Raw genomic sequence first — 122,480 nt, forward strand, 5'->3', positions numbered from 1 at the left:
AGTGAAAGGAAGAGCTGCACGTCTCACACTTTAAATCAAAAAGCTAGAAATGATTAAGCTTAGTGAGCAGGCGTGTCCAAAGCCAAGACAGGTCGAAAGCTAGGCCTCTTAGGCCAACTAGCAAGTTGTGTGTGCAAAGGAAAGTTCCTGAAGGAAATAAAGAGTGCTGTCACAGCGAGCCCACGAATGATAAGAGAGCAAAATGGCCTTAAGAAAAAAAAAAAAAAAAAAAAAAAGGCAAGCAAACAAGCAAAACAGGCTTATTGCCAAATATGGAGAAAGTTTTAGTGATCTGGATAGAAAGATCAAACCATCCACAACATTCCCTTCAGCCAAAGGGTCTTCTTTGGGGCTCATGCAGCTGGTGACATCCCCTGGAAGCCAACGCTCATTTCTCATTCCGAAGGCCCTAGGGCCCTTGAGAATAAGGCTTAATCTACCCTGCCTGTGCTCCATCAGTGGAACAACAAAGCCTGGATGATAGCACATCTGTTTACAACATGATTTACTGAATATTTTAAGCCCACTGTTGAGACCTGCTGCTCAGGGGAAAAAAGAGGGATTCCTTTCGTATGTCTGCTCACTGACAACGCACTTGCTCACCCAGGAGCTCTGATAGAGACAGGCACAGAGATTCAAGCGGTCTTCACACCTGCTGACATAACATGCCTTCTGCAGCCCAGGGACCAGGCGGTCATTTCCATCATCAAATCCTACTATTTAAGAATTGCATCTCAGAAGGCTGTAGCTGCCATAGCCAGCGATTCCCCTGACAGACCTGCACATAGTACACTGAAAAGCTTCTGGAAAGGACTCCCTCTTCTAGAGGCCGTGAAGACTATTTGTGACTTATGGGAAGAGGTCAAAATAACCACATGAACAGGAGTCTGGAAGAAGCTGAATCCAGCCCTCATGGATGACTTTGAGGGGTTCTGGACTTCAGTGGGGGAAGCAACGGCAGATGCGGTGGAAACAGCAAGGGGGCTGGAATCGGAAGCGGAGCCCGAAGATCAGCCTGAATGGCTTCAATCTCGTGATCAGACATGAAGAGATGGGGAACTGCTGCTTAGGAATGAGCAAAGAAAGTGGTTTCTTGAGACGGAATCTACTCCGGTGAAGATGCTGTGAAGACTGTTGAACTGACAACAGAGGATTTTTAGAATAGCACAAAAACTTAGTTGATAAAGAAGCAGGGGAGGGGGGCCTGGGTGGCTCAGCTAAGCGACCAACTCTTGGTCTTGGCTCAGGTCATGATCTCAGGGTTGTGAGATCAAGCCTTACATGGGGCTCCAGGCTCTGGGTGGAACTGCCTGGAGACTCTCTCCCTCTCTGCCCCTCCCCCTGCTCGCACTCTTTCTCTCTCACTCTCTCTCTCAATAAATAAAGAAATAAAATCTTTTTGAGGGGCACTTAGGTGGCTCAGTCAGTTAAACTCTGCCTCCAGCTCAGGTTGTGATCCCAGGGTCCTGGGACGGAGTCCCCCATCAGCTCCCTGCTCAGCAGGGCATCTGTTTCTCCCTTTCCCTCTCCCTCTCTCCCTGCTTGTGCTTTCTCTGTCAAATAAATAAAATCTTTAAAAGAAATAAAGTATTTTTTTAAAAAGCAGTAAGGGGTGCTTGGGTGGCTCAGTGGGTTAGGCCTCTGACTTTAGTTCAGGTCATGATCTCGGGGGTCCTGAGATCGAGCTCCGCATCGGGCTTTTGCTTAGCGAGGAGCCTGCTTTCCCCTCAATCTCTGCCTGCCTGTCTGCCTACTTGTGATCTCTCTCTCTGTCAAATAAATAAATACAATCTTTAAAAAAAATTTAAAAATACAAAATAAAAAATCAGCAGGGTTTGAGAGGACTGACTCCCAATTCTGAAAGATGTTCACCTGGGGGTATAATGCTATCAAACAGTACCGCATGGGGCACCTGGGTGGCTCAGGGGGTTAAGCCTCTGCCTTCGGCTCAGGTCATGATCTCGGGGTCATGGGATCGAGTCCCGCATCCGGCTCTCTGCTCAGCAGGGAGCCTGCTTCCTCCTCTCTCTCTGTCTGCCTCTCTGCCTACTTGTGATTTCTGTCTGTCAAATAAATAAATAATCTTAAAAAAAAAAAAAACAGTACCGCTTGCTACAAAGAAATGGGAGAAACTGGGGTGCCTGGGTGGCTCAGTGGGTTAAAGCCTCTGTCTTCGGCTCAGGTCATGATCTCAGGGTCCTGGGATGGAGCCCCACATCGGGCTCTCTGCTCAGCAGGGAGCCTGCTTTCTCCTCTCTCTGCCTCCCTCTCTGCCTACTTGTGATTTGTCAAATACATAAATAAAATCTTAAAAAAAAATGGGAGAAATTGTTTGTGAAAGGGCGTCAATTAATGTGACAATCTTCATTATTGTCTTAGCCAAAGAAATTGCCACAGCCACCCAAGCCTACAGCAGCTACCATCCTGATGGGTCAGTAGCCATCACGTCCAGGCAAGACCCTCCACACGTCCAGGCAACGCCCTCCACCAACAAAAAGATTACAACTTGCTGAGAAGTTCAGGTGATGGTAAGCATTTTTTAGCAATAAAGTTTTTTTTTTTAATTAAGGTATGCATCGTTTTTTATATATACACCATTTTATTTTTTACATATTTTATACATAGGCTACATTTTAGAGAGAATGCTATTGCACACTGAGGAGACTGTGGTGTAGTGTAAACATAAGTTTTATACATACTGGGAAACCAAAAATTAATTCTACTCACTTTATCGTGATATTTACTTCCTTGCAGTGGTCTGGAACCCAGCCTGCAAATCTCCCTGAGGTATGCCTGTATTTATAAAGGATATATTTTTAAAAAGATTTTATTTATTTATTTGACAGACAGAGATCACTAGTAGGTAGAGAGGCAGGCAGAGGGGGTGGGGGGAAGCAGGCTCCCTGCCAAGCAGAAAGCCCAATGCAGGGCTCAATTCCGGGGCCCTGAGATCATGACCTGAGCCAAAGGTGGAGACTGAACCCACTGAGCCACCCAGGTGACCCTATAAAGGGTATTTTAATGAAATGTGGAAGGACTTACGTTAAAGTATTTTAGGAACATGAAGTTATACATATATGATCTCAACTCACAAATGCCATCTTAGAAAAGAGCTGAAAGGAATATATACATATGTATTTAAGATATATAAAGGGGCACCTGGGTGGCTTAGTCAGAAGGCTCTTGATTTCAGCTCAGGTCATGATCTCAGGGTCATGAGACCGAGCCCGTCAGGCTCCACACCAGGCATGGAGCCTGCTTAAGATTCTCTCCTTTTCCCACTCTGACAGGATCCCTACCCCTGCCCCCACACATGTGCTCTTTCTCTAAAGAAAAAAATATATAAATAAAAATAAAATAAAATATGTAAACATATCACTGACATGCCAATGATTAGCCCATAGTTGTTGAAACTGGTAGACTGTGAGCAGGCTTTTTTCTTCTTCCCATTTTTCTATAGTTTCCAAATTCCTCTAAATGAAAGTTATTTTCTTTTCAGACAGAAAAAACTATTATGGCCTTACTGTTGTAAAATTATTTGCTCTCAGTAAATGTTTAAAAGAGCAATTCTTGAGAAACTAAAAAACTAGAAACAAGTCATTTTTTAAGAAGAGGGTGAAGTTGCTAAGGAACTCTTCAAAATTGGTCCTATTCTGAGGGCTAGACCTCAGCACACACTGAGAATGTTACAAAGCATGAGAACATGTTATATGGAAAAGTCACATTCCTTGGGCAGACGAGGCCTGGGGTTGGGGTGGGGAGCCCAGGGCCCTGAGCCCCCACCTTCTGATCCAGGACAGCCAGCGTGGGACAATCTCTGGCTAGGCATTCTGCTCTCATGTGCGGCTTTAGCATCTGGAAATGGCTAGAACGAATTCATAAATGAGGCCTTCTGGAGCAGGCCGGAGCCCCGGTTCTGGCCAGGCACAAGCCTGGTGGCTGGCAGCCCTCAGGAGGCAGGGGCAGCAGGAGAGCTTCTGCCCAGAGGCACCTGGTGAGTCTGCCAGGGAGAGACGGGGCTGGGGCCCAGCAAGCTGACGGGAGGGGAGGAAGCCAGCCTCCTGCTCCCTCACTGGGCCCTCGGTTACTCCCGCTCCTGTCCCAGGTCTGAGTACTTCTGAAGCACCAGCCCTTCTAGCTCCCACTCAGCTGCTGTAGACTTCTCTGTCACCGACCCGAGACCCTGTGCAGCACAGGTCACATTCCACTTTCCCCCTTACTTGGGCAGCACATTCCAGCAACTTCTGTGCCCACACGAGGAGGTAAACCGGAGACTGCACATGAAACGTAGACTGGAGCCAAGTTGTTTAAGCCTGGATCCCAAAGACAGAGGCCTGCTCCCACCCGTTAAGATCATGTGCCGGGGAGCCTGCAGATGGCCACGCCACACCTTCCCCCTGAGGAATCAGCACCCCTGAGGGTAGGACCTGGAAACGGCATTTTAAACAAGTCCCCCAGAAGAGCCTCCTGTCCCAAGTTTGAGAACCACTGGCCTCAAGTCTGCTTGTGAGTGTGGATTCCCACATTGACCCCGCGGTCCCGAGAGGCTGGAAGTAAGGAAGTAGGAGACGGAGGGGATACCGGTCCTCCAAGTGGTATGACAGGAATGTGCCCCAGACCTGGAGCCAAGTGCCCACTTCAGAGGGGACAGGCTGGACGAGGGCCTGGGGCAGCAGCTGTGTCCCCGGTAGGCCTCCCCTGCCACCCAGCTTCCTTAGTCTGTTTCCATGGGCACACACACACGCAGCAGCCAAGCACAGTCGCTCCCCTTGGGACCTGCCGTCTCTGGATCCGTGATGCTCCTGGATCCTCCCTCCACCACCACGCCCAGGGCTCTCCCTCTGTGAACAGAGATCCCACCTGCCTCATTACTTAAATAATTTTTATTTTTCATGCACTAGGAAAGATGGGATTGTATGAAACACTGCATTTCACAGCAAAGGCCTCAGTCCAAAACACAATGCAGAGGGCCAGGTGGATTCAGATCTGGTCAAAAACTCTGGGGACCGTCGTGGGACTCCCACCCCCAGGGCTGGTGACAGATGCAGGACCCTCCAGCTGCAGTGGCCCCAGACACAACACAGGGCAGCTGCCCCCTCCCACAGAGGCACAGGAAGCTGACACCAGAGGAGCATGTGGACCAGAGAAAGGACAGAGGAGACTGCTAGGCAGTGATGTGGGGGAGGTGGTGGTCCAACGCCTCCGAGGCCCGAGTCCAGGCTGCCAGGGGTGTGACTGAGCTCTCCGCTCAGCCGTGCTTGTTAGAGCGGCCTGAGCGCCACAGAAGCCCTGGCAGATCTGCTTGGGCCCCACCCGCCTGGCTCTTCAGCCACACACATGAGACAACATCTGCCCAGGTGGGACCCCAAAGGCTGGAGGGGCCAGCCCCCCTCAACCATCCCAAGCCCCTGTGGACACCGAGACACCCACAGGACAGCCAGGCTTCAGAAGTTCCCGGGACAGGGCCACGGGCAGGGCAGCCAGCAAACCTGGGCCATCAAGTCCCATCCGAGTCAAAACAAGGGCAAAGCAGACTGTGGGCCCCACCTTCCCGGAGGTAGCACAGGGACACACACAAGTTGAAGACATGCAGGACAGAACAAAAAAGAACAGACACATGCAGACACAACGAGGGGGAGGGAGGGGAAGAGAAAACGTGGTTGAGGTGCGGAGAGGCAGGGGACACGGCGGGCTGGGCTCACTGAGGCCCCGGGCTTGTCGTGACCCCGCTCTCCTCGGGGATGGTCTCCAGCATCTCACTCTGGACTGCCTGTGTGATGAGCGCCAACTCCTGGCACAGAGTCTCGTAGCGGTAGCCCACTCGGATGTCTGGCACGTTGGTGCGGCGGATATCATTGCCCTCAGGGCCCTCCTTGGTATAGTTGGGTCCCAGCCAGTGGCTCTTCACCTGCAGTGGGCAGGGCTGTCAAGCAGGGCCGCAGCCCCGAACCACCCCAGGGCCAGCCCCCCTGGGACCTTCCCAAGCGCACAGGGGAGGAAAGGGCAGGCACCAGGCTCCAGGTGTGGGGGGGGTAGTACCTTGTGGGAGAAGCCGCTCATGAGCACACTGTTACGGGCCAGCTCACACATGTCGCAGGAGCTGAGCTTCCACACCTGGGTGGCAATGCTATACTCCTCCATCAGTGGTTCCTGCACAGGCCAGGTGCCCTCAGGAGGGTGCAGGAGGGCCTGCCACCCAGTTCCAGCCCACCTGTCCTTGCACCACCCCCTTCTGGGCAGGATCCGCCACAAGATGTGCCACACTCCACCAGCGGGGGGCAGCACCAGCCTCGAGACCCAGGGGCCCGCGTGCCCTTAGCATCCCAGGACCACCTCACAGGCTCTGACCTTGGTGAAGTGGAACTGCAGGGGATCATCGGTGGACAGTGAGACCATGAGACCGCGGGACAGGTACTCAGGTAGCGGGTTCCGGTGGTAGCTGAGGAAAAGACTGTTGTTGCTGAGTGGAGACATGGCGATGCCAATCTGGGCCAGGTAATACAGGTACTGCAGCACTGGGGCCTGGGCGGGTAACAGTGGGGGAGGGCCCGTCAGGCGGCCTCTGGTGGGCAGGACACCTGGTTCTGGAGGGTACGGGCTGCAGGAGGAGGGGGTGGGGAGCCTGAGCTGGGCCTGACGTGTAGAGGGTCATTTACAGCCAAGATCCAAACGAGGCCCACGGTTTAGAGGCTGGGGTGTGCAGGGGGCCAAACTGGGGGTTTGGTGAGGAGGAAGATCAGTTGTTCAAGAGGCTTGAAGGGTTGAAAAGAAGGTGAGTGACCGGGAGGGGAGGCTGGGGGTGCAGACCCTGACCTTGCGCAGAAGCAGCCCGTGAGAAATGTTCTCCGCCAGCATGAAGGCCGACACCAGGTGGTGGATAGGCCCGGCTTCCCCACAGTGTGGCCTCAGCACAAACGTGTGAAAGCCCCTCTGCCTAGGGGTTAGAGAGAGCATGTTAGCGCCCAAGCCCCGGCTCCCAAGCCCCAACCCGGTGACCCTGTGGACCTGGGACAAAGGGCCAGGGGCAGATTCTTGGCTGTGAGGGCTGAGCCCTGAAAGAACTCGCTGGGTCCAGGAGTGGGGGCATGGGTGGGTCAGGGCTCCGGTGGCCCCAGGGCAGAGGGAGCAGACGCCGCGCTGGCAGGATGGGCACCTGCGCAGGTGGTTCAGTGTGGCCATGTTGGCAAAGGTGTAGTACAGGTAGTAGGCGTAGGGTGGGTTGTCCTCCTCCACCCACGCTTCAGGGAGAGGGCTCTCCAGGTTGAAGACATGATTCTCGGGCTTAGACTCATCATCCACGCTGTCAAAGCCATCCACCTGGCACGGGAGCCCAGGGTCAGGCCCAGAACTGCAGCTCCCCCAACCGAGGCAGGCCCCCTTCCTCTCCCCTGACCCCTGCGGCCCCCTCACGTGCTCCAAGAACAGGTGCAGCTCCGGGTGGCTGGCAGGGTGCACGGTGGCCTCAAAGAGCGGCAGGAAGATGTTCTCCAGCATCTCCTGGAAGTTGGCCAGCTGGCCCTTGGTACGGTACACGTCGCTGCAGGCAAGACGGACGCACACAGGATGTGCGGGTCAGTCAGCGTGGGAGCCTGGCCTGCACTCACAGAAGCGCTTCTGCACAACGCCAGGTGGGCCAGGCGGGGCGGGCCATGAGCGGAACCAGGGGGCTCCCCTTCCACTCTGATGTGGCTTGGCAGGGAGGCCCTGCCATCCCAGGCGGGCAGGAGGCAGGTGCCATCCCCTTGAACTCTGCCTCCGCACGCTCCCTCCCGCCCCAAGGGACACTCACAAGAGGCGGGGCACTTGCACGAGCCAGCGCACGTTGGGAGAGTGGACTCGGTGCTTCACAGCCCAGCACGCCAGTTTGTCCCACTCATCCCTCGAGCGCCCATAGATGGAGAGCCGCAGCTCCGCGTTCTGGTATTTGCTCTCCTCCAGATCTGACATCACCTCCTGAAAGACATGCGGGGGATAAGGAAAAACTGTTCCCCTTATCCACTCATGACACCAGGCTCCCGTGAAGTCAGGGGAAGGGCTGCCCAAGGCTCATGCTGCCCCTGCCCATGGGCCTGGGCCGTCCCTCCTCCTCACCTTGATAATGTGGGCAAAGTACTTTCCAGAAACCCTGTTGTCAGTCTTGATGAAGATCTCTCGGAGGACAGACTCCCCAATGGGGTTGTATTTGGCATTGAACTTGTCAAATCGATGGAAGGTGTTCCTGTCCTGGGGAAGAGGGGCAGGCCCAGGTCACCCGTGCTCCCTGGCCACACTCTGACCCAGACCCTCAGCCCTGGGCCACCAGGACGGACCGCATGCATGTCCAGCGTGTCCACACTCAGGTCATACGCAGTGAGATTCATGCTCTCAAAGACCTCCCGCAGCGTCTGTTCGCGGCCCTGCTCCACGTGCACGATCTCCTCCAGGTGTCGCTTCATCGCACGCTTGATGAAACGCAGCAGGTGCTTCTGGTTCATGCAGGACGAGGCATGGATGTGTGTGTCCACCTGGGGTGCAACGGCAGGGGGATGGCCACTGGGTTCCCTGGAGGCCAGTCCACCAAGGGAGGCCGGGCGGGGGTGCAGGGCCGGGTCCGGGGGGGGGAGGCCCCACCTTGCGGATGTTGTAGAAATCCCGGTGTGGCACCTTCTTCTGGGCGGCCAGCTCCTTCATCTCATTGAGCAGCACATGCATCTGGAACTTGGAGCTCAGGTACTGGAGCCGGCGATAGCAGAAGGACTTTCTGGGGAGGGACAGAACGCAGCTGAGGCTCTGGGCCACATGTGGCAGGGGAGAGGGTGGGGAGAACACTGAGGGGACGGCAGGTGTGTGCAGCAGGGCTGGGGCGGGATGGTCCAGGCTGGAAGGAAGCGGAGAGTCTGGGCCTGGCAGGAACTCACATGGGGCCGTTGATGATCAGAGCCATGAGCACATTGACGTCTGCCACAAATTCCTGCAGGTCAGGGTACGGCAGCTCCACCTCCAGGCAGCTGGCAGGTGCGGGGAGCTCGGGTGAGGGAGCAAGTTGTGCCCTGTGGGCCCTCCCCAGCCAGTGCAGCCCACACACAGCTCCCCCCCAGCACTCCCCACACCCGCTTACTGCTCATCGGGTTCCCTGCGGGAGTAGACATGCACCACGCCCTGCACCATGCGCAGACCCAAGCCCAGGTCCCCAGGCATGGTGCTTGGCTCACAGTACTCATAGGGGTGCTGCTCCAGCGCGGGGGGGTGCACCGGGGCATCTGCGGGACAGGGAGGGCAGAGTCAGGGCTCTTCCAGACCATCTGCTGCCCTGCACAGAGGCCCCGTAGAGGGGGAGAGCTCCTGCCCCTGCCTCCACCCACCAGGAGCCAAGAGGCTGGCATGAGCCTGGTGGGAGGGCAGGGGGTGAGAAGCAGGCGGGGTGTAGCTTCCCGGGGAGTTGGGGACATAGGGGTGCTTGGATCAGGGAAGGGAGGGGGGCTCCCACCAGCGGACACAGGGGTGTCGGGGCCCTGCTCATAGGTCCGTGTCTCCAGAGGCTTCTCAGCCAGCTGCTGCAGGTACCGGCGGGTGGTGGGGCAGAAACTCTGCAGCGAGAGGGCCATGTACTTCTCCCGGATGAAGAGTGCCCGCACCACGCTCTTGGCCGCGTCCAGCAGGTCTGTGAATGGCACCTAGAGACAAGGACCCGGGGTCACTCTCCCTGCTCTCAGACCCAGACCAGGCTCACCCTTGCCTCCTCCCCGAAGCCTTGACCCTGGAAAGAGTGCATCCGCTAGCTCCCAGCCACAGGCCCCTTGCCCCTCCTGCTTTTGGGAAAAGAAATGCCCTCTCTGAGCTGCACCCAGCTCCGAGGCTGGGGGAGCCCACTGGGACACATGGGGATGACAGGGGTAGAGAGACCCAAGGCCCTGCCCACACTGACCCCACACTTCTCCTCGCCGGAGATGGTGACCCGCTGAAATTCCCGCTCTAGCACCACATCTCGCTCTCGCAGGCCCCGGTCGCCTTGCCCCTCACCCTGCTCCTTGTAGAGCCTAAAAGGGGTGAACACAAAGAAGGGGGGCTAGAGCCTGCAGCAGGACAGGCCCCAGCCCCACATCCCCACATCCCTCCGTGCCCCTCCACCCTCCTCACTGGAGGTCTGAAGCACTGTCTGTCTTCAGGAAATCTTGCTTGGCCCGAAGCAGGATGTCTGGCTCCAGCCTAAAAGGGAGAGGCACAAGAGGTCAGGCCAATGACAAAGGATGCCCCGGCTCTCAGGTCCCTGCCCTGTGCTGGCTGCTGTGCACGTGTTGTTCCTCAAGGCCCCCACGTTATAGATGAGAAAGCATACCCCGAAGCTGAGTGACATGTTCTAGGCCACACAGAACCAGGACCCAGCAGCCATACTCCAAAGCCTGTGCTTCAGACCACTGCTCTATGCTCCCTCCCTAGTGGGTCCCTGAGGGAGGACGGAGTGGGAAAGGGACAGAGACGGGGCTCTGAAGGTGTCCCAGTGGAGACAGAGGGACACTGGGCAGACTGCCCTGTGCCCCCTCCATGCCATGGCTGCCTGCCAGTCTGTAGGGCTGTGGCTTACTTGACATCCTGGCTGATCTGCCTCTCCAGGCGCTGCCTCCGCTCCTCCAGCTGCTCAATGGGGCTCTCCTCCGGAAACTCGTATGGGGCGCTGCGGAGCTCACTCTCAGCCAGGGAGCGGCTGAACAGCTCCTGGTGGGAGGGAAGGCAGGGTCAGTGTGCCAGGCCCTCCCTTGCAGCATCTAGGGCTGGGGTGAGCGCAGCAGGAGCTGGAGGTACCTGGGGGAGGCTAGGGGTCAGAGCACAGCCAAGCGTGGAGTAAGGGGATGGCTGAGATGGAGGGGTGTGGGGAGCAGAGACAGGACATGGGGACAGCAGTGGAGGGACACAGAGTGCGGTGCCAGGTGATACCTCGGCGATCTCCTTGCATTTGCCATCCATGGACGTGCGCAGGTCAAGTGGGAAGTGCTTGAGGCAGGGGGCAGGGCCTGGCAGGGATCGGGCCGACTGCAGCGGAGGGGCCCCCAGCCCACCCCGAGCCTCTGTGGAGACAGCGATGCCAGGGTCAAAGGGTGGAGGGCAGGGCCTGGGTGCACTAGAAGCCCAGGGCCCCCACGCGCCCCAGGCCTGTCCCAGAGAGAGGCCAGATCCTGCAAAGTGGGCCGTGCCTCCTCAGAGGCCAAGGAGTGAGCCTGCCTGTGGCTCCCAGAGGACCTCACCTTCACCTTCTGGCACGGGGCCCCTCACCCATTCCAGGCTCAGGCGTGGGGGTTCCTGAGGCAGCCTCTAGAGCTAGAGGATTCACTCACTCCGGGAGTAAGAATCCGAATTCTTCACTACGAAGTGCTGCCTCAGTGAGCAGGCGACCTCCTACAGGCAGGCACACACGTACACGCATGCTCACGCTCACACACACACACACACACACACACACACCGCGTGCTCATGAAGGACCGAGTGGCCGAGCCAGCAATCCCCAGTCCACAGCTCCCAGGGCAGGCAGGCCGGCCCTGATCAGACCTGCTTCTGGACCCAATGACCCTCCTCCCAGAAACCCAGGTCCTGTGCCCGACATCCCAGACCTACAGAGCACAGGCAACATACAGCTGCCACTCAGCTCTGACCTGGGCACCAGAACCCAAGGGAAGAGGATAGGAAGTGGAGGGCCTGGCTGGCAGCAGGAACCCTACCTCCTCCCCAGGGGCGTGCCCTCTCCCCCAGGACCCTGGGGCTGCCAAGATGCAGCCTGGCCCCAGCTGGCCCCTCCCACTGCTGGCTGCCCCTCCAAAGGGAGCTGCCACAAACAGTCTGCGCCACTCAGAGGCCCCAGGATCTGGGCCGGAGGCCCCAGGGAGGGCCCGGGGAAGGGAGGATCAGAAGCCAGGGCCTCTCCACATGGAAGGCTGAACTCTTCAGCTGCACCACCAGGACACAGGCACTAAAGGCCCTGAAGCTGCTAGTCTGGGGGCTGCCTGAGCTCCCAGGCAACTCGGACCTTCCCTGGCCTACCAGCCCACCCTCCCTCCCCCCGCGAAGCTCTCCACACCAAACTCGGCTCTCCCAGCCTGCTCGGAAGGGGACTGCCGTCCAGCACCCTCCTTTCCCCATCTTAGGGATGGATTGGAGGCTCTGCCCAGGTAGCATGCCTTTAAGTCTGTGGGCTCACTTCACGATCCTCCAGAGTTGGGTCCAGAGGCTGGACAAAGGGAAGCAGAGGTACCTGCCCTAGAACCAGGACCCAGCCCCCGCTCTCCCTGGTGCCACCCTGGGTCCTACCTACAGAGTTCGGGCAGCTCCAGCCAGCAGCCCTGGGCCCCTCGCCCGCCGCTTTGCTGAGTGGAGCAGTAGCCAGTCCCCCAGGACAGCTCAGGGGCCGGCACGGGCTGTACCAAGTGCTGCTGCATGCAGGGGAGACCCTAGGATGACAGAGAGCAGGGGGCTAGGGAGGCCCAGGGGAGCCAGAAATCAAGGGAAGGAGCATCAGAGTTGGGAAATAAAAGCAAGCTCAGAAAGGAACAGCTTTAACCTATACGGTAAAAAGGGCCAGTAAAAAGGCCTGGCCTACAGGGGAGCCCCCAGGGGGGCGCAGCAGGGTAGGCTGATACAGGGAGGGCCGGGGCTGAGCCTCCCATCCTCTGGAACAGTGAGCAGGTAGGGTCAGGGCGACCCAGGGGTAGGCGGGGAGAAGGGGAGGTCAGCAGCCCTCATCTCTGCACATAACAGCCCCAGGCCAGCTTGTTTTGCTCACCAGTGTCCCCTGCGTCCCTGTCTGTGGGGTCCCCGGGGACAGACAAAGCCTCTTCCAGGGAGAGAAGCTGGCAGGCAGTGAGGGAAGTGACTCAGTCCAGGTAGGGACCAGGTACTGAGTTTCTCTGCTGCCCATGGGGCCTGACCCATGGCTCCCCAGACCTCCAGTCTCCTTTCGAAGCCTATCATTGGGAACAAACTGTCCAGGAGGAAAAGTGTGGGAGATAAAGGACTAGAATCTGGAGGACTTGAGTCTGACTCAGTTCCCACTTACTAGCCTGTCTCTGCCTCCCGGAGGCTTCAAGTCCTGTCTATAAAGGGGCGATAAGCAGAGCCAGCCCCATCTATACCCACCAACCGCCTTAAGGCGCACAGAGATACGGCTCTGCAAGTGTTGTGTAAAACACCATTATCTGCGATTATGAACTCCTGGGACCCTCCAAAACACCTACCACATAGAGTCCAACCTACCAGGGAGGCCTACTCAGGCCCAGTGCGGGCCAGCACAACCAAACCGTGAAGGACAGGAAAGAGAACGGAACTTGATGGGAGAAGAGATTGGGGGGAGGGAGGGGGACACTATCTAGTCCTTGGAAGAGGGCAGAGTAGGAAGAGGAAAGAAAGATGGGCACTTGCTCCATACCCAGAGTATAAGAGCCCCAGGTCCTTGCCTGCCCAAGAACCCTGACCTTACACAACTCCTCCCTCCTAGCCCCCAGCAGGAGAGGCCGCCCACAGACCTCCAGGGCAGCAGGAGCTGAACTGAAGGTCCTAATCTCACCCTCCCGTCTGAGCAGGGTGGCCCAGGATGTCAACAGAAACACTGGGGTGACGAGGACAGGTTCCAGAGGCCAGAACCCTTCCTCCAGGCTGTAGGTCTCCGCACAGGGTTCACTAGAGGTGAGAGGCTCCATGCTCCCTGAGCCCAGGCCTAGAAGACCCAGCTTCCTGCCTGCTGGTCCCTTCCCCAGAGCCTGTGCACTGCAACACACACACACACACACACACACACACACACACACACACACGTAGTCCACCAAAAGCCAGAGGGAACTGCTCCCACCAACCAAGATCTTGCCTCCTCATCTACCCTCTGGCCAGGAGTCCCTCACTCCCTGCCAGGACTGCCTCAGTCGAGAGGCAGAGACATGCCCAAGGCTTCAACCCCTAAGTCTCAGATGCTCCCACTGAGTGACCACCCAAAGATTATAGATCTAGCCCCAGGGGACACACTCTCTGGAGGGCCCAGACCTAGGCACGGAAAACACAGACCCTCAGAACAGCCCTGACCTCTGGGCAGGATTTTCAATGGCATAAGAAAATACAGGAGATGGATGGGCAGGCTATAGGTACAGATAGCTGCTGAGGGGAACGGGGGGAAGACGCTGGCTTGACCTGGTCACCAAAATGGGGGGTGGAGATGTCCTTCCTTAGCCACAAAGCCTGGGGGCAGCAGATGATAGGTAGATATCCCTCAGCTAGCAGACTCAGGCAGACTCAGGGGATGGACACAGCCACACCATGCTGCCTGCTCCGAATGGTGCAGAGATGCCTCCCAAAGCGGGAGCCAAACCAAAGGGTGCAGGAGCACACAAGCAGGCAGTGGCCCCAGCCCGAGCCCCCGAAACAGTCCTGGCCCAAGGACACCCCGTACTTCTGAGGAAGTCCACAGAAAAACCAGGAATGGGCCAACAGCAAATGATGGATATGGTTGAGCCCCCAGCCCCCAGGATGCCCAGTAGCGACGAGTGCGTCCTAATATCAGAGCCCCCTCCCTAGGAAGGGGATTCCAGATCTAGGGTCCTAGAAAGAAGAACTAAGCACTAAGCCCGAGCCTGCCGGGTAAAGACACAGCCGCCAGCAGTGTGGCCAGCCCACAAAGCAGCCAGTCCCACACATCTCCCTCTCCATTCACACACGCTCCACATGCACACGGTCTTAGCACATCCGCACGCTGACACGTGTGCAAACACACCTCTTGCTGCACCCACACCTGCACCCACTCCTTGTTACGGAGGGCAGCACCCCCAACACAGAAGCTGTCACCTTCCACTCCACCTTCCAAGCCAGCTGTCCCTGGGACGGAGGACAAGGAGGGGCATCACCCCAGAGGGGGTGCAGGTGCAGCCCCTCCCACACACACATACAGGACCAGTGGCCTGGGCTAGCGGTGGTCGGGTAGAGCCCGCGCCCTAGGCTAGGAAGCCCACACTCACCTGGTACTGCAGAGGAGACCTGCAAGCTGACCCGCTTCTTAAAGGGATATTTGGCCTTGGGATTGCCGGGGCCAGATGGGTTGGATGCCATGGCTCCAGCCGCGGAGATGGCGGGGGTTCTCCGAGCCGCTCCAGCTGGGCCCGGCTCTGCCACATCCAACCCCTTCCTCCGCCCCGCCCCCAGCGGGAGTGACTGATGCAGGAAGCAGAAGCCCCGCAGGCGGAAGAGGCCCTGGCCACGATTTCTGATGTTGTCTAGGCAACCTCAGGGAGGGGGGCCTCCATCCCCGCCTCTTATCCCCTCCCTTCCCTCCTCAGACCCCGGAGTGACGCGACTGCTGCTAGCTGGGCCTGGGGGGCGGAGGTGGAGGGTGGAGGTTAGCAAACAAGATGGGGAAGGGCCAGCCCCCAGCACTCCACTGACCCCTTCGAAAGCCCTTGCCCCTTGCCAGGGCTCTGGGGCACAGGAGTCAAAGTCCGGGCTAACTGGTCCAGCCAGCATAGGAGAAAAAAATAATAATAAACAGAAATCCAGCCCGAGCTCCCCCAAACTCAGAACACACTGTCTCAGAGCAAGCGTTCTCCGTGAAAACCCAGCCCCTCTGGGGCACAGTCCCTTTTCCTCTTCTCTATCAGACTCCCAGCCCCAGGGGTAGTCCAGCTCTGGGAGGATGGGAGTAGAATGAGAATCCCGGCCCAGCAGGGAGGAGCCTGTCTTGGGAAAATTCCACTGGCCGGCAGAAGCTACCTTCTAGGACGGCAGGGAGGCCAGGAGGCAGGGGCTTCTGGTGGGGGGTGGGGGGCGGCGGCTAGGAAAGAGACTCCAACAACTTCAGACTTTTCTGTCTTTTCGCACTCAGGCTCTGCTCTCCCAGGCCCGCCCCAGGAGGAGACGGCCACCTTCCCTAGGTCTGCCGGCTGTGCTGAGACCCCCACCCGCTTGTCACCCTGGCCATGCACTTCTCCGTCCCAGAGACCCTCCCCCCAACAGACGCGCACATACACTCACCTGAGGCCATGCTGCCCGAGCCCGCAGGGGTACCGGGGAGGCTGCCCGCCAGGGTCTGCCCAGCAGAAGGAGGGGAGGAGGGCTGGGACCCAGATCCTGGCCAAGTCCCTCCGAGGACCCCTGCCCCCGGCACGGATATGGAAGAAGGAAGGCAGTCTTTTAAAAATGCCCGGAGGCGGGAGGTGGGCCCCGGTAGACCTCGGCCGCTGCACGGACCTTTCGCGAAGACCCGGGAGTCCCGACCCCCCAGCTCTCTGCTCAAGAGGCGAGTAGGCCACGTGCTTCCCAGAGAGCAGGACCCGGAACTCGTCTGAGCTTCTCTCCACACTCTTTGGGTGTTCGGGATCGGACTACCGAGGCTGGACTGCGGGGGTGTCACGCAACAGGTGCGACCCCACCAAAGCCTTGCTAGAGCCGAGGAGCTTCTCCGACGCCTGAGGCCCCGCCAGATCCGAGGCCCCGCCCCCGCCGCGTTCCGCTTCCCGGCGCCACGTGGGCAGCCGCTACTCCGCAGTTGGCCGGGCCAGGTCTTGGGCAAGTCATGTGCGTCAGCTTCCTCATCCGTGAAATGGGGTGGTGTAATCGCACTCAAGGGAGTTACTGGGAGCATTGTTAAGCACATTGTCGTGGTGCCTGGCATAAAGTCGGTGGCTAGTAAAAGACAACTAGTAGTGTCTCAAGATTAAATCACTTTTAGAAGTCCTACCCCGGCATTCTCACTCTAGGTCGTCCGTTTTCTTCTGACAGGCATAGATAAACAGGGTGTGCCCTACAACTCTGGCTCCCCTTCCCGCATTTACTTCTGTATTTATTGGTTGAAAGCTTAGACTCTGAAGACAGAATGCATGGGTTCATTTCCATACTCCTCCACCTACTTTGTGATTGACGTTGGTAAAGTTACTGGTCTCTGCTCTATTTCACTGGAAAATGACTGTGTGAGACCCTGCTTTGTATGGTGGTGGTTAAGATAAATGAGTTAATGTAAGTCAAGTCCTTAGAACAGTGCCTGGCCTGTAGTTACTATTCGGTTAATGTCTTATCCTGGCTACGTCCTTGGCCTTGGTTTCCTGTTGACAACCTCATACGGTCGTGATTCTCCTCGCAGCCTATAAAGAAGTGCAGTTTAGGCTGTTGGGGGGGACTGCAGACACCCCACCCAGCTAGCACTCCACTTCCAAGTGACAGAGAATCCTACCTAAAGGGAACTTGAGGGGGTGTGCCTAAGACCACTGGAATCTTCAGTGTGTTAGCAGCAATTAGTCTTTTTCCTATTTCTCCACCTTGTGGGAGCCCTTTGTCCCCCACACCCAGCTGTACTAATGCTGTTTGTCCAGCTCCTCCCAGTTCTCACCACCCCCACAGCCAGATTCCTTCCCAAACTCTTGCCTCCTCCACCTCTCCCCAGGCTGGATTCTGGACCCTGAGCCCTATTATCCCTGTATATCTGGTTTCACCTCTATTGATCTCTACCTGCTGCTCCTCACCATGGGCAAGCTCAAAAAACCATGGCCTCCACAGACCTGCGGGTGGGGGAGTTCACCTCACAAAGAAGCAACACAAGAAGGGAAATTCCATGTTTACCCATCAAATTAACAAAGATTAACGGGGAAAAGTCCTAACGCAGGCAAGGGGGTCGTGAGATGGGACACACACATACAGGTGGGCACCACGAGCAACATAACCTGTCTGAAGGCCATTTGGTAACACATAATCAAGCAGTTTGGGAAATGAAGGAGTGAGTTCATTATTACTTGACCCTGTAACTCCACTTTCAGAAAATGGTTGTGCTGAAAAGAGCTGCCAGAAAAATATGCACAAATTTGTCCATCACTGCAATGTTTATCACATAGAAAACCTGGAAACATTAAGGTCCAACAAAAGGGGATGTTTCAATTTTGTCAGATGCACACAGTGAAATACAACTATTAAAAATTGTTCTTGGAGGGCGCCTGGGTGGCTCAGTGGGTTAAATCCTCTGCCTTCGGCTCAGGTCATGATCCCGGGGTCCTGGGATCGAGGCCCGCATTGGGCTTTCTGCTCCGCAGGGAGCCTGCTTCCTCCTCTCTCTCTGCCTGCCTCTCTGCCTACTTGAAATCTGTCTGTCAAATAAATAAAAATAAAAAAAAAAAATCTTTAAAAAAAAATTGTTCTTGGAGAACTTCTTAATGAATATTTATATTCATTATAATATACAATATTTATAATGTAAGGCGTGGTTTAAAAAAATGAACGTAAAAATCTGTACATACAGTATGGTCCTAAATATGTGACATATATGCATAGAAAACAAACCACCAGAAGGTTTACAAGTGGTTATCTGTAGGCAGTAGAATGGGAAATTATATTTATTTCCTTCTTTATACTCATCTGCATTTAAAAAATTGCCTATAATGCATATCCATTACTTTTATAATCAAGGGCATAGAAAACAACAGATCTGTAATAGCCTCCACACCCCACCCCCACAGATTCTCCTGGGTCTTAACCCCAGAATAAATTGGTCTTGGGATCTTTAGGAATTTTGAAGCCATTATGCCCTCAACAATGAGTAACAAAATAAATCTCGAAATTAAAAATCAAGCAGCAAGTAACCATGTAGAAGGTCATCCATATTCTGACAAAATGCAAATTTTGACATAGTTTTAAGGGGTGGTATCTTGTATTGGGCTAGGTCTTATTAGGATTCCCCCTACCTACCTAATCAGCCCATAGGTGGCAATCCCTTCCCTCCTCCTCACACAGGCAAACCGGTTCACTGGTCCCTTCGTGCTCCTCCCCAGTCCCACTGCAACACACCCTTCACCTGGTAACCCTCCCCTATTTCCAGGCCATTTGGTACGCCATCCCTGCTTGGAAGTGTGTGCTGATTACAGCTAAGCATTGATCTCCCCACCTACACAACACCAGAAAAAATCTCAGCGGGGTTCACGGTCTACGTAGAACAGTTTGGGAAATGAAGGAGTGAGTCATCCCCCTTGGCCTCCAGCTTCTTAATGTTGTCTTTGAGCCTCTGGGATCTTCCCTAGCTCTAAACACAGCTTCCTCCCCTCCTACCCTATTCACCAGATGGTTCCTTTTAAATGGCCCTCCCTGAGCCCTAGGCCCCCACTTGATTCTCTGATGAATGCTTCTCTTAGATTCTGGCCTGCAGCCCACTGTGACGTCAGCTTCCCCCCAGGCCAGACCACTCTCTGTGGACCCTGGGCTTGGGAGGGAATGCCTGCAGACTCACACAGGTCCTTGGCCAGAACAGTGCCTCAAAGCATCCCCTATGCCCAGATCCTTCTCCAACCAAGCTGCTTGGCTCTTTATTTCTCAGCTTGCCCAGACAGCCCTGTCACCCCTGACCCCAGTCCCCCAACACTGTTTATAGCACCGCGCAGCAGTACCCAGCTGTACTTGTTTTTGTCTTCAAATGGTTTTAGCCACGCCCTGCCCTGCCACTCCAGGCCCTCACTGGCTAGCCCCAATGCTGCCCCTTCACCACCCTCAACTGGCCGATATATCCCATTTCGTCTTTCCTGAGCACAGTTTGCACTTCAGGCCTCCACGCCTTCTCTCATGCTTTCATCTCCCGAAAATGCCTTACCCCTATTTCTATGTTCTGCTTCTCTAATAAAAGTCTGTTCATTTAGTCACTTCCTCCTTTCTTCCACAGAATTTTTCAGTCTGACGGTTAAATATGTTTATAATTGTCTTGCCTATCAGAGGTGGAGGTTGGGTTTTTAACAGCTCTGAATTCTCCAGCAAAGCGTTCCTTTCATTAAACTGTCTCTCTATGAATTTACCTCTCCTCTTCCTTTGGACTGGAAGTCCTGAAGGCAGTTCCTCATTCGTGTGCCCCCAAGCCCAGCCAGGACAACACTTTACCCACAGTCCCCACCACTGAGGGTAAGACAGATCCTGAGATCTCCCCTTAGCCCAGGACAGGACAAAACTTGGTGGGAAATGGTGAGTCTTTTTCCACTCATTGGGTTATCAGGCTGTGAACCAGGACTCCTGAACTCTAGCTGATTCTAGCTTGTTTATTAAGGTGAGGATCATCTTTCTGTGCTTCTAAATACGAATAGCACCTACATGCTTTACGTACTCCACTAGGACACTGAATTCAAATTAATAAAGTAGAACAGCCACAGGAAAGGCACAGGAGCTGACGACGGAAGGCAGGAGGTCACTGGTGCCAGGATGGGTCAGCACAATTAGAGGCCAGGCATGGGTCAGGAGCTCCCTTACCAGCTTAGTAGTGGGAATGGGAACCCAGCAAACTAGGAAACAAGTAGAAGCAGCACAGAAGTTTGCAGGGGTGGTAGCTGAAAAAGGAATAGCTCGAACATTTTCCCTATGCATGAAACAAGTTCATGGTTCTTTTCAAAATGCAATCGCTACTGTTAGCAAGCTTATGCATTTGTCTTTTATGTCCAAGTGTTCTTTTACTGGCTGCTTATATGGGGGTAGTAGAAAGATCCCCTGATGTATCTGTTTATTAAGATTACCTGACCTTGAACAAGTTACTTAACCCTCAAGTCACAGTTATCTGGTCTGTAAACTGGTGACAGAGCACTTACCTTGAAGTTAGCATTAGAATGAACTGATATGAGCCACACAACTTGTCAAATACAGTTCCTGGCAGTCCCCTGCTCCGAACAGAGAAGATTTTGGCACAGCTCTGGCCTGGGTGTAGGTTACCAATATTGTGGGTAGGCTAGGGCAGGGCTAGGGAGGTATAATTACTGAAACTTTATAGCCGAGATTCCAAGACAGTCACAATTTCAAAGACACTCTCCTGTTTTCTCTTAAGTCAAGGAGCATTTGCCAAGTTTTGATTGGGAAAACATGATCACTATGGAAGGCACCTTGGCGGCTACCTACTTCTCCATCAGCCCTGAATGTCTGGGCTCCAGGCCCAGAGCTTCTCATCCAGATACTCAGATATGCAGCTGAAAGGCGGTGGGAGGAGGAAGATGCTCGTGCTCAGCAGCGGCTCAGGGCACCGAACAGGTAGGAGCCCCAGGTGCTACCTCCCACTTTTCCTTTCCCGGCCCAGTGGACAGGTCACTGCAGCACATTTCCACACTAAAAGGAAAGTACATGTTAAACCCTTCAAACTCAAGTTAAATCCTCAAGTCCTTGGCTGCACATTAGAATCACCTGCGGGAAATTTGGAACTCTTCATGCCTGGATTGTGTTCCAGACCAACGAGATCAGGTTTTTTCCAAACTTGCCACATGATGATAATCATCTATATTAGCTATTTTAAAATACTTTCTCAGGCTCTGGAATTAGCACCATTACCAGAAAATAATGATTCTAAAACACACCCCTTTAAAAATATATAGGATGTGTTAACATCTTTGAAATCTGAGTGATCTTCCAGCCAGCGATATCTAAGATTTGATGACACACAGAAACCAGCATCTCAGATGATCCTCGTAATCAGGCAGGTTTGAGGGAAAAACAGTTCCCTAATACTTTCTAGGGCAGCACAGCACTTCCTGAATTTTAACATCCTTAGAGTCACCTGCAATTCTGTTACAACGCTGGTTCTGAATCAGAAGGTCTAGGTTGAGGCGTGAGATCCTACATTTCTAAGAAGCTCCCAGATGAACTGTGCTAGGTCTTGCACCACATTTTGGGGTCACATTCTTAAGTATCTCCTTCTGAGGAGGTTCCACCAGCAACTCATTTAATTAAACTGAAATAACGGGCATAAAGAAATATGACCCATGGAGAGAGTCTCTGATAGGTCGGAGAGGCAACTGCGGGACTGCACTCTAGCATTTCTCCCCAGGAAGGGGCAGCAGGGATGAGGGCCAGAGGGAGGGCCATCCCAACCTTTGCAAAGCCGGAGGCTAGAGTCCAGTTTCCCAAGGAAGATGACCCCCAGTCTAAGCAGCAGCAGCAGCTCACTCGCCAAGTGAAGGTGGCCTCAGGTGGCTTTAGTGGGTTGACAGGAAGCAGCCCCATTCTGTCTACACATACCCTTTTTCCTTCCTTCGGTCACCAAACCTTTACTGAGGGTCCACTGATAAACCAAACCACCAAGTCAGAAGGATTCAAAGATGAATCACATCTGGTCCCTGACCTCCAGGGGAAGGAATTCAGCCCAGGGGGAACCCATGTGCAACACAAAAAACAGTATGAAGTGGTAAGCGCTAGTACCAGAAGCACACAGAGAGAGAGATGAGCCAACATAAAGAACAATATGCTAATAGCTTCCTGGTGCAGCAGCCACAGGAGGAGCTGGAGGAAACCTTTCTAATCTTTCCACAAAGGGCATCACCCTAAACAAAACTCCTTGCCAGGACCAGCCTGGTATAATGGAGAGGGTGCTTTGATGCCTTGAAGCCCTTAAAACCAAGACTCTTACAATCTGGAGCCTCAGGATGGGCAGAGTTTCCTGTATTTATGCCTCTAATCTCTAGCACTTAGATGCAAGTGAATCCAAGGAAGTAAGAGACTTTTAGGGGATCAGCCCCTCCAAAGAATGGGGCAGCCGTGATCTCATTCCAGAGAGCTTCAGTACCTGCCACCTATCCTCCTGTGCCAGAATCCCGCAGATCATTTTCCTAGTACAGAATCCCAAGTCCTTGCCCTTTGTCATACTGAGCTCTTAATTGGCTTTGACCCATCACATTGCTAGATATAAAGGCTACAATCCCTAGACTAAGTAGATCTCCAGCTAGGTAGGGAGTCTTAGCCAAGACAGGCCGGGCACAAAAACCTAGAGCCCACTCCCTCACCTAGCCCCCTATAGGACCAGCTTTTTAGGAGGACTACAACGAAACAGATACTCAATCCCAAGTTACTTTTTCCTTATCTTCCATCTCATATAGGAGACTCTAGAGAAGAAGCATAAGGGCCAGAAGCAGCAGCCGAGAAGACAGCAGAAAAATGGGGAGTGGAGCCAGTGCTGAGGACAAAGAACTGGCCAAGAGGTCCAAGGAGCTAGAAAAGAAGCTGCAGGAAGATGCTGACAAGGAAGCCAAGACCGTCAAGCTGCTATTGCTGGGTGAGCGAGATGGGAAGCTGAGCCAGGGAAGGAGAAGGTACTGCTCCTTCCTGCTTATTCTGGATGGTTGGTGGCTTCTAGCCCACCCCGTGGGGAGGAGGGACGGCAGGTGATTTTTTTTCTCCCCAGCCAGTCTCAGGCTAGAGGATCAGGGCTCTAGGGCTGAGTGCAGCCACCCCAAGGAGATGCAGAATGCCAAACTTACCCTGGAATTGTTCTGCTCTTCCTTGAATCAGGATTGTGCAAGGGCCGGGACAGAGCCATTCATCTCCAAATCTAAATATAATACCTCACAGCTTTGCAAATACAGTGAACCCTGGGCTTGCAGACAGTTACCCAATCTACAGTCAAAGAGCTCTGAGTCAAGGACTCAGGAGAGGACAGTGGACTCAGAAGTCCTACCATATAATCAGTGCCATGTAGTCCTGGGGACAGGCCCACTGGTGCTTGCCAAGTAAACTGGTTCCTTCTCCTTGCTTCCAGTACACAATTTGTATAAATTTTAGAACCAGGGAGCCCTGAGGGAGGAGAAACTGAATCTTTTTCTAGGGCAGTCCTTTCCTAGCTTTCTGTTCAGGAGTTGCCTTGAGAGTCCCTGCCAGATCGGACGTTTATCAACCCGATGAGCTCCTAAGCAGATCACAGGTCTGTGCTGAAAAAAGAAAAGCACTTCTGTTGGTCAGTCAGAGAAGTTGGTCACAGCCATAAATAGAACCAAGACAATGAAGAGTTTGGGACACCTGGCTTAGGGGGCAAACCTCCAGTAGTAGGACAGAGGTAAGTTAGAGCAGGCAGCATCTGTGCAATTGGCTTAATTGGACATAGCTGGCTGGGTTGTTTTGAAGCCCATGAGGAGCCAGGGAACCGGAGCCCCAGGCCATGGCATCTCCCCTTCCCCAGCTGCTCTGTGAGCATACCGCTGTACGCTGGAACAAGATTCCAAGGAGCCCAAGAAGCTACAGAAGAGGAAAGAGATGGCCACTGAGAGATCTTTTAAGCCTAAGCAGCTTTCTTCCACATTCAGGATAAGCAGCTTAGAGGGAACAGGCGCAGGTTAAGTGGGAGGTGGTTAACCCATCAGGGCCACGCAAACTGGGGAAGAGGGTTGAAGGGTATATGGAGGGGGAACGGAGTGCAAATGGGAGGACACTAGGACATTTTAGCCAATAAAGGAAAAAGCATGATGATGAAGAAAATGGTATTTCGGTGAAGTTATAAAGCTCTCTGCAATCCTGCCCCAAGATCACTCTCCTGAGTAAAAACAGGCAGAGGAGAAATGTGTTAAAGGAATTCCACTGAATCTATCAGTGGTTCTCAATGAGATTTTGCCACCACTTCCTCTACCTCCCCCGGACACTGGGAAATGTCTGAGACATTTTTAGTTGTCACAGTGGAAGAGAAGAGTGCTATTGGCCTCTTAGCGGGTAGTGGCCGGGAATGCTGCTAAACACCCTAAAATGCACAGGACGGTCCCCACAAAAAAGAACTGCCCAGCCCAAAATGTCAGCAGTGCAGAGACTGAGAAACTCTGCTCTAAATCCAGACTGAATGACCCGAGCTCAAGGCTGGCAGAAATTGAGGGCAGCAGTCATCCCTATGTGTTCTCCCCTAACAAGACTCCCAAGCAAGTCCTAGCTTGGACTTCTCACAGGCCACCTACTGGAGGGTTGGGGAGAACTGGTGGAAAACTGAAGCATAAGAATTTCTCCCCGCAGGTGCTGGAGAGTCAGGAAAGAGCACTATCGTCAAACAGATGAAGTGAGTAGGAACAAAGCCCCAGAAGACAGAGGTAGGGTGAAGAATTCAACAGAGGCATGGAGGATGAAGGGCTCCTTGGCCTCAAGAAACCCATATGTAAAGGATATAAGGAACCTGAATCCCAATGCCCCTCATCTGCATACCTTCCCCCCCCTCTCCACTTTGGGACAGCAATAAGCATGAGATCGGGTTCTTATGACCCTTTAAATCCTTCCAGATTCCCAATCCCTTAGGTCTGGTTACTCAGGTCCAACTAAGAGCTGGGTGTCTACTCCTTGCAGGATCATCCATCAAGACGGCTATACACCAGAGGAATGCCTGGAGTATAAGTCCATCATCTATGGGAATGTGCTGCAGTCCATCCTGGCTATCATCCGGGCCATGTCCACACTGGGTATTGACTATGCCGAACCAAGCTGTGCGGTACGTGGTTAACAATATGTGGTTAAGGGTGGGAGGAAAGGCTAATGAGAAGAAATAGCAGCCAACAAACTATGAGGAAACAGGAGTCAAAAAAGCGTTTCATGTAACTAAATCCCATCTACTGAGCTTCCAGTCTTTTTACTTCAGTCTTGGAGAAGTATGCAATCCCTACCTTTAAAATAAATTACAAAAATCTGCTCTCAGCTTCCTCTGCCTTTTTATCTTATCATTTAAATTGTTCTCCTTGGGCTCCTTGCCCTGGCCATGGAACTTTTATAAGCTAAATCTCTAGTTCCAGTTCTGGCTTTTTCCAAGATTTGAATTATTGAAAGAAGGTGATGGTTTCCTGTCTCCCATGTTGTCTATTTCATGGTCAATCTGGTCTTTAAACATCCAACCTCCCTGTAGCAGAGGACCCACATTTGTGGTGGTACCCTTTTGGACAAAGGCTAGAAGATAGAAACACGAGAGAGGAAGCTCCTGGAACCTAGGTTTTCCCACAGGCATCCCAGGATGGGATAAATTGCCACTCTTTATATTCCCGAAGCACACTCAAAATTAATTAGTGTTTTCTTAGCATCTTCAGTGGACGCTGTCTCCATCTTGGGCTCTGGTAGCAAGGCAAAATGCTCTCCTTTCAGGAGTATTCCCAGGAACCTCCTGGAAAGCCATTACTCCTGTGCCATTCTCAGCCAGGTCTCTGCCTTACAGGATACTGGGCGACAGCTCAACAACCTGGCTGACTCCACGGAGGAGGGCACCATGCCTCCAGAGCTGGTGGAGGTCATCAGGAAGTTGTGGAAGGATGGTGGGGTGCAAGCCTGCTTCGACCGAGCTGCAGAGTACCAACTCAATGATTCAGCATCTTAGTAAGACTCTGACTGGGGATGGGGTGGGATGAGGTGTAAGCAACCAGGACTTCCAGGAGAAATCACACCCAGCCTAAAATTTCAGGCTGAAAGCTGGAGTCCAAAGGACTGAATTCAGCCTGGATACCTGTTTTGCTTAGGCATGAGCAGTGTTCTACTATGCTTTGAATGTGATGCCCTTAGAGACACGCCGCCACAGTCGTCACCACTCTGTATTGCTTTACACTGGCTCACTGCAGCCTACAGAGCTGAAGAGCCCCAGAATTCAAAACAAAGGTGCTCTGTTTAGTAGCCCTCAGACTGCTGTCCTCTTCATCAATTCAAACACACAGCGTCTCCTTTTAAAACCACGAATGTGAAGACAGACCTGCAGTTCTGCCATAGGCTCTCCCAGGAGGCACTTGATCCATGATGGCCTTTCCAGGGTGCCATTTTCTAGCTGGTAACATTAATGTCACCTAGACTCAGGCCACTTACCAGAAGTGAATGCCTCATTCACCCATACATAGTATCTTATGTCAGGGTGCCAGGGCATGGAACACAGAAACTTCCAGGGGCAACCAAAGGAAGTTGGTCAGGGATTAAAAAGAACCAACTTTGCAAAGCTGGTTCCAAAATGATAAGGTACACATCAGTCATACCTCTAATGGCATGGAATCTATCATAGATGGGCATGAACTTTGCAGTCAAACAGACCTGGATTTAATCCTTGTTCTGTCACCTAGTTCTGTAACACGGTTCTCATTTGCTGTTCACAGAGCACTGACTCACCAAGGCCCAGGCACTGCTTGGGTGCATGACGTACACGGTCTCATTTGACCTGCACAGTAAGCCTATGAGGTAGAGACTACTTTGTATTAGTCCCATTTACAGATGAAGAACTGAAGTTCAGAGAAGTTAATTAACTTACCCAAAGTCATATAGATAAACAGCAAAGGCTGGATTTGAATCCAGGTCTATTTCACAAAGTTGAAGGCTTTTTACAATACACCACAATGTCTCTTGACCTTGGCCCCAGTCATTTAACTCTTCTTAATTTTTCCTTTATCTGTAAAATGGGATATGAAACTTAAAGGTGTGAGGTTAAATGAGAATTTAAATGTGTGAATGCCCGGCACATAGTAAGCACTATTAATTTTCCTTCACTTCTTCTGTCATCTCACTCCGTATTTGCCTTCTTCCTGTCTTTTAAAATTTTTTATAATAACTGTCAAACATATACAAAAGCAGAATAATGTAACGAATCACCTGGCTTCCACTGTTAACTCACAGCCACTCTTGTTTCACCTCCATCTCCTACTGCATTACTCTGAAGGGAGTCCCACATATTCCCACATCCTAAAAATTTCATTATGCATCTCAAAAAAAAAAAAAAGACTTAAATAACATAATCATCACACCTAAATATTTAATAATTCCTTAATGTCATTAAATATCCAAGTAAGTGCTCATTTAAGTTTCCCAGTTATCTCAAAGGTTTGCTTCCCAACTTGATTCAGGATATAAATAAGGTCTCATGCTAGGCCCCAAATCACATCTCTTAATGTCTCTGAAGTCCCTTTTAGTCTACTCCTGAGTCTTGATAGAAATTTTGGCACCCATTTAAACCACCAAATCTCACTGAAGGGTCTAGAAAACCTTGTAGTCAGGCAAAACTTAAGGAAATGTTATCTAACTTGACTTAAATGCAACAGAACCCCTGCCTCAACTGGGCATGCCTCTCAACCCATCCCTTTTGTAAGGACACATGAAGTTTGAAGGAATGAACCTGAGGTTTAACAGTATGGATTCTGATAGTCCTAGTTCTATCACCAAGTTAGCTGTATAACTTTGGGTAAGACCCTTTACCTTTCTTGGCCTTGGCTGTGCAAAGTTTATGTCAATTCCAAGCTCTTTTCCCTAGCTACCTGAACCAATTAGACCGGATTACAGCCCCTGACTACCTCCCTAATGAGCAAGATGTGCTTCGATCCCGAGTCAAAACCACAGGCATCATTGAGACCAAGTTTTCTGTCAAAGACTTGAACTTCAGGTAAGTCCACAGTTCCCTGGGGCACCACAGATACAACACATGGTTCCAAGTACACCTCAGATACCAAAAAAGGGCAAAAGGACATGTTTCTTGGCCTTCACTAAAGCCCCACCTGAAGGACCTCCCTATTTCTCCCCCATTCCCATCTCATTGCCAACTGGCCCCAAAGTGGCCACCTCTCTAGGGTAAACACCATGTCCATGTGCTGTTTTTTCCCTCAGGATGTTTGATGTGGGAGGGCAAAGATCAGAGAGAAAGAAGTGGATCCACTGCTTCGAGGGAGTCACCTGCATCATTTTCTGTGCAGCCCTCAGTGCCTATGATATGGTGCTAGTGGAAGACGATGAAGTGGTAAGTGGCCTTTGCACAAAGCAGCTTTCATAGTTCCCCTGCGACCCTTCCTCTAAGCTTTGCGTCACCAGTTCTTCAACTCGGATGATTTCAAGACACTCTAGCAGTCCTCCAGCAGCCAAATCAATGTCTCAGACAAACAATTCTAGAAAAACCTCTTTTCCAGGCTCTAGGTTAGCGCTTTAGAACTCCAGATTTATTGGGAGTGAGCTTGGTCTCAGATCAGCCATCCAAGAATCACTTGGACATCACACAGCTCACAAAAGGAATTGAGAATTAAAGAGACAAGGGATCACAATGGGCTTGGTAAAGCACGGGAGTTACACTTAAGACTCTCCCAGGCTGCCTGTGGAAATAAAGGGTAGGAGATGAAAATGAACAAGCAGAAAGACAATGTATGATGTGTATCTTTGTGCAACATGATAGAGGGTTTGGACTACTCACCTCATTTGGAAGCCTAAATATGTACTGTCAACAGGACTAAGGAGAGACTGGCAAACCAGATTTCTCACGTGCCACTTAAACTGGCAGCTGGAAGACTACCTGAGGGTGAGTCTCTTGAGCCTGCAGATTTTAAGAGGCTCTGCAGGTCCAGGGTCTGCCCAGCCAGTTACCTCTGGAGTTTGAGACAGAGGATATCACTGCATGGAAATGCTAATGGAGGCTCACAGCTTATGGATATCAGACAAAGCACCTACACTCCTATTCCTTGCTCCACATCTTCTCCCTTCTCCTTAGCAGAGTTCAAGTTCACATGAGAGCTCTATGAGTATCTTCTGTGCAAATTCACTTTTCAAGATCTCTTCCATCTTTAACCCTGGAGTCTATGAGGTTTTAAGGGGTTCTGCAGGAGTATTAGCAATGATAAAAGGCCACAAAAAGTAGATTTGTTTTCTTTCCTCATTAGATGAAAAGACTGAGCCCAAGCCAACTAACAGCATACTTCAAATCCTAAAGATCTGCTCCCTGAAAACAGGCTGGTCTGGGGAATTGGAAACATCTAGACTGCGCAGATACACGGCACAACTTCTCAAAGTGGCACTCAGAGGAGGAAAACAGGCAGAAGCGCTAGTGGCGTGGCATTGAGAAATTCTCTAGCCCTCACCATTTGACACCGAGGCAATAATCCCTATTATGTTCCTGCCCAAACGGAGATCCAGGACTCTCTAACAGAAGCCTATCAAAATTATCCTAAGGGGGGAAAAAAAAGTCATCCTGGAGACACAAACAGGCACATGAAAACTCAGGCCTAGCTTCAACTGTGTATCCACTGCACCTACGGGCGTCGAAGTCCCTGGCAATGCCCTGGCAGCCTAAGCTCAGCATAACATTGATTGTACAACTCTATGTCAGCCACTGTCATGGACACTACATACACGATCTCATCAGACCTCCATAATAACCCTGATAGGGAAACTGAAACTCTGAAAGGCTCGGTAATCTGCCCCAAGTTACACGGCTATGACAGAACAATTAGAAGGGCAGCTACATCATCTGGGCTCTATCCCACCACACCAAAAGGAGTAAGCTCTTCCTCTTACATTTGGGGCACTAGTCTCTCCAAGGGGAACAGGAACAGGAAGGAGAAAATATACCCGTCAGCTCAATCTGAAATCTCTGATGGTGTTTCCTCCTCCTAGAATCGCATGCATGAGTCACTGCACCTCTTCAACAGCATATGTAACCACAAGTTCTTTGCGGCTACTTCCATTGTTCTCTTTCTCAACAAGAAGGACCTCTTTGAGGAAAAAATCAAGAAAGTGCATCTCAGCATTTGTTTTCCAGAGTATGATGGTAAGTATCAAGGGCTGGAGACAACGGTAATGATTTCTTGGTAATGATTGGTGATCGCCTGGTTTCCTATACCAAGGAGACACGAAGGAACCTGTCTTTAAGGAGTACTAAGTCTAACTCCTTTGCTTTCCTGGGTTGATGATCCCTTATCCCTTTAACTCAGTTCTTCTTATGTGCCTTGTGATATCCGAGTGATCCTTGGATGTCTAATCTGAGAAACTTGGGTATTCAGTCACAGGTTTAAATTCAGATGTCCCTGGAACAGAATAGATGTTAGATGCAGGAGAGCTGCCGACTGTTCAAATGATACCTACCAGAAATCAAGGGTGGAGACACCCTGTCCTCGATTTCATTGTCCAACTCAAGTGATAAACACTGGAGTGCAATAAAGGAGAGGACCCTCCCTCTAAAAATAGGCCCCCAACTGCAGATGTCCAACACATTTCATGAATCAAATTGGTCACCTAAAAAAGTAAGCAGCTATGAAGGGTTAATTTATCCCACTTCTTCACTATTTTTTCTGGGAAACCAGGAAACAACTCTTATGAAGATGCAGGGAATTACATCAAGAGTCAGTTCCTTGACCTCAACATGAGAAAAGATGTCAAAGAAATCTACAGTCACATGACCTGTGCTACAGACACGCAGAATGTCAAATTTGTATTTGATGCAGTTACAGATATTATCATCAAAGAAAACCTCAAGGACTGCGGGCTCTTCTAATTCTCATTTCTCTTCATGTACACATTCCCTAAACAGGCTTGGAATTTGGCTAATTTCAAGCAGAAAAGAATAGATCAACATACCACGGCATGAAGAGTGAATCCATTCTCCTTTAGAGATGGACTTATACATGATCCCAACTGTGTCCTGTTCCTATCAAATTGGGATAGCTAGTGCAGTTTAAAGAGCACAACACCGGAGTCAGGAGACCCAGGTGCCAGAACTGGTTCTTTTACTACAAGGTATAAATATTTCATTTCTCTGAGCCCTGAGTCACTCAACTATAAAATAAAGATAACTTCTCCACCACTTCACAGGCTTATTCTAATGATCACAAATATAAACTGAATGTAAAGAGCATAAAAGCTGTGTGGTTAGAATCACAGAAAGAAATTTATATAAAAGCAGTCACTTAAGAAATTCAAGACCAAGTTTTTAGATGAACTATCCCAAGGAAAGCAGCAAACTTTCCCTACATTCTGCAAAAGAAAACAATTAAAAACAAGACCTCAATAAACCTACCACCATTTTTTACAAACAGACTCTATGTAGCTTAGCTCAGAGATCTGAATCACTGGATTGGAGATAGGAGTTTCTAAGGCACATGTCCAAAATTAACCACCTTTATTAAGCAGACTATCCCTCTGCATCCACCCCACCACAACTGCCATTATCTCTGTAACTGTCTCAGGTATACAAGATACTTTTTTTTTTTTAAGTAGGCTCCGGGGTGCTTGGGTGGCTCAGTGGGTTAAGCCTCTGCCTTCAGCTCAGGTCATGATCTCAGGGTCCTGGGATCAAGCCCCGCATCGGGTTCTCTGCTCAGTAGGGAGCCTGCTTCCCCCTCTCTGTCTGCCTTTCTGCCTACTTGTGATTTCTGTCAAATAAATAAATAACAAGTTTTTTAAAAATAAATAAATAAAGTAGGCTCTATGCCCAGCGTGGAGCCCAGTGTGGGGTTTGAACTCACGACCCTGAGATTGAGACTTGAGCTGAGATCAAGAGTCAGACACTCAACCAACTGAGCCACCAGGTGCCCCTCTGGTATACAAGACACTTTCTGAATAAACTTGGAAGACTTCAGCACACTCCCACTTAGAGTACTAATGATTCTATTGCTACCACTTATTGGTCACAGAATTTTTTTGTAAGTGTATTTATTTAAGCAATCTCTACACCGAGAAGTGTACGTTCTCTACCTGAGAAGAAAAGCTGCATGCTCTACCGACTAAGCCAGCCAGGTGTCCCTCAATCACAGAATTTAAAGTAAGCAAAGCCAAAATTCCCATTTCAACTGCTATTGTTTCAGAACCAAAAAAAAAGCAGCCGATCTTGCTTTAGGCCCTGTTAATCTCTGCAGCTGAATCCATGTGATGCCTGGCTGAAGACAACATCTCCCATACAGAACACCAAGTAAATTATTTCTTTGAACCTCTCTGAGGGGAAACGAAGCTTGCATTTATCTTGACAGGAGGTGGTGAAGTCAAGTACAGATTTAGCATTTACAACTACTAGTGAGGCAAGCTCTTGGCATCCAAGATTTAGTATATAAAAGAAAGTGTCAATTAAAATGAAACTGCTCCTTGCCAGAAACACATATTCACACTTAGGCTGCTACTAGCAATATTGATACTAGAGAGCCATATGAGCTTGAAATACTCTGAAGAATAAATTTGGGGCTGTTAAAATTGGATTCATTTAATAGTCTTTCTGATTCCATGAAAAGAAATCGACTTGAGAGAATTACCAGAGAAATAAGGGAAAGTGACTATTGCTGGTTAAAAAACTTCACCAAAGAAAAAACCTGGGCAAGGCTTCATGAATCCAAGAGCTGTTCGGGGACTACATTCCAAATGGCATATTCCTGCTATACTAACCTGTTTGTTTTAACTCAATATACAGGGGTTATGATTCTTTTTTTGTATCATGGATCCCTCTAACAGTCCAATGAAACTTATGGCCCTCTTCTCAGAGTATTTAAAAATGCAAATTTGGAGTATTAAAAGGGAAACCAACATGATAGAATACAGTTCTATCTTCCAAGCCCTGAAGCCCCAGGTTAAGAATCCTTACTTACTATGGCTAAGATCTTGTCTATTCAGGCCCCAAATCTAATGTATCTAACTTATTCCATCTTCAATTAGGGTAGCCCAACCTCACCACAAATTGTACCAGGCTGTTTGCTTCTTTCATTATCTTTTCCTTGATCTCTGACTCTAGGCAGGGCTTGGGTTATAGGCCAAACTATAAGAGCCCACCCGTCTACGTGGTTATGGATGTTCATGTAGGACCAACCCTCTAGTCCCAGCAAGAAAACAGAGCCAGTGGGCCTCATCTTCTGGTATTCTACTCACTTCGCTATCTTTATCTTTTGTTTTTGCTTCATTTTAAATTTACACTACAATGCTGAATCTTAGGCATCCTCATAAATTCTTTTTTGTAACAAGGTAGGTCAGAACCAGTTAAACCCTACTTGCACGAACTGTGATCTTTATTCTTAAAATGAGCAAACTAGAAGGAATTTCAAAATAGTCTAGGCACTGGACTATTCACTAGCAATTTATGGGTAAGAAACTGAGGCCCAGAGATGTGGAATGTCTTCATCAAGATTAAACTGCTAGAAGTAGAACTAGAACTCCAAAACAGGTCTTCTGAATCCCAAGCCAGTGTTCTCTATATGCAACATGCTACTGAAAGCCCACCATATACTATAACGTCAAAATCAATTTTCTTATTTCCCTAAGCTCCTCCCACTCCCAACCAAATTCTTGGTTATTTTTAAATTACGCCATCCTAAATCATAGCTATTTAACACTATCATCTCCAAACTGAATACGAATCAGCCTCAAATCTAAATGTGAATTTAGCATAAAACAAAAATATAAATAGCTTTATTTGTTGAAGGTGTAATTAATTATCTGTTCATATCCTTAGAGGGCAGAGATCTGAATGCAGTTTCCTTGCAATGCGCTGTACACTGATGTCAGTAAGCCAAATGTGAATTAGGTTCCACTTCTTGTGAATCTGATGACAGTTGCTTTTCTTTTTCTACAAAAATACAGTATGATTAACTCAAAAGGACAAATGTATGATTCCACTTATAAGAAGTATCAGAGTAGTCAAATTTATAAAGACAAAGTAGAGTGATGGTTACCAGGGCTGGGAAGAGGGAGTATGGGGAGTTAGTGTTTAATGGGTACAGAGCTGCAGTCTGAGACGGTGAAAAAAGTTCTGGAGATGGATGGTGGCAATGGCTGTGCCACATAGTGAATGTACTTCAGACCACTGAACTGTGTACTTGAAAATGATTAAGATGGTACAGTTTTATGTTATGTATGATTTACCACAATAAAAAAATAGTGGAAAAAATACAATATAATTGGTAATGTGCATTTATATGTTCTATGGGTAAAAGCAGCACAAAAATCCAGTCTTAAAAGCAATATAAAAGACACATTTACTTGTAACAATTCCTACTCTGATAAAAAATTCACTTCCATGTACCCCAAACAGTCCAAATCAGGGTAGTCCCATCCCCTGGAGAAGAAATAACAGCATTCAAAACCCGCTCTACAATTGGAGATGTGCCGTAGACCAAAGTGTGCCGGCCATGCTGGGTGGAGAAGGTGGTGAAGGGTGAAGAGCTCTTACCTCCCACTGCCCTCTCTACCCGGCACAGCCCCCGGAGCACAGATTCCAGGAGGACTTCAGTGTTGGCCCAGGGCCCCAGCCTCTGGTGTTCCTGCTAGGTAAAAGCATGAAGACATTTCTGTGAGGTCCAACAGACACTGCAGACAGCAGAAGGGTACGTTTCTGCTTTTCTGGCCATGAAAAGCAAGCACTAGTATGAACAGAAATGAAGAACTGGATTTAAACACAAAACAAAGTGAAGACCTTTCTTTCCACCCGGCTTAACAAATTTTAGAGCCATTTATAGTTGAACTTCATTTCAGGCATTCAAAACGAATATGGGAAAAGTGACGCTGAGAAGAAAACCGGCTACAATGAATACATCTGCTGGTATCGCCTTAAAAGATTACTTGTTTCGCAGTACAGTACGTCTTGAGTGTCATTAAGAACATTTACAAAGCACTTTTAAATATATTATTTCAACTGTATCACACCCACAATACATCATGGCTGGAAGGAATAATTTAGTCTACCTTTAGGTAACAAATGAGGATTTAAGACAAAGATTTCATAGCTGGTTGAAGCAGAGAGAAGACCAGAGCTGGGTGTGACAAACAGCTCTCTGTAAGATTTCGAGAGGTCTCAGGACCTTTATCCTCCATAAGCAAAAATGGAAAGTTAAAAAAACAGTTAATTTCTTGTGATTTGAATTATGTCTGCTGGGAACCTTACATTTAAACAAGCCTCTAGGTAAAAATGTTTGGATAACCGAAAGGAATATGGGGGTGGGGGGGCAGGGGGTTAGTAGAGGATAGGTGAGAGATAAATCACATTTTACAGAATATTCCACCTGTCAAAGGTCTTACATCTGGATGCTGATACATTGAGATGGCGTATCCCAGCAGCATATTTACTAATACTGAATTAATTCTGCTACCTTATAGATTCCCATTAGATTTCAGGGCAACATTAGCAGCAAGCATACAAAGACTTTTCTATTTGACTCCTCAATCATTCCCCTTCCCCAGCCTTGTCTCAAAAGGATTTCCCAGTCTATAATCTAGAGCTAAGCTTTGCTCTTTATCTACCAACTGTAAATGAATATTCATGTTATTACATATATATAGCTAGACCTCTATCATGGGATTTTATCTTTGATGTTTCTTTCAATTTTCACTGAATATATGCAGTAACACATATGAAACAAATGTTTGGAAACTCCAAGTCTCTTGTTTTGTCTTAATTTTGTATAAAAACTAAATACTCTGTAACAAAAGTGTAGGAATATTCTTTGACTAAACAGTTCTCTTACTAATTTTTTTGGTGACAAGCACTCCAAGTCATGTACAAAAGGTACAAAAGCTGCTTCTTATTTATTGGCAAATAAAAAATACCTCAGTTGTTTACTAGTGACTTTTAAGGTTATATGTCTACTATTCATCTTGATCTTTTTAAAAGATGTATTTATTCATTTTAGAGGGGCAGAAAGGAGGGAGGGAGAATCTTAAGCAGAGTCTGAGCAGGGCTTGATATCTCAACCCTGAGACCATAACCTGAGCTGAAAACAAGAGTCAGATGCTTAACTGACTGAGCCACCCAGGGACCCCATTTGTGTTGATCTTTAACATAAGGTCCTATTCAGTTATTGGCAAATCTTGCCCCAGTTAGCTCTATCAGAACCACACAGGAGTTTATTTAAAAATACATGTTCTCAGGACCTGTCTCCAACATCTTAATTTAGTAGAGTTTAGCCAGGGAAATCTGTATATGTAAATTTTATACTTCAGGTATCTACTAATTATAACCTTCTGGATTAGCTTTAATTCCTAAGAAGACTTGAGTCAAGCCAGGTATGTAAGCTTGACATCGTATCAGGAAAAAACTAGCCTGTCCTGACTTGTTCTAGAGTATGCTCTCCTAGCAGAAGTAATTCATACAAGTTATGAGAAAATGCTGGGGGGGAGGGGGAGTAGTTAAAAACTAAACAAAAATAAAAAACAAAGATCCTGACCATCCAGGAAGTTTGTTCCCTGGTGCCTCACTTAAATCTTTTACATCCTGAGGGTTGAAGCAAGACCAACTTTTAATTTCAGGCCTCAAAGCAGCCTGGTGCGCTCTTGTGCTTAGACAGCCATAAAGCTATTTGGAGAGCTGTGGCTGGGCCAGGTCAGAGCTCTACTTGTATGTACTATGAAGCCTGAAGAACACAAAAATGACCTGGCAGTACCGGGAAACTGAAATAACTTTGTTCTTAAAGTCAGTGTAAGATCTGAAGGAATTCACAAATAGTAAGAGTGAAGAAAATCAGTGCTCTTTTAGGTATGTTTAAATGAGTAGAGGACTGTGGTTTTTTCAACATCTGGAAGGGGAAAAAAGATCAACCAAAGGGAGGTTTTTAATTAGAGGGAAAGACTAACTTTACCTTATATGTAACTGCTAATACAGCGACCAGCTCTGCAACAGGATGCTCCAGAACCAGGCTAAACAAATGCACACATATATGAAGTAAATAGTCAGGCTAGGCAAGGATTTCCAAAGAAAGTCACAGCTATGAATAGGAGAACATGGCCAGGATATAAGACTATAAGGTGGGCAAATGAATTAGAAGAACCAGCAGTTATTTTTAAATGCTCTAAATAATGTGCATGTAATAAAACACAAACAACACATAAGAGAGTAAGAAACAAGGCAAGAAGATACTTTTTTTAAAATTTGGTCCACCTATCCTTAGAGTGCAGCACCTTGTAAAAAAAAAAAAAAATAACAATCCATCACTGGAAATAATAATAAAATGATCCACTGAACTAGAGATTTAGAATTCAAACTATCAAGATGAAATGTCATCCCAAGATCCACTTTGAATAACTGTAAAAGTTCTTGAAAAAAAATTTTTTTTTAAGATTTTATTTATTTGGCAGAGAGAGAGAGAGTGAGAGAGGGAACACAAGCAGGGGGAGTGGGAGAGGAAGAAGCAGGCTTCTCGCTGGCCAGGGAGCCAGATGGATGCATGGTGCCTGATGCAATGCGGGGCTCAAGGCTCCATCCCAGGACCCTGGGACCATGACCTGAGCAAAAGGCAGACACAACCGACTGAGCCATCCAGGTGCCCCAAAAGTTCTTGGAATGTTCATGCCAGGAGGTGCAATCTGTTCCAAGTGTGAATTTATATGATTGGGGAAGACAAGACTGGCCATTAAGGAGAATACTTCCTCTTTACACAGAGTCTAATGAATGGCATTTTTTTTTTTACAGCCCAAGGTTTTAATCAGGTGAAGATGTGACTGTCAACAAAATAAAGCTATTGCTTGCAGTCCTTCCTACTAGAGTCTATTTACTGTTCTTTATTCATTAAAATTTAATTTCCTTGTATGTGCTGGTTTCTTAGATGGTCCAAAGCCTGGCCACATGAATACTGAAATGCGGTCCATCACAAACCTCCAGCATTCTCCACAGAAAAAAGATACAAGGCAACTTTTAGTTTCATTGATTACAAGTATCAATCCTTTTTCTCCAGGCTAGTACACATGATGTTTCACCCCCGCACTCTGGCTCCGCTATTAGAAAAGATCTTTATTTCAAAATAACAACAGTGATTTGCAAAGGCAATGATCAGAATCACCTTTTAAAAATTATAGATCACTAGCCCACCGGACAAGAGTTAATCACTGAGATGGAACCTGATGATTCTGACTTAAGGCATATTTGAAAACCACTGACTTGAACTGTGTGCCTGTGTCCTCAAGGAATGTGCATTTAAATAAGTTACATGGAATGGTAGGGTAGGAGGTGATCTTTAGAACAAACGTAAATGGTATAAAGGCAGAAAAGTGGAGAACTACCATTCTCCATTAACAGAAAAGCTAAAAAATGAACATATCAGGCAGACATATTCGAATGAAAATACAAAATGCATTTCAAAGTATAATTAACTTAGATTATTTGTTATTTTGGATTATCAACAATATCATCCCATTAGCTCTGATTGTAGAAAGACTACAGTTAAAACAATATTCTACCAATTCTCATTTCCAGATGATCCTGTATCACAGAATACAGTGAGGAAAAGATATATTCAAAATGCACAAGGACTATCAACTTATGTGAGCATAAGTTAATCATCACCAATTGAAGCTGATCGTTTTCTTTTAGACCCAGTTTTCCCAACCCTAAAAAAAAAACTGTTTAGATAGTAACAGTTATACCATCTGCATAGTTATACTTTTCCAAAAAGAGTAAGAAAAAAATTCCAATAAAGGCACTGAACTGCTGTCACTTGCTTTTCTGAACCAGCTTAGATGATCACCAATCTTTTTGTTTTGTTTTAAACTAGGAAAAGATTACATCAAAAGATGACACAGAATCCAATCCAAAAAGACTGGACCCCAAAAGGCACTGCTCAAACTGCTGATTTGGAATGCTCAAAATGCATTCTCTTTATCTGCCTTCCCCCAAAGGCCCACTCAGTATTTAAGGACATTTGCTGTACATTATACAAAAGGACCTGCAGGCTAAGGTGAATAAAGCTCTCCACAAAACCAAAATGTAAACCTGGAAAATGGATTATGACTGCATGTCACTTACACAGATAGGACATAAGACCCTCAGTCAGACCAAGCTTCAACAATACCATTACACCAAAAGACTAGCCCTTCAGGGAACCCTCTACCTAAACCCATTCTCAGACAAAGGCCAAAGCACATTCAGTGGGGACAAAAAGAAACAGAAGAAAATATTTCCAGAAAGGACTAGTTACAAACAGGAACAAACCTGGACTCTTTACTCACCATTTTAATACTGCTGCCAACTATAACAGATTAAAATCTGTACACACAACATTGTGGAAAAAGTCCCAAAATGCAATAGTTTCGGCAAAAGAAGGTACTGACTAAGGATTACTACAATTAACATTGCTACAATAAAAACAATGGCAAACAGGGATTTGGCACCACATTTACAAAGTAAAAGCATGCATTGTTAATACACTTTAGATGTTTCCCAACAGAAAAGGCCATGGAAGATGGAAAACAAGGGGCATCTTTTTTTACAGAACTCCCTATGACTGAGACAAACAAGCAAGAACCAAAGTGGTCAATTTAGTAGATCTGTAGCAGCAAAGTCACTGTTTTCTGTTTGGAATTTAGCAATTCGCATTTCTAATCAACAGCTGCCCTGGCTGTGTCTGTATCCAAGAAGCTAACTTTACATACTACATCAACATTTACCTAATAATTTGGTAATCAGCATAAACCAGGTTAACCTTAAACCATAAGCTTAAACAAAAGTTAGAGAGCTAGAATTTTATTACAGAACTCTCCAATGTAATTACCATTTAGAAACCATAATGGTACTTTGAACAGGAGAGTAACATAAATTTCATCCAAAAAAGCTACAATCATAGCCCCAATAACCGTAAAGAATTAAGTAATTATGGAAATATTATGCTCTGACCATACCAAAAGTTAAAAACAAAGAGTTCCTACTAAGAGGAAAATTTTTAAGATGATCTGGCCACATCATGTGCATAGTTAAGATTGTGTTTTAATAAAGATTCTTTTGCAAACAAATAAAATTTAGTCACATTATTCTCTCGATGAAAAAAAACAAACAAACCTTTAAAAATGAACTACCGGTGGTCTGTTAAGAAGGAAAAAAAGAATAAGCTACATATTAAAGTTCTGGAATGCAGCACCTCAACTTCACATCAGCCCTAAACATTTGAGATTATGAAATCCAAGTGATGTCTTGATGATCAAATCATACTTTACAGCTGTTCCAATTCCAATGTCTGACTTTAGCATCTCGTGTCAATTAAGAGTTCCCTAATACAGAAGATTGTGCTAAAGAGTGCTAAGATTCTGCATGCTGCTGCCATTCCCTGGTCCCGTTCATGCTTGTAGCTGCCCAATGAGACAGCAAAAGAAGTCTGGTCTCAACACTCCACACTGTAATAACTAGAAAAGAAGAACATCCTTAATTAGAAAAGTTTACACAGTCAAGAGACATCATTATAGCATTAGAACTAAAATGTCTGAAGTTTTACCTTTTATTAATATCCACCTCTCTTCAGTAAAGTCCACATTCCTTTAAGTTGTTTTTAATGATGACATCTGTAACAGCATCAAAAACAAACTGCACATTCTTGGTGTCTGTGGCACAGGTGAAGTGGGTATAGATCTCCTTGGTATCTTTTCTTCTGTTCAGATCCTCAAACTGGCACTGAATATAAGCAGCTGCTTCTTCATATGTATTGGAACCTGAAGCAGACACCCAATATTCTCAGTTCAAATCATTACAGCTGCCTGAATGTAACTATGTCAGACCATCCCCACTTACTTATATGAAGAGAGGGATTATGACCCAAAGGAATGTAAGACAGATTTACTTCTGTAATCACTAGGTTTTTCTCTAATCACTAGATTTTTCTTGAGAGCAGACACCAAATAAAACAAAATCATCACACAAAAAGATCTAGGGAAACAAAACTTTTTCTTTTTCCCCTTCCATTTAGACATTTCAGCTAAAAAACCTAGAATGCATAAAAGGAAACTAGAAAAGCAGGAAGATGAATTGCTAGAACACAACTGTTTAAAAGGTCAGAGATCCCATGCTCCTTGGAATGATCTTGAAATAAAACAATTCAAGAGAATTAAAATGCTTCTTTTCAAAAGCATATCAATTTTAAAAGGCTTAGCTTCTGAGCCTTATGGCAATATGATGAAAGGTAGTAAACTAGTACATGTAAAAGGGAAAGGGGCCTGAATTATACACTTTAAAATGTGTTTTTATAAAAATACATAAAATGTGTTTTTGTGACATATAAATTATATCTCAATGAAGCTGCCATTTTTTAAAAGGCGCGGGATCTCAAAAGTAAACCTTACTTGCAACATTTGTAATTAACACTCTTAACCACAAGCTTCCTACACCGTCTCATCTACCTGTGAACCTTGAGAATAGCCCTCCGAATTGACTACAGAACCAGGAAACCTTGACAAATTAAACACACAAGACTTTATTCCTGTGAACTAGAGGCTGTTTTCAACAAATAACATCTATGAAGTTAAGTGACACTAAGCATGACAACAAATACCAAGCGCTAAGTGGTTAAAAAAAAAAACTAAACAAAGAAAAGCTTAAGAAAGAGAGGAATGTTATTTAAACAGAATACTTAGAATAATAAAGGAAGATAGGTTGTGGTAGGTGCCTGAAATAGGTTTTTTGAGATCTGAGAATTTCTGTAAATTCAAGGAGAGCTCTGAAAAGAGATTTGTGTCTGGTAGGAAGAGATAACTGATACTTGGGCAATGAGGACTGTGGGAATGAAGTCAATGGAAGGCAGGCTTGGAAGGTGTTCCCCCCAACCTTGTCCCCAAAAAAGGATATGACATTGAGGGCTCTTTACTATGTGGAAGATTCCCAGTTAGAACACTGTCAATCCTTTTACTTAAGTTTTCTCTCCACTTTAAAACCTGGCTACTTTCTATGAACTCACCTAACTCACCTCCCTCTCAATCTTGGCCACACTTCCAACTTCCCTGAGAAAACAAAGGCCAGGGGGCTTAAACTACATCTCAATTCTTGAGCCTACCACCTCACATATAAGTCACCTATAATCCCCATACATTTCTACCTATGGTCTTAGAGTGGGCTTCCTGGCAGTTTCAAAATTTAACTCCTCTACCAAGATTCTTTTAAGCTGAAGTGAAATTTATGTAACATACAGTAAGACATTTTAATGTGTACAATACAGTGGCATTTAGTATATTCACAATGTTATGTAACCAGCACCTTTCTCTAGTTTCAAAACTTTTCCATCAACTAGAAAAACACCCCATTACTATTAAGTAATCATTCCTCATTCCCCTCATTTTAACCACCCCCCGCTCCTGGTAACCACCAACCAACCTGCTTTCTGTCTCTATGGATTTGCCCGTTTGGGGTATATCATATAAAAGTAATCACACAAATGTGACCTTTTGTGTTTGGCTTCTTTCACCTCACATACATTTATGAGGTTCATACAAGTAGGAACATGCATCAGGACTTCGTTCCTTTTTATAGCTGAGTGATATTCCATTGTATGGAATTCCATCTGCTTACAAATCTTGCTCCACCAATTATATCCATTTTTTACAACTTCTCTTTTGCTATAAAAACTTACCACTAAGCCGATGAACATTCTTCAATCTTTCCTTCCTCTGTAATCCAAGTTGCTTAAGAGCAGGCTACACTGGGCTCATTTCTATACTTCACACTCAGTAACTCACAGCCCTGGCTCTATGCTCACTGACAACCGCTCTCAGTAACACTCGTGATCTCCTTGACTGCTAATTCCAGAGGCCATTTTCCAATGTATATCTTACTTTATTTGTCTGCACACAACATTGCTGACAACCCCTCAATTCTAAATTTCTTAGTTTTTGATACTTTGGCTTTCTTGGTTTTTCTCTTTGCATCCAGCATAAACCTTTCTTTCTCTCCTGCCAACAGAGTCTGCTATTTCTCTCTCATTCTGCAACATCAGTCGTCGTCATCTCATCCATTTCCATGTTGTATTTATACAACACCTCAGATGAACACATGTAACCCTCAACATCCCACCAAGCGCCAAGGCCACGTATATATCTGCCTATTAGATACCTCCACCTGGAAGGTCAAAAGATGCTTCGAAATCAACATGTCTAAGTATCAATTCAGATCACAGCACCAGCAGCCAATCAAAGCAGAACTCTGGTAGTACTCTTCCCACTTCCTTACCCTAGCTATACTCTTTCACTTTATTACAGAAAGCTTTACAGCATCTGCTCAGGTAACAAGAATTCTCCTTCCCTGAAAATACCCAACTCTGATCTAAAGGTTATAGTGGTGCAACACTGGCATTCATGGTTGTGTCCCTGACTTTGACTGACTGGGCTAAGGATTTTTGCTGGCCTTAACCTTGGCCAGAATCTCTCTCCTAGGAATTTAAACCTGGGGCCAACCAGTTTCAGCAAAGCCTGGTCTTTATTTTATTTCTTTTTAAGATTTTACTTCTAAGTAACCTCTACACCCAATGTGGGGCTCAAACTTAACAACAAAGAGATCAAGAGTCACATGCTCTACATGACTACTGACTAAGCCAACCAGGTGCCCCCTACCCTGGACTTTTTTTTTTTTTTTTAAAGATTTTATTTATTTATTTGACAGACAGAGATCACAAGCAGGCAGAGGCAGGCAGAGAGAGAGGAGGAAGCAGGCTCCCTGCTGAGCAGAGAGCCCGATGCAGGGCTCGATCCCAGGACTCTGGGATCATGACCTGAGCCGAAGGCAGAGACTTAACCCACTTGAGCCACCCAGGCGCCCCTACCCTGGACTTTTAAATGCAGGAGAGATACTGTGGCAGGGCCATCTTGTACCACATAAACTGAATAGCATAGAAAGCTGTTAAGCAGAGAGAGAAGAAGAAAGAAGATGCACAGAGAGAGGGAGAAAAAAGAGAAGAAAGAAGTGCTTCCAGGGTCTTTGACAGCTTTCTATTTCCTAGTTCTAAACTCATTTCTTTTAAAGATTTTATTTATTTATTTGACAGAGAGAGACAGTGAGAGATGGAACAGAAGCAGGGGGAGCGGGAGAGGGAGAAGCAGGGAGCCCGACGTGGGGCTCGATCCCAGGGTCCTGGAATTAAGACTCCACCTGTATCTTAAGATATGTCTGCATTCTTGCCCTTCCCTTCTAGGATATAACCCAGTATCTTCATGCCCCTGCCAAAAAGTTTTCACTTGCATCCTAAGAGACTCCTTACTAATTCAACTCCCTTACTATCTATCTTTATTGCCATTTATTGCATATCTTTCTAAAGCCCAGTTTCCACTACCTCATGTACCCCAATCAAAATCCTTCAATAGCTCCCCACTATCTCACCATGAGATACAAGGCTCTCCATGAGCATCCCCGCCCATTACACCAACGACTCCTTCCTACCACATTAAGCTCTGGTAATACCAAATCCCTTCTAGGTTCCAAACATATCATGTAATTTTTTTTTTTAACAATTTCATTTTTAAAAACAATGAGGGGCCTAAACTCGTGACCCTGAGATCAAGAACTGAGCTGAAATCAAGAGTCGGACACTCAACTAACTGAGCAACCCATGTACCCCGCACATTATTTTTTTTTTACCTCTGTATTTAAATATATGCTATTCCTTCTTCCTAAAATGCTTTTAATCCTGTTTGCCTGGTGGTTTCTAATTCGTCCTCTCATTATCTCACTACAAGTGTCATTTCCTCTAGAAAAAAGAGGACACAGAACCCACAGCAGTAACCCCTTCTTCTGCTAGTGAACATTTCCGACAATAATGAAATTCTTTGTTTCCCTCTCTCAACAACTTGTGTCTTAACTGCAATGACTGCATCTTATCCTTGCACTTTTTTGAACATACATAGACCAAATTTTGATCTTTATCTCTCTTTTCCTCAAAAAATGAGGAGGACAGAAATACAAAATAAACACAGTAAACTCGATTATGTATGGAATAGCACTTTGGACTTAAGGGGTCTTAATCACATGCTTAACGTTAATACCACTACCAGTGAACACTCTCCATAAGGATATACATGCATTGTTCATAATAAAAGGCAGGTGTAGGAATGTCACTACAGTGTTCATCTAGGATGTATACCTCCAACGAAGTCGTTCATGATCCCTTACCCGTGTATTCTGGATAACAGATAGTTAATGGACTCCTCTTTATTTTTTCCTCAAAAAGGTCTTTCTTGTTGAGGAAGAGAATGATTGAAGTGTCTGTAAACCATTTGTTGTTACAAATGCTGTCAAACAGTTTCATGCTTTCATGCATTCGGTTCTGAGGGGGGAAAAAAGGGGTGTCAATAGCAAAAAGTAAAAGTGAATGAACTGTTAATGAAAAAAAAAACAAAACAAACAACAGACCAACAAGTTTTAGAAGCACTGAATGGCACGGATGGTAATAAGCTAGACAGATACCACAAAAGCTAAGTCGGTCCTCATTTTCCTAATTCTTAGAGGCTGAGAGCTGGGAAGAAGACTGGCTAACAAGAGAACCTAACCCTGCCCGCATACATAGTCAATACGTTGTCCTATCTCTTAAGAATTAGTAGGGCACGGATCAATATTTTAAAAATCTAACTCACAGGGGAAAAAAATAAGAAATCAAGATTTGGTTCAATGAGCAAATGGATACACAAACGGATACACAAAATCATCCCCCGTCTACATGAACCAGGCTTTTTACCAGAAGATCCAACATACCATCTCCTCATCCTCAGCCAGAACAAGGTCATAATCACTGAGGGCCACACAGAAGATAATTGCTGTCACTCCCTCAAAACAGTGAATCCACTTTTTTCGTTCTGATCTTTGGCCACCTACATCAAACATCCTGAGTAAAGGGAAAGAATGAACAAACTCAGCAAGGTCACAAATTAACACCTCTCCCTAAACTGAAATGGTTAGGGAACCTCCCACTATTGCATATTCAAAACCCAATTTACAATATAAAAGACAAACAAGAAGCAGATACAATATAGTCAATCTAATACTCTGTGGTTAAAAGTAAAAGAAAACAACATGTAAAAATAAAATCTAGGAATAATTAAAGTTCTCATTTTAAATAACTAGTTGCACCTTCTCTCTATCAAAGCTTGTATCAGGTGTGCCAAAAGTCAGCAGAATAAGCACTGAAATGGATCAAAGGGTGGGGGGGAAGACAGGAAAAACAAGAGCTGAATAATACAACTTAAGGTAATAACAAGAATACTAACTAATACTTATTGTTCACCATGATGCCAGACATGATCCTAAACACCGAAAGTACACTAACTCATTTGACTGACCCTTACAACACTCCTGTAAGTACTATTATCTCCAGGGCACAGATGAAGAAACTGAGGCACAGTTATGTTAAGTACCTAAAGGCACACTACTAACAAAGGGGGACTGGGGCTCTGAATCCAAGCACTCTAACTCCAGTACCCAGGCTCTTAGCCATAACACCACTCTACCCCTCCAAATGCTTTACCTCTTTAGTTAAAAAGAACTATGAAAAAATACAAATCTCCAACTTGCATTGTGCTTCCAAAAAGTTTGTTTTCCTTACTTTTTAACTTTCTTTCTTTTTTTTTTTTTTTTTAAATTAAGGTATGGTTGAGATATGTTTTCCTTACTTTAGGGAAAAAATATTTTAGAGATTAATTATGGAGGAAAAGTAAATTGTATTTCAGGGTAGGACTCTAAGAACCCAATTATCTAAAAACAAAAACATAATCAGTATTTTCCAACTCTACGTCTTACTTGAACCTAATTCATAACAACAAAGCCTCAGCTGTTCACAAACTTTATGTTCCAATCCAGATTAGTTTTAGTCCACCACTCCTGTCTGGGGGGCTTCCTGGATAGCCTGCCTCAATTGCTGTACTTCTGTCAACAGTCCTCATCTCCCGCCTACAATAAGAGGAACACGTGCAGTGCTTTGTCTCTTGGCAGGTACCAGCATCTGAGGAGGCATGCATACAAATGAGTAGATACTAAAGATAGATGTGACGAGGACAAAATTTTAAAAGGTAAACTTTGCCAAGCGGTTTAGTATGTCAGATCTAAAGTGACTCAAGGTCTATTTCCAAAGAATTTTTCCCTGGAGACTGAGAGAAATAAGACATAACTGAGTAATTTCTCAATGTACGCTTGAAAGAGAACAGTCATCTTATCTCTTTATGACCCAGCCTTTTCTTTTGGTTGATCTAGCAGGGTTTTTTTCAGCCTTTGGTCATGACACCTGGAATGATGCAGTCACAAGCTGGCTTTAATACAGGGTCCTATTCTATGTTTTAGGAAAGCAAACATCATATATATCACTACAGAAGTCTTTCAAAGGGAGACAGACACGCTGGTACACCAATAATTTCAGTTCACCCCTCCGTTTTCTTTGTTACAAAGTCCATAAAACTGGTAGAATACTGTGACATCCCCGAGGTGGACTTTTAGCACACTTAACATTTACAATATAATTCACTAACAGATCAACATTTTATAAACATTACCTCATAACCGAGAGGCAAGTAAGCAATTACACAATGCCTTGCATATAGTAGATGCTCAATAAATGTTTGAATGAATGGATAGTGGTTCTGCCTAGAGAGAAGAGGAAAAGGAAGAAGTGATAGTACTTCATAACAAGATATCTACATACCCACAATAAAGCCGGTGCAGCACTTTAACTACACTTTAACTGGCTGTCGATCCTGACATAAGACCAGTAGGATTTACCCAACTAAAGATCAATCCATGAGAACATCAATAAGAATGCTTCCCACACTAAATAAAGCTCACCACATTTAATTATAAATGGATTACTAATCTTACGGTACACAAAAAGACATCTCATTCTTATGGTACAAGGGTGATAAATCCATATGGCCTTTCTACTCAGTTAAATTCATCAGTGCTAAAGATAAGCAGCTCTTCTATTCTACAAATATTCAGCTGAACTGCTATTTTTCTGCACCATGTTTCTGACCTATTTTGGTTTACTAAGATTTCAAGACCTCAAGTGGTATCTAGAAATATCTAAACTTTGTGTGGATTTCACAAATCCTGTGAAGCAACTATTTTCAGAGAGAAGAACACAGAGAAGCTCTCAGCTAGAAGTTACATTTGCATGCAACAGTGCTGAGTGAAACAGACCACATATGAACATAAGGAGGCAGCTGGAACAAACATCATATATTGAAGGGGAAAGTTTACTCCTAATCTCAAAGGTCACAAAAGCAGAAAGCAGGAAACAAAAAGACAGTTCTAATATTTACAAAAGACCATTAATGCAGAGACAAGCTGAAGTCTATATTAGAATGACCTATGCTAATAAGAAAGTCCTTTGTATTTTGTACTAGAACTTTCTCTCTCTAAAACAACCACTTGTTATATCTCATACTTCCCCCAAATACCTCTATCGCCGTATCAATTTTCCATTCTATACTATAGTAAGAACTTAGCTGTACATGATACTGTGCACGAATCAGTCCAAGAGCCATGACAATATTAGCTCCATTCCATTAAACCTAAATGTGCTTCAGGAAGGATCGACACACTGGTAAGTAAAGCATTTCTATTTTAATATCAACATGGTAGAACAAAGCAATATCACTAAGTATCTATCCCTAGTATTGTTGTTACCCTTCTAAACAACAAACATTCAATACCTGTTTTGATGATTCCAACAAAAAAGCAGCTGAAAAGAATAAAATTAAAAATAAAATAAATTGATAACTATTGATATTTACAATTTGATTTTGAATTTAAATTCCTCCAAATGGACAAAAGTATTCGATGCTATTTTGGACAAAGAAGAAAGGCTCGGGCCCCCATTCAGTTAAAACATTCAAATACTGACTAATGAATATGATGGTAGGTTTTTAAACCAAAGAATATTGCCTAGAGAAATTTTACCCTGATTAAGAGATACGAACTAAAGGAAAGATATTTGTCTTTCACACATCTAGCAAAAAGGCTAATGACTTACTTGAAGTACAGGTCTTTGAAGGTGAAATGCGTTTCCACAATCCCTGTGGTCTTTACTCTTGTCCGCAGGACATCTTGCTGAGTTGGAATGTAGTTGGTTTGGGATATTCTATCCAAATCATTTAGGTAACTGAATAAAACACATATTTGTTACTATCTGGTGAAGTCAACCATATATACAGCAAATCAACAGACTAAACTAGTTCCTTGCCAAAAGTGGATTCTGAACCCGTCACTAAAGTGGCAGAACAAAATCAGAGCTTCAGTATCACAGAAATGATAATGAGAAAAAATATGAACCTAACATAGGACAATTAAAGTAGGTTCTATATAAGCTACACAAAAGTGGTTTTAATTCTACCAAAGTTAAGCTGTGATGGCCAATTAAAAGCAAACAAATATGGAAATGTTATTATTATAAAAAGATTTCTGGGGTGCCTGGCTGGCTTAGTCAGTAGAGCATGTGACTCTCCATCTCCAGGTTGTGAGTTCAAGCCCCATGCTGGATGTAAAGATTACTTAAAAATAAAAAATCTTGGGGAAAAAAAAATCTTGGGAGAAAAAAAGAAGATTCCTGAAACTTAATGCTAAATACTGAATCAACTGTGTATTGCAGAGCACAAAAACCAAACCAAAAGCCCTCAGACATTTAAAAGGACATTTGACAATGTTGTTTGAATTACTAAAATTAAAATTAAGAACTATGTTCATTAGGAATGAATATTTCCTGTTTTCATTCATAAAATAGAAAAGTTGTGCATTGGTATTTATTTATTTTAAAAAAGATTTTATTTATTTATTTGACAAACAGAGATCATAAGTAGGCAGAGAGGACAGCAGAGAGAGAGGGGGAAGCAGGCTCCCTGCTAAGCAGAGAGCCCAATTCGGGGCTTGATCCCAGGACCCTGAGATCATGACCCGAGCCAAAGGCAGACGCTTAACCCACTGAGCCATCCAAGCGCCCCAAGTTGTGGTTTTTTAAAATCTAAGTAAAAAACAAATTGTAAATACTTCCAAAGAAATTTAATTTATTCAGTGAAAGAATTAAAAGACTGCTTCAAAGCTAAGTTAACTTTTTTTAAAAGCTCAACTAATTTTTGGTAACTTCAGGACTCCTACTAAAGATTTTTTGGTCAAAAAAACTGAAGAACAGGTTGCACTACTATAAGTGCAATCATTAACAAGCTTCTATAAAACTAAGTACCACCATTAATGTTAAGGAATGAGTCAAGCCTCGATCAAACATTATGGAAAAAACCTATATAAATCACATGTTCTCTGGGTATAGTTACAGGATTCAGAGCTTAATGAATGTATGAAAAAAAGTAACAATACACCTTTCATGATTATTGGGAGAGTAAATGAAACTACCAACATAGGCAACTAAATAATATTTTAAAATGTGGGCAAAATACTGAAATGTTTCTCAAGTTAATTTTTCATTCAAGAATAACTAAGTTTTTCAAATATAAATTAACTCCTTCCTATTACAACTTAAACAATAATGAAGGAGTAGGATATAGAATATTGTTGAAAATACCTTAACACCTAAAAGTGTCCCCAATATAGATATAGATATAGATACAGGGACTTACCGAGTCCCCAAAAGGCACATTAAAAAGTACATTCTGAATATAGGTCTTTATAAATAAACATGTTGTAAAAGCAGCAAAATAGGACAGCATGTAATAGCTTTGCTCAAGTATTAATTATGAATTCTCTCAAACTATGTAACACTTAGGAGAATTTCCTTGACAAACAGATGCTTTGACTTCCTTCCAAGACTGAATATTCTCTTTCTGTACAAAGTCTACTATTGTGATCTGGCAAAAGATCTGTTAGTGGTGACTGGTACCAAAGACATCTATAGTGCAGCCCAGCCACAGAGCTGGGTGCATAAAAAAGGATATCACAATTCTAATTTCCCTTACGAGCTGGAAATTAATGCAAAGTTCTTATGTAGAGGGAACAGCACTGGAGGAGATCCAGGATCCAGCTCCAAAAGATTTCTCTCCTCTTTCACTCACTTATTATAAATAATAACCACAGAGCTACTTTTCATGGTGCCAATTCTCCCATTTACTTTCCAAGAGGCAACGTTTTACTCCGAGTCATACAAATTGATCAAGGGCCATATAACCCTGAACTGAAACCCTCTTTACAAGGGATGCTATAGAGTTCGAAGAGCATCTGTTACTTAAATGTTTTGTTAAGGACAGACCCTAAACTTTCTTAGGGCCACCCAATTATTTCCTGTTATGGAAAAATTACTTACTATGAAGCAGAATCATTGAGCTGATACTCCCTGGACCTGCTGAAGCAAGCTTGCACCCCACCGTCTCTCCACAACCGTTTAATCACTCCTGCTAGTTCTGGAGTCATGACGCCTTCTTCAGCACTGCCAGCCAAAACAAATAACTGCCGGGCATCATCCTGAAGAAAGCAGTTAAGAAAGAGAGACAAATGATTCTCCACTTCTTAAAGACTTGACAAGAGTCTCTCCAAACACAAGCACATTGTATGTTTCATTATTTGAAGAGAAGTATTACAGAGACCTTTCCAGGCAGGGCAGTCCGAGAGAAGCACAATGAAGTCGTTCCCCCTACTCACTCCACTGTAGTTAGAAGTGCGGAGCTGAGCTGAGGAATGATTTCGGTCCCCCTACCACATACCACATACCACCATCTCTTAAAAAGATCTCTTCTACAGATCTCTATCCTGCTTACTCATTTTTTTTTTAAGATTTTATTTATTTATTGGACACAGAAGAGGGGGCAGGCAGAGGAAGAGGGAGAAGCAGGCTCCCCGCAGAGCAGGAAGCCTAACATGGGGCAATCCCAGAACCCTGGGATCACGACCCGAGCCAAAGGCAGATGCTTAACTGACTAAGCCACCCACGCGCCCTTACTCATGATTTTTTGACAGAAAAACTGATAGGTTTTTCTGATAGGCATATGTAACACATTCCCATTCTGTTAAAGGAAGCCTACAATAAAAAGAGAAATGAAAAAACTAGCCTATAAGAGGTAAAATCTAAACACGTCAGAGGGAGTAAAATATTAATCGAGTTTAAGGGAAAAATATTCTCTTCTCCCCTCTTCAGTTCAGACAGAGGAACAGGAAGAAGAGGAGACTGAGTTATTTAAGAAGCCTGGAAGCCTAGTGAGGGAAATAAATCCCTCAGGGAAAAATTCAGTTTCTAGATTCCCCAAGGAATTAAAGTCCTGTAAATAAGGGGAGGGGGAAGACAGTAAGAGGAAAAGAAAGTTACAAAGAGATTTGATCAAAACTCATGAGTCAAAAAGCTCTGTAAGTGGCTAGTTTTTAAATCTAAAACATGAGCTATAAAGAGGACAGAAAAGGGCTATGCAAACTCTGGTAATTCTGCTTTATTCTACCCACCCTTACTTGTCAGGTAGTTTAAAAATAAACCCAGGTCCCAAAGAATGAAAAGAAAAAGGAAAGGTAAAAGGGAAGGGAAGGGGTAGTGCTCTTAAAAAGGGAGTCCTGAGAGCTCCCTTCTCCTTCTGCCATGTGAGGACACAGTGAGAAGCCTACAACTGAACAGGGCCCTCACCTGACCATGCTAGCAATCTGACCTCAGACTTCCAACCCCAAGAAGTGGACACAATAAATGTCTGTTGTTTATGATCTACTAAGTCTGTGGTATTTTGTTACAGCAGCACAACTGGACAAGGACAGAAAATGTCAACTGTATTGGTGACAAAGTAGTGTGAGGACCCAAACATTAAATAACAACAAATTTGACAATGGAAAGAAAAGAAAGGAGGGATGATCAAGGATATAAAAGAGGACAGACAGTGAGAAATAAAAAAAGAAGAAAAGGAAAGAAGGCATAAATGACTGAGATGAAGAAAAAGCCAACAAAGAGAGGGAAGGGACTAAATGCAGTAGCATGGACCAGTTACTGGATCGGGTGAACACAACAGAGATGTAGAGTTAGGTGACAGGGAGGCATGAGGAAAGGGAGGAAAATAAGAACACTGGAGAGAGCTTGGTGGGGGCGGGGAGCAGAGGGAAGAAGGAAAAAGAAGGAAACAAAAGCAGGAGGTAGAGAAATGATGGAAAGATGTAAGACAGAAATGCACTGCTTATTCTTAGATTCCCTATCCTATTTCTCCTTCTCAGAGGCTTACAAAAATAAAGTTTCTAATTGTGATGCAGCACCTTTTTTTTTTTTACAAAAACATAAAAGTCATGCCTCACACATTTCCTTGTCCCCTCTTCTGCTGCTCTTCTCTCCCAATCATTTTACATTTACATTTTACAATTTCACATTTTACGTTTACCCCACCTCCTCTCTTCCCTTATTTCACTTCTAGGACTCCTAGTCGAATACCATCCAATTATAACCACTCTTTTATGATTTTTCCCAGCAACAATTTCCTCACTTGTCTACTGAATATTAATCTGCATTAATAATAGCTTGTTAATTGATAAATTGAAAGCAGCTATGAGTTCCTAAGCTACCTCACAGACACATGGGCTTTGCCTTCCCAGGCAGCCTCCCCAAGTCACTTCCTTTTATTGTCCACAGCACCTAAGAACAGCATCCTGAACACAGCTGATGACTCCCTTAGTTCTAGGAAATTGTTCTATACATTCCCAGCCTTCTCTTAGGAGTACAGCTGGAGATATAATAGATCTCTTGCCTTCATTTTGGCCCTCCCCTGCTGCATCAAACATCCTAATTTATAAACAAGAACTTCATGGCATACTAAGTATTATAATTAGTCAACACAACTTTTAAATATCTGACATATACAGGAATTATCCTAGGACATGATATAATCCAACTGCATAGGTTATTGTCCAATGTAGTACAGGGATATGGTATTTTTGAATACCTAAAAATTGTCCTTAAAATTTTGACTTAGTGTTCATGTCCTTTTTTTTTTTAAAGATTTTGTTTATTTATTTGACAGACGAGATCACAAGTAGCCAGAGAGGCAGGCAGAGAGAGGAGGAAGGAGGCTCCCTACTGAGCAGAGAGCCCGATGCGGGGCTCGATTCCAGGACCCTGAGATCATGACCGAAGGCAGAGGCTTAACCCACTGAGCCACCCAGGCGCCCCAGTGTTCATGTCCTTTTCAAGTATATTTTAGGAGACTGAAACGTGCCTTTTATCTTTACACCACAGAAAGCAGAGCTATCTCTTTTAGATTATTTCAATTTACTAGCATCTACTACTATTAAATAAGACTGTGCTATAATAGAGTGAATAAAAAATGGCTGTCACAGAAACCTACAGGATATCCACACAATCCCATTTCCTTGACTCCTCTTTGTGGTGGTGATCGCGTATCTCCTAAAGCAGATGGCTAATACTTTTCTTCGAATGGGCACAAAGTACTTGGCTACACCTTATCTTGTTATTTAAATTCATTTCCCTAAAAGATGAAACAAATTTTGCTTAACCCATCTACTAAAAGAAAGTAAGTGAAGAAGAAATGAGAAACACTTACTGCTCTGGCAGCTTCCCCAAAATCAATCTTTAGCCGTCCCATAGCTCTTATGATTGCGATGATGGACTGTATAGTATTGCTGTAGACAACTACTTTATATTGTTTACATTCTTCCTCTGAATAGCCATCCTCATGAATGATTCTTTAAAAAGAAAACCACAAATCATTACCATGGACCTAAAAAAAAAGATACTACGGACTTTCATGCATTATGAGGAAATGTGGTTTTATAAAATGCCATATTCCAACTTACTTCATCTGTTTCACGATGGTACTTTTACCAGATTCTCCGGCACCTGAAAGAAAAGAAAACCAGACTTTGAACTCACTTGTAATCAAACACAAAGTATGAAATCAACATGAGTGATAATCCTAGATGAATGGAAACCACAGGTCCTAGGGAAAACTTTAAGTGAGGCTTTCTAACAAGAAAAATTACTAAGCTTTCCCTATCAGAGTTTTTTACTTTAACATAATTTAGCAGCCAAATATAATTCACTAAAAGTAGCCCAGAACCTACTTGATTTTGTGTAAAGTAGGCATGCTCAAGGAGATATGGCAATATGAACACCTCTAGGAACTCATCTTCTATGTGAAATATCGTGATATAGAAACTGAACATAGGCAAAAGTGAAATGACTCATTTTTTGCCTATTCACTTTAATTAATTTCTCTGTCAATATCCATGGATCTGAGGAATGTTCCAAGAGCAATCCTCTCAGTCATGTGGCAAGAGTTCAAAATAGAAGCAGAGAAAGCACTGTCCCCACTTCTTTTTCACTGCATATGCTCTCAAGACCACATTTCCTAGTCTGTCAGCTGGAATCACTTTAATGATCACCAACTGTCAGGTCAGCCCTTGAAACTCCTTGACATTTCACCTGCATTTCCCCAGTCAATTCACTTTCCATCTTCAAAGATGACTATTTCACACCACTTCCTCTCCCTCTCTCAAACTTTACAAACTCGTTCTCACTTCTGACTCTCAACTGATGACCCTGTCTCTCTTTTTTAGAAAAATTAAAGCACTCAAAAACCAAATCCACCAATCTATCTATAGCCCCCCCCCCAATAATACTCTCTACCTTCAACAATGGATGAAGAGTCCCTGCCAGTCTCTAAAACTAATCCCTCCAGTTGTGCCTTAAACTACCAGATTTTACCTACTCAAGGTCTTGGCTACTGTAACTATCCCAAGTCACTCATATGTGAAGTTTTCTCTTCCCACTGGGGAACTCTCATCAGTATAGAAGCTTGCTTGCTGCATTATCTTGCATTTTAAATCAACAGACACCCCCACTCCAAACTTTCCTTGACTCCACACATATTCCTCTACCACTCTATTTTTCTCTCCTTCTCTTTGCAGAAAACTCCTCTGAGTTGTCTATACTCATGTTCTCCAATTCTGTACCTCCAATTCTCTCCTTAACCCACTGCAATCAGATATTCTTATCCACCACTCTCACTGAAACCACTTCTCATGGTCACCAACAAATTCCATTTTAACAAACCCATTGATCAATTCCAGGTCCTCATCTTACTCGACCTCTTGAGCAGAATTTGTCCAATGAGGACTTCTTCCCTTGAAATGTTTCCTTCAGTAGGCAGGCTTCCAGACCCCACAACTTCCTGGTCAGTACCCCTACCCTACCCCTCGGGTCTCCTCCCTCCTGTCTCTGAATCATTCATTCATTTATTTATTTGTCAGAGAGAGAGAGAGAGAGAGAGAGTGAGAGTGAGTGTGTGTACAGGCAGGCAGAGTGGCAGGCAGAGGCAGAGGAGAAACAGGCTCCCTGTAGAGCAAGGAACCCGATGTGGGACTCGATCCCAGGACGCCGGGATCATGGCCTGAGCCAAAAGCAGCCGCTTAACCGACTGGGCCACCCAGGCATCCCCTGTCTGAATCTTAAAGGTTCTACTATTTGAGCACTCCTTCACTGGGCCCTTTTCTCTACCTACATTCATTCCCTAGCTCATCTCATCTAATCTCCTGGTCTTAAACACCATTCATAAACTGATAATAATAGTATCTAGTGTGTACTGCATGCCAGATGCTGTTCTAAGCACTCTGCTTTTATTAATTCATTTAATCCTCACAATAACCTGGTGAGGCAAACACTTATTTCCATTTTATAGGTGAGGTAAATGAAGCAGAGAGATGACAAGTTAACTTGTCCACAATTAAAGTCAGTAAGTGGCAATGCTGAAATTTGTATTCACACAGTTTGGCTCCAAAGTTGTTGTATACTGCCTCGACGCTAATGATTTCCAAATTTATTATCTCTCACCTTGGCTCCAGAGTCATACATCTAAACCACCTACCTGATAAATCTCATTAGATTTCTAAGAGGCATCTCAAACTTAAAATTCCCCAAATTGAGCTACTGTTCCCCTATGCTTACCCCCAAACATGAACTGTTCCTCCCTGTTTTCTCACCTCAGTAAATACCAGCACTCACCCAGTTGCTCAAGCCAAAAATGGTAGGTCACATGTAACTAATACACAAATGGAATGTGGCACCAGTACCAATATGTGTATCAAATATTAATGAAGCTTAATTTTTTTTCCTCAATACTGCATATACATTTTATTAATTTATTTATTTTTGGTTAAGAATCCGTGTTACGGATTTTTATTTTATTTTTTCAGTGTGCCAAGATTCATTGTTTATGCACCACACCCAGTGCTCCTTGTAATACATGCCCTCCTTAATACCCACCACCAGGCCCTCCCAACTCCCCCAGCTTAATTAAAAAAATAAAAATAAAAATAAAGTATAAATACACCTGTAACAGTTTTTTCTTGTACCACATGGACCATCATGAATACATTGGAAACCACAAGCCTAGATCACTGTTAAAGCTTCCTAAATGGTCCACCACTTGAGACCTTGCGTTTCCTATAGCTAGTTTTCCACTCAGTAGCTGCGCTGAACTTTGTTTAAAAAAAAAAAAAAAAATCAAATCATGTCACAACTCTGCCCCCAGGTTTGGACTACACAGGTCCACTTAACACAACTTTTTCTTTTCTTTTCTTTTTCTTTTTCAATAAACACAGTACAGTATTGTAATATTTTCTTCATAAGTTTCTTTTCTCTAACTTACTTTATTTTAAGAATGCAATATATGAGGGCGCCTGGGTGGCTCAGTGGGTTAAGCCGCTGCCTTCAGCTCAGGTCACGATCTCAGGGTCCTGGGATCGAGTCCCGCATCGGGCTCTCTGCTCAGCAGGGAGCCTGCTTCCCCCCGCCCTTCCTCTCTCTCTGCCTGCCTCTCTGCCTACTTGTGATCTCTCTCTGTCAAATAAATAAATAAAAATCTTAAAAAAAAAAAAAAAAAGAATGCAATATATGATACATATAACAACCAAAATATATGCTAACTGACTATATTATGGTAGGACTTCCAATCAACAGCAGGTTATTAAATTTTGGGGAGTCAAAATGTTTTACAAAAATTTTTCAGTATGTGGGGTGTGGATGTGTTGGCACCTCTAACTCCATGTTGTATCCCAACCGTACACTCAAAATAAAACACATAGGCAATAAGGTCAAACGTGCTCTGGCCCCTGCATATCGCTTCACCCTCAATTCCTATCATTCTCAACTTCATTCTCTCTGCTCCTGTCAGACCAGTTTTCTTGCCTTTCTTCCAACATACCAAACTGGTTCTCAGTGAGCTAGATCCTAATTCATGCTCTTTGCCATTTACTATTCCCTCTGCCTGGAGTAACTTTTTTTTTTTTTTAAATAGAGGTTCCAATTTTTATTTTTTTTTAATTTTATTTTTTATAAATATATAATGTATTATTAGCCCCAGGGGTACAGGTCTGTGAATCACCAGGTTTACACACTTGACAGCAATCACCATAGCACATACCCTTCTCCAATGTCCATAACCCAGCCACCCTCTCCCTACACCCCTCCCCCTGGCAACCCTCAGTTTGTTTTATGACATTAAAAGTCTCTTTTGGTTTGTCTCCCTCCCGATCCCATCTTGTTTCATTTATTCTTTTCCTACCCCCCCAACCCCCCTGGAGTAACTTTTTAAAGACTTTCTTCTTCCCTCAAAAGAGCCTTCCCTGACTAATCTAAATAGTCCCCACCCCATCATACTCTCTCTCCCCACTCTAGGTTATATTTTTTCAAAGCATTTATCACTTCTTCACATTACAATCTGTTCATTTTCTATCTCACTAAAATATAAACCCCATAATGGTTTATTCTTCCTTGTATTCCCAGGGCCTAGAACTGGGCATGACATAAATTGGCTAGACAAGAAAGTATTTTTGAACAGATATATTACTAAAGCTTAATAAGCATGATCCTTTACTAAATATTTCTCAACGCTACCAACCCAAACTGTTAGTTAAAATAAAATTCAAATAATTTAAAAATTCCAGGTATCTACATTTTTACAGACTCAAAAAGGAAGTATTTATTTGACTTTATCTCTGCTCTTATCCTCTAATAATAAACAGGGGTAGCACTAATTATTTATGTTAACTAACACAAAGAACTTTTTAATGATACTGCTAGAAAGAAGTGCTTTCTCCAGAGGTGACTGGGGAGCTCAGTCGGTTGAGTAGCCAACTCTCAATTTCGGCTCAGGTCTTATCTCAGGTTCCTGGGACTGAGCCCTGTGTCCTGTTGGGCTCTGTGCTCAGTAAGGAATCTTCTTGAGGATTCTCTCTTCACCACTACTGCTTTCCTGCCTGCATGCCTACTCACTCTCTAATAAATCTTTTTAAAAAAGTGCTTTCTGCCATGCATACCTACAAAAAAAAAAAAAAAAAAGATTCAATTCTGAAGAGAATACAAAAGCATACCCGCCATATTTGAAATACTAGTTTAAGACACAAAATTCCTAGATGATCCCATGTTAGCACCAGTTACTAAATTTACTACGAGAAGCAGAGGTCAATGAACTAATGTTCACATTCTTTTACATATTGAAAACAGGATTTCTACCATTTATGTTGGACTGAATGAAATAATCAATGAGTCTATTACTCTCAGAATCAATTTCTAGGGGCGCCTGGGTGGCTCAGCGGATTAAAGCCTCTGCCACCTTCAGCTCAGGTCATGATCCCAGGGTCCTGGGATAGAGCCCCGAAACAGGCTCTCTGCTCAGTGGGGAGCCTGCTTCCCTTCCTCTCTCTCTGCCTACCTCTCTGCCTACTTGTGATCTGTCAAATAAATAAATAAAACCTTTAAAAAAAAATCAATTTCTACCCATTTCATTAAGTTTATCCTATGAAGGTGCTGATTTTAAAGAAGTATGTTGCCCTGCCTCTCTCAAGTTTTTTCAAGGTTCCCTGATGTCCCTTTGTCCTTCTCTTTACTATCAAACTACATATATCCACCCAAGGTTTTACTAGGCATCCAGTTTCACCTCTTAAAGGCACCTCTTACTGAATACAAAACTAAATTTAAGATTTATCTTACTGGGATTCCAGGGCATTTTATAGAAATAAAGAATGAATTGGAGGGGGGGAAAAAAAAGAAAGAACTGCTTTATACCAAGTCTTTGACCCATGCAGCTTCCAGATCATCAAGAAGTGCTACCATCGGGCGACTGGGTGGCTCAGTGGGTTAAGCCACTGCCTTCGGCTCGGGTCATGATCTCAGGGTCCTGGGATCGAGTCCCGTGTCGGGCTCTCTGCTCAGCAGGGAGCCTGCTCCCTCCTCTCTCTCCGCCTGCCTGTCTACTTGTGATCTCTCTGTCAAATAAATAAATAAAATCTTAAAAAAAAAGAAGTGCTACCATCTTACCTTTCTTCCAAGTACGAAATCTAAGAATCATTTGGAATCTACTCACTCTTCTCGCCTTACATCAAGCTGTAATGAAATCTCTTCTTATGCATTTCTCAAATTAATCCTTTCTATTCTTCACATGGCTGAGCCTGACACTGCACCTACTGTATGTTACTGCTCTAATTTTTTGAAACTTCCAGCTCAAAGCCCCTCTTCTAATCATTTCCAAATGGCACTAATAATTCTCTAACATTTTCTATAACCCTTTATTATTAGGTCTGAACGCTTCATTTTTTAAAGTTTTTTTTTCTTAATTTGACAGAGATCACAAGTAGGCAGAGATGCAAGCAGAGTAGGGGGAGGGAAGCAGGCTCCCTGCTGAGCGCGGGGGGCGGGGGTGATGCGGGGCTTGACCCCAGGACCCTGGGACCATGACCTGAGCCAAAGGCATAGGCTTAACCCACTGAGCCACCCAGGTACCCCTGAACTCTTGATTTTTACTTCAATCCTCTGTGCTCCAAAACTTCGGTAATAAGTTCCCTCTCTAATAACATCTTGCTCTTAGGTTTTAAACTGCTTCTCACATCTCATCTCCCTCTGTGATGTTTGGAACTTCTTAATTTTTTTTTTTTTTTACATCTTTTAACCTATCTTCTTTCAAAATTCATCACAAATTTAAGGAGAAATTCATTTGTCCATCTTCAATCTACCAGGGTAGTAATATTATGGAAACAAAGAATGGAACTGGAATTCAAAGGAACTGCAAAGATACAACCTATGGCTTGGAGAGGCAGGAACTGATGATGACTTCAGGCAGGAGGGAAGGAAATGGGCAGGGGACAGGATTTACAGAGGAAAAGGTCTGAAAGGTCCCAACAACAGGAGGAAATGGAATCAGTTCGACTTAGAAGACTCATCCTTAAAACAATATATATCTAAATGACATCTTACATAAAGAGGAAGAAAGGATAAAGGAGGAAACTATAGAAATTTTTGAGAGAAAAGGGGGAGAAATAGCCAAGTTAGATGGTCTTCTCAATAAAAGAGGGCAAGTAATCTGCAGAGGATGAAAGGATAGAATTAATTTAGAAAATCTTTTTTTTTTTAAAGATTTTATTTTATTTATTTGACAGAGAGAGATCACAGTAGACAGAGACAGGCAGAGAGAGAGAGAGAGGGAAGCAGGCTCCCCACCGAGCAGAGAGCCCGATGCGGGACTCGATCCCAGGATCCCGAGATCATGACCTGAGCCGAAGGCAGCGGCTTAACCCACTGAGCCACCCAGGCGTCCCTCTTTTTTTTTTTTTTTTTTGAAGATTTTATTATTTATTTGACAGAGAGAGAGAGACAGCAAAAGAAGGAACACAAGCAGGGGGAGTGGGAGAGGGAGAAGCAGGCTTCCCACTGAGCAGGGAGCCTGATGTGGGGCTTAATCCCAGGACCCTGGGATCATGACCTGAGCTGAAGGCAGACACTTTACAACTGAGCCACCTAGGCACCCACAGAAAAGTCTTATTAACAATCAAATAGGGGCATCTGGGTGGCTCAGCTGGTTAAGTGTCAGGTCATAATCCCAGAACCCTGGGGTGGGGCACCATGTCAGGTTCCTTGCTCAATGGGGAGCCTGCTTCTTCCTCTCCCTCTGCCATTCCCCCTGCTTATGCTTGCTTGCTCGCTCTCTCTCTCCCTCTGTCAAATAAATAAATAAAATCTTAAAAAAAAATCAAATAGAATGAGTAAGAAGTATGTGTGCAGGTAAGTATGATCACCAACAAGGTCTGATGAAAAATAATTCACCAGTACATAATAGGCTATTGTAAAATCATTATATTTACCTAAAAACGTCTTAAATTTTATTTTTAAGGAGCTACTGGACTGCAGACACCATCATGTGTTCTCCCTACTTCTTCCTGCAATATATACTACATTACAGGTATGAAAAACAAGAGATGGTTATAATGTCTTTGCAAAATTTTTATAGGCCAGTGAACTGCTAATATAAGTAAATCATCATGAGTAAACACATTCAACTTACATACACACTGATGTTATTTTTTTTAAAGATTTTACTTATCCATTTTTGCAGGAGAGAGAGAGAGTGAGCGTGTTCATGACCAGGGAGAGGAGCAGAGGGAGAAGCAGACTCCCCACTGAGCTGGGAGCCAGACACAGGACTTGATCTCAGAACTCAGGAATCCTGACCCGAGCCAAAAGCAGAAGCTTACCAACTGAACCACCCAGGGGTCCTGTAACACTGATTTTAAAAACTGATGCCAGGCATGCCTGGGTGGCTCAGTCAGTTAAGCATCTGCCTTCTGCTCAGGTTATGATCCTGCAGTCCCAGGACGGAGCCCAGCGTGGGGCTCCCTGTTCAGTGGGGAGTCTGCTTATCCCTCTCCTGCGCCCCGCATCCCAGCTCTTGTTCTCTCCTCTCTCTCTCTCAAATAAATCTTTAATAAATAAGATACATAGAAATTTACACGAAAAGATGGCTGATACTCAGAAACATTGTGTCACCTGGTATCTTCTCTTTTTGCCTTTTTCGCTTTGATTAAAAGAAAACTTAAAGCCAGTCCAAGAAACTACATTATGCTTTTACCCTCCCTGCCTTCAGGCACAATGAACTTACTTATCTGTAAAACAAGGGTCAATAGGAGATGCTTAGAACAGTACCTGCTGTAGTAAATATTCAATAAATGTTACCTAGCTATTATTCGTGAATGCAGATTTCACTGGAATACCACTCAGTAATGTTAAGTCCCCAAAAGTTTAACTTAATAAAACCTCTTTATAGATATTGAGGTTGGTTCAAATTCCCAGCAGAAATTATATAACTACTTATCAGCTAGTTCACAATAATAAACCCTAGATGAAGTCTGGATTCACACGCTAAAACAGCAATTTAGACTGTAAATGCCACAGCAAACTATGTCAAACCATTAATCATTTTCTCTACCCCACCAGGAGGAACAAAAACAGTCTCTTCCTTAAATATATTTTCAGCCCTTAGATACTCCTAACTACCTCTACCTCCTCTCCCACATTCTCACCCATCTGTACTCCTTACAGCTTTTCCTTGAATGTTCCTCAAAGGGTTCTGTACCACTAATGAGTACTCGTGGTTATTCCAGGAACAACTGAAACATCTTTCCTTTTAAATACTCCTTTGTTTCTGTGGAGAAATCCTGAAATTTCTAAAAGCACATATTATAACTAGGTAGGACATAGCCCTCTTTCTGGAGGTCTGCATAGCTAAGTCTCAATATGGCACTATTTTTAGATAACACTCTAGCCAGTGCTAGACCAAGACACTCTTCTTGGTCTCTCCACAGCCCACCCAATAGCAGAATTCCAAATGGGAAAAACATTATGGAGCAAATTTAAAAAAAAAAAAAATTTATTTTTTTAATTTAATTTTATTTTTTTTTTTACCAAACACGTCTCTTGTATGTGCCTGGAACTGCAGGACACAAATACAAATAAGTTAAGGAATGTGTGGTCACATGGTGCAGTTAGATCTATCTGTGAAATCAGCAAGTTTCCATAGCCTAAAATATCAAAATAATCACTTTACCTAGGCCACTGTCCCTCTTAAGTGTGCCAGGCCTCTATTCACGAACATCCCTGAAACCTTATTCAACTCAAACTTCCAACTCCTTGCCAAAACCATCTCCATTCCCTCTTAAGGGAGATATTACTCCTGATGGCTGACACAGTCTTACCTTTCTGCAGAAGTCCTAGAGATTAACTTCCAAAACTAAGTCCTAAACTGTCCTTCCCAGCCTCTTTTTATCTCTAGCCAGGTCTGGCTACTCTAAAAAAAATTATTTGACTATCTTTCCAGATCCTAATCTTGCTTTTCATAAACTAATTGGTTTTCTTGATTTTTACTAAAATGATAATTAAACTCTTTCTAGTATGACCTGAAAACCCTTCCACATCTAATGTACTTCTTCCTCAAAAGCACCCTGACAAGGCTCAACCTGGCCCTTTAGCTAGTGTCAAACACCACGGCACTAATACTTGGTCAAATTACTATAATTACTTGGGTTTGTACCTGTTCATGACTCCATTAGTCCTAAACTCAAAAAAGCACACTCCTCGAAAGCACAAAACAATGCCTTCTTTTTGTCTCTACTACCCCCCCATATCTAGGACAGAGTAGGCACATAATAACTGTGGGATGAACGTCTTGAGTTTCTATGAGATTCCATAGTTGCCTAATCACATGTTGTAAGTGCCAGCTGCCATGAATGGAATTTTCAATGTGGGCAGTTAACAGAAACAGAAGATTTCCATTCCTCTGCTATCTTTATTCATCGCCACACCCCTTCCTGGCAGAGGTCTTTAACTCTCACCCCACAACTACACCTGACAGTCGAAATCACTCACAAGCTCTATTCTCCTTATTCCCCTCTAAACCTCTCAACCCCTGCCCCAGCTCCCTTGCACCCACCATCCAGTTCAGTGAAATAAACTGCTACAAATCTGTCCTGAACATCCTATATCTATACCTACATCCTATACCTAAAAGAGTGCACGAAACATAGTACTCAAATAATTGTTCAGTGAATGAATAAATGAATAAATATATTAAAGGTAAAAGCAGTACGTTGTGATTAGGACAGAGATAATGGGTCTCTACTGAGAAAAAGATTTTTTTCCTTTGAAGAGGGAGAGTGGAGGAGCAGGAAGAGGAAGAGAGAATCTCAAGCAGCCACCTAGCCCAGCATGGAGTCGGATCTGGGACAGGATCTCACAACCCTGATATTAGGACCTGAGCCAAAATCAACAGCTTTACAGGCTGAGCCACACAGGTGCCCCTGAAAAAAAGTTTTCTGGGAAGCAATCACATACCAACAGCCAAAAAGACTTAAAGCACATATAAGAAGTTTTTGATAAAACTTAACTGATACAGGGGTGCCTGGGTGGCTCAGTCGGTTAAGCATTTTACTTCAGCTCAGGTCGTGATCTTGGGTTCCTGGGATCAAGTTCTGTGTGGGCTCTGTGGTTAGGAGTCTGCTTCTCCCTCTGCCCCTGCCCCAGCTAGTGCTCTGGCTCTTTCTCTTTCTCTCTCTCGCTCCCTAATAAACAAAATCTTAAAAAGAAAACAAAAAACACCTTAACTGATATATTAAACATAACTTCAGAATACATGCCGGCCCATAACCCCTGGAGAAACCCCCCCTTAGCCTCCTCAGTAGGCAATCCCCCACATAACTGAGTCATGCCTCTCTCTGTGACTAGATAGTGGTAAACACCTGACACAGAAACCAGTCATAGGCTGACAGAGGGCCGACATTCTGTGTGTCCAAGCTCCAAATGATGAGTAAAACCAATCAGATTATCTGAGGAGTCTGCCCTAGAAGATACAGAAAAAGTCATCCTGAACTTCGAGATCACAATATGTGAAATCCTAGACTAAAGCAGCTCACTTCGCCACATAGCTCTCCTCAAAATGTTATCACTTGAGGATATGAAAATGGTAACTTGAGTGTCGCTAAAGATCATGTGTTCTCTTGGGGCAACTGGCCATTTGGGAGAGTGGGATTTCTTCTTCACTTTTGTGATATATAAAAAGATGCTTAAGGGAGCAGTTATTTGTGAGCAAGAAGAGGAATTATACTCTGGCTGCCTCAATGTTCTAATTCTGGCCTCTGGTGAGTAAGTTTCCTTTTATTTCTTTAAAAGCAGGGCACCAAATAGCCATTTTGGTGCTAACGCTAAATTATATGGTATGTACATTGTACATGACTGAAACTATTTTTGCAAAGGTGTATTTCTTTCTAGCTCTGCCTCAAAATTTTCTTGTGAAAGAAATGTAAAATACTCAGTTTTAAACCATACAAATAAATTTTTATATGTAATGGAGTGTCCTCCAAAGTTAATTTTTTTTAAGATTTTATTTATTTATTTGACAGAGATCACAAGTAGGCAGAGGGGCAAGCAGAGAGAGAGAGAGAGAGAGGAGGAAGCAGGCTTCCTGCTGAGCAGAGAGCCCGATGCAGGGCTCAATCCCAAGACTCTGGGATCATGACCGGAGCCGAAGGCAGAGGCTTTAACCCACTAAGCCATCCCGGCGCCCCCTCCAAAGTTAATTGTAATGTTACATCCATTCACCAAAACCCATATATCCCTAAATTTTACACTTAAAAATGTTAGAATTATATCCCTACCTAAGTCTCCCAAACAATAGGAGACTTAGGTATGTATGTATGAGGGCAACATACAGCACTTTTCTAAACATCTGTTCAATCGAATGCAAATACCACATTTTAAAAATTCACAAATAACAAACCATTATAAACTGAGTTGCCAGATCATAAGGATTCCTACAATTTCAATTTCCCTTACCATATAAATGTTCATCAGTGCTATAAGTCAAAACCCAAAAGTTTGGGATTCATACATGTATTTACTTTTACTAACCTTTTTTTACAGCATAAATTAGCAGTGGAATGAGGGGGGAGAATGCAAAGTCCCTAAATGATTTCCCCCAAATTATATCTATATTTATTTCTAGCTATAAAATAAAATATGGCTTTAAAGACTAAAAGTTCAAAAGAACACTCTCCAAATCCCCTGCACACCTTTCCAGCCTTATCTCCCATACTCCTCCTATACTAACCCTTTATCCCAGGCAAATCTAATTATTTGCTCACTCACACTTCTGAGTTTTGTACATATTACTCCCTCTGTCTGGATGCACTTCCCTCTGGTCTTTGTCTTAAGAGTTCCTATTTGTCCCTTAAGGTCCATGTCAGATATCACCTCCTCTGGGAGGACTTCCCTGACATGTTTCTTCATCCTCCTCCTCCCCAAATCCTTCTGTAACTACATTCCATACATATTAACCACTGTTTACTCCTGTGTCTCCACAACTTTAACTGCTTAAGAGTTGTTTTTTTTTTTTTAAGATTTTATTTATTTATTTATTTATTTGACAGAGAGAGACACAGTGAGAGAGGGAGCACCAGTAGAAAGGAGAAGCAGGCTGCCCGCCCAGCAGAGAGCCCAATGCAGGGCTCGATCCCAGCACCCTGGGATCATGACCTGAGCCAAAGGCAGTTGCCTAACGACTGAGCCAGCCAGGCGCCCCTATCTGCTTAAGAGTTTTGTCTATTTCTCATTTATCTCCAGGCTAAGAAAGTACCTGTGCACATAAAAGAGGATCAGAGATACCAAATCATAAATAAGTTAATAAATGAGCCTCCTTGGGATACTGCCAACACTGAAAACCAAAAAGCTCAATAAAAAGGAGCCTTGACTAAAGGCAATGCAGCATCCTACATTGGGTCCTGAAGCAGAAAAAGAACATTAGTGGAAAAACTGCTGAAATCCAATAAAGTATGTAGTTTAGTTAACATTAATGCACCAATATTGTGCAATGTTGACAAATGTACCATAGCTATGTAAGATGTCAACATTAAGGGAAACCAGGTGAAGAGTATACAGGTACTCTATGTACTTACATCTCTGCAACTTTCCTATAAACGTGAAATTATTCCATAATAAAAAGTTAATTAAAAAAACTTGTAAGGGTGCCTAGCTGGCTCAGTTGGTTAGGAGTCTGCCTTCGGCTCAGGTCATTATCCCAGGGGGCCTGGGATCAAGCCCTATGCGGAGCGGGGAGCCTGGTTCTCCCTCTCCCTCTGCTGCTCCTCCTGCTTGTATTCTCTGTCAAATAAATAAATAAAATCTTTGAAAACAAAACACACACACACAAACTTGTAAGTAGTCTAGATATAAATATTGATGAAAATGTGAATGTGGATTTTAGTTATTTTATTTATTACCATAGTAACAAAAATGAAAGGGTAAGAAATATATTTCTTCTAAGATAAAAATATATTTATAATATATAAGATATATAAGATAAAAATAAATATTATACATTTATATAGATATAACATATATAATACAATAAAGATATTATATAAAAATAATATTTTTATATAAGATAAAAAATAAAAACAACAACAATAAAAAAAAAAAAACAAAACAAAACAAACAAACAAAAAAAGCAGAGAAGAGGGGGCAGCTGGGTGGCCCAATCGGTTAAGCGTCTGCTGGCTCAGGTCAAGGTCCTGGTATACAGCCCTTTGTGGAAGTGGTGGGCTTCCCTGTTCAGCCAGGAGTCTGCTTTTCCCTCTGGCCCCCCTACCCTGTGCTCTCTCACACATGCTCTCCCACAAATAAATAAATAAAATCTTAAAAAAAAAAAAAAAGCAGAGGAAGGAAGGAAGGAAATTAGTTTTTAACCACCTGAAATGAACCAAAATATGTGAGGATTTATTAATGCTGAGAAATGGTGAAAGAGATTTATATCACTAAACTGAAGTCATTCAATGTTTACTTTCAAAAATAACTAACTCAACATTGAAATAACTGCCATGGAAAGTTTAAGACTGCATTATCCTAACACATACATCAGAACTACTTTATCTATGTAAATCATGGTAGTGATTATATCATTACATCAAACAGAACCCTGTTTTGAAGTTATCAGTTCTGATGTTCTAACTTCATGAAACAGAGGGGAAAATGTTCCATCAAAAGCACGTCACTCTAAAACAATCCTATAATTTACATCTGTAAAATATAATTTCCAAGGTCCTGGGAAAAATCCATTTCCATACAACATTCTCTATTTAATAAACAAGTATAAAAACTAGGGCTATCAATACATGACTAAAACAGAAATCCAAATTCAGTATACGATCTCCATAATAAGCTCTTAAAGTTCAAGTGATTACTATTTTGATTTTAAAATTCAACTACTACAGGAAATTACAAGATGACAAGAAGCAAGCTACCTTTCTAATTAGCTTTAAGGAAATCTGATTTATATGGTCCCCATGTCACCAGAGTAGTAACTATTAATAACAGACCACATAAATAAAAGCAGGAGAGGGGCACCTGGGTGGCTCAGTTGGCTAAGGGTCTGCCTTTGGCTGGGGTCATGATCCTGGGATTGAGCCCTGCCTCTGACTGACTCCCTGTTCAGTGGGGAGTCTGCTTCTCCCTCTCCCTTTGCCCACTACCAAATAAATGAATAAATAAATAAGTCTTAAAAAAAAAAAAAAAAGGGCAGGAGATACAAGCACAATTTCAATACAAGAGTGTGGGGACACTTCGGTGGCTCAGTTGGTTAAGCCTCTGCCTATGGCTCAGTCATGATCCTGGGATAGAGACTCACATAGAGGTCCTTCCTCAGCAGGGAGCCTGCTTCTCCCTCTGCCTGCCACTCCCTCTGCTTGTTCTCTCTCTCACACAAATAAATGAATAAAATCTTATAAATAAATAAATAAGTGTATGTTTTAATCATGGTGAGACATCCCTAACTATACAGCAGTAGATTTACGTGAGCAACTAGAAAAAATTTAGAATACTATCTATTTCAAAGTTAAGCAACAAAATTTTTCTAGATATAAAACACTAACAATGATCCCAAAAACTCAAAGTCTTTTTGTATGAATATTAAAAACATTTACCCATTTGTGAATTACACTTGGTAACAAAAAGAAGTCCATAACAGCAAAATAGTAATGGAACAATGAACACAACTAATATCTCCACTGGCCCTTAACAAATCTCTTAAACTTTTTTTTTTTTAAGATTTTATTTATTTATCAGAGAGAGAGACAGCACAAGAAGGGGGAACAGCAGGCAGAGCTGGCAGAGGGAGAAGCAGGCTCCCTGCCAAGTGAGGAGCCCACTGCAGGACTTGATCCCAGAACCCTAGGATCATGACCTGAGCTGAAGGCAGCCGCTTAACCGACTGAGCCACCCAGGCATCCCACAAATCTCTTAAACTTTTAAGTATCTTCCAAGTCCAATTTGAAAATCAAAGGCAATCCACTAAAGACTATACCCTCCTGAAATTTGTTTCTAAGATTAACAGGCCATTATTCAGGTACAAGTCAAACAAATTTGGTCTTTCCGGTTCTTCTTTGTTTGGTTTGCATCTGATATATTCATTTCTGTTACAACTTACTAATATCAAGACATGAAAAATAGGTTACTTCATCTACATAGAGAACTGTATCAAAACTGGGGCAATTAAACAGTGCTCCAAAGACAATGTTATTCAGCTCAAGCAGCTTCAATTACATGTATGATACAGATGACTGCTAAGCAGGTAACAGATAGCCTGGAGAGATAAAGGCCTAAAGGTAACTCTAACTTTCTAAACACTGAAAAAAGAATTTTACCAAAATGAAGACAGTTAAAACTGGAGGGAAAACCAAACACTACAACAGTTTCTTCTCTTTATATTCTCTTAAACATTTACATTACGTGCACTTTATAAAGTTGTGTCTTTCACGTTTTCCTAAACAGCGTTATTACATTAAACTAATTTCAGTCAAATTCAAGAATAAGAGAAATACCACCACGAAAATACTTAAGGTTTAAGTGAATTAGAGGATCCTAATTCTTTGAACGCAACTTAATTTCTGACATACCGCCACCAAAAATATCGTAGACAACAAAGCATTAATCTCATTTTGCATAATAATGTTTGCTCAAGATCTACTAAGGGGAATTATCAAGAAATAAAATCTGAAGATAGCACAGGAGTAAACCATTCAATAACTTACAAAACTAAATTATAGTATTTAATTCTTTTTAATATCACAAGAGTGATATTTATTAAAATTCCTTGAAAACCTTTGAAAAGAATATATTATTTGAAAAAATCATTTATCTGAAACACCCTTGAAAAAAGTAGCTAAAATGAAAAGCTTTCAGACATTATCATAATAACAGAAGATACCTATACTGAATACTTACTGCTAAACATTTTACATATATTATCCTATCGCATATTATAAAACAGACATCACCCCCACCTTATATATGTGAAAATAAGATTCACTGGCTAAGTTATATGCTCTGGGTCTCACACGTAGTAAATGGAAGGTGAGAACTGAATTCATTTCTATGCGACTCTGAAAGCAGTACTCTTATCCATTCATTATACCAGTGCTTCCCAACTTTTGTCACATGATGGCACACACTGAAAATGATAGTATTTCTAAGGCTTACTAAAGTAAGCTGGAGGGGCTTGAAAAAAATAATATGTATTTTCTTCATATCATAAAATTATGACATGAAAAAATACAAAGTATTACAGATGATATGAAATACTAATTGGCATAAACCTTCCTAATATTTGCAACTGCCATGTTTCCAAAGTTTAAAGAAGAAATCATACTAAAAAATGTTCAAGTATCATTTCAACTGTTGCAAAATTTCAAAAAGTTATGAAAATGATATAAAATTTCAAAACTATAGGGGCGCCTGGGTGGCTCAGTCGATTAAGTGCCTGCCTTCAGCTCAGGTCATGATCCCAAGGTCCTCAGATTGAGACCGGCATCCCCTGGGGAGCCTGCTTCTCCCTCTCCTTTTGCAGCTCCCCCTGCTTGTGTGCTCTCAAGCTCTCTGTCAAATAAATAAATAAAAACCTTAAAAATTTTAAAATAAAAAAATGAAGTTTCAAAACTATAAAAAAACTTACAAACAGCACACTTGTATACCATCCTATATACTGCACTCCAGTTGGGAAGCTTTGCATAATATAATTTTGTCTTCCTACATAATATTGTGATTAAACATTAATTTGACATTATCAAGATCTTCCCAAGAACACACCTAAAGGAAATTCAAATCAAAGGTAATCAAAAAACTGTAACACTTAAGTATTCCTTAACTAATTGAGCCCACCCTGGCTTCTTAATTTGAATTTCTAAAGTACCTATAATCTGTTAACATTATTTTTTATTTAATAATAACAATAATAGCGAGGTGCCTGGGTGGCTCAGAGGGTTAAGCCTCTGCCTTCAGCTCAGGTCATGGTCTCAGGGTCCTGGGATTGAGCCCCACATCACATCGGGCTCTCTGCTCAGCAGGGAGCCTACTGACGCCTCTCTCTCTGCCTGCCTCTCTGCCTACTTGTGATCTCTCTCTGTGTCAAATAAATAAATAAAATCTTTTTTAAAAAATAAATAAATAATAACAATAATAGCTAATATTCACTGAGCTAATCCTATGTGCCAGGCTGTATTCCACTTTAAATTATTATCATATTAATCCTCATAGCATTCCTATAGTGCCTCTATTTTCTCTATTTTAAAGATGAGAAAATGGAGCAGAGCAAAACTGACTAAGTAACTTTCCCAAGGTTACAGCTGGTAAATGGGAATTGGAATTTAAAATAGTCTGACTTCATAGCTCTTGCTGTTATCACTATACTAAACTACATCCCTCAAAAAAAAAACAAACAAACAAACAAAAAAACAGTAATATCTAATGAACACCTGTTATGTGCAAGGAAAAACATAGGTAACTGAATATATCTCAACTTAGACTAAGTTTGACAATTTCAAAGTGATGAAGTAAAAATGACTTGCATGTGCATCAAAGGAGGTATTCTATAGCGAAAAAAAAGGTATCCGTATACTTGATGAGTGTGTTCTGCTTAAAGAAAATAAGGGATGACTTTAACTTCTGTGCATTATGATATGGTTCAAGCAAAAGCATCTGTGTCTGCAACTATTTATATCTGTTGACTTAACTTGCTCAAGAATATTAAAAAATCTTACTTAAAACAATGAAACTGGTAAAAATTAAAAGCAAATGTTTTAGTACTTTGATTTTTACTTACTGCTTTTGCAGTTTGTTAAGTCATCATGTGTTTTATTTTGTTTTTAATTAAATGCACTATTTATAAAATCCCGAATAAAGATTTTTCCAGACATTTGCTTGCCTAAATTCTGCCTGCCAAATCCTGCCATTTGGAAGAAAGCCTCACAGTTTATAACTGTATTACAATAAGCTAATGTCCTGAGGGGATCTCTGATGGGCTAACGTAAAACAAGGCAAGATGAAAATACACCTTTCATTTAATAACCAATCAATCAATACAGACAACATTAATGCCTTGAGTATTATGGCTTATGTTAAACATCTGAAAGAGCCCAAGAAGCAATCTCCAACATTAAGTGGTTTACACTAGTAAATATTTAAGAAGCATCCACTATGTGCCACAGACCATGTTCATCCACAAATGATACCTGTTAAACAGAGAGCGGCAGTCTAGAATTACAATTTGAATCCATGTGTTATGAAAGGTCAGATATTCAAACCAAAAGCTCAAGCTCCAATGCATAACTTTCCCCCTATATCTAAAGAGCTGTTCCTAGGGCTTCTGCAATCTACAAACCACTAAATATGTCAACACGAAGATACTGGCATGGGGACCCAGCACAACCTGGAATACAAACTAACCCTTGGTTTATGGTGGTGCATTCTGTTCTCCAGAGCTTTACACCATGAAAATTTGGCACTTCTCCTAAAGCAACTTCTTCTTCTCAAAAATTGTTTTAAAAAGTTCTATTGAAAAAAAAAAAAAAAGGTTCTATTGCTTACGGAAACTATTACTCCTACTTATTCTTCTCTAACAGAACTGTAGAAAATACTCAGAGTAAAGAAAATGTGACTTAACTAATTGGTATGCTGATGCCAGGGTACTTTATATTATTTACTGAGCCTCTAGAAACCAGTTTTTAAAATGTTTAAACTAATCATGCTGAGTAAAATGCATCTGACTGTACCTAAAAGCTGCTCAAAACGAATGTCAGGTGAAATAAACAGTAATTTTCTGAAGCCAATGTTTTTAGTTTGGAGAGACAGCTCACCAGAAGTCTGTCACAGCTTTTTTAATGTACCAAGTTTCAGGAGCACCTGGGTGGCTCAGTCAGTTAAGTCTCTGCCTTCGGCTCAGGTCATGATCCCAGGGTCCTGGGATCGAGCCTGGCATCGGGCTCTCTGCTCAGTGGGGAGTCTGCTTCTCCCTCTTTCACTGCCTGCCTCTGCCTACTTGTGATCTCTCTCTGTGTCAAATAAATAAATAAAATCTTTTTTTAAAATGTACCAAGTTTCATAATTTATTCTAAGGTAATTCCATTCCCACTGTCCATCATACCTAGCAACGATTCAGCAACTCCCAGTATGTAATCTATTGTCCACTACATCTTTTGCCACAAACCTCAAGCCATCCAGTCCTTAAATTTCCTCAGCTCACACCACCTCCCCTTCTATAAAAACAAGGGAAGGAGTTATAAAACCTCAAGAGAGCAAAAATGATAGAAGGTGGAAAAGGAAAGACAGCCTCTGCACCCAAGTTCTTTTCCTTTATACCTGAGACTTGTCAATTATCTCAACCACACACCTTCATGTTCTGGTTAATCCAAGGTTCCTCCACTTACAAACAGTTCAAAATGCCCACTTGCTAATAAACCACAGGGTCCTTACGTGACCACTCTGTACCTGCCCCTCCATTTACATTAATCATTCAAGCATCCCAACTTCATCCAAGAGTATCACCATGTTCTAAACTCATAATCCATTATACAAGCCCCACACACTCACTCCAACCCCTTGCAAAACCTTCCCTAATATCGGCTCCTCCTTTACCAGCTTTTCGCGGATTCTTAATACAGTCTCACTGTCCTCCTGCCCCATACTCCCAAGCTCTCTTCACTAAAGGCCAAATCCAGCTCGGAGTCACACCCTCCCTCCAGCCCAATTCCTACAATCCTAAACCCCACCCCCTCATCACGCCCTACCAGGCCTAAGCCACCAACCCAACACCCCGCCCCGCGGCCGTCACGCCCTCCAGATCCCCTGGGGGTCCTTTCAGCCCGCCGGGACTGACTCCCCCTACCCCCCGCTCCCGCAAGGGCTCCCAAGTGCCTAGGCCCTCCGGTTCACCCCGCCAGCACTCCCCCCTCAGCCCCTCACCGAGTAGCAGCAGCTTCACTTCTTTGGCCGCTTTCTCTCCGTCCTCCCGCAAGTTGCGGTCGATCATCTTGCTCCGCTCCACCGCCGCCTTGTCCTCGGCGCTCAACGTGCAGCCCATGGCGGCGGCGGGAGAGGGGACCGAGCCCGGGCTCACTCAACACCGCGGAGTCTGCGGCTCGGCTAACTAAGACAGCGTCTACGGCTGGGCGGCGGCCCGCTCCGTCAGCTACTTGAGCGCCCGAATGAACCGGATATCCGGCGTTTACGACACTTCCGGCAACGCCCCACGGCGGTTGCTGCTCAAAACTCTCCGCTGGGGTAGAGGAGGAGTGACGGAAGGCGGAAGTACGGGGAGAGGACGGGTGAGTCCGAGCGGAGTAGCGGTGTCTCCTGGAGTACCTGGTACGCGCGGCTCGACTTTAGTGCCTCTTTTCCTTTTCGGCTGCCTTATTTGAGTTAATGTAGGAAAAGCAGGGACTGGCTTCCCCAGTTGGTGGCCCCTTCCTGAGGTCACACAGCAGGCTTTGGAAGAGGGGCGGGGATTCCCAGATAAGAGTCCACAGCGCGCACAGGAATTTATGCTGGGAATTTCTCAGTGGCCAGAAAAGCCCCCTTGATCTCTGGCTGTGGAGACCCGAAGCCCCTTCCCAAGTGTACAACACTCTGCCAGGGTTGTCTCAACCCGATCTACAGGATGAAAACAAACAGCAGAGCCTAGGGCCGGCAACGCTTCACATCTTGAGATCTGTAAGGCTGACCATGCCTAGGACCTTAGCATCCCCTTCTTCCCTCCCCATTGTCCTCCCGTTTCTTGCTCTCAGGATGTATCCGGGTCCTTGTGCCGTTACCTACGAATTGCCTAGTGACTGTGTTGACAGAGGCCCACCTGAAATCGTAAATATTCTATTACCTGAAAGGTAAGCTTGTAGTTCTCCACAAGATTTCCGTGATACCTTTCTCCAATATAAGCCACTTTAGCGCGGATAAATGATTCCGCGTTAGGGGCTTCGGACATCTACCAAGATCAGTTAACCTCGGGCCCACACCCCAAAACAAACCAGTGCCTCCTGTGAATCTCCCTACTGAAATTTCCTGTTGTGGTACCACCCGAAAAGGGAGGGTCTAGTAAATTTGTCTGTCAGCTCTAGCATCACCTGAAAATAAACCTCCATGAAAAAGCCCGTCTCCTAGCCTTTTCATTCATAATCCTGGGTACTACCCATGACAGTGGCCATGAATTACCTTTACTGCCAAATAGCTGCACAAATACGATCACCATACATTCCAGAGAGGAGAACTCTTGTTGTCCCCCAAACCGTTCCCTGGGATTAAAAACTATTTCCCTAATAGAATCTAAACCTTAGCATATAAGGTCCAAACAGAAAGGCCTATATTATGACAATTCATTAATTAGGGATTTCTTGAGAGCCACCGTAAACAACTTCATCCACTATAACTTCATAATGCCAGTTCTTGAAAGTTTGAAAAGCCTCCTACTCATTCCCAAATGACTGTTAGAATAAAAAGGATGGCTTTGCCATGATCAATACTTGTGGGGGAATAGGGCAAGAGGAAAGGGTAGAACCAATATTTATTGAGTACCTATTTGCCAGGTATGGCTAGGTGCTTCCACATGGTCATCTCTTTTAATCCTCACAACAACCCTGTGAGGTAGGTAATGTTACCCCTGTTTTTACAGATGAAGAAATAGGCTCAGAGAAACTAAGCATCTTTCCCAAGTTCACACAGTGAAAAGTAGATGTCTGCCTCCAAATTCACCCCCTTTTCTACCATGCCACTGTAAGATGTTACCTGGGGAGACCTGACAACAGAAAGTTTTCATCTAAGCTTGGAAGTTACCCTAACACCACCCGGGTGCAGGAAAAGTAACTGACCGGTCAGATGTCTCAACCTGTTGATTCTTGAGCCCACTAGAGGTCAGATTTTGTCCAGGAACAGCTTTCACAGCCAAGAACTACATAGCAAACTTTACCAAGTGGTCCTGGTGACTGGAAAACAACTGGAAGATGGTCATGGCAGAAACTGTTGGGAGAATTGTCAACATAACAAAAATTTTTATTTCCTTCATGATCCACTCAGGGAAAAATAAATGGCAAATGAACCAGCCTATGTCAAATTCTGTAATAAACACCAGTGAGTTCAGTGTCAGGAAATACAAGCCTGAATTAGAGATATCCTTGCACTTAAAATTTTCTTTTTTGATGTATGTGAAGGAAGGGCTGGAGGGCAAGGCAAGGGAGAAGACAAAATAAATTAACAAAATGGCTGCCAGACGATGTTTCCTGTCCTCCCCTCTCCTCACTCCCTCTCCCCACCCCCAACTCCCCCATGCAAGCACCTTTCCTGTTTCCACTGGACTCACACTGCCACCTGCTGGCAATGCTTAAGGCCTACTAGCTGATCCCTGATGTTTGAAGAGAACTCCTTATCTACAAATGAGTTGTCTCCTTTCTGAGTTTATCTTAAAAGGGAGGAGAGGGAGAAGAGCAAGTTTTTCAATCACGAAGGATTCTCCTTGGTAGATATACTATCTAAGGGATTTCTTCAGTGTAATAGGTTCTAGACTAAAGTAAGTCTGGTGGTAGGAAGACAAACCTGTAAATTCTCCTACATCTAAAGGGGGAAAGCTGTTTGCCCAGTTTCTTAATAAATTCTTTTCTGCAGCTAGAATTTCATTTACAACCCTCACACATTCCACAATCCACAGGAAGCTTCCATGTAGGTATCTTGCTTCAGTGGACTGAGCTCCAATGTATTCTCCAATATATTTCTCCTTCTTTAATGCTTTACCGGATATAAGTGCTCTGTAAAAATACAAGGTACCTGATAAAATTAGACTATGAACTCCTCAAAGGCAGTGACTGCGTGGGTCCCAGAGAATACTAGGTATTCAACTATTATGCACTGAATTGAACTGAAATAGTAAATGTTGATATCAGAATAACTTTTTATAATAAAAAGTATTTATTGGCCATTCAAAGGGGAAACTATCCCACTCCCACCGGCCCGTCTTCCCTTTAATGTTCAGTGAGCCAGGAATTTGTTCAAATACAGATTAAAGCACCCTCTTGTCCTGCCTCAACCCTTGAATGTTACTTGATTCAACTGAGGGAAGTGGATAAACAAGTAGTCCCAGATGGGTGTCCTGTCCAGTTTGCAACTATTCCGCCTCCCTTGCAAATATCACCACTGATACCAACCAACAAGTTCCTACAGTCTCAATTAGTGAACATCTGAACCCAACTCTCGTGCCCTCTCTCCAACCCAGGGCTGCAGATAGGAGAGAGAGACTTAAGTCTTTGTCACTGAAGCTAATTTTGAGAGCGATGGATGGGAGTAGGAGGCATTTAATGGGCCATGGAAACCCCACCCTTCCCATTCCCAACCTTAGTCTCTTGTACCCGATAGTCCAGGGGGCCGGAGGTGGGTCACTGCCATGAGGAGAGAGATCAAGGAGGCCAATCCTAGGAAGAAAAAAAAAAAATTACAGTATTATTGGTCAAGATGATTTTCTGGCTTCTCTGTATGCATCCACCTTAGCAAATCAAACGCTAACCCCCACCTTCAGCCGCCCAAACCCCAATCTCTCCACTCCTTCATTCTAAAAAATAAGGAGAAAGAGCCACCTTGTTGTATCCTTGCCTTTGCTGAGATCAAGCTGGAAGCTTGATCTCCCATGTGCAGGAGAGAGACAGCAAAATAGAACAGAAGGGCTGTTCCCAGAGGGTGGGACAGAGCTGCAGTCAGCTTTTCTGTCTTCTCCTCTTTGTACCCTGCCTGCTATTTCCCCTTGCTTCTGGCCAAACTCAGGAAAGGAATATACCCAGCTGGCCCTCTCTGTTTAAGGAAACCTCAGTTCTAAAACTAGAAAAAGATCCATTAACTCAAATGGAAACACTTAGCTGTACTTTGTTTAGTTCTTTTTAAACCTAGCAAGGAAAGGAGAAGACACAGGTTATTTTCTTACCTTGCTTGAATACAATTACTGCCCTGGACAATTACACTGAAAAATGAAATACCCTAAGGGATTCCCAGGATAACTCCAAACCCGGCCTGCTGCTCTATATCCTCCAACTCCTACCCTTGAAGAGTTTCCCTGCTTCTGAGGCATGGAAAATTCACTGGTTGAAAGGCATCATCTCACCTTCGTGACCCTTTATTCTCATTACCATCTCACCAGGTTCCCTCCCCCAGTAGTCAAGGATCATAGCCATGTCCAAGGCTTTTGCCACACGTTCATCCTGTTGGCCTTGTTCCTGACCCAGAAAACACTAAGCAAAAGCTGTGTGTAGAGACCCCAGCCCCAGCCCCTGCTAGCTGGGAATAGGTAATCCCACAAGGTGTTCCTTCAGTTATAAGTGGCCCCAGCCCCATCTCCCTCCAAGTGGCTAGAAGCCCATCATGATTCCAGTCGAGGTGAGGGGGCGGGACGGAGGTAGCTGTCCGACATGATGATGTCGCTGGTGAGTTGTTGCTCCAGGAACTCAGAGGTCTCTTCAGCTATCTGGCCTGGAATTCGAAAGTCCACAGCAGGTGTCTCCTGCTTGGGACTGGGGAGGGGTCGGGAAACCCAGGACTCAGTGGGACAGCCTGTACCCTGAAGGAACTGCAGAAAGTTCTCCTCAATGGAGCCCTCCCGGCTTGGTAGCCTCAGCTCCTCCTCTGGAGCCGGCTTGAAGAAGCAGACAAACTGCTTGCTGAGCTCCCCTCGGATCTGCCGGTTGAGACATCCATAAAAGAACGGGTTGGAAGTGAAGCAGAAGTAGCCTATCCAGGTCACGACATTCTCCACCTGCCCAGTCGAAATGGGCTGAGCACTCAGGGCAACGTAGAGGTGGAAAGAAAAGTAGGGCAACCAACAGAGCAGGAACTGTCCCCCCACAGCCAGGAGGACCACTGCAGCCTTCCCTCCCCCGAACGTCCGGTGTGGGGTGGTCTGGGGGGCCCCCGAGCTGGTGACCATAGTGGAGCGGCTGCTGAGAGACTCAGAGCGTTGCCGGGGTGTCTCCATCCACGTGGGCAGCGGTCCGTGCTGCATGGCCGCCACTCGGGCTACTCGGAACATGCTGCAGTAGACCACAAGGATGAGGAGCAGAGGCAACAGGAAGTAAAGGACAGCAAAGACCACCACGAAAAGCTGGCAGTAGGCACTGCGGCTCCATTGGAGTGAGCAGCCTGGGGGGACGCTGAGAGCTCCCTCCTCCCGGGAGGCCCTTCCCAACACTGGCACAGAAGCCATGGCCAAGGCTTTCACCCACACGCCCACTAACACAGAGGCCACCAGCCCCAGCGTCATGCGCACCTCATAGCGCATGGGATGGACAACATAATAGTAGCGCTCCACATTGATGGCCGACACCGAGAGAATGGCCAGGCTGACGAAGCATATGCTCAGGAACAAGTAGAGGCGGCAGGCGACCTCCCCGAAGAGGTCATGGTCAAAGAGGGCAGAACTGGAGAGCATGGCCAGGGGCATGAGGGTCAGGGCGGCCAGCAGGTCCACCAGGCAGAGGTGGAAGACGAAGACAAATTTTCGGAGGGCGGGTGTCTTGGCGATAACAGCCATCACAGCGGCATTGCCAGCCACAGCGATCAAGTCCAGCAGGAGCATGAAGAAGAGGGCCACAGATTCCGAGGCCACGTCCCGCAGCCCCACCTCTGGGACCCCACTGGCAGTAGAGGGACCTGGGGTTTGAGGGACCCTCCCCAGAGTGGAAGAGTTGCCTGATGACTGGGGGATGGGAGAGGACTCCATGGGGCCGAAAGAGGACACCCAGGGCACCTCCTGTCACAGGCCCATCCCCCATCCTAGTCCAGTGACCCTGGGATGGCCAGCCCAGGCCCAGGCTTAACAGGCTTGTCAATTTTGTGTGTGGGGATGGGGGGAGAGGGCGCCTCCTGCTGGAGCCTCCCCGACAGGCTCTAATCGCCAGCCTTCCAGGCCTGGCTGTGCATGTAATGGAACAGAGGGCTCAGAAGCTCATCTCTGCTTCCTGGCTCTGGTCTGCCTTTGGTGACCTCGAAGAAGCAGGAGACATGAGAGATGCCGGAGCCTCACTCACTCAGCACTCCACCTTCTGACTGGTCGCCGGTTCCTTTTTCTTTTCCTTTCCTCTGTTCTCCATGCCCTTTTCCTCTCTCAGGGACTGTTATCCAGAGATTCTAAATCCTCTGTCTCCCTCTCCCAGGGTCCCACTGAGCTCCAGGATAGTGCCCCAGTTTTCAAGTTGCTTATGTAAATTTTCTGATTTCTTGTCTCTCAAAATGGCAGGAGCTGTTGGGGCATAGAAGGGACATGAGATCCAGTTACCAGTCCCAGGTCTGGGAATTACTGTGACTCTTTAGGATTTCAGTTTCCTCATGAAGGCATCTGTAAAAGGAAGGGAATAACGGCCACTTCATGACTGTTTGGAGGATCCTGTGAGACTTCATAACAATACCACCCATAAGCGCTAACATTTATAATGGTGGTTTCCAAATGCCCAACCCTGTTCTAAGCACTGTATGTAAATAAGCTCATTCAAATCCTCACACAATCTCTGAGGCAGGTATTACTCTCATCCCCATTTTGCAGTTGGTGAAACTGAGGCCCAGAGAGGTCAAGTAACTTCCAAAGGCAGCAAGGTCTGGGTACGTACCCAAGCGCTCCGGCTCCAGGATCAGTACTCCAGCCCACCTGACCATGCCCTCCACAGCAGCTGGAATTCAGTAGGTATTCAGTAAATAGTTGTTGGATCTGAACCGTCTCTAAAAATGTCTGTCAGTGCTCTGGGGCTACCACTGGGAAGAGATCACCTGAAAGGGGGGAGGACTGTACTTTAGTCTCCTGTGACATCACCAGCCCCAGGACAAAGAGCTGCCATATGGGGAAGGAAACTGGGATGTCAGCCATCCAGTCTCCACTGCCCCCAAAAGCCGGAAGGGCATAGGTCACTTGAAAGCTGCCCTTCTTCACCCACTCATCAGCCTCGCAAGGCCACTGTGCTCCTGCAGGTGGGAGAGGAAATGCTCCTAACCTCCTCCTCCCTGGGCCTGGATATCTCTGCTCATTGGAGCAGATCCCTGGCCCAGAGTCCTCTTGGCCCTGGACTGTTAGCACACTCCAGAGCAAGGACGAAGAAGTAGGTGTCTGCGGGGGGCAGAGATAAGAGTGGGGAGGTCACTGTGATTGTGGAAATGGGTGACCATAAAGCAGAGAAAACAACTGGAAGGAATAGGGAGGGGAAGAAGTCTGGGGTTTCAGCATCTCTCATTTCTCCTGACCAAATGACAGATCAAATGTTCTATGTGTCTCATTATCCATATTAAGTTTGCATATAATTGAAATAATGAAATTAAAAATTATTTTCATTTCTATATCCAATTCTTGCAGTCCAGTTTCTCCCAGTATGATGTGTGATGGTATGCAAATTTGAGGCAAACTATGGGCATGCCAAGTCTGATGGGCTGTCTGTAGACAAGTCACAAGTTTCCTGGACCATGGTTTCCTCGTCTGTAAAATGGTAAGGTTGAACTGGACGACTTCCAAGATTCCCATATCATACAACATTTGATGACTCTTGAGTTCCTGGGCTACCAAGGGCCTGGTGGTTACTCGGTTTAAAAACCCACACCTCTCTGACTACAATAAAGTGAACCACGTGTGGCAGACCATCCCTGTTCCCTCCCCATTGTGACAGCCTTACAATCACTCTTGGGTTTGGGCATTACCACTAGCCGTGCACTAATTTAACTTCAATCCTGACATGAGTGCAGTAGGAGCTCAATATAGCTTTGTGAGTTGTATCAAATTCAAACTGGTCTGATGAGTCCCTGCCCCTTCATACCAGCTTCAAACATACTCAGTAGGTTAGCTGTGTGCCAGCCAGGGGACTCTGCTCTGGAAAGGGTAACCTGGTCTCCAGGTGCCGCCCTAACTTTGGACAATTGCCTAGGGATGTGCCTCTCCCTGGGGATAACAGGAAGCTTGTTTCACAGTTAAAATGGCCACATAGACTCAGGATCTACAGAGAAGGTGAAGACAGGGCTCAAAAGTGGAGACATCAGCTGCTCATAAGACAGTCTGCCAGGAAAAAGCCAGAAAGCTATGGGAGGGGAAGCATCTTTGCCCCTTACTCTTCATGCTGTGGCTTCCTCGTCCCTTCCAGCTGGGAGTGGGGCCCAGAAGACGTGGCTCTGAGGCCCTGGGAGCTAAAGGAGTAAAGGCCCTCCGTGTCTGCATAGACATCAAGAGTCTGCCAGCTAGGCCCACTCAGGGTCCCAGACTGAGGGAAGCAGACATGGTTTCCACGTGGAGATGGAGAGGCTACTGTGCAGCCATGATGAAGCCCTAGACAAGAAAGCACTGGACATTTCTCATTTCCAGAGCCCCCTTGGCCTGGCCAAGATCTCCACCCTGACTCCTAAATTCCAGGATTCCCATTTCCGTCATAACAGATGGACCAACATTCCTGCTCCCCATCACTCTCTCACTGACGGATGGGGGTTAAGGAGGGGAGGACTGTACATCATGGTGTCAGGGGGGAAGCCCAGAGAGCCTCACTCCACTCCTAGCTCACATCATCATGCCTTCTCACATGCTTTTGTCTTCCCCACAGCTTCCTGCCAGCAAGCCCTCCCTCACCTCCAGGACCTCTCAGTACCTGGCAGGCATTGCCCCCACAGGGGCTTAGGTCTGGCCCCCTAGCCAGGGCATGGTCAAGTTATAAATATCCTTGTGTCAGGATGCAAGATGTGCATAAGTGCCCAGCCCAAGGCCAAAGAGGTGTCATTGGGATTCGCATGCACCTGTTCCCCAAATACGGAGCTTCCATCCCAGGGACCTGAGCACGGCCTTCCTTCAGACAAGAGCATGGCCCTTCTCAGCCAGGGGAGATCTCCAGGGGGCAACCACACCTCTCCCCAGTAAAGTTGCCCACGCCCAGGACGCAGAGTTGCCCATCAGCCTACATACTAAGGGACCTGTTCCTAGGATGCGGGGGACCCATCTCTATGACATGGAGTAAGACAGATGGGGAACCCTGCCTGTCTGTAGGATGTGGGTACTCCGTCTGGCAGGAGATCAACCCCCATCTCTAGGCTTCAGAGGTGCCCACACCCCAGTACTGCCTTTGAGATACCTGGGAGCCCATCCCTCGACGAAATTGGCCACCGTAAGGCAGGGTGGGCTGGTCCTTGGGACACAGAGCTACCATCCTGCAGAGTACCTCAGCACAACCCAGCAGGCCCTGGGACTGGCCCCCATTCCTGGCCTAGTCGGCAACTCCTACCTTTGCTGAGCAGCTCCCGGCTCCCATGTGATAGCTCCTCTCAGCTGATGCTTCTCCAGGGCTGCTGAAGCCTGAACCACTGCAGTGAGCGGTGAGAGGCAGCCGGCAGAGCGGGATGCTCAGGAAGCTTCTGGGTCCTAATGGCCTCCTGCTTCCCACCCAGCCCCTTGGAGCCACTTCTGAAGCAAGGAGTCAGGCACCAGTGCCCCTGGGGCAGATGCTCAGGGGTGGTTCCAACCACTCTCAACGTCTCCGGGGGTGCTGGAGTGGCATGTCAAAACCCTCATGGGGCCAGGCGACTGTGATCAGGAGAGAACTTCCTGGCCCTCCTGATGAAGTATAAAGGGTACTTGGGATCAGAAAATCTAGGTTTAAGGCCTGGCTCTGGCACTTACTAGCTGTATGAACCTGGGCAAGTCACTTCTCATTTCTGACCTTGGTTTCTTATCTGTTCAAAGAAAATATAGGCTAGACAATCCTGAGGCACCCACAGCCCTGCCATTGTGTGCTTTTGTGTGACGTCAGAACAAAGAAGCTCTTGCAGCAGGCCAGTCGGTGGAGACGCAGAGTACTAGGGTTAGGCCTGGCTCGGGCTAAGGTCCAGGGGCTGGCTCCTTGGACAGCTGCCAAATGTGTACAGTGGACAACTTCAAGAGCAGCATTCAGGCTTGGAGGGGAGCTAAAGGCCTCGTCCTAACCCTGCCTTTATCCCCCAGAAATCACATTACTATTGTTTTCTTAGATTGTATGATTATTTGGTGTGGGCTGTGAGAACCGATGGAGATGGGGGCGGGGAATCTAACATCCCCATGAGCCCCCACAGGTGCTGCCACCATAAGACTGTTCCCTGAAGACAGACCGGGCACCAGGAACTCGGAAAGGCTCAGATCACTCTGGATCTGTAGGACAGGACTGAGCTGTGGAACACTATCCGTAGAGGGCCCAAGGCCACACGACAAGGCTTTGGGGGTGAGATGGAGGGGCATGGCTTCCCACCATGAAACCCTCAGTTCCCCCAGCTATGTGACTGACACCCAAGGACGGGAGCCTAACATTGCAGAGCTGTAAGACACCCTACAGGCCAGAGCATCCATGTTTCTGAGACCCAGAGAGGTGAAGGGGTTGTCCAAAGCCATGCATAACAGAACCATGAGCCTCAGCCAGGAATTCGGGCATAATACCTACTCCAGAGCCCTCTGCCCTGAGACTTGCCCATCCACGAACTCTTTCTGCCTCCAAAAGGGAAGGAAGACCAGACCCAACCCAAAGAACCATGAGAACAATGACTTACCCAGAAAATCCAGAGAGGGCAAGGTGGCTGCCCCAGGCCGCAAGTCAACCGCAAAGAGGCTACTGACCAGCCCAGAGTCAAAGCAGTGATCACCAGTATCCCCCAAAACCCTTTCTTGAGCCCTGACAAGTGCCGAGTCCTTCACATACATTCCTTTCCTTCCTCACACGAGTTCTCTGAGGCAGCCTTTAATCACCTTACTTTATGGATGAGGAAATGGGAGCCAAAGGTTAAGTGACTTTCCCCAGATCACACAGATAGGAAGTGCCAGAGCCAATATTTGGACCCAGGCCTGTTTGAAGCCAAAGTATTTACCCCCTCCTCCATGACCCCAGGACCTCTTTGGAGACCTGTCACGAGCCTCTGGGCTGAAACCCTAAAGCCTATTCCATAGAAGTGGACATTGCCTTCCAGGAAATAGCCAAAACCAAAACATATACCTTAGTACGGGCAAATCAAATGAAAATACCAAATGTAAACATGTAGACAGTAAAATGTTTTTATTAATCCCTGTGCTGACATGTTGGCAAGATTATCTTGAGATCGGTCAAACCCTCTGGAGTCAGGTGAAGCCTGATTAGCACCCATACACTTACTGCAGGGGCCCGGCCAATGGCCCCCTTCCAAGGACTGAGAAAGAGCTAGAGCAGACACAGACTCACCAGCACTATAGAAAGAGAGAGAGCATTATAGAGAGAGCACTGGACTGGGAAGAAAACCTTGATTCTATTTGGGCTCTACTCCATTGGTTGGTGGTAAGTTGGTGAGTTGGCCATCTGTCCCTTAGTTTTTCTATCTACCTTAGTTTTTCTATCTCTAAAATGGGCAACACTTCCTTCACACACAGACACACACACACCCAGCTTATTAAATAGGGATAGGAAGCCTGCAATATAAACATAGCCTTCTTTTCAGGCCTGGGGAAGCTAGTACAGTTTACCCTAGCTGGCCAGGCAATGGGCATGGTAGCCCGAGAGCCAAGCCTCCAGGTCCTGAGGCTCCTCCCAGAGATCTGTTAGGAAAGGTGGTTCATCGAGGCCGCGGATCCTGGAGATCCTCTCAGTTGCTGGAAGCCATTTTGGCTTGTGAGTGTGGAGAGAGGGGAAACTGTCTATGCTGGCCCAGGGGTAAGTGGCTCAGTCAGGTAAGCATCCAACTCTTGCTTTTGGCTCAGGTCATGATCTCACGATCCTGGGATAGAGCCCCATGGGGCTCTGTGCTCAGTGGGGAGTCTGCTTGAGGATTTCTCTCTCTCCCTCTCCCTCTACCCCTCCCTCTGCTTGTTTTCTCTCGCTCTCACTCTCGCTCTCAAATAAATCTTTTAAGGAAATAATAATAACAGTGATGATGATGGTGATGATACTAGTTTTGGGGCACCCCATCTGGGGAGGCATTGCTGATGTCGTATCTCATTAAATGATCTCAGTCAGGGTTTGGGGCCGCTGTTGACACTCCCTCCCCGGTCCACCCTGCTGATCCCTCCCTTCAGAGTTTAACGTGAAGGAGGATGTGGGAAGACAGAGGTGGAGAAACTGGGGTGGCCCCACAACCCACATTAGAGATCCATCATCCTTCATGCCCCAGAGTGGACTCCTGTCCCATTGGGGGCAATGGCACCCCTCTCGTCAGTATCATGGTGGGTCCCTTGGTGCTGAGGTCCAATTTCTCCATTCCAGACTTGCTCCTCGGGGCAGCACTATCCTGCCCTTGCCAACCCACACCTCTTGACCCGGTCACATCCACCCCCAGCCACTATTTCCTGCACCCTCAAGAGGAGATCAGGAAGCTAACCAAGTTTCTCTCATCCACTTACTAAGTAACTACCTATTGAATGCCTTTTACGCACCCACAGCATCCTACCAGGAGCCCCTCACCTGCTTAGTGGCACCCACTACCCTCTTCTATTGTCTCTGCCTCCGTCAAAACCTGCTCTCAGGGGATACCTGGGTGGCTCAGTGGGTTAAAGCCTCTGCCTTCGGCTCAGGTCATGATCCCAGGGTCCTGGGATCAAGCCCCGCATCGGGCTCTCTGCTCAGCAGGAAGCCTGCTTCCTCCTCTCTCTCTGCCTGCCTCTCTGCCTACTTGTGATCTCTGTCTGTCAAATAAATAAATAAAATATTAAAAAAAAAAAACCTGTTCTCAGGAAGGAGGCTGATAAATCCACTCATACTGATAGCCGCTAATGTGTTCTCTTTCCCAGGGATATTAACAATTTAACAGGGAACAAAGGGAAGAAGCTGAATGCTGGGATTCCAGCATCCACCAGGGGTGTCCCTGAGATCCCACAACACAGATTGTCCATTCAACCGTCTGCTCCCCCAGCCTGGGCTTGCCCCCCAGGACGCCAGCATCACATCCTCTCTGCACCCCCACATAACCACATGGACATCCAGCTCTCCCCACGCGACAGGAGGCTCACAGCTGGGACCTCCCCACTGCAGCTTCCGGCTGCCCAGAGCTCCTGTGCCAACACCAGCCAGGCCTGCTCCCCAGGCCCCCACCCCTGCACCCAACCTGTGGGGACCGGGCTGAGGGGGCTGCTGAGGAAAGCAGAGGTGAGAGCCTTTCCATTCCCTTTATTCCCCCACAGTCTGGCCTATACCCCCTGCCAGGAGCCAAGATCCAATGGTATATTCAGCTTGCAGCTGCCACTGGTCATGTGAGCCCATTGCTAGGTTACGGGGACCCAAAAATAAATCCTTCCCAACCAGATTAGAAACTGGGGGCCTTGGATGAACCAGGCTCAAAAGAGTGGCAGGAACACCCACAGTGCATGTGCAGGCTAGGCCTGTTATGAGACTGGGGAAGCTTCCCCATACAGCACCCCCTTCATCCATCAGCTGGGGCTCAATGCTGGACCCCCAAAGAAAAATTATAGAGTTCCAGGGTCCTTGTTGATTACACAGTGAATCAGTCTATGGTGGGGGAGTTCTTCCTCACTAACAGTCAGGGACTCCTTGGGCAATACCCTTCTCCCTCTTCTTCCCAGTCAACCTCCCCACCATCTGACTACCCCTCGCCACACCCCACTCCACCCCAGGGCCCTTGCAAGGCGCCATGAACCATTAGCCCTGTGGCTTGTGAAGCCGTCTGTATCAGTTGTCCTTTTCCAGACTTAGAAGGGGAGATCTGCCAGGACACACAGTCCTGGGCACTTTCACAGAATTTTACGACAATCTGCTGAGTTCGTTTTAGTCACTCCATTCATAAATGTGGAAAACGAGGCTCAGAGAGGTTAAGTGACTTTCTCAGAACCACACAGTGGAGCAGCTGGGCTTCAAATCCCAGATCTATATTTACTGAGTCTGGGGAGGTGGCAAGGACGAGGACAGGGAAGCACAACAAAGGAAGGGAACTCCCTGAAAACCCTGCCCTGCGCTCTAATTACTGGATGCTTTACTCGCTCTGAACTGGGCACACAGTCTTCTGCTGCCCCGACCTCTGCATCGTCTGAGTCAGGCCGCAGCTTTGGGCTGTGTCACCTTCTCTGGGGCTGCCCAGGACCTAGTCAGAGTGATTTCCAGTGCTTGGGCCAGGGAGGGAGGCATATGCAACTCCCCATTGGTCAGCACCCCTCTACTTCAGAACCTTGACTGGAGTCAGGCTTGCAGAATTCAAAGGGTCATAGGAGGTCAGGTACCTATTTTACAATGAGGAGGCCCAGAGAAGAGAAGCAACTTGCCCAAGGCCACCCAGCTGACCAGCGAAGGAGACCAGAATTCAAGCCTCTGGATTCCTGCTCCCTTTTTTGCCTGTCATTAGGACAGAGAGCTGGGGTCCACCAGACCTGAGGCTGGGGTCAACCTGTGGTCCCCTTATACTTGGTGCTCTTCTTTAACCGACTACATATCCAAGGCCCGCCTAGCCCCCTCTTCTTTTCAGCAAAGTGCTCCTCTTCCCCAGCAATGATCTGAGGGTGCCCAGAACCCCCAATCACTTCCCTATACAGGTCCTTGCCTTCCCATTGAGCCCACTCCGATAGTCTCCTAAAGCTCAGGAGCACCCCATTCCCACCTGTTTCAGCTCCCAGCAGCCCAGACAGCAAACTCCATTTCACCCAATATAAGAAGTGTTTATTGAGCATCTACTATGTGCAAAGCTCTGTGTAGGGGATGCGAGGGAGGGGTACAAAAATGAAGGGAATACAAACCCTGCCCTTTTGGTGCTTACAATGTAGGATGGGGACAAAGCAGGTTATAAGCTTCCAGGGAGACTCCAAGTGCTGGCAGAGATTTAAAGGGAAAAAAGTGAACCCACTCCCTCAGGAAATCTGGGCAGCCTTCGTGAAGAAAGCGGCATGGGTCTTAAAGGAGGGGTAGGATTTTAACTGGTGGTAAATGAAGGGCATTGAGGAAGAGGAGAATCAAGGAGGAAGGAGCTGGTTTGGAAAAAACATGGGGACAGGCAAGTTTAGGGAGTATCAGGGCACTGTTACTTGCCCAGTTTGACTGAAAAAAATAACCCACATGTAGGAAAGAAGGGAGAACAGACAGGTAGGTTGGCCAGGCTGCGGGTAAGCCAGTCTGAAAAGCCAACACAGCAAAACTGTTTTGAGCAGGGAAATGAAGGGCCTCAGACATGCCATCCTTCTGTCTTTTTGTTGAGTCAGTCAATAAGTATTTACTGAACTCATAAGTTCCAGAGTGAGGGGTTGAACTGCAGGTTGGGAATTTTCCTTGTCCTTCAGGCCTGGAGGGAGGAGGGAAAACAAACAAGTCACCGAGGACATTGTGTCGGTGAGCATACAACCCAGTCATCTCAGAGGAGAGGGGAGGTCCGAGATGAAGCAGTGAGATCCTAGGACACTCGTGCCCCGAGGTGGGGCTCTCAGAACAACCTGTGTGTCCACTCTATGGGGAGGAGGTGGAGGGTGGAGAGGGAAGGTAATCTGAGTGCTTGGAACGTCTCCCCTCTGGATTCATGTTGTCATAAAGCTGCCCAGCCTGATCTGCAGAGACACCCCGGACCACCCAGCCGCTCAACCCTGTGCAGGAATGAGGTCCTCGGCTCTGGCCTAAGAACAAAGAGCGGGGCTGGGTTCCCCAACTTGGGCTCCACAGAGCACAGCAGCAGTGCCTGGTCTCTGACTTGAAGGTGGTGGTGGCGGGGGGGGGGGTGCCCCTGATCTACATTTCTGGGGCAGTCCCATCTAAGCGAGGGGTCCTCGCTTTGGACCACTCCATGGAACCCTCGGGCAGCCCAATCCTTCCTTCTGCAGGCTGGACACTGCTGGGCACAGAGATACTGTGGCCTCTTTCCCAGACATTCTCTTTTTCTACAGGGCCCTTCCCATGGATTCCTGATCCACCTAAATGCAGGACCCTCCCCCACAAGTCGACTCTTTTGCCCCTCAGTCCAAGGAAGGGCCAGGGCTCCTCGGGGACTCAGAGAGATGGCTTCGAAGTGGCCCTGGGACACGGGGTGCTGATGGTCAGCCTGAGGATCCTATTAGAGAACGGTGTGTAAAAGCTCAGTCTCTCAATGGCCTGGTCTGGAAGGGTAGCTCTGTAGGGTCTAAATCCGCCCATCACTGGTACAGGGGTCCGTGGAGAGTGAGGACCTGGGTTGGGGAAAGAAACCGTCCCCCAGGCCGCCCTGACAGCCAGAAGCCACAAGAGGGCAGTGTTGACTACAGAGACTGAAGTCTCCAGGGACCAGGCTTCTTACTTGGAAGCCCGTATGCTTTTTGTCTCTCCTGGGGGACTTGCTGTCCTTTGGTCCCCGACCTTTTCACCTCTTTGACTTCCCACAGTGTCTGCTGGGAGGTCCAAGCAAGAAGGCCAAGCGCCCAGGAGAAAATCCATCCTACTCCTAGAAGGGGCTTAGGAAGAGATGGACAGCCTGGCATCCTGGAAGGAGCCCTGAACTTGAAGTCCAGAGACAGCCTCCGCATAAGTGAGCAGTGCACTTGGGGCTGCTGCTCTCCTAACTTCTCAGAGCCTCAGTTTCAACTGAGGTCTCGGGATAGGCTTGTAGATTCCCTCAGATCCTTCGCAGCTCTAGATTTTGAGTCTGCGTCAGCGGCTGTCCTTGAGAGGCATCTCTGGCCGGGCCCCTGACAGCTTGAAGGATTCAGGGCCCCGGGGGCAGGGGCCAGGTGCAGGAAATAGCAGTGCGCACTTCTGCTTTCCACAAACCAGGTCATTCCCCCGGGAATCACAGTCAGGAAGGAATGCACTGCTGGGACTGGGAAGGAGCCCCAGAAAGAGCTCCCCTCTAAGCGACTCTAGTGGACTGATTTGTATATGACTGTGTCAATAGGAGAAAGGCTGGAGGTGGCCTGAAGGATGTCACCTGCTAGGCTCTGGCTACCCAAAAAGCCTTGGGGCCACGTTGGGCTGCCTAAAGTGGAGATGGGAGAAAGCCTAGATCCCTCCCTCCCAGGTCTTTGCACTCCGGACTCCCCAGCAGTCATCTCCCCTCCCCCCGCAACCCCCCCATTGCTCTGACCCCTGCTTCCAGCTCCCTGCCCATACCCTCACTCCCAGGAAGCAGCACCCAGAGCCTGGATTCCAGGGGAAGGTCCTCACCCAGGCCCAGACAAGCCTCTTTGACCCCAGCCATTCTCATGAGGCCTGTAATTTCACACCAGGCCCCTGGACACACGGGCCAGCACCTACCCTGATGGGGCATCTGATCTGGCACCTAGGGCCCAGCTCTACCCAGCACAGGGTGTGTCCTGCTGCTTGGATCACAGCCCCTTTCTTCCCCATGGCCCCATTTCTCCCTTTCCTGTCTCTTCTTTGGCTTCCCTCTTCCAATCTCCCTCAAGAATTTGCTCTCTCCAAGTCCTGGGCCGTCTTCACCATGGGCCTCTGCTGCCCACCTCTCTGTTTCTTTGCCTCAGTGAACACCTTTCCCTTTCCAGCTCTCTCCACCCTCACGTCCTCCTCTGCAGTGCGCACATTGAGAATCCGATCCATCCTTCTCTGGACTGAGAGTATAAATAGCAGAGGGAGGCTGGGCCGGGAGCCAAACTTGCTCACAGCCTCTTCCTTACAGTCCCAGTGTTGGGCATCCAGGATCAGGGCTGGGGAGGGACCCAGGCAGGGTCTCCGGGACAAGGGGTCGGAGGGTTGGGACTGAAGGCCACTGTACAGAGTGACAGACACGGATGGAGGGGTGTGATGGCACCCTGGGAATCCGGGGCTTCCCCCGCAGCCCGGGCTCTCCCCACCAGCCTCTCCACCACTGGCATGGTGACAGAGTCCCTGCTTCTACTGCTAGAGAAGGAGCTCTGGTCAGGAGACTCCCTGGGACCACTGGAGGGCCCTGCCCCCTCCTCCAGGGTGCAGATGCATGGGCCCAGGTGGCCACCAGCAGCCAGCAGCTGGGGACCGGAGTGGAAGTGGTCCCCTCAGGAAACAGGCTGCACTCTCACCCCAACCAGCTCCCTGGCCTAATTAGACACCGGAACGGGCATTGATCGTCCCTGAGCTCATTATGTCACAGCTGGGGAACAGCTGGCCAGTTTTTTCCAGGCCATTAGCTGCACCATGAAGTGAAGAGAGGGAGGGGGGCGCGCAGGCATGATCAATACCCCGTCTGTCTGGGGGGGACGTGGCCCCGTGGCAGTCTCCTTCGGCACTCGCTGGCATGTGTGTCTCTCCAGGCCTGGGCTGCCAGGAGCTGAGCTCCTTGGAATGCTCCTGCAGAAGCCCAGCTCCTTCCAGTCTGGGGTAACCGACCTGTGGCTCCCGAGCTGACCCTGACCGGTCCCACTGGTACCCTCGAAGTCTCCTCCTCAGGGCATTAATGGGGCAGGAGAGAGGTTCAGGTTACCCATGTCGGTCTCAGAGGAGACCTTCAAAGTCCAGCTTCTCTCCACCCCCACAGCAAGATGACACCACCTGCAGCTGCTTCTGCTGGCCCCAGGCCCACCTCTCCATGCCCCTGGGCTCATCGGGGTCTGGTTTCCTGTGGGGTAGGGAGATGGCAGGGGAGATTCTGATCCTTAGGGGATGGGGGTGGGGTGGGGAGAGGAGGGAGCAAAGAGGTGATAGTTCTCCTTCTCTTTCCTTCTCCTCCTGGACACAGGAAGCAGGTCAGCTGGGCGGCACCCAAGCAGGAGGAAAACTATCCCCACTGCCTGACCCCAAGAGGCCCACTGTCAGAGGCGAGTTCAGGGTAAAGGGAACTGGCTTTTAATTTATGGAGTCATAAAGTGTCAAGGCTGGAAGAGACCTCCAAAATATCCTGAGCTACCCTCCAGAGGGAGGAAGCAAGCTCTAATATGCATTAAGCTCTCCTCTGCCTGGCTGACTATGGTCAAGGGCTGCTAGTTCTTTCTCTTCCTCTCCTGCTTATTCTGTACTGAGCTCTAACCTACCCCGAGGTCTCTAGGGCACACGTCCTCAGGGAACACATGGAAGCTTCGCTCACCGGCAGAGTCCTGAAGACTGTCGGACTCCAGACTCTCCTCCCCGCTGCCTCCATCCCTGCCCCCATCCCCACCACGGGTGTAGGGGGCTGGGGTGGGGGGAGCCCCAATTGCGGGAAGTCCTGTTGGGTCCAGATACTGAGTTCCTGGGCAGTTTCCCTGCCCTGCTGAACAGAGGCCAGGCAATGCTCTCTGCTCCCCAAATGTAACATGGTAGCCTTGGTTTCCAGAATCAGCAGTTGATAGAGCATAAGAGTCAGAAGTTCTGATTTCCAGACTTGAGATCCTGCTGGCCGGGCTCCAGCCCTGAAGAGCCTGCAGACTGATAATAATGAAAAGTACAGAAAAGGCAAAAGGGCCCTTAAAATGTATTCCTCGTGTTACAGATGGAAAAAAACTGTGCCCCAGTGAGGAGAAGTGATGCTTCGCTGGTTAAGGCAAATCCGAGACAGGTTTGCCAATGACCAGGTGGTTGGCTCATCCCATCCCACCCCAGGACCTCAGCTCTAGGTTCCAAAAGCCACTGATCACAAAGTCTAGTGGGTCACCCTTGACCCATCCGTCATGTCCCAACAAACCCAACAAATCTGTCTCTCACACACCCAGAGTGTATCCTCTTTCTCAGAGCTCTCAGAACACAGAGGGGACCTGGGGCCCATCAGAATGCTCCTTGATCACCCACTGCTACCAGAAGTAGCCCCTTCTCCGCCAAGCCTCCATCAGGTCAGGAGGTGCTGCTCCAGGGATCAAGCCAAAACTAGCCAGGCTTTGCTGTGTCTGATGTCCTTCTGTCCATCTGTCTGGGCCCAAACAGCACTTAGGGCAGAGGGAGCCTAGTGATAACAGGGCTCCTGGAACTTCCTCCAACCTGATTCACTGGGATGGAGTGAATTAGAAGAAATTAAGCATTGCTCCTTCTGCTGACATTGTGAGGAACGAAAGGGACTATAGGGACTAGAAGATGATGCAGCAGCTGACCTGGGTATCAGAAAGGACGCTAGATGAGCTCTTGGGGACAGCTTCCCCAAGCCACTAGCAGGATAGCCTCATCCTCACTCTCTCTCTCGTGGCTCCAGACAGGGAGTGACATCCGTAAGCAGCAGGTGCAAAGACCCCCCCAAAACCCTGTGTTTCTCCCAAGACCGTGTGGGCGAAGGGGGTGGCCGGATGGGCTGGAGAGGAACTCCAGCAAAGGAGGCTTTGCAGTGGACTGCTGTGGAAGCAAGTTCGCTGCGAGCAGAGCAAGACAAAAGCAGCGCACCAAGGTCAGCAAAGGGTCATGGAAAGGTAGTGAGAGAGGAGCCAGGGACAGACCATCTGTAGTCAGAGTGTCACAGGAAGGAGGGCCATCGTTAAAGTCCTGGCTTGAGGTCCCACTGGTGTCGTTTATTAGCTCTGTGGACTGGGGCCAGTCCTGGTCTCTCGGACCGTCAGCTTTCCCTAATCTGTGAAAAGGTACAGGGAGCAATGAGAAGCGTGGGTTGTTGTTCTAAGGCCCTCACGAGGGAAGGTCAGTGGTATTGCCATCGATGGTCCCCTTTCCTAGGTGCCTCTGTTTTCAGTCCATTAGAAGAGCAATCTTTTTGAGAATAATAACGTCATGATGGTAACCAAGTGAATAAGTGAAAGAGATGTCAGGCCCCAAGGGGGAGTTTTGCAAGCCTCAGTTGTAGTTTGCTGAGAGAGAGCAGATACCACTAATGATTATATTTGGTAACAGGTTTTATGACTTTCGAAGGATGGTTCCATGTACTATTATTTAAGCCACATGGCATTCTTGGGAGGCACATACAATCATCTGAGGCTTGGAGAGGTGATGCACCCCGTTTTTCCAGATCACTCAACTACTAGGTGACAAGCTCGGTCATTTATCCCAAATCCTGTGTGCTTTCCATAACACTACTGCTTCTCTCCTCCCGTGAACTTCTACCCCCACCCAGGGTCTCTCCTGCCTCAGACCAAAGGCACACATGTTCTTCCTGCTATACTCCTGCCCTATACCACATACTACTACAGCCTATGATGTTTTTAACTTTTGATTTTGAAATAATTTCAAACTTATAGAAAAGCAGCAAGAAGGGTACCAAGAACTCCTGTATGCCTTTCGTTGAGTACCTTGATTTATGTTTCCTTTTTACACTTCCTTCATTGCGAGTACGACTCTCGCACCTCCCCTCCTGCTATCTCCGTCCCCCCTTTCATATACATATGTATGTAATTTCTGAACCACTTGAGGGTGAGTTGCAGGTATGGTGCCCCATTAGCTCTTTTTTTTTTTTTTAAGATTTATTTATTTATTTATTTATTTATTTGAGAGAGAATGAGTGAGCGAGAGCATGAGAGAGTAGAAGGTCAGAGGGAGAAGCAGACTCCCCAAAAAGCTGGGAGACTGATGTGGGACTCGATTCTGGAAGTCCGGGATCATGACCTGAGCCGAAGGCAGTTGCTCAACCAACTGAGCCACCCAGGCGCCCTAGCTCTTTTTTTTAAAGAAAAGATTTTATTTATTTATTTGACACAGAGAGAGAGAGAGATCACAAGTAGGCAGAAAGGCAGGCAGAGAGGGGGGAAGCAGGCTCAATCCCAGGACCCTGAGATAATGACCTGAGTCAAAGGCAGAGGCTTAATCCACTGAGCCACCCAGGTGCCCCACCCCATTAGCTCTTAACTCTTCAGTATATATTTCTTAAAAACAAAGACATTCTCCCACATAACCACAGTACAACAATTACAATCAGGAAACTAACACCAAGACAAAACTCCCATCTATTCCAGAGGACCCCATCCAAACTATCACTTGGCATTCTAATGTAAGATAGTGCCTTCCCTTCTGCCCATTTATTTACTTGTATCTATATTAATTCATCTGTTTCCATGCATTGAGTTACAACCTAATGATTAAATTATTTATTTTGACACTTCGGTATTCCCAGTCTTGGCCAGTAGGTAACCCTTCTATATATTTTTGACAGGTTCCCATCATTCTGTGAGCACATCCTTACTTTGTAGCACAAACAGATGCTCCAGGTTCATCTAGTACTTTCCAAGCTGATCAGTCCTGGTTCTTTGTAGTGGAAAATGATATTTAGAAGCCAAGATCTGGGTGCTTGGTGTCCTCACTGCTATTGGGTTATCACTGTCTCTAGGACCTCATAGCAGACAGAGTTAGAAATAAATGTGTACACACACACACACACACACACACACACACACATACACTGCTATTTATATTAAAAATATGAGTTCAAACTAGGTAACCCAATTCTGATCTAATACCATGGGGTTTATTCCCTTTCCAAAAATGTAATTCCTTTCACTAACTTGAAGAATATGGCTCCCATTATCCTGAAAATTTTATGTATTTTCTTAATTCCTCTACTTGCAATCAATTTCCTGAACACATACGTCATTTTTTCTGCTCTAGATTCACCAAGCATGCCAGTTGGCCTAGCCAAATCTTGCCCCCCACTCTCCTGACCACACCAGCCGCGCTGCCTAAATCCTCCATCCAGATCAAAGGAAAGAGGACAGGAAAGGCACATTCCATAGTTTTTTTTTTTTTCTTAAAGGATTAGATTTATTGAAGAGCTTGTCTTCATCACACATTGAAATCAACTCCACATTCATTCATATAACCTAAAGATATCTGTTTCAATAACAGACCACTTTTAATGTGTTCAATCAAGTTATAGGGCCAATATTTATGAAGTTATTTCTGGATGAATCTGAAAAAACAGAATATAACATGTGTGCCTTCATTCTGCATCTCTAAGGCTCTCTCACAATCTGTTTTATATCCATGTTAACTTGGGAAGATGATAATACAGAAGCCCCTTGCCCTTACTGATAAGTTTGGAAACAAAACTTCAAAGAAGGTATGTTTACCAAACCATTTTCTTTTACCTTTTGCATGCCTTGCTTGACTACATTTCCCAGCCTGCCCTGCAGCCAGATGTGGTCACATGACTGAGTTCCAGCAAGTGGAATGTGGGCAAAATTGATGAACCCCACTTCCAGACCGGGCCCATAAAACCTTCCACACAACTCTGCATGCTCCCTGTTTCTTCCCCCAGCTGCTGACTGAATACAGGGAATCCAGTGGAGGATTCCAAAGCCTGTAGCAGTTAGAAGAGCCACAAGATGGACAGTGCTGGGTACCTGAACCACCACATCAACTGAAGGCCATCAACTGCACATTGGTATTAAATTGTCACAGGAGTGAGAATGTCAACTTCTATTGTGATGAGCCACCAAGACTTGGGGGTTGTAAGTTACATCAGTTAGGTCACCCTAACCAATATAGAAAGTAAGCGAATGGTCCAAATTTACCCTTTAGAAGCAATGAAGCTGGCTGATTCCGTTGTAGAATGATCTCAGGGTTGTAAGTTCTAGCCCCACACTGAGTATACAGATTACTTAAAAATAAAATCTTTGGGGGGGGGGGAAAGCAATGAAGCATAATGTTCAATGAAACCTTCTGATCCCTACCTGAGGGTTCTTCCCATCAGATAAGGCCAAGCATGCACTTGACACCTCAGGACACTGTAACTCTATCTTTTAGAATTTCTCACTATTCTAAAAGTGACATTTTCCTCCTTTGCCCAAGTATATTACTAGCACTCCCCCCCACCCCACCCCACTTCTCCCTTTTCTTTTCCCAAGGGAACTGTGGCCCAGAGTTTGCTCTTTCATGGGTTTGCCTTTATCAGATGGAAACATCTGGTTTGTCTAACACCTGATCTCTGGCAGAGAGCATCTTATTGACCCCGTAGAGCTGAGTATTCCCAGTGAAAGGGACAGCCCTTTTAATTTCCTACAAGCGGATTCTGTGGTTGGTGTGGAGGTAGGGAGGCCTGGTAGTCTTGGGATGAACCAAAATCCCTGGGGTGCAAGTTGATTTCTTCCTCTGAACACAGTAGGCCAGCAGCAGTACGGGTCAGCTCCACGTCCTGCTTCTCATAGGCTGATTATTGCTGGTTCAGCAAGTTAGCCCAGCCCAGTCTGCTAGAAATTTAAACTTTCCCAGAAAGGATGTTCCTCACCCCTCTCCTTTAGGCAAGACATATTTTCAAGTTTTGAGAGAGCTAAAGAGGTCGGGTAAAGTGGTGCAGGGAAGGTGGGGAACTATGCAGTATTACAGGGGAAAGGAAAACTCAGCCTGGAAATGTGGACACAAGAGACATCAGGAGATTTCCTAATATCACGGTCCAAATTACAGAGTCAGAGTCACACAGGCCTATTTCTGAGCTAGCCAAAGCCCCGAAGGTCGCCTCACCTTCGATTCATGGAGAGGGAATCAAGGACCAGAGTGATGAAGGAGCCCATCCAAGGTCACAGAGGTAGTCAGGGCTAGAACTAGAACCCAGACCTTTCAAGTCCCAGGTCAGCGCTCTTTGCACTTTTCTTTTCTGCTTGCCTGTCTGACGGGAGCCTCTCAGTTCTAATGGTTGGAGCAGCAGATGTAATTAGGATACTAAGTGCTGAAGAGTGTGCTCCCTAAGGACCTATCTTTCCATGACCTTGGCCAACCCCCAAGCCTCCCTGAAAGTCTTTCCTAGCTTCTCCCATTACCCACCAGGGTCTGACACAAACAGTCTTTCTGGGGTGAGTCTCTCAATTCCAAGGTGAAGCGGGAGTGGGAACATCTCTACTTAGAACTCCAGAGTGTCTGGGAAGGGAAAGTCTCCAGACTGGAAAGGCATGGAAATTTCCCTGAACCCAGAAGCCTGCTTGGAATAGTACCAGCAGCCGCATCACCACTCCAGCCCGGCCTTGTTACTGAGGCAAGTAACAGTCAGGAGATAATTAGCTTGCTGTTATTTATTCCCCACACTAATCAGCAGCCCACTGCTTGCACAGTGGAGAGGGCTCCCGCCTTCAGAGCTGTGGGTCTTCTCAGGGACCTTTAGTTACCAGCCAGGAAACAAGGAGCAGACAAAAGGCTAGGGAGAAGGGAGAGGGAGGAGGACCCCTGACCACAGGACTGGGGCACCGCAGGCTTCCGCAGGGCGCACACTCTCCCTGGGAGAGGCAGCCCTGGGATCACCAGGAGCCCCAGGCAGTGCGACACCCCTCTCCATTTTGTTCTTGGGTTTGGGCTCTGGTCGATAAAGGGCGGCTGGCCTTCAGCTCCGTGTTCTGCCTCACTGCAGTCAAATTGCCTTTTTCCAAGGCGACTTTCAAAAAAAAATAAAAGATGACATTTATAAAAGCCTGCTGAGTGGTGACCTTGGTGGGAGGGAGAGAGGGCGGGTATACTGTCCTTGGAAGCAGGCAAAGAAAATAAAAACCCAGAAGGAAGGAAATGCTGTCAAACCTCAAAGTTTTTGGAACAATCACGGGAGAGATGGCTGTAGGTTTGAGGACAGACGCCGTGTGCTCATTGGCACCAGCTCCTGCCTCCCTCCTCCTCCTTACCAGCACATTCTCACCTACAGTCCCAGTCTTTCCAGCCCAAAGAGGAGACCAAAGGTGCTCCATTCAAATAACAACCACTGGGTAGGGCTCAGACTGACTTGATAACTTCCTGAGGTACTGAACCTTAGATCAGTAGCAGTTGCACAGTGTCTATAGGACAGGCTAGGAGGCTGCCATATGGTTGGAAGGTGGGGAGTAAGAGGAGGTGAAAGGTTTGTCCTGAAGCTATGTTTGCGTAGCGGCACGCTGGGATTGTTTTCCATGTATTTTACATCTGTTTGGAATGGTGTAGATAAAGCCCTTCCACAGGTTTTCTTGTCCCCAGTTGCCACACAGAGGACTTAGGGGGCATCTGGTCAACCTCTGCCCTTACATAGGAGTCCTCACCAGTTTGCTTAATTCTGTCCTCTGGCCTCCTACCTTTTTATACATGGTCTCATATGTCGCCTGTAACCATGTATTGTGACCACTTGTGTCTCAGTTTCCTTCACCAAACCCTGACACTTGAGAATAGAGACAGTTTCTTACATGTCTACCTCAGTATTGCGTTTTTCTATTTCTAAACACTCACAGTAGTTTTTGCTATATGTGAATGAGGTGTGTGTGACAGAATGGATGAACATACACATGAAAGGACGTCTGTGCAGAGTAGTCATCCTTCCCCTGCTTGAATGTTTCCTGCGATGAGGAGATCATTACCTCAAGATGGAAACAATCCATTACGAGACATTTGAAATGTCAGAGGATGTTTCTGCCCATGGGATGGAAATCTGCTTTTCTGACACTTCTCCCCGGTAGCACAGTTCTTCCCTTTAGAGGACCAGAAGAGGTGGTCCACCTAGGATTCCACGGATGAGCTTCTTGAGATCCCTGTCCCCAAGAAATATGTGTAAAATTGTGTGTGCATGCCCTTGTGCTTGGGGAAGGGAATCCATTGGTTTCACAAAGGAGTCTGTATCACCAAATTTTACAGCCACTCTACATTTGCTTACTCCCTCTTCCTCATGAAAATATACTCTAGACAAATCAAGTGGCCTCAAAATGCTTGCTTTTGTAGACTTTTCCCTCCTTACTTTTCCAAAGAAAGCAGATCCCCCAGTTGTTATGTGTCCTGAACAAAATTAACTCTGCTACTCTAACCTCAGATGATTGGGTGGGCGTCAACTCACGTACTCAAGTTGAACATGTATGGGTGTGGCACACAGGAGGCCAAAGGAAAGGACTTGATAGGAATTCTGCTCAAAAGGGTTCTCCATATTGGATGGCAGCAATCTGACTCATTTAAAGCCTTTTACAGGGGATATACACATCCTACTGGTACCCACAGAAGGTGGGTACATCTGCAGTGACAAACCTCTTTCTGCCTTTTTTTAAAAATTTTTTAAAAATTTTTATTTATTTATTTGACAGCCAGAGATCACAAGTAGGCAGAGAGGCAGACAGAGAGAGAGGGGGAAGCAGGCTCCCCGCCGAGCAGAGAACCCAGTGCGGGGCTCGATCCCAGGAGCCTGGGATCATGACCTGAGGCAAAGGCAGAGGCTTAACCTACTGAGCCACCCAGGTGCCCCTCCCTAGCTACAATAAACCTCTCTGCGGGGGTCCTACAAACAACCTGTCTTCTGAAAACTATGAGGTATAACTCTTTGTGGAACCCTCCCGAGACTTTTCAAAGTGGTTTTTATGACTTCTTCCCAAAGTAGAAGGTCTCATTGTTAAGCCATCCCTCATATATGAGCTACCAAAGAATTCATATCCATTCTCATTCAATCCTCAGGAAACTCCTATAATAGTGGTTCTCAAATTTGGGGGTACCAAGAATCACTGGGCTTCATCTTACATAGATTTCCCAAGCCCCCGTCCCCAGAGGTTCTAAGCAAGTCTGAGGTGGGCCTTGAAATCCTCTTTTTCATCAGGTTTCTTGGAGGTTCTGAGGCAAGCAGTCTGAGGCCCACCCAAGGTGAACACTGCCCTAAAGGGTAATGTTTCCAAAGTGTCCTGAGGATCAAAATGCTTCCCAGACTCCTCTCATGAGATTTCCCGTTCCATGGATCAGAGGCTTTGGAATCTGTACCTTTTATAAGGCAGGTATTACAGCTTCCATTCTGTATGAGAAACCTGAGGCCCAGAGTAACTGATCCATAGCCATTACAGCTAGTTGATGACAGGGGTGAGACTAGAACCCAGCTCTCTTGACACTCAGTCCAATGCTCTTTCTACTGGGCCACAAAGGTCATACCGCCTACCTAGAGTTCTGACTGTAAGAGGAAATTGATAGACGTTTGCTAAATTGAGTAGAATCCACATACATACATTCGGGGTCCTAGAGGGAAGAAAGGATTTCTAAAGCCTATTTGCATCCCACTCCACCCAGCCTCCCCCCAAGGCAGACCTCAGGGTTTAACAGATGTTTGTGAGAGAATGCCTGATGATAGGATTACTGGGCTATAGACCAGGCCATCAGCTACCTCTGGCTGTGCTCCAGACTGTAAAGGAGCTGTCCAGAACCGAACTTGATTCTCAGCTATGGTCTGACATGGAGCTTCTTTGCGGTTTTAAAGGAACTGCTGCCTGTTCCGGGAAGCTGGACCTTGCTCTTCTTGCTGGTCTGGTGTGCCCTCGCCCAGCTAATAGGAACTGACTGTTCTATTGTTGACCCTGGGCCCTTCTCAAGTGCCTCAGTTTCCAGCATAGCTTTCTATTCATGGACTTCTGCTAGGCCCCTTGGGACACCTGGGAGGCTCAGTCGGTTAAGCATCCAATTGCTGCTCAGGTCCTGATCCCAGGGTCTGGGGTGGAGTCCCGCATCAGGCTCCTTGCTCAGTGGGGAGTTTGCTTCTCCCTCTGCCTGCTGCTCTCCCTGCTTGTGCTCCCTGTCTCTCTCTCTCTCTCTCTCTCTCTCTCTCGAATAAATAAATAAAATCTTAAAAAAAAAAAAAAAAGAACAGAAAGAAAGAATCCTGAACAAGGACAAAGGATGCAGCCCACTCCTACCCCCTCACATTTATAGAGCACCTACTGCATGTTAAAGGCCCTGTTAGGTACATGAACTCAATGAATCCCCACAATAACCCCATTAGGCAGGTCTTCTTATTGTAATAGCTCAAGTCGCAGAGTAAGTGGCAGAGCTAGAACACAATCCCAAGAAGCCTGGCTCCAGAGACTGCGTGCGCTCTTAACCGCAAAGCCACATGCCCTTTCCAGGTTGACTCAGCCCTGGTGTGAACCAGCTTGTGAATTTGACTGCTAAGGTGTCTTCTAGGCCTGGTGGTCTAAATTTCTGTCATTATGAGTAAGGGGCCAGACTGTCTAACATTATGATTATTAGCCTTGGAATCAGCTAAAAATAGTTTATGTGGTTGAAGAGTAAAACTTCAAGTATAAACGAATAGCTAGGGGCACCTGGGTGGCTCAGTCATTAAGCATCTGCCTTCGACTCAGGTCATGATCCCATGATCCTGGGATCAAGCCCTGAATCGGGCTCCCTGCTTGGCGGGAAGCCTGCTTCTCCCTCTCCCACGCTTCCTGCTTGTGTTCCCTCTCTCGATGTCTCTCTCCGTCAAATAACAAACAAACAAACAAATGAATAGCTGAAGACTCAAAAAGCATGATTAAAGGAAAAAGATTAACGCAAAGACTTAGTCAAATGGCCTTAGGTAAGGGAGAAAAGTTAATAGTAAACTTAACATTTAGTTTATAATCCTTCCCCAGATTACAAAAGCACTGACTTCCTAAACTAGAATATTAACTTCCCAAATGTAATACAAACTAATCAAGGATTCCTATGATAAGAACTTGCTATTAAGTCTCACATTAGTTAGAATTTAATTTTAGGTATAAAGCCTTTAGTAATCCAAGGAGAGGACCGCAGCTACAGGAAAATGAAATATTTCCAGACTGATCACAAAACTTGCTTTTTTTTTTTTAAGATTTTATTTATTTATTTGAGAGCAAGAGAGAGAGAGCAAGAGAGCTGGAGAATGAGCAGGCAGAGGCAGAGGGAGAAGCAGGATCCCCGCTGAGCAGAAGACTGGGATCATGATCTGAGCAGAAGGCTTAACCGACTAAGCCACCCAGGCGCCCCTGATGACAATATGTGTTAATGAAAAATGTCCTAAACTCCCTTTGGAGGACCTCCTGGTTACCCAGGTCCACAAGGCATGAACTCCGGGGGAGTCTTATTTATAACACTGCCCTGGAACGAAGTCTTCCATCCCTGGGGTGACTGGTCAGCTGCAGGGTGAAGGTAGTGGTGGAACCCCGCCCCTGAAGGCTGAGATAACATTTTGTATCAGGAATTTATTTGTCAGCAATATTTCAAAGACACATCTACCTGATGACTCAGTGCTGGGTTATTTAGAGACATCCATATGTGAGTGTCAAAAGTCAAGAGAGTGTTCGTGATTTAGCCATCAGGCATGATCACTTGCCTACCGAAGGAGAATAACGCTGACCAAGAGCATGAGCTGTAAATTGAACAAACTGCCCTTGGATTTATTTGACAAGCCTGAAAATCCCAGGACGCTGAAAGGGGTCTATGGCACACCTCCACCTGCACCAATCATTCCTCCCCTGCCTAGAGTTAACATCCGTATCCTTGGGGTTTCTCCAGATCATGTGGAGCTTCGAGGCATGTGGGCAGGGTTGAGGCGGAAAAGGGTAAGGAGTAGGAAAAAAAGGGAGTCAGATGTCAGTTGTCCAAAAAGAGGAAACGCTTGGCTCCTGGGAAGTAAATAATGGGTGGGCACACTAAGGGGCAGATTAAGAGGTTAAAAGCATCAGTGAATGAGTGGTAGCTTATGAGGGTGGGGTGGGAGGATGGCAATAGGAATCCTCCAAACTGAGCACTTTCAGGGACAAACCAAAAATGGAAACATCGGTGAACTGCTAGATATAGATACAGAAAGGGCTCAATGCAAAGCTAAGAGCTTATAATTTTGCCCTTTAAGCAATACTTCACAAAGGGACCCCTCCCAGAAATAGCTTAATTTTAGAGCCCCCTCTTTTTGGAGACCCTCCAAGAACTACAAAAATGGTGCTGATAGTAGTAACACCACAAAGTATAAGAATGTTTAAAATTTTTTAAAAAGATTTTTTATTTATTCATTTGAGAGAGAGAGAGCAAGAGCATGGGTTGGGGGAGGGTCAGAGGGAGAGGGACAAGCAGACTCCCTGCTGAGCAGAGAGCCCAATGACGGACTCGATCCCAGGACCCTGGGATCATGACCTGAGCCGAAGGCAGACGCTTAACTGACTGAGCCACCCAGGCACCTCAAGAATGTTTAAGATTTAAAAATTTTTTTTAAGTTTAAATCTTTTTTTAAATTTGTAAATATTTTTAAATTGTAAACAATAAACCAGTGAAGAAGATCTTGTAAATCTCCTTGAATGTATGCTCCAAACAGGCAATACCCGAGAATGTGGGAACAGGGCAGATAACTGGGCAAGGTAATTTATACACATGTTGACAGCAAGACCCTGACTCTAATGGGAAAAAACTGGGATTTTTTTAAAAGGTAATATCTACAAATGATAAAGCACTTTCACGAACATTGATTCATTTGATCCCTAAAATAATCCTATGAAGTAAGTTCAAGTGCTGTTATTGTTCCCATTTTACAGATAATGGAATGAGATTTAGTAGAATAAAGTGAAATACCCAAAGTCACACAACTGGTATAGAGCTATGATTTGTCAGAGCCCAGATCCTATGCTTAGCCTTACTTCCACATCAGGCACTAAGACTAACATATAATAAATGTACTAATTTAGTGCAATTATTTATTAATGTTAATTCAACAAACACATTTTGAGTGCCTACTACTAGCCAACCCAGGGCAAATCCCTGATCTCAAGGAGCTTACAATCTAATGGAGTTTACAATCCAATCTTTTTTTTTTTTTTTAAGATTTTATTTATTTGACAGAGAGAAAGTGAGAGTGTGCACACAAATGGGGGAGGAGCAGCAGAGAGAGAGGGAGAAGCAGGCTCCCCACTGAGCAAGGAGCCCAATGTCAGGCTGGGCTTGATCCCAGGACCCAGAGATCACCACCTGAGCGAAGGCAAATGCTTAACAGATTGAGCCACCCAGGCGCCCCCTCGTGGAGTCTTTAGAATGGAGTCAAAGGTAGCTGCTTTTTTTTTTTTTTTTTTTTAAGATTTTATTTATTCATTTGACAGAGAGAGAGATCACAAGTAGGTGGAGAGGCAGGCAGAGAGAGAGGAGGAAGCAGGCTCCCTGCTGAGCAGACCGCCCGATGCGGGGCTCTATCCCAGGACCCTGGGATCATGACCTGAGCCGAAGGCAGAGGCTTTAACCCACCGAGCCACCCAGGTGCCCCAAAGGTAGCTTCTTAATAGGGTGCCTTCCACCAGTATTCTCCACTTCTGATTCTGCTGGCCAATACTATTTATTGAGAAAAGAAAAAACTACTTCTAGTATAGAAAAAAGTAATTCATCGAGTCTCGTAACCTGGTAGACCTATCCAAACTCTTTTGCTCAAATACTGAGCTGCCCAAACAATCTTCCAAATTTTATTTAGCAACACTGGGTTAAACCATTCCAGCAAGAGGAAATAAATACCCACTATAAATAACCTGTTTATCCTACCAAGGATATTGTTGTGAATTAATAGATAGGTATTCTGGTCTAGAAAGCAGCTGTGGGAGAGTTAGCATCAGTCAATCCTCAGGGCCAGTGCCATCCAGTGGAACTTTCCGTGATTCTGTTCAATAGGGTAGCTAGCCACATGTGGCTATTGAACATTTGAAATGCATGGAGGGAAACTGAAGAGGCGATTTGCAACGTTATTTAATTTTAATTAATTCAAATGACCACATGTAGCTAGTGCCTCTGGATTTGAACACCACAGCTCTAGATCCTTGCTACTCAAAGTGTGGTCTGCATCGCCTTATTAGGTTACTAGAAATACAGACTCTCAGGTCCCACCCTAGCCCTCTAGATTCCGAAACTTATGTTGACCAGACCCACAGGTGCTCCGTATGCACATTAAAGTTTGAAAATGGCAGGGTTACTTTTGGATGAGCTGAAAAATAAAAGGATGAAGACCAAATACTGAAGACCATATTTGTGGTAACCTCTCCAAATTGCAGACACCCACACTTGAGACTGGTGTCCAGCATCAAGGGCCTGCTTTCTTTTCTTTCCTTTCCTTTTTTCTTTTCTTTTCTTTTCTTTTTTTTTCTTTTTTTTTTTTTTAAGATTTTCTGTTTTTATTTCAAACAGAGAGAGAGTAACGAGAGGTGGGAAGGAGCAGAAGGAGAGGGAAAGAAACAGACTCCACTGCTGAGAGGGAGCCCCACATGGCTGGAACCCAGGACCCTGGGATCATGGCCTGAGCCAAAGGCTGACATTTAAACAGCTGAGACACCCAGGTACCCTTAGGGGCCTTCTTTCTTTGTATCTTCCTCTCCTTCATTCCTTAAACAGAAAGGGGGAAAGGGAAAGAAACGTAGAATATGGGGTCCAAGGAAAGTTAGTGTTGGATAGGGGGTGGGGAATGGGATGGGAAGAGCATGTGATTCTCAGGGATACGTATACAAAATAAATGATGAACTTCCCTTGATAATTACTGGATATGGATGACAGGTATATGAGAGTTCATTGTACCATTTTCTCTGCCTCTGTATAACTTGGAAATTTTCGGGGCACCTGGGTGGCTCAGTGGGTTAAAGCCTCTGCCTTCGGCTCAGGTCATGATCCCAGGGTCCTGGGATCGAGCCCTGCATCAGACTCTCTGCTCAGCGGGGAGACTGCTTCCTCCTCTCTCTCTACCTGCCTCTCTGCCTACTTGTGATTTCTGTCTGTCAAATAAAAAAAAAAAAAAAAAAAAAAACCTTGGAAATTTTCAAAATTAAAAAATAGATGTGATTTCAAAGATGATGGGTGTGGGGCACCCGGGTGTCTCAGTTGGTTAAACGTCTGTCTGCCTTTGGCTCAGGTCATGATCCCTGCGCCCTGGGGTCAAGCCCAGCATCAGGCTCCCTGCTTGGTGGGAAGCCTGCCCCCCTGCTTGTGTTTTCTTGCTGTCTCTCTGTCAAATAAATAAATAAAATCTTAAAAAAAAAAAATGATGGTGTGTGTCCTAACCTCCAAGATGGCCCCCAGTGAGCCTATCCTTCTAGTATTCGTGCCTTTGTGTAGTCTTTCATATTGAATCAGGGCTGGTCCATGAAACCAAAGTGGAAAGAGCAGGCATGACACTAGAGAGGTAGTGATTTCTGCCTTGCTCTCTCTTGGATCTCTTGCTCTAAAGGAAGGCAGCTACCATGCTGGGAGGACACTCAAGCAGACTTGTGGAGAGGCCTTTAATAGGAGCCAAGACCTCCTGCCAACAGCCAGCGGTGAGAACTAGCCATGTGAGCAAGCTTCTGTGGAGTTGATTTTCTTTTCTTTTCGATCTTTTTTTTTTTTTAAGACTTTATTTATTTATTTGACAGACAGAGATCACAAGTAGGCAGAGAGGCAGGCAGAGAGGGGGTGGGGAAGCAGGCTCCCTACAGAGCAGAGAGCCCGATGCGATGCAGGGCTCGATCTCAGGACCCCGGGATCATGACCTGAGCCGAAGACAGAGGCTTTAACCCACTGAGCCACCCAGACGCCCCTGGAGTTGATTTTCTAGCCCCAGTCAAGCCTTCCAATATGGCTGCAACTGCCTGAGAGATCTCCAAGCCAGAACGGGCTGCCAAGCCACACCCGAATCTCTGACCAAAGGAAACTGTAAAAGGTACTCAATGTATATGATTGTATTAAGCCCCTGAGTTCTGCAGTAATTAGTTATGCAGCAATAGAGTACTGAAGCAACTTCATCTCAGCATTTCCTACTCCTTGAATATCCTCTCCACCTTATCACTAATGCCTCAAATGAATAGGACAAAACCTTTCCCACAATGTGTAAACATGCTAATACCCTTTGAAGAGATAATACATTCACTTAAATTCAATGTAAAACATATGTGACTGATAGAAATTCTTTCTTTTTAAAACTTAGCAAGCTAATAATGTATTGAGACATTCACTTCAGTCTGGCTCCTGCTGTTGTAAGAGACTGGAAAGAATAAAAAGGTAATTTCTCCCTCAGGGTCTACCATCCCAAGAACAGCTATAGTCTTGAGTTATAAGGTCTAAGATTTTCTTACATCTCCCTCACTCCATGCCCAACGCGCGCACCACCCCCCCCCCGACACACACATACTGGTTAACAGCTTCTTGATGCTAAGAGGCACCAGGGTGGCTCAGTTGGTTAAGCCTCTGCCTTCAGCAGGGGTCATGACCTCAGAGTCCTAGGATCAACCTTGGGTTCCAGGCCCACTAGGGAGTCTGCTTCTCCCTCTGCCCCTCCACCCCACTCATGCACTCTCTCCCTCTTCCTCTCTCTCAAATAAATAAAAAAATCTTTAAAAAAAACAACAACAACAAAATGGGGCCTCTGGGTGGCTCAGTGGGTTAAGCCTCTGCCTTCTGCTCAGGTCATGATCTCAGGGTCCTGGGATCGAGTCCAGCATCCTGCTATCTGCTCAGCAGGGAGCCTGCTTCCCTCCCCCTTTCTCTGCCTCCCTCTCTGCCTACTTGTGATCTCTGTCAAATAAATAAATAAAATCTTAAAAAACACACACAACCCCCCCCCCAAAAAAACAGCTTCTTGGTGTTAAAGAAGACCACCACCCCGACCTCTCACTCACCAACCCCCCCATCCCAGCTTTATCTTGAGGATTAGGTAATAGAGAAAATATGTTGGAATTGCTCCATAAGGGGAGGGGAAAGAGCTGGGATTGATTCAAGAAGAGGGCAAGTGGTCAGGCCAAAGGGGTGAATGACTTTCCCCAGGCTGGGAAAGATTTCCGAGTTTCCAGAAGTGGAAGCCTGTCCCTGGCTTGCACTGTGTGTGTGTGTGTGTGTGTGTGTGTGTGTGTGTATTGCAGTGGGGATCACTTCATGGGAAGTCTGGGCAAGTGGGATTCTGGGGCCTGGCTATGCACCCCAGACCACACACCCTTACCTCCACTCCTGCCCATCTGGCTTGCAGACTTTGGAAAGGTACCCTTCGGTGGTACCCCAAGGGTGGGGGAATAATAACATCAAGACTGAAACAAACACAAAAACAAGGCTCTTCCCCAAATCCTTCCCCCAAATTTGTGAGACTTCACAGCCCTAGAGAGAAAAGTGGAAGAACCTCAGAACGTGACTAATGAATTTCCCGCCAACACTGACAGGCTGGAGCTGAGCCAGATTGCTTTAATTCGTAGGATTAGAAGACATGTGATGCTTCTTGCCCCGGAGTCAGTTGCAGCGAATTCATTCCTGCTAGACCTAGTTTCCCTGGGAGCGGTTTCGGTAGGTGGAAGGGTGGGGGAGAGTGGATAGAATTCAAGAAGGTGGAGGAAGTAATAGGGGAGCTAGGGGCCAGAATCCCCTCCTGCTGCTTTCGGTCCCCAGGTCCAGGCCCCCGACTCCCTCCAAGAGAGGACAGCCCGCGCGCGGCCGACCCTCCGGCTCCGACACAAACACACGCACGTGCGCCCCGCCCCCGCCGCGCGCACGCGCCCCGAGGCTCTGGCGGCGGCGACGGGCGCGCGCGCGGTGCTCGCTGCCCCCACGCCGCTCTCTTCGCTCGGATCGCTGCGCCTCCCGCTCCCCGCACCGCTCCACGCGGGACCCGCGGAATCGGAGGCGGCGGCCGTGGTCGGTGGGCTCTTGCAGGTGCAGCGGTCGAGGCAGCGGCGCGCGGGGAGCAGAGCGGAACCCGGCAAGTCCTCGGGAGGCGATGTGGCCGGGCGCGGGCCCCTGCGTAAGGCGGACGCCGCGACAGGCCGGCCGGTGAGGCGCCGCTTGGGGGAGGCCGCGACGGAGCTCCCGGACCCGCCATGGGCTGAGACACGTCCTTGCCGAGCAGGTGCAGTGACCAGCGGTCCCGGGGGTGCTCGCTCCGACAGGCCCCGGGAACCCTCAACCCTGTCAGTAGGTGCCCTACCCAGCCGGTGCCCTGTTGACCTTCCCTCGGCTTCTCCCTAGAGGCGCTGCAGACCCCGCCATCAAACTCGGCCCCCTGTGCAGCCCCTGTGAAACCAGCAGCCCCTAACATCCCGAGCATACCCCCATCCTACACTCCTGTGACCCGAGCCCGGTAGGCCCCTGTGCTCTCCTCCTCTGCCCAGTGTTTTGAGACCACTGTTTGCACAGCGTTTGGAAACTACCCAGCATCTCTCTTCGTTTCTCTTCTAGGCCAACATAGGGGTGGGGGCGGAGCGGGGGCAGGGGGGGTGTGACAGAGAGGAGGAATGGTCAGTCCTTCCCTGCAGAGGCCCTGGTCACCCCCAAGCCCCTCTTCCCTCTCTCTCAAGCCTGTAGTGAAAGTGCCCCTTCCTTATCCCACCAGAACATGCCCGGGTGACTCTCTCCCAGATCTTCCTAGTGGCCTTCCTCGCCCTTCCCAGTGACACTATGCAACCCCAGCGTGACCCTCGAGGCCTCTGGCTCCTGCTGCTGTCCTTGTTCCTGCTCCTCTTTGAGGTGGCCAGGGCCGGCCGGCCGGTGGTTAGCTGCCCTGCCGCCTGCCTGTGTGCCAGCAACATCCTCAGTTGCTCCAAGCAGCAGCTGCCCAACGTGCCCCACTCGTTGCCCAGCTACACCGCACTGTTAGACCTCAGCCACAACAACCTGAGCCGCCTGCGGGCCGAGTGGACCCCCACACGCCTGATCCACCTGCAGTCCCTGCTGCTGAGCCACAACCACCTGAACTTCATCTCCTCCGAGGCCTTTTCCCCAGTCCCCAACCTGCGCTACCTGGACCTGTCCTCCAACCAGCTGCGTACACTGGACGAGTTCCTGTTCAGTGAGTTGCAGGCGCTAGAGGTGCTTCTGCTCTACAACAACCACATCGTGGCGGTGGACCGCTGCGCCTTCGATGACATGGCCCAGCTGCAGAAGCTCTACCTGAGCCAGAACCAGATCTCCCGCTTCCCCCTGGAACTGGTCAAGGAAGGAGCCAAGCTACCCAAGCTCACCCTCCTGGATCTCTCGTCCAATAAGCTGAAGAACTTACCGCTGCCCGACCTGCAGAAGCTGCCCGCGTGGATCAAGAACGGGCTGTACCTACATAACAACCCCCTGCACTGCGACTGTGAGCTCTACCAGCTCTTTTCCCACTGGCAGTACCGGCAGCTGAGCTCCGTGGTGGACTTCCAGGAGGACCTGTACTGCATGAGCTCCAAGAAGCTGCACAACGTCTTCAACCTGAGCTTCCTCAATTGCAGCGAGTACAAGGAGCGCGCCTGGGAGGCCCACCTGGGAGACACCTTGACCATCAAGTGCGACACCAAGCAGCAGGGGATGACCAAGGTGTGGGTGACGCCTAGCAACGAACGGGTGCTCGATGAGGTGGCCAACGGCACGGTGACGGTGTCCGAGGATGGCAGTCTGCATTTCCAGCAGGTGCGGGTTGAGGATGCGGGTGTGTATACCTGCTACGCCATGGGGGAGGCTTTCAACGAGACCCTGTCTGTGGAGTTGAAAGTGTACAATTTCACCTTGCACGGCCACCATGACACCCTCAACACAGCCTATACGACCCTCGTGGGTTGCATCCTCAGTGTGGTCCTGGTCCTCATATACCTGTACCTTACCCCTTGCCGATGCTGGTGCCGGGGAGTCGAGAAACCGTCCAGCCATCAAGGAGACAGCCTCAGCTCATCCATGCTTAGCACCACACCCAACCACGATCCTATGGCTGGCGGGGACAAGGATGATGGTTTTGACCGTCGGGTGGCCTTCCTGGAGCCTGCTGGTCCCGGGCAGGGCCAAAACGGCAAGCTCAAGCCAGGCAACACCCTGCCAGTGCCCGAGGCAACCGGCAAGGGCCAGCGGAGGATGTCGGATCCGGAGTCGGTCAGCTCGGTCTTCTCTGATACACCCATTGTGGTGTGAGCAGGATGGGTTGGTGGGGAGATTCTGCCCCAGGAGAGGTAATGCACCCCTGAAGGATATGAGGGGATGGAAGAGCGGGCTGGCTGCCCAAGGGAGTGGGTTCCCCCCCCGACCTCCAGGGAACTGGTCACGGGTACAACAGCTGGCAAGTCCTCAACCAGGGTGTGGTTGCCACGATTTCCAAATAGGGATATATTAATCCTCAGGCAAGTGCTACACCCTTACCCCCCAAGCCCTGGGAATTCTCTGTGCGGTGGAGGAAGAGGAGCATGTCTGAGTTGGGTGGGAATGAGGAAGGGGTGGGGGGAAGAGCAGATACCCTAAACTTTTTCGAGGTCATCCTTAGCTCCTTAAGAGAAAATCATCTGGGGGAAAAAAATTTTTTTTCTATCTCTGCCCACCCACACCTGTGATGTTGTGTGTGTTGGGGGGCGGATCTTCCACAGGAGCCGCACTGGGAAGAGCTGGGGTGTCTTCTTTGGCCAGGAAGTCACACTTCACAGCTGGGGAAATTGGAAACCTTTGGAAAAATGAGTCAGGAAAAGGCTGAGACCTCAATCAGTAACGCTCCCCAAAGCTGTTGTGATTTCGCACTAATGCCTCTCTTTCCCGATGAGTCCTGGACGGACGTATCTTTGCGGGAGCCTGGCCTATTGCCTATGAGGTACAGCAACAACGTGAGACGTGGTCTCTGTGCCAGGCCCTGGAACCAGGGGCACAGAGGGATACAGCTTGACCTGAGGGGTCTGTATCATGGCATGGGTGCCGGCACAAAACTCGTAGATGGGGCATAAACTCCAGGTTTGCTAATTCTCTGGTTGGTGAAACCCTTGGTTAGCACTTGGTTCCCAGCACCTGTGTGTTAGACCAGGGTGGGGGCTGCTGAAGGCAGAGATTTTATGCATGCCTGCCACAGACCTGGGAAGGGGGGCCACTTCAACCCTAGGAGGAGGAGGAGAGTAAAGCAGCCTCCGTTACGTAGCATTCAGCTGGGCCTACCTGGTTTCCTGATGCCATCTTTTCTCTCAGTGTCCTTAGCAAGCTCAGGTGGGATTGAGTTTTCCCTAATATGCTGCTCTGCCAGTGGAGGAAGCCTGGAGAGTCTGGCTCGAAGCTGCGTGAGGCTGGTCCTGGGGATGGAGGGGACTAGTTATGGATCTCTATGTTGAGAAAGCAGGCTTGGTCCTCTCTTAGATCTCATCCTGCTGCAAAGCCAAAGCATGGGATTTCATCACCCGGGGAGGGGGGTGTGGAATTGGATGGTCTCTGCCCCAGAATGGCAAGCTGGAGTGCTGCTTAGAGTTCTGGCCCGCTCCACAAGGTTCCAGGCAGTCTTGTTTACAGAGACACTGGCACTAAACTTTCCACAGGAAAGTTCTGCCACCGCCATCCCTCTCAGCCAAAGGTCTGTGCAGTTGCTGGTGGTCAGGCCGGGGGAACTTAAGAGCAGACCCAACATTCCCTTCCATTCAGGGTTGCAGAACACTTTGGGTATGGAGATGACTGCGCCCTTTGACTATCCCGCAGGCCCGGGGAGACTGGTGCTCTGAGCTTTGGCAAAGGGATGAGCAGGGCAAAGGTGAAAATGTTCTCTGACGTTGGTCTTTTTCAGTGTCTCCCCTTCTCCCAACCAAGTTCCCTGTCCGTTGGAAGTTCTCCAGATCTTCTGGTTTTCGGACCTGCTCTCTAGGTTCCAAGGGGTATGTCCTCTACCTGTGGGTGAGGGCTGCTTGCTAGGAGGGCCTGACTCCCGCTGCCTATTAAGATTGGGAAAGGGGACTGGAACTCAACATCTTCCTTGTCTGTTCCTGGGATGTCAAGACTGCTGTCCATCCTTTCTCAGTAACCTAGTTTGTCAAGAGAGATGCAGCATTTCCCTCAAGTACTTGCATGCTCCTGGGTATGCATGCTTCCAAGTGTTCGAGCACACTAGCGACTTGACTTCCCTCAGGACAGTGACTCTGCAGTCCCCGCTAAAGACCCCGGTCACAGTGGGTTCCACCTATGTGCCCAGCCTCATGCACACAGCTATCTTGCTCCGTAGGAGAGACAGTGACCACGCCAGGCTCCCCAGATACAAACTCTTGTACTTTTAATTTCCGAACTCCCTGAAGCTTTCCCCGCACATCCGTGGCACTGAGTAACTTCTCTACGAAGGCTGGAGTTAGGAGAACAGCAGGCTGGCGACCTGGGGAGGAGGGATGCTGAGGAGCTGGCTGGTTCTTCAGACCCCTCAGAAACCTTCTCAGATTAAAGACAATATACATGAGAAATAAATGCAGAACTAGGTCAATGATGGTGTCAGAAGGAGACGGATAGCGGAATAAGCAGCTATAAGTTGTTTTTCCTTTGTTAACTGCCCTGGAAAGACAGGGGCATGAAGGAAAAGTTGTCTTGTTATATTCCACAGACTTCTGAGGCTTTTGGTCCTGGCCGTCCTCCTCAGACTTATTAGGGCACTGGGGGAAATCTCATCTCCATGCTGCAGTTTCCCACTGGGCACCACTTAGGGCTCTAAAAATCTTTAAAATAGATGTCGAGTGAAGTTGGCCTTCTGGAGCCTTTTGAGCTCCTGAGGACTAGGAGGGCCAATTTCTTCAGAAGTCCTACCCAGCTTAGGGAATAAGAAAAGACCCCGAGGCCCTGCGTCTCCCTACTGTATCCACTAGGTTGGCCCCTCGTTTGAACTACTGGTAGATGTGTCTGGCTGCCCCACCAGGACATTGAACTGATTAGCCTCTTCCCGTGGTTTCAGTTGTTAGAACCCAAAGGTAGGTTTCTACTTGGGGGATTAGGTACTCAGCATATATAAGCTCACTAGAACCTTGTGTAGGAAACTGCCAGGTCTGATCATAAGAACAAGCTGAGAAATCTCTCCCTCCCTTCCCCCCACCCTGAACTCATAAAACAGACATATCTCCCAGGAAGCAGGTGTCCCTGGAGACAGAATATGGCAGAGCTCTACAATCTGTCTATGTGATTGTTTGTGATCTTTTTTTCTTTTGCCTGTATTTATGGGGCTCCTAGGAAGGGGCCAGGAGAGGGTACAGCCCAGCTGGGGACAGTAAAGCTGACTGATTCCCATTTTCTGTGTGTTCTTACCTCTGTACTTCCTTGTCGCCCTGCTGGCGAAGCAAGCAGGCCTCCCTGTGTCCAGGACCCCGTCCCTCCCACTTATGTACACCCAGGCTGGCAAACCTTGGAGCCTCTGGGCTCTGAAAACTAGACCATGATCATTAAACCTGGCTTGAGTCTCCCTTTGGGCAGTCTGTGACTGGTTTATTTATCTTTTCAGCCTGTGGGTGGGGCTCACTGTGCCTCCTAAGTGTGTGGCCTAAGGAGAGGATTTTTTTAACATTTTATTTATTTATTTGACAGAGAGAGACACAGAGAGAGAACGCAATTTATTTATTTATTTATTTTTAACATTTTTATTTATTTATTTGACAGAGACACAGTGAGGGAGGGAACGCAAGCACGGGGAGTGGGAGAGGGAGAAGCAGGCTTCACACTGAGCAGGGAGCCCGATGTGGGGCTCCATCCCAGGACCTGTGACCTGAGCCGAAGGCAGACTCTTCATGACTGAGCCACCCAGGTGCCCCTTAAATGCTGTTCTAAAGGCAAGGGTAGAATCCACATCTGGGCATGAAAATAGACCAAGGTCAACGAACTTTCTTCTGTGAGGAGCCAGACAGTCAATATGTTAGGCTTTGCAGGCCAGATGCTCTCTGGTAGAGCTACTCAGTCAGGCCATGGTAGCAGGATGGCTACCACAGATAGTATGTGAACTGATGAGTGAGGCTCTGTTGCAGTAAAACTTTATTTACACACATTGAAATTTGAATTTCATATCATTTTCATGTGGCTTTTGAGTTTTTTCAACCATTTAAAAATATAAAAACTTTATTACCACAGATCATACAAAACCCAGCAGTGGCTGGTTTTGGCCAGCAGACCATAGTTTCCCAACCCGATAGATTCTCAAAAGAAATGTCACTGATGCTGTAGCAGGAGAGAGTTTAGAAATTCTTTCACTTGGGGCTACTGCCTGTGGATAGTGGAGTCTTCCTGGATCCCTGGGGAGGAGGGAGGCCTCCCCACAGAGTTCTCTTAAAAGTCTGGATGAAGCCTTCTGACTGGGCTATGGAAAACCATTTGCCCTGGAGTAAAAAAGTCAGTGGAAAGCAGCTCAGTTTCGGTATTTTGATTATTACGTGTATATTTTTTTTCATACTGTAAATGGTAACTTTCTTAGTTTGGCTCAGAGCATATTAATTGAATGGGCAGATTAATATTCATTGACAGTTTAATGTGTCCTAGGCATTGCAAAGAACAGAGAAATGGAACCCCCACATTCTTGGTACAGACATAACCTACCAGAAATTGGACCAGATTCTACTAAACTCTGAACATGCAAATTCTTTGGCTATTCTCTTGGTACTTCTGGAAGGGGATTGTCATGGTAGAATCCAAGAGGGGAGAGGAAATGGTATAAGGAAAACAGAAATTAAAAACTTGAATTTGAATCATTACCTAATTTCCTGTATTGATAAAATCTTGCCCAAAGGGCAGCCCTTCTCTGTCTGGAAAGTTGTCCTGTTCTCTTCATGAGGAACCACCAAAGTGATGAGGGAATGGAGTCACTCACCAGCCACATCAGACAAATCAACCTTGGCAGATGTCAATGCTAGAGTACCCCCATAGTCTACATTTACATGGCGTTTTTTCATTTTTTTAAAGCATTTTTTTGCTGTGGCTGACATTGGCCAAGAAGAGGATGCTGGTTAAGAGAATAGGTCTGGGAAGATTCCTGAGTGTTCTCCCATCATGGCCTGTGCCTAGCCCTGTCTCTGAGCCTGAAAAGTTTTGGTGCTCCTTTCCACCATCATGCCAAAGAAGTCCATGGCTGCATCTCAGCGCCCCCACCCCCAAGGCACAAAAAACTCCCAAAGGTTCTGGTCAAGATTGCAATTTTGTCTGCCATGTCTTGCGGCACTCTTCTTAGCTCCTCGTAGGTGGCATTTCAGGGGAGTGGGGGAGGCTAATAGGACAGCTGCCTTGTAGAACAGAACCTGAGAGTTCAGTTGCACTGGCCAGCCTTGTCTCCCTTCCTCTTGATCTCTCACCTCCTTCCCTTTGCAGTTGTAGTTCTTGTACCGCTGACCTTGTCTCACAGGAAACCACCTTCCCCGTCCACACTGTAGAAAAGGCTCAGACCTGTGCAGTAGGAAGGTTGGCTTTTCTGGTCTGCTACAGTGAGCCTTTGCTTCCTCTCCTGGGGCTTGAGAGAGGAAGGCTAAGGCAGCTGCCACATCAAGCCCCTTCATTGGGCTAATATGCCATCGGGTAGGAGATCCCAAGTGGTAAAGATACATAGACCTGCCCTGAGGCCTTCCAGTCTCCATCAGCCGGGTTACTGTCCCAGAAACAGAGGGTGTGGAACCGTGGACTAAGAGAACTATCCCTCCGCGAGCTAGCACACAGAGCCCTGCAGGGAGCCCTCCAGGCACCCTATGGCACTGGCATACATAAGGTGAGAGTCACTGGCACCAAAGTTAGGGGTGTGTGCATGCATATGTGTGTGTCTTGCACAAACATGCACGCAGGGTGAGGATCACCGCAGCTGGACAGAGCTTGGTGCTGCTTTCCCCTCACCTCCCACTGCTCCCTCGCTTGGCCATAGTTGGCTTTTGGCGGGGTCCAGCCGGAAAGGCCCAGTTCCATCCTGGGCATCCTTAGAAAGCATGGGGAGATAACTCACAATCTGCTTTAAAGAGAGGGGTGCTGGGGGCCCCTCATGCGTACTCAGTGAGACAGAGCTGGGGCCTCTGGTACCACAGAATGGCCTTTAGTAGCTGTTTAATCTGCTTTTGGTGGAGATTGAAAAAATCATCTGGGAAATTCCTACGATAACGGGTAGATTAAAAACTGGGGCTCTTATTCCCTGCACGTTGGTGACTAGCCAAGCCTTCTGGGTGGATGGGTGGGGGAAGGCTGTCTTACTGGAGGTATTTTGGGTCTGCTTTAAGCTTAGCCCCGTGCTGGGAACTATCTTCTTCAAACCACCCTCGAGTCTGGGGCCCTGTGGTTCTGCACCATCACCTAGGTCTTCTCTATGACTGTGCTGGTAAAAGACGTGCCAGGGCTATGCCCACAACACCTGACTAGTGTCTCATTGCCAGATCCCAGGTTAGGGAAAAAAAAAAAAAAGATAAAAACCTGAATACACAATACACAGCCTCTGCACGCCTGTGATTCCTGCCTCCTCCGCGTGCACCCCAGGCGGACTGCGGGCAGTTCTCAAATGGAATGGAAAGTATTCTTCCCCTAATTTAACATTTAAATAGAACTGCCTTCCTGGGGTGTGTGTGTGTGTTTTAATTCCTATAAAGTCCTTTGAGGAGGAGGGGACTGGATCCTCCCCCACAAGCCTATAACAGGGAAAGAGAAGCCTGTGACCAAGCTAGGTGCTGCGTGTCACACCTCTGCATCTCCAGTGTCTGGTATGAAGGCCTGAGGCTGGCCTTGCTCAGCCTGGGGCTACAGGGGAAATCAGAGTGAGGGAAGGGGGCAGTGTTGTGTCCATTACCGTTGCTCCTGCCTTCCTGGCTGGACTGCTCCACTCTGCTTTTCCTTCAGAAGCGCAGAATTAGGTAGGAGAGACTGGAAAGACGTGGGACCTGCTCTAGAAACTTCAGGCTGGATGAGGGGACAAGTGCACTGACTTCCAAATTTACAATCAGCCCCATGCCCTGAAAACACTAGGCAGGCGGCACTTAGGGCTGGCTTTGCTAGGGTCATAACTTTGGTCACAGAGTGCACGACAGCTGGCCTTGCATCTAGCAGGAGGAAATGTGTGTGTGTTCCCTTTTGATGACCAACAAAACAACCTGAGACTTGGGTCCCCAGGGCCTGGTATCCGTAACCATTGACCGCCTCCCTGAAAAGAAGCATCAAACCCAGAGCCAGGCCGAGTAAGAAAGAGTCAAGGACAAGAACATACTTAGAAACACATCTGTTTCCATTTGTTTAATGCTTTGGACTTTCCAGTGCCTGTTCACATGCATTCTCTGCTGACCCTCACAACACCCCTGTGAGGTAGGGGGAGCAGTGAGCCGCTCACCTGTGGCCACACTGCTGTTAGGAGCTCAGCAAACCCAGTCCTGGCTCCCAGGTCAGTGCTGTGCTTTTCACTGCCTGATCCATAGGCTCTTGCGTCAACCAGATACGGGGGCAACAGAGCACTAACCCAAAAGCCTCCCTGTTCCCTAAGCCCCCTAGACTGTGATCCCCACGTCTGCCTTCGTCAAGTGAGAAGGCCTTAGTAATTTACTCAGGGGGTGCTTGGGGCCCACTCCCGGAGGAAAGAAGCCTCAAGCCACTGCTAGGAAGTGACCCTCTAACCACCCCCCTGCTCTCCCCATTCCATTACACTCCAGCCGCCCAGGAGGAGGGGGAAGGTGAGGGCTGGCTGACTCAGCCTGCAAGTGCCTGGAGCTCTGGAGCTGAAAGGCCCCAGCACTGTGCAGCTAATGATTATTATTAACTCTGAGCAGGCCTTGGCACAGCAGCCAGCTGGCTCGGGGAGGATGCCTAGATCTCCCACAGCGAGGTTTGAAAAACAAGACCCAGAGCAGCCATGCACGGGGGTGGAAGGGTGGGGACAATGAGAAAGAAGGGACAGGCTGGTGTCAGGAACCAGAAGGGGCAGTGTGCCCTGGGGGGCTGTAGGGTGAGGAGGAACAGGCCAGCAAGGGACAGCAGCCCACCTTTGATGCAGCTCAACAGCCAAGGGGAGGCTGGAAGACTTCCCCAGACACAGCGCCCAGCCACCATCCAACACAAACCCCAGCCCCAGGCAGGTGGGGGGTGGGGGAGGGTGTGCTCCAGGGAAGGCGTGGTTGGTGGTAGGGGAGATGGGAGGGGTCTGAACCCAGAACAGTAATCCTGTTACCATTTGGATTTGGTTACAAAAAACATCTACATTTCTAATGTCCTCAAGGTTGAGTTTGAAATATAATCATATTTGGAATCAAGTCTTAGTGAGCCTGATATGCAAATTTGTGCAAATAACGTGCGATTTTTTTTTTTAATTTGAGCACCCTGGTTGGTTGTTTTGTGTGTGTGTGTGTGTGTGTGTGTGTGTGTTTTAAGGCAAAACAGGCTGACTACTAGCAGCTTTCCCTACCCAGGCAACAAGGGCAAAAGGGCAGCCATTTGCTTCCTCCCCGCAAGGCCTCTGCCTCATTGTGGAGGTGCCCAGCTAACATCCCAGATGGGGAGATAGAGAGAGGTGGGGAGAACAGAGGGAGGAGGGCTAAGGGAGGAGGAAACGCACACAAGCAGGAGGCGTGTGCAGCCGGCAGCCACCCAGCTCCCAGCTGGAGGAAGAGTGCCCTGGCACTGAGGTCTAATGGTTGTCCAGCTGCTGCCCCAGGATGTGAGGGCAGGTGGCGATGGAGGGAGAGATGCAGAAGGAGGAGGGAAGTCCCCCCGACAATCTGGCAGACCAGGAAGAAGGGCTCCTCCTGGTGACCTACTCCCCATACTGCAGTCAGAGAGGCTCTGCAGAAGACCACCTGTGCCCTCCTCTCTGCCCTGTGCCCCTGCCCTCCAGGCCTCCTGGTCAGAGAGGTGACAGCTGGGGCCCCTTCCTCCTGCGGAATATAAATGACTTCCCCCTTCCTCCGAGGGCTGGGAATAGACATCAGCTGGCACAGCCCACGCAAACTACCGGCTGTCAGCCCGCCCGCCCGCCTGCCCAGCAGCCCCCGCACCACCTGGGAGCAGGCGACACCTCAGGCAGGCTCAGGCTTTATGGCGCTGGCTGCCTGGCTCACGGAAGCTGGTGAACCTCACCCCACTCTGTCACCCTGCCGTAGACAGAGTGAGACTCCCAGCACTGGCTGTGATGGGGGAGAGGAGATGGAGTCCCCGAGCAGTGACCCTCAATAACAATGTCCTTCATGCCATGCCGGGCACCATCTCTTCCAAGTTCAGACCACACTGGGTAGTCTAAGAG

The 122,480-nt window shown here is 46.7% G+C and overlaps 5 protein-coding genes and 3 long non-coding RNA genes across 15 annotated transcripts; 4 read left to right on the forward strand and 4 right to left on the reverse strand.

Moving 5' to 3' along the window:
* Positions 1-5,262: 5,262 nt before the first annotated feature.
* Positions 5,263-16,429, reverse strand: AMPD2 (adenosine monophosphate deaminase 2). 3 transcript variants are annotated; one of them, XM_032881523.1, is made up of 18 exons: positions 15,973-16,429; positions 10,912-11,042; positions 10,562-10,692; positions 10,117-10,185; positions 9,905-10,016; positions 9,467-9,653; positions 9,098-9,239; positions 8,898-8,987; positions 8,611-8,740; positions 8,310-8,504; positions 8,092-8,223; positions 7,790-7,953; positions 7,411-7,537; positions 7,154-7,317; positions 6,814-6,934; positions 6,349-6,522; positions 6,040-6,150; positions 5,263-5,908 (listed from the first exon to the last, which is right to left on the reverse strand). In XM_032881523.1, the coding sequence occupies exons 1-18, from the start codon at positions 15,980-15,982 to the stop codon at positions 5,699-5,701; spliced, it is 2,400 nt and encodes a 799-aa protein (XP_032737414.1). In that variant the 5' UTR covers positions 15,983-16,429; the 3' UTR covers positions 5,263-5,698. The 3 variants fall into 3 exon arrangements, with proteins under 3 accessions (XP_032737414.1, XP_032737412.1, XP_032737413.1); XM_032881521.1 differs by lacking the exon at positions 15,973-16,429 and adding an exon at positions 14,964-15,179; XM_032881522.1 differs by lacking the exons at positions 10,912-11,042; positions 15,973-16,429 and adding an exon at positions 14,964-15,211.
* Positions 15,254-16,132, forward strand: LOC116881619. The gene is made up of 2 exons (XR_004385455.1): positions 15,254-15,340; positions 15,824-16,132. It is a non-coding gene; the product is annotated as an uncharacterized LOC116881619 (long non-coding RNA).
* A 6,379-nt stretch (positions 16,430-22,808) lies between the features above and the next one.
* Positions 22,809-31,230, forward strand: GNAT2 (G protein subunit alpha transducin 2). The gene is made up of 8 exons (XM_032881525.1): positions 22,809-22,981; positions 24,697-24,739; positions 25,021-25,162; positions 25,874-26,031; positions 27,935-28,063; positions 28,285-28,414; positions 30,055-30,208; positions 30,741-31,230. Exons 1-8 carry the CDS (start codon positions 22,864-22,866, stop codon positions 30,929-30,931), a joined length of 1,065 nt encoding a protein of 354 aa, XP_032737416.1. The 5' UTR covers positions 22,809-22,863; the 3' UTR covers positions 30,932-31,230.
* A 2,559-nt stretch (positions 31,231-33,789) lies between these two features.
* Positions 33,790-35,582, reverse strand: LOC116881624. Its single transcript, XR_004385458.1, has 2 exons — positions 34,583-35,582; positions 33,790-33,979 (listed from the first exon to the last, which is right to left on the reverse strand). It is a non-coding gene; the product is annotated as an uncharacterized LOC116881624 (long non-coding RNA).
* Positions 35,583-39,331: 3,749 nt separating this feature from the next.
* Positions 39,332-75,350, reverse strand: GNAI3 (G protein subunit alpha i3). The gene is made up of 9 exons (XM_032881528.1): positions 75,141-75,350; positions 54,833-54,875; positions 54,580-54,721; positions 51,369-51,526; positions 49,095-49,223; positions 45,830-45,959; positions 45,251-45,404; positions 40,602-40,815; positions 39,332-40,512 (listed from the first exon to the last, which is right to left on the reverse strand). The coding sequence occupies exons 1-8, from the start codon at positions 75,256-75,258 to the stop codon at positions 40,625-40,627; spliced, it is 1,065 nt and encodes a 354-aa protein (XP_032737419.1). The 5' UTR covers positions 75,259-75,350; the 3' UTR covers positions 39,332-40,512; positions 40,602-40,624.
* A 78-nt stretch (positions 75,351-75,428) lies between these two features.
* Positions 75,429-76,320, forward strand: LOC116881623. Of its 2 annotated transcripts, none has more exons than XR_004385457.1 (2): positions 75,429-75,502; positions 75,962-76,320. It is a non-coding gene; the product is annotated as an uncharacterized LOC116881623 (long non-coding RNA). The 2 variants fall into 2 exon arrangements; XR_004385456.1 differs by having other exon boundaries at positions 75,477-75,542.
* A 394-nt stretch (positions 76,321-76,714) lies between these two features.
* On the reverse strand, positions 76,715-84,525 carry GPR61 (G protein-coupled receptor 61). Of its 2 annotated transcripts, none has more exons than XM_032881526.1 (4): positions 84,431-84,525; positions 79,533-81,531; positions 79,306-79,471; positions 76,715-78,625 (listed from the first exon to the last, which is right to left on the reverse strand). In XM_032881526.1, the coding sequence occupies exon 2, from the start codon at positions 80,914-80,916 to the stop codon at positions 79,561-79,563; it is 1,356 nt and encodes a 451-aa protein (XP_032737417.1). In that variant the 5' UTR covers positions 80,917-81,531; positions 84,431-84,525; the 3' UTR covers positions 76,715-78,625; positions 79,306-79,471; positions 79,533-79,560. The 2 variants fall into 2 exon arrangements, with proteins under 2 accessions (XP_032737417.1, XP_032737418.1); XM_032881527.1 differs by lacking the exon at positions 84,431-84,525 and adding an exon at positions 81,800-81,884.
* Positions 84,526-110,847: 26,322 nt separating this feature from the next.
* Positions 110,848-114,700, forward strand: AMIGO1 (adhesion molecule with Ig like domain 1). Of its 4 annotated transcripts, none has more exons than XM_032881533.1 (2): positions 110,848-110,869; positions 111,912-114,700. In XM_032881533.1, the coding sequence occupies exon 2, from the start codon at positions 111,977-111,979 to the stop codon at positions 113,456-113,458; it is 1,482 nt and encodes a 493-aa protein (XP_032737424.1). In that variant the 5' UTR covers positions 110,848-110,869; positions 111,912-111,976; the 3' UTR covers positions 113,459-114,700. The 4 variants fall into 4 exon arrangements, with proteins under 4 accessions (XP_032737424.1, XP_032737423.1, XP_032737422.1 ...); XM_032881532.1 differs by lacking the exon at positions 110,848-110,869 and adding an exon at positions 111,095-111,428; XM_032881531.1 differs by lacking the exon at positions 110,848-110,869 and adding an exon at positions 111,457-111,493.
* The last annotated feature ends 7,780 nt before the right edge of the window (positions 114,701-122,480 follow it).

This window comes from Lontra canadensis, unplaced genomic scaffold (assembly GCF_010015895.1).
Source record: "Lontra canadensis isolate GAN:19392208 unplaced genomic scaffold, GSC_riverotter_1.0 scaffold75, whole genome shotgun sequence".
NCBI classification, from domain to species: domain Eukaryota; kingdom Metazoa; phylum Chordata; class Mammalia; order Carnivora; family Mustelidae; genus Lontra; species Lontra canadensis.

Bases quoted from the DNA above. Each gene is read 5' to 3' on its own strand.
- AMPD2 (XM_032881521.1), bottom strand. From the start codon at position 15,054: ATGGCATCCAACCCATCTGGCCCCGGCAATCCCAAGGCCAAATATCCC. The intron at 10,693-10,911 runs GTATCACCTGGC...CCCTCCCACCAG, and splicing joins AATGCAAGGAGATCGCCGAG to GAGCTGTTCAGCCGCTCCCT. The intron at 6,935-7,153 runs GTGCCCATCCTG...TCTAACCCCTAG, and splicing joins ACACTGAACCACCTGCGCAG to GCAGAGGGGCTTTCACACGT.
- GNAT2 (XM_032881525.1), top strand. From the start codon at position 22,864: ATGGGGAGTGGAGCCAGTGCTGAGGACAAAGAACTGGCCAAGAGGTCC. The intron at 24,740-25,020 runs GTGAGTAGGAAC...TACTCCTTGCAG, and splicing joins ACTATCGTCAAACAGATGAA to GATCATCCATCAAGACGGCT. The intron at 25,163-25,873 runs GTACGTGGTTAA...TCTGCCTTACAG, and splicing joins ATGCCGAACCAAGCTGTGCG to GATACTGGGCGACAGCTCAA.
- GNAI3 (XM_032881528.1), bottom strand. From the start codon at position 75,258: ATGGGCTGCACGTTGAGCGCCGAGGACAAGGCGGCGGTGGAGCGGAGC. The intron at 54,722-54,832 runs GTAAGTTGGAAT...TTCTTTTTAAAG, and splicing joins ACCATCGTGAAACAGATGAA to AATCATTCATGAGGATGGCT. The intron at 51,527-54,579 runs GTAAGTGTTTCT...TGCTTTCTTCAG, and splicing joins TTGGGGAAGCTGCCAGAGCA to GATGATGCCCGGCAGTTATT.
- GPR61 (XM_032881526.1), bottom strand. From the start codon at position 80,916: ATGGAGTCCTCTCCCATCCCCCAGTCATCAGGCAACTCTTCCACTCTG.
- AMIGO1 (XM_032881533.1), top strand. From the start codon at position 111,977: ATGCAACCCCAGCGTGACCCTCGAGGCCTCTGGCTCCTGCTGCTGTCC.